This window comes from Emys orbicularis, chromosome 20, assembly GCF_028017835.1.
Source record: "Emys orbicularis isolate rEmyOrb1 chromosome 20, rEmyOrb1.hap1, whole genome shotgun sequence".
In the NCBI taxonomy this organism is placed as follows: Eukaryota; Metazoa; Chordata; order Testudines; family Emydidae; genus Emys; species Emys orbicularis.
The window spans coordinates 16,104,869-16,248,593 of record NC_088702.1 but is presented as its reverse complement, the minus strand read 5'-3'; the positions used below and the strand labels follow the sequence as shown (position 1 = coordinate 16,248,593).

The 143,725-nt window shown below is 49.4% G+C and overlaps 2 protein-coding genes across 2 annotated transcripts in view; both read left to right on the top strand.

Annotated features, from left to right (window-relative positions):
• LOC135892787 (junctional adhesion molecule A-like) overlaps nucleotides 1-38,530 on the top strand; it is an 85,817-nt gene extending 47,287 nt beyond the window's left edge. Inside the window, exons 4-9 of the mRNA XM_065420586.1 lie at nucleotides 27,971-28,126; nucleotides 30,283-30,404; nucleotides 30,490-30,592; nucleotides 34,442-34,564; nucleotides 36,272-36,434; nucleotides 38,476-38,530. Of these exons, the coding sequence (XP_065276658.1) occupies nucleotides 27,971-28,126; nucleotides 30,283-30,404; nucleotides 30,490-30,592; nucleotides 34,442-34,564; nucleotides 36,272-36,434; nucleotides 38,476-38,530 (722 nt within the window). The remainder of the gene's footprint in view (nucleotides 1-27,970; nucleotides 28,127-30,282; nucleotides 30,405-30,489; nucleotides 30,593-34,441; nucleotides 34,565-36,271; nucleotides 36,435-38,475) is intronic.
• A 9,340-nt stretch (nucleotides 38,531-47,870) lies between these two features.
• Nucleotides 47,871-136,522, top strand: LOC135892788 (junctional adhesion molecule A-like). The gene is made up of 9 exons (XM_065420587.1): nucleotides 47,871-47,908; nucleotides 74,760-74,819; nucleotides 83,916-84,029; nucleotides 125,969-126,124; nucleotides 128,281-128,402; nucleotides 128,488-128,590; nucleotides 132,438-132,560; nucleotides 134,264-134,426; nucleotides 136,468-136,522. The coding sequence occupies exons 2-9, from the start codon at nucleotides 74,783-74,785 to the stop codon at nucleotides 136,520-136,522; spliced, it is 873 nt and encodes a 290-aa protein (XP_065276659.1). The 5' UTR covers nucleotides 47,871-47,908; nucleotides 74,760-74,782.
• The last annotated feature ends 7,203 nt before the right edge of the window (nucleotides 136,523-143,725 follow it).

Below are 143,725 nucleotides of genomic sequence, written 5' to 3'. Positions count from 1 at the left end.
ATTGCATGCTGGGCCTGATCAGGTAGGCATGCCCAGAGGCTGCTTACTGGATTGGGCCCATTAGGTGAGTTAACACAACAGTTGCAGGTGGTGGAGGGAACCTTCCTTTATAATCTTTAGCTTAGTGGTTATGGGATGTGGGAGACCCCCAGTTCAAGTCCCTCCTCTGCCTGATGAGGAGAAGGAATTTTAACAGGGATCTACATCGCTCAGGTGAGTGCTCTAATCACTAAGCTATAGTGTCATTTAACTTTGTCTAGCCCAATTAATATAGAATCATTTAATTTAAGTTGAAAAACTTTAATAGAAGAGACTGAGGGAGCCCCATGTCAGGATATTCCATACCATAGTGATTAGGGTTCTCACCTCAGATGTGGCAGATCCCTGTTCAAATCCCTGCTTCCTCTCAGGAGGATGTGTGTGTGTGGGGGGACTTGAATGGGGGGGATTGTCTTCCACATCTTGGGTGAGTACTCTAACCACTAGGCTAAAGGTTATAAGAGAGCTGCTCTCTTTCTCCACCCCACCCCACCCCAGCTGTTTTGTGTAAACTCATCTAAAAGTCCTGATCCAGTTGGTGGCATCTGAGCACACCTGTCAAATCAGGCCCATTCACCGCTTAGGTGACCTAATGCCTTTCTTACCTCAGTTCATGGATCTCTAGCAGAGATAGGTGCTGAACTCTGAGAGAAGCGTGGGACTTAGGATACGCCCCTGTTGTCTGCATCTCCCGCTGGATGGCTTAGGTGGCTCCTAGCATGCTGGCTTTGTGGATTGCATTCAAAGGTGCCTATCGCTTTGCCTAGGGGCCTAAAAGTTAGGTGTTGTGACACTGATCATCCTATGCCTAAGGCCCTTTTGTATATATTAGCCTATGTACCTAAATACCTTTGAGGATCTGGGCCAAACACATTTCGATGTTGATGAGAGAGATCTGGTTGACTTGATATTTTATGGACCTAGTGCTGCAACCCTTACTCAGATCTGAATTGTACTTACGCTTGTGGGCCTGTGCGATGGGGTTTCCACCCCACACAAGGCCTGGAGATGAAGATTAGGCCAATTAGGCCTTAACATTTCCTGGCTTTCCTCCATGTGTAGCCTATAGGTAAATTGGCATAACTTACCCCTTCAGGCCTTGTTTGGGGATGAACACCGCATCACAGCCTGCTTGCATGAATCTGCACCACTCAGGAGTAAAAGATGCAAAACCCAGAGCTTTTATTTGAAAGGCTATTTATCAAAATCTTACATCTCAAACAATTATAACCAGGTGAGTATAACTAAAATCATTACAATTGACCTAACACCAGATATAATATAAACAGAAATGCAAACAATTACAATCATAATAATTGGGAATACAATAAAACCATTACCATTACAATAATTGGGTACATTGACTAACCAAATGAGGCCCAAGTTTGATACTGCAATAGCCATCAAACAATAAATGCGAACTTATGCCAGTGCTTTGTCTCTCATTCTGCACAGACTCAGCAATATTTCCCACTCTGATGTGCAGTGTGGATCTCCATAGCATGACGGGGGAGGGATAGCTCAGTAGTTTGAGCATTGGTCCTGCTTTGAGGAGGGGGTTGGCCTAGATGACCTCCTGAGGTCCCGTCCAACCCTGATATTCTAGGATTCTGCATGCAAAACATCAACTGCCATCCAAGGGAGTTCCACTTGTGGAATGAATGCAGGTCCATAGCAATTGGGATCAATAGTGATTCAGACTGTTGGGGAGTTGGTTTGTAAAGCATGTTGGGAACCTCTGGTATGAAAAGCAACAAAGGGTCCTGTGGCACCTTATAGACTAGAGGGCTTCCAGATCACCGCAGAACTGTATCATGTTTGTGGGGGTGGTGGGGCAAAAAGAGAGTCCCCGAGATAGGACAGTCGCTTCTGCCGAGTTAAGTGTGGAGCTGGATAAATTGACGATATTGCTGGGTGAGTTAGGGGTACCACTATTCTATCGTGGCCCCATGTGGCAGGTAGGATTTTAGACAGCTTACAGTCCTTTTTCCTTTGTACAGAGGTGAAGTGTGTAATGTAGATCTCCTGTCTTCTTTTAGTAAAGTCCGTTTGTGTGGAGGGTTGGTTATTTATGAAAGTCTCCAGGTTGGAGAGCTCTTTTTTGATGTTTTCCTGTTTGCTGTTTGTACTCCTCCAGGTTTTTGTATATTGCCATTGCTAATATCTGACTTCTGTCCATTTATCCTTTTATGTAGGGACTGTCCAGTTTGGCCGATGTACATAGCAGAGGGGCATTGCTGGCACGTGATGGCATATATAAGATCGGTGGACGTGCAGGTGAATGAACCGGTGATGTTGTAACTGATCTGGTTAGGTCCTGTGATGGTGTCGCTGGTGTAAATATGTGGGCAGAGTTGGCATCGAGCTTTGTTGCTGGTGAGAATATGCTTAAGGTTGGCGGGTTGTCTGTGGGCGAGGACTGGGCTGCCTTCCAAGGTCTGTGAAAGCGAGGGATCATTGTCCAGGATGGGTTGTAGATCACTGATGATGCGTTGGAGAGGTTTAAGCTGAGGACTGTAGGTGATGGCCACTGGAGTTCTGTTGGCTTCTTTCTTGGGCTTGTCTTGCAGCAGGAGGCTTCTGGGTACACGTCTGACTCTGTTGATTTGTTTCCTTATTTCCTCGTGCGGGTATCATAGTTTTGAGAATCCTTGTAGGTGTTGGAGCAAATGCGGTTGTACCTCAGTGCTTGGCTGTAGACGATGGATCGTGTGGTGTGTCTGGGATGGAAGCTGGAGGCAGGAAGGTAGGCATAGCGGTCGGTGGGTTTTCGGTATAGGGTGGTGTTAATGTGACCGTCACTTATTTGTACTGTGGTGCCTAGGAAATGGACCTCCCGTGTAGATTGGTCCAGGCTGAGGTTGATGGTGGGGTGGAAGCTGTTGAAATCGTGGTGGAATTCTTCCAGAGTCTCCTTCCCATGGATCCAGATGATGAAGATGTCATCAATGTAGCATAGGTAGAGAATGGGCGTGAGTGGACGAGAGCTGAGGAAGCGTTGTTCCAGGTCAGCCATAAAGATGTTGTCATATTGGGGTCATGCGGGTGCCCATAGCGGTGCCACTGGTCTGGAGGTATCTATTGTCACCAAATTTGAAATAATTGAAACAATATACAAAAACCTGTGGCAGAACACTTCAACCTCCCTGGCCACACAATAGCAGATTTAAAGGTAGCCATCCTACAGCAAAGAAAAACTTCAGAACCAGACTTCAAAGAGAAACTGCTGAGCTTCAGTTTATCTGCAAATTTGACACTTTCAGCTCAGGATTAAACAAAGACTGTGAATGGCTAGCCAACTACAAGAGCAGTTTCTCCTCCCTTGGTGTTCACACCTCAACTGCTAGAAGAGGGCCTCACCCTCCCTGATTGAACTAACCTCGTTATCTCTAGACTGATTCCTGCCTGCATATTTATACCTGCCTTTGGAAATTTCACTATCAAAGAAACTGAGGAACCACCTGATCAGCATCCTATACAGCAAACAGGAAAACATCAAAAAAGAGCTCTCCAACCTGGAGACTTTCATAAATAACCAACCCTCCACACAAACAGATTTTACTAACATAAGACAGGAGATCTACATTACACACTTCACCTTTCTACAAAGGAAAAAGGACCGCAAGCTGTCTAAAATCCTACCTGCCACATGGGGCCACGATAGAATAGTGGTACCCCTAACTCACCCAGCAATATCGTCAATTTATCCAGCGACACACTCAACCCGGCAGAAGTCTGTCCTATCTCGGGGACTCTCTTTTTGCCTCACCACCCGCACGAACATGATACAGTTCTGCGGTGATCTGGAAGCCTACTTTCGCCATCTCCGACTCAAAGAATACTTTCAAGATAACACTGAACAGTGCACTGATACACAGATACCCTCCCACCAACAACACAAGAAGAACTCCACATGGACTCCTCCTGAGGGTCGAAATGACAGTCTGGACCTATACATAGAATAGACCTATACATAGAAACAACCCTGACATTATAATCAAAGAGGCTGATAAAGGAGTTGCTGTTGTCGTCATGAACAGGTCTGACTACCAAAAGGAGGCTGCCAGACAACTCTCCAATACCAAATTCTACAGGCCACTTTCCTGAAATCCCACTGAGGAATATACTAAGAAACTGCACCATCTACTCAGGACACTCCCTAAACTAACACAGGAACAAATCAACACACCATTAGAGCCCCGACCGGGTTTATTCTATCTACTACCAAGATCCACAAGCCTGGAAATCCTGGATGCCCCATCGTCTCTGGAATTGGCACGCTCACTGAAGAACTATCCGGATATGTGGAAACTCTACTCAGACCCTACGCCACCAGCACTCCCAGCTATCTCCGTGACACCACTGATTTCCTGAGAAAACTACAGTGCATTGGTGATCTTCCAGAAAACACCATCCTAGCCACCATGGATGTGGAGGCTCTTTACACAAACATCCCACTGTGGCAAACCCAGGACAAACAGCTACAAAGGGCGGGGTAGTAATCAGTCCCAGGGGGTTAAAAAGGCCTCTCCCAAGCCACTGAAGAGAGAGAACCATGGGGAAATAAGGTTCAGCTGGGCAAGGGGTTACTAGGGAACTAATTAGGTTCAGCTGGCTCCAACTGCTTGGGACCTTTTTAAACCCTCCCCGGCGTGGAAGGGGGGGGGAAGAGAGAGTGAGAGAACCAGGGAAGCTGCCAGTAAGTTAGGAGCAGCAAGGCTCTGAACCCTTCCAGCAAGGAAGGCTGCACTCTGTCCCCAGAAGGGAAGACAAACAAGCGCAAGGGACTGACTGAGGGGAGGAATAGCCAGCCCCTGTGCTACCTACAGGGTTTTGCTTTGTCCAAGCCTGGGTCTCCAAGGCTAAAAAGGACTGAGCCTGCTGAGGAGAAGGAGGTACTTTGCCACACCACACACAGATGAAATACAAGCTGTCAGGAACAGTATCCCTGATGATGACACAGCACAACTGGTTGCTGAACTCTGTGACTTTATCCTCATGCACAATTCTTTCAAATTTGGTGACACTATATACCTCCAGACCAGTGGCACCGCTATGGGCACCCGCATGGCCCCACGATATGCCAACATTTTTTTGGCTGACCTGGAACAACGCTTCCTCAGCTCTCGTCCACTCACGATCCCTTCTCTACCTAAGCTACATTGATGACATCTTCATCATCTGGACCCATGGGAAGGAGACTCTGGAAGAATTCCACCACGATTTCAACAGCTTCCACCCCACCATCAACCTCAGCCTGGACCAATCTACATGGGAGGTCCATTTCCTAGACACCACAGTACAAATAAGTGACGGTCACATTAACACCACCCTATACCGAAAACCCACCGACCGCTATGCCTACCTTCATGCCTCCAGCTTCCATCCTGGACATACCACATGATCCATTGTCTACAGCTAAGCACTAAGGTACAACCGCATTTGCTCCAACACCTACAAGATCTTCACCAAGGATTCTCAAAACTACGATACCCGCATGAGGAAATAAGGAAACAAATCAACAGAGCCAGACGTGTACCCAGAAGCCTCCTGCTGCAAGACAAGCCCAAGAAAGAAGCCAACAGAACTCCAGTGGCCATCACCTACAGTCCTCAGATTAAACCTCTCCAACGCATCATCGGTGATCTACAACCCATCCTGAACAATGATCCCTCGCTTTCAGAGACCTTGGAAGGCAGCCCAGTCCTCGCCCACAGACAACGCGCCAACCTTAAGCATATTATTGGCTGTAGCTTCTGAAAGTTCCTGAGGAAGATGGCATCCACCTGAAATAAGAGAAATGGAAATAGAATATTAGACACAGCTGAACAATCCCCATTTTACCTCTCCCATTTGCTTTTATTGTCCATGTTAATATACCCTCAACTTCACCAGCCAGCTGGATCTACATGACTCTTCAAAAGGATAAAATACAGAGCCGCCTTCCCCACAGTGAATCAGAAGAAACAAGGAAAGAACTGTGGGTAGAGAACAGTAGACTCCAGTATATCCCAAAGTGTTTAGTAGAGCGAACTCCACTGATTTGCATTGTATTGTTCTGGAGAAGGTTGCAGGAGACAATGCCAAGGAACTGTGGAAAACTAGATCCTGTTCGCAATCTCATAAGCATGAATAATTAGAGTCGCTGCTAATGATTGTGTTTGACAAGAGAGAGGAACTAGGCAAAGGCAGGAGAACCAGTGACTCCAGGCTTTTTAACAGTAAAATTCATTTAATATTGCAGATAACTGAGTCTGTGATAAAGGAAACAAGGCCCTCACTCTCACACAACAGAGAAGGAACAAGATAGCATGATACAGGGTAAAGATGAAACATGGGGGATGGATAGCTCAGTGGTTTGAGCATTAGCCTGCTAAACCCAGGGTTGTGAGTTTAATCCTTGAGGGGGCCACTTAGGGATCAGGGGCAAAATCAGTACTTGGTTCTGCTAGTGAAGGCAGCGGGCTGGACCCAATGACTTTTCAAGGTCCCTTCCAGCTCTAGGAGATAGGTATATCTCCATATTATACTTGCTAGGGGAATTCATATGACCCACATTTTTCTGTGCCCCTGCACAGAAAAATGCAAATAAAATCTACCGGGGGACACGGCCTCTTCCCCAGCAGCGCGTCTGTTCTAGCATGCATCGAGCAACCTCAGAGAGAGGGGCGGGGGGCTGGGCATGCATGCCTGCATGATCTCAGGGGGGGGTGTATGTGGTATGTGCATGAACAATCGAGAGAGAGAGAGAGAGAGAGAGAGAGACACTCTGTCCCTCTCCCTTGCTACAACAGCTGACTGGTGTGGAAGGGTAGGGCTTTTTATTATGCACAAGGCAGTCTAGAGGCACAAATGTAGTAGCCCTGCCTGAGTTAATTGATTCATTCTCTGAGGCATTAGTAGCCTGATAATGTAGTTAGTAACATCGTTAAAGTTGCTGTTGTTGGTTAATTGATCTCATTCTCTGAAGCAGAAATGTAGCAGCCTGACTGTTACAGTTAATGTTGTTAATGTTGCTATTGTTAGGTAACTCTTCCCTTTCTCAGTCAATTTCCCCAGGAGCATAAAACCTGTAAAAGTTTTAAGGCCCCTACATTGCCAGAGTGATGTAAAGGAGCCTTATTATAAATGACAGTAAGGGAATCCTCAGCTAGGAAGATCTATGTGCTTTCTCACTTTATTTCTGTGCCAAAGTGGCACAATGGGGTTAGAATACAGCTCAGGATTTATTTTACTTACCCATTAAAAAAAAGACTTTGAGGGCAAATAAAACATTTACCAAAGAGTCAATAAAATGTCAGGACAATCCGAACCAAGCACTTCCCAAAGTACCCAGCCAGGTCCAGGACAATGATTACCAAAACTGTATGACTTTCATGTGTGAAAGTCTGAACAATTTAAAATGACATTCTACTGTTTGTTGTTGTTGCTGTTTTGTGTTCTGTAATGTAATTTAAATGAAAGGGTATTAGTTACCAAGTGTTTGTAACTTAACTTTCATGTGCCTAGGAAATGCTGAATAGTTATTGTGATTTTTCTGTATTGTAGTTTAAGTAAATTACCAAAACAGTTGAATCTGATGTGATTATATTGCATTATTTTGACAAATAAAGGATGCAGAATTTTGATTTTGATTTTTTTTTTTTGGCGCAGAATTCTCCCAGGGGTAAAGGATATTGACTTTTGAAGGAGATGCTAAAATGAGAAGCTATGACCAAGTTTTGTCATAGACCAGGCAGTGCCCTGAGTGATCCAGAAGCTGGTGCTTCTTTAAAATGCCTGCAAGGTGTGATCATCCAACAATTCCCCTTTCAGGAAGACGATTGCCATATTACACGCCTCCACCCTACTCCCTACACTGACGTATCACCCTGTGTGGTGTTTGAGGAGGGAGGAACTGAAGAGAGACTCAGTATTTGCTGGGCAGAAGATGACCCACTCTTCAGTTGATCCGCCTGAGACTGTGAAGTTGGAGATGAAGAAGATCTCTGTCTCAAGGAAAAAGAAGCACAAACATTTGCATCAGCACAATCCCATTTTACCACCTCTCAGTAAGATCTGTATCAATCTGCTGCATTGTAAGCTCTTTTGGGCAGAGACATTGTATGCTGCTCTTTAAAGCTCTGATGACATGATATAAATTGGAAAGTAAAGAATCATTCTTTCTTGATGTAAATGCTAAGATGAGAAGCAATAGTTGGGGGAAGGTGTTGGTCGGCCAGTGTCCTGAGGAATCTGGAATTTGGTGCCTCCTTAGAATGCCTGGAGCAACATAATCATCTTGTATTTACGTTTTCAGGTAGATGGCAACTCTATTCCATGCTTTACCCTGAGCCTTTACTGACCCCTCCCCGCACAAAAGAAAGATGTACCTGCACAGTAGATCTCCTGTACTCACTGAATGGAAGAGGGTCTGTTCTAAATTAAATAGTAGTAAACTCCTTTGCCAAAGCAGTAACTGAGGCTTGGTCTACACTGGGGGGGATTGAGCTAAGTTACGCAACTTCAGCTACGTGACTAATGTAGCTGAAGTCAACGTACTTAGACCTACTCACCGCATGTCTTCACTGCGGTGAGTCGGCTGCTGTCGCTCCACTGTTGACTCTGCCTGCGCTTGTCGCGGTGGCGGAGTACAGGAGTCGATGGGAGAGCGCTAGGGGGTCGATTTATCGCGTCTAGACTAGACGTGATAAATCGACCCCTGCTGGATCGATCACTGCCCGCTGATCTGACAGGTAGTGTAAACATACCCTGAGTCTTTGAATCACTCTGCAAATATGTTAAGACTTTCCCCTTCCACTGAAGTGCAGTGATAGGGGAGAATATGACAATCACTAACTAGATAGAAGCAGGGTGAAGTCAGGATTGCGGGAAAGGTGTATTTGCATTGCAAGAGAATGTTAACGTGAGGAGGAATGGTTGGAGCTGGTTGTTGGTCAGAAAATGCCCAGGGTGAGAGAGAATGTAGTTCTTTCTTACAATGACTGCAGAGAATATATTGTTATGTGTTTATCTTTTTAGAAATGTGGTAACCATATTGTCTACACCCAAAGCCCTGCACAAACTTGGACATGCACCCTCCCCAATATACATACAGATAAAGAAGTGAAGAAATCCCAATACTCACTCAGAGGTAGAGGGTCCGAAACTTTCGTCATTCTCAAACAACCGAGCCTCGGGGGGTACAGGGGCAGGCAAGGGAGAGTCACTGATCCAGTGACTCCATGCTGGAGTATTGATCCTAAAATAACATGAATGGAAAGGAAATATGAGTATCAGGAAAGGAATTCTCTCCTGTATCTCCTGCCTCCTCATATACCATAATTTACATTAATAACACTGAATGATCCCACGGCCTGGTAAAATCAATGTTAATGTGACTTTCTTCCATCCTCTAATAAAATCTCGATTGTTTCATCAACAGAAATTTCAAATCAATTTGGGGAACTGGGCTCCCGCAGACTCCTAAATTCTCATATCAGCTAAATGGTCAAGAGAGAGGAAAAGCAGTGAGCCCCATGACTCCCTAATCCCTATATGGCCATCAGCTGTCTCACCATGTGCTTTATTGCATCAGCCATTCTTCTTGGTCTTGGTCACTACCAAAGGAGAAAATAAACTCCATTGAATCAGGGATGGAGTGTTCCATTACTCCCGGGCAAAGGATTTTAGGGAATAATCTCTTTACAAGCGATTGAGATCTTTGGAGGAGCTCTCAGTTGCCCCTTCCCCAAACTACACTGTAGAAATACCTTTGTAAGTACGTTGTCCTCTTAGTAGAGCTGTTCCTCACCCCCTGCCTACCCTACAGTCCCAGTGAAATACAGAGAGCAAAGTTGAGATCACACTAACATGTGACTGCTGCATTTTCTGTTCCTAATTCCCTTCTTTTCTCACTCTTGAGAGCATCATAAACTAGAAAAATGGGTCCCAAGCTCCAGATGTGGGCATTCCCAGACTTTGCCGGGGTCCAGGCAGGACACACACCCCTGGCGAAGGAAGAGTTTTTTGAACAGTGCTGCATCCACATTTTCAGAAAGATGGGGGGCCCTGTTCCATACATGTACCTGAAACCCTGCAGCCCCCAAAGTACTCTAACCTAGGGCAAGGAGTATGCTCATTGCCAGAATTACCTGAGCAAGGATGGATCTAGCTTTTTAAAAGGTGGGGAGGCTGGATTTGGGAAGACAAAATAGGTTAGGGGCCAAAACATCGTTGCCAATCTCGTGTGGACCCTTGGTTTGGCCCTTGATGGAGTATTCATCCTAAATTAAATGGAAACAACAAAATGTTAGGAATGGGTAGGGCACTGGGAGGAGTCTATTGATTTAGGGTTGGAATACACAGTCTGTTTATTATTCTGTTCCTCTGTGTAAAATGACAGACAATATCCCAATGAGTTCCTAATAAGAGTATTTTACCAATAACCAAAGCAATTTATGAACTGTGGGTTTAAGGAATGCTGTGAACAGTAGAGGAGCTAAAGGATTGCTGACTCCAGCATTGAGCAGGAAACCTGATTTAAAAGGGTGGCTTAATGAGTTTTTGAGGCACCTAAAACTATTATTTTAGGAAGGGATCTCTGAGAGGAACCCAGACATTTAACCACTCAACTGTTAGGGGGTTCAGAAGGAGACATGCGGACATGCGACACTATACACTAAGCAGAGCTGCCTGCAGGATTATGTGTGAAGCTGTCAGTGGCCTACATGGTATTCTGAGGCTTTTTGGCTACACTATGTGGCTCAAACTCAGACCTTTTTCCCTGTCACTCCCCCCCCCCCACACACACACACACACTCTGTACAGAGTGACAGTGTGTACAATGTAAAACTTTTCTTATCTTCTTACCAAGAATCCACCCTTGACCTGAGGTACTCCATCCTCCACGAATGGGTTCTGAGATCTTAACTGAATACAAATAGAGAAATTTATATTAGACATTAGGGAAATCTTCCATGCATTTAAAGAGAGATGATTGGACAATGGGAGTATCTTGTCTTCTGAAAGTGACCAGTGCCAGATGCTTCAGAAGGAATGAACATTACTGGGCAATTTCAACATTACTTTTTACAGATTCAGACTAACACAGCTACCCCTCTGATACTTCAACTGTTGTACAGTCCCAGCTTCTAGCACTAGAGGTTTAGGATACCTGGAGCATGGAGATTGAGTCTCTGACCATCTTGACTAATAGCGACTGATGGATCTATCCTCCATGAATTTATCTAATTCTTTTTTGAACCCAGTTATACTTTTGGTCTTCACAACATCCCTTGGCAATGAATTCCACAGGTTGACTATGCATTGTGTGAAGAAGTACTTCATTTTGTTTTAAATCTACTGCCTATTAATTTCATTGGGTGACCCCTTTTTCTTGTGTTATGTGAGAGGTAAATAGTACTTCCCTACTTTGGTAGATGGATAGAGAGATGTTGTGGTGATTGGTGCTCTCTCTCTCTATATATATATATTTAGGATCACTGGCTAGACAAAGGATTATTATTGACTTGTGAAGATAGGACTGTTTTTCAGGTTGGTACTCATCTCATTAATGATAGGGCAAAGGAATTAATTAAACAATGAGGTGATCTCTGCAGCTGAAACTGGCCTTAAAACTGTTCCCATATCTCATAGAATATCCCTCTGTTTAAGAGACTGATTAAGTCCTATTTAGGTTAAGATTCTTTCAGGCTTTTCTTTGTTAGCTTTGTTTTCATTTGGAATCATCTAGGTTCAAAGTTACAGGAATAATCTATCTAATGCCCACTGAGAACTAGGCTGAAACCCCTGTGGCCCCACAACTCCATTCATAAAAAACCTCACACAGTTCTCTTATATTGGGTACATGGAAAAACTCACTTACTTCTGAGGTCGGAATGCCAAATCTTGTAATGACTAACAACTGAAAATTGCTGCAGTATAGCACGGCACCAACTGTCTCTCTCTGAGGCCAAGTTGCGCACTGACTTTTGTTGATTGCCTCAATAGCTTTGCTTGGGCTAGAGGATGTCACAATGAAGGCTGTGGTGCAATTGCCATGACAACCAGGTGTTAACTCACAAAAAGGGGGTGATGTAGTGGCTGTTATATATGTGTGCATCCCTGCCTGCCCCTGCCCTGCCCATTTGTTTATGAGTATGTGCCCTCTCTAGAGACTAGCCCAAAAAGATAAATAAAAGCTCCAAGTTTAGGGAGAACTGGTGGTAATTCTCTTTGTGCTCAAGTGACAGAGGCCTATTTTTGGAGCTGAAGATCCCGAGTTCTGCTTCCCATGCTTGGCTAACAGCCGGCATTTCTGGTGTCTGTCTGCAGTCAGCCCTGGTTCAGTAAAAGTAGTCCATCACAGAAGGTGTAGTTCATCACATGACAGGTAGCTAGAGAGCGGAGGATAGAACAGGTGAATCAGGAGATCTGGGTTCTTTTTATGGTTCTGCTTTGACTGACTGTGACTTGTAGAAATTGCTTAACATCTGTGCCCCAGGGACTGACTACAGATAATATTTTGTAGGGATATTAAAGAAGGTACTAACAGTGATTCCCCCAAGTGACAGTGACCCCCTCATAATTTGTCCCCCACACTTTAAAATCCAACAGTTTCACCAAGTACAAAAATCTCTTGGGTCTTCTGTTAAAACTTGTAAGCTACTGTCTGTAGAAACCATTGCTTATATCTATCCTGTGAAAGATACTTTGTTACTATGTAAAACTTACAAACAAGTTAATTGACTTTGTTCTTGAAGTAATTGATACAATGTAAACAAACACTATAAGCCGTTAAGTGACTTTCACTTCATTCAACGGCTCCTAGGACAGACCCCCACTCTCTGTGATTAAAGGGCCGGGAATCTCAAATGAATTAGCACACAGCCTGAAAGTGGTGGAGACAGTAAATTAAAATATGGTTAAGATATGGAATGTATGCTGATGAATGCTTGATATACATGAATGGTTAGGGAGGTGCCAGCCTAGAAAGGGAGTATCCATCGGCCGAAGAATGTGTCGAGTAGGACCACCAGACAACCCCCTGAGGGTAAACTGGGATCCACCCCATCACCTGGAAGGATGAGAAACACAAACTTTGGACAGTGTGGAGCCACCAGGAATGTGCCACTTTGGACAGGAATGTGCCATCTGCTGATTGAGTCAGCAACAGCAGGATGAAACAGCTCCCATAAACTAACATAGGAATTAAATCCTATAAGAATGGACTCTCAAGACTGAGGACTTTGAGTCTCTGGTGCTTCTGCCAACCTCCAGGAGCATCAGGTGCATCTGACACAGACTCGGCTCCATCCTCATGACCAAGATACCTGGCCAGTAACTTGGCATGAGCAACTTCTAGGCTGGTAACTATAACACCTATACAGAACTTAAATGAATGATTGTGTGAATGAACCTCTCTCTCTCTCTCTCTCTCTCTCTATATATATATATGTATGTGTGTGTGTGTGTGTGTATAAGAAATAAGTAGTCAAACAACATTGTTTACTTTTATCTTTTGCTTTATCAGTATATTTACAATAAATGTGGCATCTTTGCCTTATCCCTCTTAATAAGATCCTGCTGGTTTTTATTCTATTGGTATAACAATTTCAATGATCTACTTTGTCTTTTGAAGTAAAGTACCTGCTGAAGAAAAGCATTATATATCTTTTTCATCAAGCCATACATTGTACAAATACATTTATAGTTATAAACTGACAGTTGCTCTAAATATCAGATATTAAAGCAATACCCTAATTAACTCTTTCTGATCCTTTCATCATCAAATATTGAAGTGCCAAACATTAATTAAAACAACAGAACACCCTTGTGAAGTAATTAATTATTATTAATCTCATTTTGGTGGAGTGAGTGTAAGTGGTGTAAGGGAAGTCAGTGACAGAGGTGGGAACTGAATTCAAGTTTTGACTTTCACACCCCTGCTCTAACTACTAAAAAACACTGATAGGGTCTTAAGACATTTTGTGTTACTGACTACAGGTTAACAGATCTTACTTTTAAAAAGAAAACTGCTCCATGGATGTGATATCTCAAACTTTACTTAGCACATACTACGTAGATATGTAATACTACTATGTACAAAAGGGCTTAGTTACCTTAAGTTCCTTTGGCCATTTGTCATTCACTCTAATTCCCTTAGTGTGGTATGCTACATGAAATGCTGTAGCAAGAGTGTCTCTCTTTTGGCTTTTTTAAAACATACAATTAAGCATTGGTCTCTGCTGCTGTGGGTCTTAATTTGTATCTGATGTGATTTCTACATTCTTGCCAGAAAGCACCACATATGAGATTGCCAAACATGATGGGTGTGATCAAAGACGTGAGCCCAGCTAAACATTTAGTGCCCTGCCTTAGCTGTTCTGAAAGCCAGAGGTGCATGGTTCTGCAGTGATTACAAGGAAACTGTTGAAGTAGAAATTATTGCCATGGAGCTGCTGTCCCAGAGGTTTCAGGAGTGTTCCAGAACTTGGATGGTGAAGGAGATGGATTGTCATGGCTGGATTCTTAGGAGGGGTTTTTCCTCAAAGGGTTCAGTTGTCTGGTGTGTTGGGAGCTGTTATTTCCACAAGTGCTTGGCCTAATTTGTGCCCACAGCTTCTGCAAGCAGTGGCTGGTAAAGAGCCTTATCTGCCAGAACCAAGGTCATGTAATAGATGATTCTGCTTCTTTCTGTGCAGGAAAGTAAGTACAGATGTTCATTTAGTCTAGTCACAAAAAACGGTGTGGAGCAGACAGGTATTCTCTCCATTTTAAAGATGGATAAACTGCGGCACAGTGAGAATTAATACTGATAAATAGCCTATTAAATATCAAACATTAAATGTATCACCTTTTTATTTATATGCAACACTTTTTATTTATCTCGTAATAGAACTGTCATAGATTCATAGATTCTAGGACTGGAAGGGACCTCGAGAGGTCATCGAGTCCAGTCCCCTGCCCACATGGCAGGACCAAATACTGTCTAGACCATCCCTGATAGACACTTATCTAACCTACTCTTAAATATCTCCAGAGATGGAGATTCCACAACCTCCCTAGGCAATCTATTCCAGTGTTTAACCACCCTGACAGTTAGGAACTTTTTCCTAATGTCCAACTTAGACCTCCCTTGTCCCGGTTAACGTTGCTGATCAATTAGGGAACATGCTTATTTAAAGTTGTGCAATGCTCCCCTTTGGCAGCTGCCTGCTTTGTCCTCTGCTTGCAGGAAGAGCAGCCCGTTGCAGCTAGCTGGTGGGGGCTTGGAACCGGGGTGGACCAGCAGCCCCCCTATCAGCTCCCTACTCCCCTAAGGTCCCTGTGCTGCAGCCGCCCAGCAGGCTATCAATTGCCAGCAGTTCAACTGTCCCTTCCCCCACTGCCATGTGCTGCTCCTGCCCTATGCCTTGGAACTGCTCCCAGAGACTCCTGCTTGCTTTGCGGGGGGGCTAATTCATAGATTCATAGATTCTAGGACTGGAAGGGACCTCGAGAGGTCATCGAGTCCAGTCCCCTGCCCGCATGGCAGGACCAAATACTGTCTAGACCATCCCTGATAGACATTTATCTAACCTACTCTTAAATATCTTCAGAGATGGAGATTCCACAACCTCCCTAGGCAATTTATTCCAGTATTTAACCACCCTGACAGTTAGGAACTTTTTCCTAATGTCCAACCTAGACCTCCCTTGCTGCAGTTTAAGCCCATTGCTTCTTGTTCTATCCTTAGAGGCTAAGGTGAACCAGTTTTCTCCCTCCTCCTTATGACACCCTTTTAGATACCTGAAAACTGCTATCATGTCCCCTCTCAGTCTTCTCTTTTCCAAACTAAACAAACCCAATTCTTTCAGCCTTCCTTCATAAGTCATGTTCTCAAGACCTTTAATCATTCTTGTTGCTCTTCTCTGGACCCTTTCCAATTTCTCCACATCTTTCTTGAAATGTGGTGCCCAGAACTGGACACAATACTCCAGCTGAGGCCTAACCAGAGCAGAGTAGAGCGGAAGAATGACTTCTCGTGTCTTGCTCACAACACACCTGTTAATAATGTCAGGGTGTCCCCCTGCTCCTGCACCCTGCTTACCCCTTCTCCATATAGAGCAGGGAGGTGACACCGGTGGAGAGAGACAGAGAGTGCTTGGGGCAGCAGCTGCTGTCTCAACTTCCTGATCCACTTAAAAAGACAATGCACTTAAGAGTGGGTCAGCTTACTTAAAGGGGCAGTGTGCATCTCTCTCTCTCTCTCCCACAAACAAGGTGTGTGTCTGTCTCTGTCTGCTGTGTTCGTATACACAGTGATTTTTTAATCAATGAGGTTCAAGGGAAGATTCATCAGGAAAGTGTTCACCTGTTAAAGCAAGACACATGGGATATGAAACATTGCTCACCTCTGGTGGAACCTCTCACACCAGCACAGAACTCTGGTCCATGATTACAATAATAAGCCACCTCTGTTCAAATAATCATCCAGTCCGGCCTGCTTCCTTCCCTACAGCTTGCCTGAATCCCAGCTCTAACCAGACTTGAATTTCCCCTGGCATTAGCTATTGCAGGTCCCTCCTCTCTGTCCTACTTGAGCCCCAGCTCCCCAGGTTCCCACCTCTGCTGGATGCTATTGACACTGTGAGGGAGTGCTCACCCCACACCTGCCCCTGAAAGGGTTAAGGTGGCTAGACAGGCCAATTAACCACCTAAGATGCACCTGGAGGAGGAGCCAGGGAGCAATGAGAACTAATTAAAGAGTGAAGCTGAACAGGAACAGGTGGGGTTGGTATAAAGCAAGGTAGCTTAGGGCAGAAGGGGGCTGCAGGGAGGAGGTCTGCAGTCACTCTCTGAGGCTAGGGAGAGGTGAGGGGGTCTTGGCCAGGAGGGAAGGGTGTAGCCGGAGAAGGGTAGAGAAGGAGACTGATAGAGGCAACATAGGAAGCAATCCAAGGAAACAGAAACAAGGCATGGGACAGGGTAGACCTTAGCTGCTGGTTTTAGGGTCCCTGGGCTGGAACCCAAAGATGAGGGTGAGCCCACGTTCCCCTACCAGCCACTGGGGATGTGGCACCATAGAGGGGCAGTGAATTGGAAGACTGCCTGGGGCAGTTGGTGACACTCGGTACACAAACCTCCCAGAAAGGAGAAACTACAGTGACCTAGCCAGAGGGCCAAGCCACCAGGAGGGAGCCATCGAGTTCAGGTAGAGAGAGTGTCATACAGTCAGCACTCGCAGGCAGGGGCTTCAGAAAGGCAGAGCTAATTCCAAGCTGCAGCCACAAGGAGGTGCCCCATTGGGGGTGAGAGCACACTCTGACAGTGTGGACACTTGTGGATGGGAGGGAAGAGGTAGATGTGGTATATCTTGAATTTAGTAAGGCTTTTGATACTGTCTTGCATGACCTTCTCATAAACAAACTAGGAAAATACTACCTAGATGGAGCTACTATAAGGTGGGTGCATAACTGGTTGGAAAACTGTTCCCAGAGAATAGTTATCAGTGGATCACAGTCAAGCTGGAAGAGCATATCAAGGATCAGTTTTGGCTGCAAGGATCTAGTTCTATTCAATATCTTCATCAGTGATTTACATAATGGCATAGAGAGGACACTTATAAAGTTTGTGAACGATACCAAATTGGGAGGGATTGAAAGTGCTTTGGAGGATAGGATTAAAATTCAAAATGATCTGGACAAACTGGAGAAATGGTCTGAAGTAAATAAGATAAAATTCAATAAGGACAAATTACACCCGGAGGAATTCTGCGCCAAAAAATAAAAAATTCTGCCCACAATGTTTGAAAATTCTGCAAAATTCTGCATATCTTATTTGTCAAAATAACACAATATAATCATGCCAGTTTCAATTATTTTGGTAATTTATTTCAAGATATCTGTCAGTATGTATAGACCAAAAAAAAAAAAAAAAAAAAGAAGAAGAAGAAAAAAAAGAAAAGATTCTGGCAAAGTTGTTTTTGACAGATTCCTTACTAGGCATATTCATACAGAACTTTGTAAAAAGAACAGGAGTACTTGTGGCACCTTAGAGACTAACAAATTTATTAGAGCATAAGCTTTCGTGGGCTACAACCCACTTCTTCGGATGCAGTGGGTTGTAGCCCACGAAAGCTTATGCTCTAATAAATTTGTTAGTCTCTAAGGTGCCACAAGTACTCCTGTTCTTTTTGCGGATACAGACTAACACGGCTGCTACTCTGAAACAGAACTTTGTGTAATTCATTTATATTACAATACAGAACTGTAATTCCTGCACCTGTCAGAAGCAGGGCAAAGGCCTGGGGAGTCAGGGGTAACGGAGGACCTCAGGGAGAGAGAAGGAACCTAGGAGTGAAACTGGAGAGTGTTGGGTGTGGGTGGGAGGTTTTTCTTCATGGGGGGTGGGATTGTTAGGGTATTGGGAAGCCTCCCCCATGCAGACTCTGGATGACCCCAAGCCTCTCCCATTCAGTCAGGCACATCTGCCCCATCCCCAAACCCCTCATCCCCACGGGTCTCTGCAGCCTCCCTCCCCCCTCCCCAGGCTCAACGCTGTCACCCAACTAGCTCCTGAGCCCATGTGCCAGTCTGTCCTCCCTACAAGTCATTCTGAATCCCAGTCTGTGACCCCCCAGCAGCCCTGTGTGCCCCACTCTGTCCTAAACTGGCTCCACGGGCAAGGTGCTGCTCATGGGGGAATTCTGCATCACTGGCCATAGAATTTAGTATTTTCCCGCATAAAATACATTTTGCCTCAGAAGTGCTGCAATTCTGACTTTTGCACACCAGAGGCCGCTGTGGCACTATAACAGCAGGCATAAAGCAGCTGGCTGTTCTGGTATCACAGCGGCCTCTGGTGGGAAAAAGGCAGAACTGCAGCACTTCTTAGGAAAATGTTTTTTATGTGGGTAAATACAAAATTATGCGAGAATTTCCCCAGGAGTAACAAATGCAAAGTGCTCCACTTAGGAAAGAACCATCAGTTGCACACATAGAAGATGGAAATGACTGCCTAGGAAGGAGTACTGCAGAAAGGGTTTTGGAGGTCATAATGGATTACAAGCTAAATATGATTGAACAGTGTAACACTGTTGCTATTAGCAGGAGTGTTTTAAGCAAGGCACAAGAAGTAATTCTTCTGCTCTACTCTGCACTGATTAGGACTCAATTGGAATATTTTGTCCAGTTCTGGGTGCCACATTTCAGGAAAGATGTGGTCAAATTGGAGAAAGTCCAGAGAAGAGCAACAAACATGATTAAAGATCTAGAAAACATGACCTATGAGGAAAGATTGAAAAAATGGGTTTGTTTAGTCTGGAGAAGAGAAGACTGAGAGGGGACATGATAACAGTTTTCAAGTACATAAAAGGTTGTTTCAAGGAGGAGGGTGAACAAATTTTCTCCTTAATCTCTGAGGATAGGACAAAAAGCCGTGGGCTTAAATTGCAGCAAGGGAGGTTTAGTTTGGACGTTAGGAAAAACTTCCTAACTGTCCGGGTAGTTAATCACTAGAATAAATTGCTTAGGGAGGTTGTGGAATATCCATCATTGGAGATTTTTAAGAGCAGGTTACACAACGACCTGTCAGGAATGGTCTAGGTAATACTTAATCTTGCCATGATTGCATGGAACTTGACTAATGACCTCTCGAGGTACTTTCCAGTCCTATGATTCAGACACCTTCTCACACATCTGAAGTGTAACCACATCACCTCAGTCCTTAAATATCTCCATTGGCTCCCTGTTTATAGAAGAATGTGGTTACAATTCACCCTATATTTCAAAATCCTTCCATGCGCTGTCTGCAACTTTTCTGGATCACACAGGTGACTTTCCACAAATGTTTTAGAGAGATTAGAGACAATTTGAGAAACTCACCAGGACTTTCCCAGGGAATTGATTGCTGACCCTGAGGTTAATCTGATAAACCTTGATCTGTACAGGAGCGGTATTGTTCTCCTGGAAGTAGACTTTAAAGTCCACCAGTCCCTCTGCCTTCTCGCACAGAGCCGTGAGCTGGTAGTGTCAGGTGCCCTTGGAAGTCGTATCTCTGTCCATCAAAGGTGGCATAGCACAGATTCCTTGTCACAGAGCAGATGGCATAGCTGGAAGGGTAACAGCCCCGTACGCCATTCACTAGCCCGCATCTCTCTGAATGTTTGCATGTAGCACCCACACATTCGACTTGTCTAGTGGCTGCATTGCACATGCACCATGTCCCACATGCCTCTTCGATCCAGAAGCTCTCATTGGGGGCATGGGGCACCCTTTAAACTGGCACCCACAGTTGCCCTGTGGGATGCATTTGCCCTGGCTCAGCACAAAACCATCCTTACACTGGCAGCTTTCCACGCAGGGGTCTTGGCAGCTGCTGGGGACTGACTGGTCCACACACGTGGCTGGGCAGGCTGTTCCACAGAGCTGGTACTGGCTGTTCTCCAGGGGGCACTCCATGGCTGGAGAGTGAAGGACCCACAGATTTAGCAGCAAGTTCTCTCCATGAAAAAGCAGAATTTAAAATAGACAGAAAGGGACATCTCTAATGGGGCACAGAGAGCTCTCCAATCCCACTCACCTCAAGAAGAGTCAATGATGCTCATCACATTGCAGGAGGTGCCTGGCACCCTAAAGGATCAGGCCCATAAAGGGATGATTGACTTAAAAATTGGCATCAACTTATCTCAGACTCCCATGTGTCATCGGCAGATGTTATATATTCACAGTGAGAGCCACCTTAGAAATACCATAGACAGACAGGCAGAGATACTGTAGGTACAGTACAACCAAGAGTCCTCATATCCCAACCACTGCTCAAAGCACTAGGCCACACTCCCTCCTAAGGAGAAGAATAGAATGCAGGAGTGCTGACCCCCAGACCCGTTTATATAATGTTGGCATTCAAATCTGTACTCACGGCATCTGGCCAGCTGCCTCCATTCTCCAATCCTGACCCCCTCCAGCTGGCAGGCGTCCACGTAGGCCTTCAGGACCTCACACAGGGCCTTCCTGTAGTCGTCGTTGTGGCACAGATCGTACATGCAGTTGTCCAAGTAGACTGTAGGATCCACCTTGATGTGGCACTGGCTGAAGGGCCCATCTGAGACCTTGGTTATCAGGCCGCACGAGGCCTCCTCCTTGTACTTTCTGGCTATGCTGGGGGCACAGGGTCTGCAACCTCCAATGCAATTGTGCCAGCAAAACTGATCCTCATCTTCCACTTCCCAGTTTTGCTCCTGGAGTATGGCACTGGGATCCTGATCCTCGGCTGGGGTCCAGAAGTCATCGGAAGGGTCCCCATTATAATTGCTGCACAGACCGCACAGGCTCTCAGAGAAGTCATTAGGGACGGTGACCCTCAGGTGTTTGTTCCAGTCGTAGGACACTCTGAGGTTGAAGTTGGTGTGGAGGACGAGGGAGGTGTCGCTCTGATAGAGCCGAAGGGCCCCATTGTTGAGGGAGATGGGTAAGTGGGCCCTGGTGTTATTCACCTTCATGGTGAGAAAGAAAGGGCAAAGGTCACAATCGACGGCACTAGTCATTTACATTTCATTCTGACCTCTGCTCAGATTAGCAATGGGCCCCATCCAAAATTTTCAGTGAATCTGGTCCCAAATCGGAGCCAGAAATAGTTTATAGCATCATGTTAGATAGAACTGGCTGGAGAAAAGTAATTCTTTATGGTGGAGGATTTCAATATTTCGAAAATTGGTTCCGTCCCAATTTAGAATAAATCTAATCAATTGCAAAATTTTCTCTGAAGGGAAATGGAGACCCGGCTCTGAGGCAATCCTGCTGGCAAGATGCCAAAGAGCCAGGTCAGCAAGCTGGGAGAAAACCAGGTGGGTTTTGGAATTTGCATGGTTTCCATCAGAACATCATTGAAATTGGACCATCTCTTCAAAGCCTTTTGATTGTCACAAATTGGCAAATACTGAAGAAAAACTATTTCATTGGGATTTCAAAAGGACTAAGACTAGGAATTGGTGAGGCCAACCATGGGGGAGGGGGACGGCTCTGGTTAGAGCCTTTAGGGAGCCACCCCTGTGGGGGAGGGGTCTATGGTATTGCCAATCTCAAGAGATCAAAAATTGTGAGTCAGACCCTAAATCTCATGAAATCGGCCCCAAGAAATAAAGAGCTTCTTTTAAAAGGACTGCACTGTGAATTGCGGCCTGTCTTTTGATGTTAGAACTCTCCCGCCCACCTCAGTGCGTGTCTGTGACAATTCATGTTGCCCACTCTCCTAAGGGAAGGGGATTTTGGTCCCTGTTGCAGGAGCTGTCACCCCCACATTTGCCTGTCCCCTGTGCAGTAATTAATCCTGTCCCCCAGTTCCCCCTTCTATTCTCTCTGCACCCATTCCCCCCATCAGTTCAGCCACCTCAGTAACCCCCCATTGCCCACCCTCCATCGGTCCAGCCCCCCCACCCCACCCCAGCCCACATCCCCATCAGTCCAACACCCCCAGTTCAGCTCCCCATTCTCCACCCCAGCAGTACAGCTCCCCTCAGTTCAGCACCCCAGCCCCCACCTCCATCAATCCCCCGTCAGTTCAGCCCCAGCCTCCGCCCCAGCAATCCCAGACTCCCACCTGCTCAACTCAGCCCCCCACAGCCTCTCCTCTGCTCCTCCTGGGATTTTTCACCCCTCTCCCTCCCGTCCCAGGGAGGCCTGCAATGGGTTGGGAGCAGCTCCTGGGGCTCCTCACCCCCATTTGCCCCTTCCCAGGGTGGGTGCTGTGGGTGGGGGAGGAGCATAGGAGCTGTCCCATCCCGTTGCTCATGGGACAGGGGAAGGGAGGGAGCGGCACCACCCTGGGCAGCTGGACTCTTTGCTCCCCCAATCAGAGCGGTGAGCGGAGAGGAGCGACTTTGCTGGCTCCCAGCGGGGCTGGACTTCACCAGGGGCCTGGAGCTTCTCGCGCCATCACCAGACAAGCCCCAGCCCCCCGGCAAAACCCCGGCACTTGTGAAAAAAACACAAGACTGGCAATGCTGGGCCTGTGTCAGCTGGAGCCATTAGGGAACAGCTCCTGAGGGAGAGGGGGCTGCATTGGTTAGAGCCATTAGGGAGCGGCCCCTGTGGGGGAGGGAGCTGCGTCCATTGGAGCCGTTAGGGAGCAGCTCCTGTGGGGGAGGGGGCTGCGTCGGTTGGAGCCGTTATCGAGCGGCTCCTGTGGGGGAGGGGGCCACGCTGGTTAGAGCCATTAGGGAGCGGCTCCTGTGGGAGACGGGGCTGTGTTGGTTGGAGCTGTTAGTGAGCAACTCTTGCGGGGGGGGGGGAAGCCATGTCGGTTAGAGCCATTGGGGTGCAGCTCCTGTGGGGAGGGGGCCATGTTAGTTAATAATCACACTTACTATCTACCACAGCCAGAAAAATCTCATCTTACTGTGAGCACTGATTTAGCTGAATTCTCTGTCAATCTTGATATTGAATGGCAGGAATTCACCAATCACCTATTAAAAGGTAAAGAGGTAACACAGTTCCTAGAACAAACAAAAGGGAATGTGGGAAACCGAACCATCCATATTATGAATACAAACAGGGATATGTTAAGAATTGCCACTGCAGAGAGACAGATAACAGCTTACCATTGGTATGACATATTTTCCGGATGGTCCCCCACAACTACTGTAATGTTACATCCCCTACTATTGCCTTATTCCCTGAATAAGATCCTGCTGGTTTTCATTTTCTAAGTATAACAGCATGACTGCCTTCCCAGGGCTGGGGAGAGAACCGAAGAGTCCTGACTCCCAGCTCCCTGCTCCAACCCCTAGACTCCACTGCCCTTGCAGGGACACGGTTCATGGAACAAGCCTTGCACCATTAGTGCCTTTCGCCTTTCTACAGAGATTCATGTATTGCCATTGGCAAGTGACAACGGTCTGATCCAACATGGCTGATGAGAGCAGGGCATGGAGGAAGCGAACGGATAGGATTTAATACCCCAGCAGGGGGCAGTACCTTGTAATATATCCCCTTTTTGAAGCACCCTCAGATCTGCAGAGGCACGCAGCCCTGGCCATCAAAGAGGAAGCCATCATCGCACTGGCAGCCTTCGGCGCCGGTGTCTGGGCACTTCCTGGCATCGGTGATCCTGGCACAGGTGGTGGTGCAGAGGTCGGCGCACAGCTTGTAGTGACTGTTGGCCGGGCAGCTCAGAGCTAAAGCAGAGAGAGAAGTAATTGATGGCTGGAGAGATCTCACCCCACACCTTAGAGGGACAGACATGAAGGAGAGGAGAATCTAACAGGGACGAGAGGATCAGGTCACCTTTATAACGGAACATGAAGTTGTTGGTTCCCACCCAAAGGAGTCTCTCAAGAAGCCCAGCGGCCTGGAATGAGATACCTAGATACCTGCAGAGGGAGGGGAGCGAGTGGGACAGGCCCTTGTGCTACACCAGCATCACGGCACTTACTGCAGAAGGAGGTGCTCCTCCAGGGCTGGACGGTGACCCGGAACTCCTGGCAGGCTGTCACGTAGCTGTGGATGCTCTGGCACAGGACCTGGGAGTCCCCATTGCCCAGGCACAGATCATACAGACAGCTGTTGAAATACACAGTGGGGCTGACTGTGCTGTGGCAGGTGGCGAAGGGGCCATCGGGCACCGTGAGCAACCCGCAGTATTTGCGCTGTTTGAAGAAGTCCTTCTTCATCTCCTTGCAGACCAGACAGCTGTTCCTGGTGCATCCATCCTCACAGGCCACCCCCGGGATCGGGACTTTCCGGGCAGAACTGAACGCTGCCACGTTAGGGGCCGCCCTTCCATCGGGGAGCAGGAACTCGTCGTCCCAACGCCCGTTGTGGTTCCCGCACAGGCCGCACGTCTGGCCCTGGTAGTTCCCTGGGATGGTGACTCTGGCGTGGTAAACCAGGTCATAGCTCACAGTGAGGCCGAAGTCTGTTTGCACCAGCACGTTTCCACCATGCTGATATGCTTGGAGCTGCCCATCGGTCACGACCACAGGGAGGTTGTGAGACGCCCCGTCCACATGGAAGAGACGGAGCATTCCCTGTGAGTCGGGGGAGTGGATGCTGTAGGGGTGGGTTATGGGCACAAGATAGGGTCTCAGTGACACCTGGGCAAATCTGTAGTGACTCCACTGAACTCAATTATGTTATGGTCACTTCTGATTTCACTGACCCCAAGGTAAATCCAGGGTCACCTCTTCCAGTGTAATGGCATCAGGGCCTGATTCTGATATCAGTTCCCTGGGCTTACTCTGCAATCATCCACTGAGCGCAATGAGCTGAGGGCAGGATTCCGATCTCACTTGTCCCAGAGAAAATCCAGAGCGATTCTGCTTTCTTCAGCGGGATGCCTCTGGATTGGCCCTGGTGCCAATAAGGTCAGGATCAGAACCTGAGTGTCTGACCCCTCCTGCCTGCGCGCTCCTAATGAGTGACCCAGGAGACAAGTGCTCCTTGCATTGCCACATCAGTGGGGCTGCCCCATTGCAGGGTTCAGCCCCCTGGGAACATCTTGAGCAGGACTTACCATGACAAGCCCCATCCTGTTCTGCAGCAGGGTGAGCGTGAGCCCGTAGACCTCCAAGGACACCAGCTTGGTGACAGACATCTTCCCATTGCCCCAGGGCACATTCTCCACCTTCACGGCAAAGAATGTCAGGTTCCCGGTGTTGGTGCAGGTCTTGGCCAGGATGTAGGTGCAGGTGCCTTGGAAATCGAAGGCGACCCCATCGAAGGAGAGGTAGTGGGGGTCTCCGGCTGCGGAGCATGTTGCGGATCCGACAGGCTGGCATTTCCGGATGCCATCCCATCCTGGAGCCCTCACCCCTTCTGCATCCCACCCCCCTGACCCAGCCTGGAGCCCCTTCCAGTGCCCCAAAGCCCTCATCCCTGCCCGTACCCCCTCCTGCACCCCAACCCCCTGCAAGGGTGGGGGAGAGGGAGGGAGGGGGAATGGAGTGAGCCGGGCAGGGCGTTGGAGTAGGGGTGGGGCAGGGGTGTTCGGTTTTCTGCTATTAGAAAGTTGACAACCCTAGCTGTGGGGATGTGTGGGGGGCAGACTCACTCTCCAGCCTGCTCCACCACACCAGGGCCGGGATTAAGGTTTTAGTGCTGGGGTGCTGCTGCAGGTGGTTGGTGCCCCCTCAGTAGCTTAGTATAGTTCACCCATTGAATTGGGAGGCTTCCTCCACCCCCGGTTATTTTCCTAAAGAAGCATTGATTTTTAGTAATTGATATTCATTAAAATGTGTTCAATTGCAACTAAATATAGCTTTACCCCAAGTTTGCTGGTGCTCTTTGCTAAGCAGGTGGATCCACATTTAGTTAAGCAATTATATAGCTTAACATACAGTTCTTCAAATTCTTAAAGTTTACATTTTTTATTGTTTGAAAATGGGGAATTATGCATTTCTTATTTACTTGATTTAACTTTTATTGTGATTGATTTGTGTCAAACTCTGGAGATCGGAATTCAAATAAAAAGGCACAAACTCAGCATTTAAACGTTTTTTAAGCAGTTAAATAAAACCACCTTACGTGCACTGGATAAATAAGAAAAGTTTGACAGTATGTTTAGCATTTAAAACTAATTTATTAAACAAAGTATAACTTTAGTGAATTGAACTGATTGTTTCTGGTCACCATGGCAAGATTTTAGAGCTAGTAGATCTCATTCTCTTACATCTACTTTTTATTCATAGTCTGCAAGAAGAAAACAAGCTTTTCTGCTTTTTCAGCTCCCAATCGGTTTAATGAATGAACGACTCATTCAGATGAATTAGTTAATAAACTGAAAATAGGGAAAAAAATTCTCTCAGCAGTAGCTTCTTCTGCATGTGCAGTCCAAAGCTGGTTCAGCATGTCAGTAAACTCTGGTTTCAAGACCTTAGCCAGTGACTTCCACCAGTTCAGACTTTCATTAAAACTTCAGCAGTGAACATACTGTTCCTTTTTAAAAAAAATTTAATTTAAATTATTTTAATAGACTATAGTAAGTTTGGCCTTAATACAGGTTGTAATAATTTCAAATTTATTTTTAAATAGGTTTATTTTTGAAAATAATTCTGTATCCAATTTAAATGAGACTTTTTTTTAATCATTGATTTTTATCCACCCTGATCCGAAGTGAGGTCTTTAGCTTGGGTCCTTCTGAACCAGTTCAGTCCGTAACTTCTCAATATGGGCAGGAAGCCACAGGCATTGGCAGCAGTTACCCCGATTCAGCTACTTTCCCACAATGCAGTGCTTCACATCTGGAAATTAGCCAGAAGCGCCTTCTCCTAGTAACAGAGCTGGACCCTCTGGGGTAGGTGTTTCAGGAATCCCAGCATGCACTGATGCTACCATGGCTGAGCTGTGGTGTACAGATGTGCTGAGGTGTTACGAAGACAGGCGAGAACCAACCAGCCATTTTGTGTCCTCTGTCCTAGCAGATGGGTTCCTCGCCTTCTGCAGACCCCTTTGTCGCTCAGCCATATCAGCTGAACAGTTTGAGAACAGTCTTTTAATGTGACTGGTGTAACCACACACAGCGTTCTAGATTGCTTTGCCTGGAATCAGCTTTCCCACTGCTAACTCATTTCTTAAAAGCACTGAGCACTCGTGGGAAAAGCTACGAGGAAAGAAATGGGGTGGAATAACCTCCTTACTAACTAGTTCATATCTGCCAGCAGCACAGCATAACAGAACCCATTCCTTAAACCCTGCAACAAACCCCTCCATCCCCCGGCCAGCTGTGATTGGGCTGGCTTGGCTATTGGACATAGGGGCATGTAGCTTCCTTTTGCAATGGGGAGACCTCTTGTTGTATTTGAACTGAATCCCATTTAATCAGCTCTTCTCCTTACCGTGCTCTCTGCTCTGAGGCTGGTTCTTGGGGCTGCCCTTCCCCCCCTTCTCCACACCAGCAGCCTGTTCTGGCTCTCACTTGGATTCCTCCACCTCCAAGTGCTCTCAGCTTCTCACTGTCTCCCCTTTCTCTGCAGACCCCTACAAAGACCGTGCTCAGTTCACAGCCACGGGGATTCGTTTCACTTCGGTGACTCGGAAGGACATGGGGAAGTACATCTGCGAGGTCCTCTGGACTGGGAGCGGGGGCATTGGCCGACTAAATAAGTCAGAAGTTGACCTCATCGTCCAAGGTACTATTGCCTTTCTGTAATTACAACTTGGGACCGGTTGCCATGGCTAAAGTTCCAGGCCTTCTAGTCTCGGAGAGAGGGGGCCCCTGGGGGCATGTTGCTAACTGTGGGCAAGGAGTGTGTTTTCATAGAGTTTAAGATTCGAAGGAAGCACTATGAACTTCTAACCTGCGTGGCACAGACCGGGGAACCTCCCCACTGACTCCTGCCGCAAGGAGGGTATTATTTTTCCCTACTAAGAGTCCAATGGCTTATTTGAACAATGTTGCTCTCCGCACACCACGGCATCATCAGTGGATAGCAAACTAGCCTGAGGTCACTGAAACAAGACTCTTTCCACATTGGACTTAGACTGTAGGGAAGCCTCAATCGTCTAAACCTGGTTCTCTGAAATTCTCACCCATGTCCCCTGACCACGGACCTGCAGGGCCAGAGCGGCGCATGAATGGAGCTTTAGGGCCTTCCTGAGAGCAGCGTCAGTCCTGCTGGAATAGAGCCATGGAATAAGGCTGCTTTGGGCAGTGGCAAGTATCCTGTAATCCAGTCAGGCTAGCCAGGTTCGAAGGGGGGCCCTGGGGAAAGCCTAATGCCCAGATTATCCAATGGTTTCAAAAGCCTCCAGTTCTGTTGGCTCCGCATCTTCAGAACCGTTAAACACAACTGGTTCTCGAGGACTGCCTCGCACAGGTAAATGCATAGCCCATTATGTGGCAAAGAAGAAACAATCCTAGCTACATGGGGGCACTGTTATTTCTGTAACACGCACTCAGGAAGTCTGACACTGTAACTGTTCCCCCTGCTGACGTGGGCAAGTCCATGCTTATCTTGCATTACATGCGAATGGCATTTAAGCAGAGATCCCCTTCATACAGATGTGCTGTCAGTCCACTTTTTCACACCTTGAAGACTCACTGTCAGCACCAATCTGAACCTTGGGTGTATTGTCTGCAGAAACCAATGGAGACTGTCCTCACCCCAGAAATGGTCCCTTCATGGCTGGGCTGAGGTCCCTGGCAAAAGATTAGGGGGGGAAGATTGCACTACTTTTACAGTGCCTGTTCTGTGGCCGTACCCAGAGCCTCACTCACAAATGCTGTCAGTCTAGCACCTTTCACCAGCGCTGCGAAATCAGTCACCGAATGGGAGCCCAGTGTTGGACCAAACTCTGTTTCCTTCCTTCAGGATTGCAGCAGTTTTGGTCAAACATTTTGTTTCGACAAGTTGCTCCATTAAAGTGGGAGGGACACTGGTTTCACCCACACGGCCAGCATCGCACCTTTCACCTGTCAGCAGGGTGGCTACTGCCAGCAGCAGGGCTCGTAGTCAAAGCGTTAATTTCTGGTCATGACACTTCTCCCCATGTGCACTTGCCATTTATGTTGAACGCCGGGCACCTGATTCTGTCTCCCTGCTCTTCGTACAGTCGTTTGCACCAGAACACTGAGAGCTGCTCTGATTTAGTTGCATTCCACACCCATTTTATTGTGGTGTAAATGACTGCCCAGGGAGCAGGGCAATGGAAGAGCCAGCCCAGTGAGTGCCATTAATCCTCTCTTGAATTAAAGGGCAGCTGGTGCAGAACCCACGCAAGGAACTGCTGCTCTCTGTGGAATGTGTCCCAGGAGATCCAGACAATAGTGTGGCTGGATTTTAAAGAAAAGTCCACTCCTATTTGTAGTTGTGCTGACATGAGTATAATCAAGCTTCAGGGCAGCACAGGATCTCTGCATGGGTCAGGAAGGAACCGCTTTTCACTCCTTCCCCATCGCAATTAAAGGTGCGTTGTCGGGGAATGACAGTTACACTGGCCTGAGCTCTGGAACGTCACTGATCAGCCCTGGAGCAGTGCCAAGAAAGCCCTGTCAATGGAAGGGGGCCCAGCCACTGACTTAGTTCACGAGTCAACGGACTATCAAGCTAGACATGGATGCTGCTTACCACTTACTTCACTTAAAATGAGCTGGCCATTTGTTTGCCTTCATGTCACTTAGCCGGTCCTCTATTAACCCATGACTGACTGGATTAGACTAAACGCAATTTAACAAATGCAGATGACCGCGTCTTGGGTGTGTTTAGGGCAGGGGGTCACAGCGGTGGGTTCAAGGGTCATCTGTAACATGTGCCTCTTTGCCTTGTGCTGACATGCATGGAAACAGATGGCTCTCCACCTCCTACCTGCCAATGCTACAGGTACGACGTCCTTATGACCTCCAACCCCAAGATCAACGAGAAATTCAGGAACTCCTGCTACGCGATCGACACCAAGACAGGAGTGCTGGTATGCACGGGGCAGGGGGCTGCTTGACTCGTGGGGAGTTTACGCCTCTGTCTATGCCTCCCTCACGCCTTCTTTCCCACTCCAGATGAATGAGCCCGTAACCAGCTTCGACACGGGGGATTATTTTTGCGAGGCTCAGAACAACGTTGGGACCACTCAGAAATCGGAAGCCATCCACTTGGACGCCAGTAAGGAAATGGGGACTTGCAGAGCCTGCGTGTGGGTGGGTGGTTGCGTGCGCACGTCCGCACTGGGCTCTTTGGAAGTCACTTGCAAGCTTACAATAGCCGGTGGTGTTACTGCCCCTTCCCCGGCCTCCTGCAACTACTCCCTGTACTGGCTGCGATAGATTAAAGATTGGACAGTGCCCAAGCGTCTTGATGGGAAAACAGGCATGTGCTTTGCTGCAAGGGCTGGGGAGAGCCTGGAACCAGAAGCCCATTGGGCTGCCCTGCTAAAAGAGCAACCTTCGCAGAGAATGGAGTCTCCTGAGAGCCGACAAGTGGTTTTTGGCGTATCCTGCCTCCTATGTGACCTCCGGAGCTGGGCCTCGGTACAGACCCGGAGGAGGCTCCTGCCCTAGCCTAGTGCACCCTGGGATTGGGAGTGACTGAAGTTGGGGATAGGTGTGTTTGCTGGGCCCAGTTCCGATGACAAGCATTCCAACCCTCCCCTCCTCTGAAAAGCTACCGTGCCGTCAGCCCCCGTTCCCTGGAGCTGCCCTCTTCCTCTTGCACTCAGCCCCTCCCATGACCCTAGATGCTGAACTGGTTGAGTTAAAGCTGAGACTGTAACTCGACCTATTCAAACTGAGCTGAAGGCTTTAGACTGTCTACATTGGTGCCAAATGGGGTTTTCAGTTGGGGTTAAACTCAATAGGGAAAACAGTGGGTTTTTTTCCTATCTACACAGCATCCGTCCTGGTATAACTCTGCTGTGAGGCGGTGCGGGAGTGGGGATGTGATTTTTATTTTTACAGATAGTCATTCTGGCACAATCCCAGTTGTGGATGCAGTTATACTGGTGTGAGGGTGCCTCAGACTGGGGTGACTTATTCCCTTTCCTGTACTGACATCGTTAAACTGGGACAACTCTTGTGTGTAGACAGAGCCCCTTGGCTAGACAAGGGCTACACTACAGCACGACCTGCTGATGTGACTGTGGAGGTGGTAAGCTACATCCACACTGGGTGGGGTTTCAAATCGGCTGAGCTACCCCCGTGCCTTTTTTAAACCTTTCCCCCTCGTCTAGACAAAGCTGCAGGTGCTAGAGCAATGCTGGGAGATCTCCCCCCAATAAGCCTCAGTACTGGACTCGGCCGTGTCTACAGGTCCAGGGCCAGCTGTGGGGAAAATTCACTTCCATGCTCTGTATCCAGGTCTCTTTCTCTCTCTCTCTCTCTGTGTGCCCTTGAATACAGCCCGCAGCAGTCAGAGTTTACAGTGTGTGAACGAGAGCAGAATTTGGCCCCCCCCCCCCTCCCCCCCGGTGTCTTGCACAGCCTGAACCCTGCTCCAGCATGTCAGGAGCAAATGAATCCTGTGTCTGGAAAATCAATGGTTAAAGGAATAACCCGGCTCTGCTGTTGCCTTATAGGGGCCGGATTTTGCCCATGAGTGACTCCTACTAAAGACAAGGGGCCTGATTCTTGTGTCAGTTCAGGGCACCTGCACCTCACTGGCCCAGCAAGGGTACCCGGTCTGACTTGCAGCTCCCCCGGTTGTCATCTCTCTAGGGTGGAGACATGGGTCTCTCTCCTTGCTGGCTGGGGTCTCTCCAGGCTGCTGCAGCTCCCTGCCTTCCCTGTGTTGGGTTAGTCTGCCCAAGCAGGCCTGCTGGCTTTCCCCTCAGAGACTAATAACAGTGGAATTGCTACAATTATAAGTTACCGCATGGTTCTTCAGTGCTTAATTTGTAATGAAATGCCAGGGCTCATAGGCGCTGACTCCGTGGGTGCTCTGGGGCTGGAGCATCCATGGTGAAAAACTAGCGGGTGGTTAGCACCCACTGGCAGCCAAGCTCTCCTCGCCTCCTCCTCCCCTGAGTGCACTGTGTCCCCACTCCTCTGCCTACCTCCCAGCGCTTCCTGCTACCTAACAGCTGTTTGGCGGTGCTTTGGACTTTCCGGGAGGGAGGGGGCGGAGCGGGGAGGAGGCGGAGAAAAGGCAGGGTGGGGACTTGGGGGAAGGGGGTGGAATGGGGGCGGGGACTTTGGGGAAGGGGGTGGGGTGAGGGTGGTGTAGGGGTGGGCCGGGGCCAGGGCAGGGGGCAGGTCGAACACCCACCTGGCAAAGGGGAAGTTGGCTCAAGCAATTTTTTTTTTTTACTTTCATAACTCATGAGGCAAGCCCGGAGATGCCGGGGCTCTGAACTGCCAGGCCCGGAGATGCCGGGGCTCAGCCCGGGCAAGCCCTGGCGCTAATTAGGCACTGCAGTTCTTCCTACATGAGCCTATTAATTTTTGAGGCAAAAGTGTTGCAGAGAAAACATATGAAAAAACAATTAAAAAACCTAAACGCCTGCTAATAAGCTTACCAGAGATCACCCCCTCCAATGTAGGCTTTGGTAGGAGCAGCCCTTCCCAGCCCCGCCCAGAGGTTTCCCTGCGGTGTCAAGTTCATCCCACTCTCTGTTCAGAAGAGAACACTGAGAGTCACTCCTTTATCCAGTTGGGTTCTTTGAAGTGACCTTGAACAGATAATCCACCAGACAACACGATCTCTGCTCCAAGTGCAGCTTCTAAAGCAGTGGTTCCCAAACTGGGGTTTGTGAACCCCTGGGGGTTCGCGAAATGTTACAGGGGGTTCTCGGGGGGGGGGGGAATACCCTAATGGCAGGCAGAGCTGTCCCCAGGGATCCCGAGCAGCACAGGGCCAGTAGCCCGGAGCCCCTGGACTTCCAAGACCTAAGTAGATAAAGCAAGCATATCTATCACACTGAGGAGATTTAAACTTCAAGACTCCTTATAAGAAATGGAAAGGGAGGTGGATATTTTTTGCTGTTTTTTTAAATTAAATAGGCAGCTAGTATTGTTTTTAAAATTATTATGAAGAACAAGTTTAAGCTTTGTTGTAACATGCGTTGTTTGCCTGGACTGCTGAAGACCTGAATGCTTGTGTAGGAGGAACTCTTTGAGTTGGCTTCTTAAATACAGTACCTTCCTGCTGTTTCACATCTGATGCTCCTTGATGAAACATAGGAGCCTTGTCTTATAACAGGCTTATTCAAAGTGATACAAGCTATGAAAGTGAGATCTTGAAAGAGTGTTGCTGTTTTCATAATGTAATAAACATGCTGTAATGATAAATAATAAATAGTGTGTAATAAGCATGCCATAAAAACAAATTTTATATTTCCAAGATCACTGCTTTTATAATTTATACTCAGGTAAAGGAGAAAATTCCTGGAAATATTCATTTTTAGGAGGGGGTTCGCAAAACTTGACATTTTAGTGAAAGGGGTTCACAGGTTGTTAAAGTTTGGGAATCACTGTTCTAAAGGATAGATGGAGGTGGGTCGTTTGCATTTCCTTCAGCCTCCAAGTATTTCCTGGGAAATCCACTTCCCATGTATTGTCCCAAAACATCCCCTGAAGTTTCTAATATCGTCCAGAAATTGTGTTAGTCAAGGCCATCCTCCAAGAGAAGTGCCGTACAATCCCTGAACTCCCAAAATACTTAAACTTAAGTTGGTTGGGTTTAATGTAATTCCAGTTTTGCCCAAGAGATTGTGTAAATCAGAATTCTGACAGATATGACAAAGGCCCTTTTATACGGCACTGGCCCTGGTGGTGTAAAGTTCAGTTTCTCACTGAGAGCAGTGTACAGGGCCTCAGTGTAGCTAGGAATCATCTCACACGGGGAGGAGACTAGACCATGTGAGGGGCTGCAAGGGCTGATCTGCTGCAGCCTGTGGATGACCCCCCGACTCTCCGTCCCTGTGATTGGGGGAGCAGAGGGGTTTGCCCCTGGTTGCTGGGGGCGAAGGCTTGCTGGGGGAGCGGAAGAAGTGACTGCTGGTTTCTGCTTTCCACAAAGGAAACATCATTTCCCACAAGGACATGAAAGCGCTGGTCGACAGCGGGAATGCTCGGATTATCGACGTGCGGTTGCCAGAGGAGGTGGCGAACGGCCATATCGCCAACTCGGTCAATATTCCAGGTGAGGGTTTGCTGTGGGTGCCAGCAACCAGGGCTTCGATTGCACTTAGAGGGAGCGTCCCCCCCACTGCAGAGGGCAACATGTAGTGTCACAGACCAGGGCATGAGCGGTCAGGCCGAGCGGTCAGAGCCAAGGGTCAAAGCTGGAGTCAGGAACTGAGCAGGGCTGGAGCAGGACTGGAAACAAGGCGGGCACAGGAGTGATCGCAGCTGCGGGCAGAAGCATGGAGGAGTCAGCGACCTGCCGCTGAGTTTAAATGCAGCTCCGTAGTCTCCTTGCAGCCAATGGAAGAGCCAATCAGGCGACTCTGCCACAGCCCAGCTGGGCTCATTAGCCTGCCTGAGGGCTGAGCCAGCCAGCCCCAGGTCAGCTGCAAGGACTCCAGGCCCATCGTTCCTGATACATAGCACTAGAGCCCTGGAGAAAGTGGAATTAGTAACTCAGCAGGGGGCGCTCTTTCTTCCCTGCTCTCCAGTGTGCTGGGGAAGTGACATGAGACCAAAGCTGGATCAATGAAGACCCTACGTGTGCACAAGCAGATGGGTGTGTAGAGGGCTTTCCCTTCACCCCCTCCCCTGGTTCTTGTCCCACAGACAGAAAGCAGAAGACCAGAAGTCCGAAGTGCAGGCAATGTGATGTTTATTGGGGTTGGTTTTAAGGCAGCATGTCAATAACTTTGACACTGCAGAGCCTTGTTCCCCAGTGTTCCGTTCTCTCCCCACTTTAGCAGGCAGCATTATACCTGCAATGCACGCTTGGGGTCCCCCCCCCCCTTACAATTGATGGTCATGTTCCGTTTTGGGGGTCATGAGTCTGGGGGTTTGGTCCCACCTCTTTTGTATCCCATGGGAGGGGTAAGGAGTGAGGTTGTGGTACAGTCAGGAACAGGTGCACTTTTTTTTTTTTTTTCTTTTTTGGCTTTTAGTGTGTTATACCTTCCCCCCAATCCCCTCCTGCCCTTCCCAACGGGTTGTTTGACCTTCCCTTAAGATAGAGGTTGAGGCAGTGTTAACATGTGCACTCCTATATTATACTTTCATTATACCCAGTAACACTTCAGCTGTTCTTATCTGTTCCCATTATACTAACAAACGTATCTGGCTAGGCAGAAGCAACATGCACAGTGTCTGTCCTTTGTTTACACATATTAGTAAGAATATAAATGTATCAAAAATTAAATGAGCAAACAAATCTAAAATTCTATCTCAGGCAAAAATACAGGCCTGAATTCTGCATTATTACTAGCACTCCTAATAGGGTGTAACCCTGGCCAAATTCCAGCTTGGGGAATTCTCTCCTTCCTTAAACTACCTTGGTGGTTTTAAATGGATGCAGGATTCTACTTCACTTCCTGTTCTAAATGGACGTGCAGAGTTTCCGTGTCTTGCTCATTTGCTGTGTTCCACCACAGAAGGTGCTGCATTTCAGGAGTGGGAAAAGTGGTAGCTTGTGTCCCTTTATAAAGAACGTGGGACTTGTATGCATAAACATAAGAGCATCATCGCCTGTATTTATGGAGCAGTGTAGCAGTCGCCCACAATCATCATCATCAGGGTTTAACTCTGCAACTTCAGCATCAAGATACAGACCTTTACCACTTGAGCTAAAGGAGTAACTCCATTAGCTAGTGTCACATCCCCATCTAGTGGAGATGTGATACACCAACACTGCTGATTGCGATCATCTCTCTCTCTTTCCCCCACCCAGCGGCAGAAGTCGAGGAAGCCCTGAAGATGGACCCTGAGACGTTTAAGATGAAATATGGCATGGACAAGCCACGGATGGATGACGAGAACTTGATCTTCTACTGCCAGAGGGGCAGGAGAGCGGCTCAGGCCACAAAGATCGCCATAACCCTTGGCTACGCCAAGTGAGCCTGCCCCTCCACCTTGGGCTCTTGTACCATGGGGCACTAGACCCTCAGGGAGATTGTGAACGTACCATGGGCTCTGTGGGTTTGGAGGCAAGGGGTGTAGGTGCTTAAAATGCCCTGGGTCCTATGGACTCCAGCCCTTCTGAGCGCCCCCCTAAGCTCTCACGTATAGGGTTATTAATAGAGAAATCAGTGGGTCGGGTGGAGAAGGAGAGGGCTCAGATATCCCTCAGCACCGATCTTGCTTATACTGGTGTATTCTGGAGTAAACCCACTGGAGGGGATGGTGGTACTCCAGATTCTCACCAAGGCCACAGAGACAAAGTCTTGGTTAGCTACTGAGAGAGAGGACAGAGTAATTCCTAGCTAACTGTTGAGCAATAGTCAACATGGTTTCTGTAAAGGGAAATCGTGTCTTACTAATCTATTAGAGTTCTTTGAAGGGGTCAATAAACATGTGGACAAGGGGGGGTCCAGTGGACATAGTGTACTTAGATTTCCAGAAAGCCTTTGACAGGTCCCTCACCAAAGGCTCTTACGTAAATTAAGTTGTCAAGGAATAAAAGGGAAGGTCCTTTCATGGATTGAGAACTGGTTAAAAGACCGGGAACAAAGGGTAGGAATTAATGGTAAATTCTCAGAATGGAGAGGGGTAACTAGTGGTGTTCCCCAAGGGTCAGTCCTCGGACCAATCCTATTCAACTTATTTATAAATGATCTGGAGAAAGGGGTAAACAGTGAGGTGGCAAAGTTTGCAGATGATACTAAACTGCTCAAGATAGTTAAGACCAAAGCAGACTGTGATGAACTTCAAAAAGATCTCACAAAACTAAGTGATTGGGCAACAAAATGGCAAATGAAATTTAATGTGGATAAATGTAAAGTAATGCACATTGGAAAAAATAACCCCAACTATACATACAATATGATGGGGGCTAATTTAGCTACAACAAGTCAGGAAAAAGATCTTGGAGTCATCGTGGATAGTTCTCTGAAGATGTCCGCGCAGTGTGCAGAGGCGGTCAAAAAAGCAAACAGGATGTTAGGGATCATTAAAAAGGGGATAGAGAATAAGACTGAGAATATATTATTGCCCTTATATAAATCGATGGTACGCCCACATCTCGAATACTGCGTACAGATGTGGTCTCCTCATCTCAAAAAAGATATACTGGCACTAGAAAAGGTTCAGAAAAGGGCAACTAAAATGATTAGGGGTTTGGAACGGGTCCCATATGAGGAGACATTAAAGAGGCAAGGACTCTTCAGCTTGGAAAAGAGGAGACTAAGGGGGGATATGATAGAGGTATATAAAATCATGAGTGATGTGGAGAAAGTGGATAAGGAAAAGTTATTTACTTATTCCCATAATACAAGAACTAGGGGTCACCAAATGAAATTAATAGGCAGCAGGTTTAAAACAAATAAAAGGAAGTTCTTCTTCACGCAGCGCACAGTCAACTTGTGGAACTCCTTACCTGAGGAGGTTGTGAAGGCTAGGACTATAACAGTGTTTAGAAGAGAACTGGATAAATTCATGGTGGTTAAGTCCATTAATGGCTATTAGCCAGGATGGGTAAGGAATGGTGTCCCTAGCCTCTATTTGTCAGAGGATGGAGATGGATGGCAGGAGAGAGATCACTTGATCATTGCCTGTTGGTTCACTCCCTCTGGGGCACCTGGCATTGGCCACTGTCGGTAGACCGGATACTGGGCTAGATGGACTTTTGGTCTGACCCGGTACGGCCGTTCTTATGTTCTTATGCTCTAACCCCATAGGGAATGTTCCCACAGCTACCTTGGTTCCTCAGGGACCCTTCAAATTCATCCGTATGACCCTGTGCTGGGGACAGGTTATTTCTCAAAGTTCTGGGCACAGCTCCGCCTCTGATGTTCTGGTCCCACTTGGGTTTCTGGCCCATGAGCAGTCACAGGGCTGGGTTTGTCTCTTCCACTCCAGAGGCAGCGGGTCCATCTAGCTGTGGATAGTCCCTCCCATCTCTCATTCTGATCCATATGTCACTTCCTGTCTCTGCAGGGCCCGTAACTACGAAAGCAGCTACAAGGAATGGTCTGAGAAGGAAGGGAAGTGAAGTGGAAATGACTCCGCGAGGGCTGGTGTCTGTCCCTCCACGCCCAGCAGCTGGCTTTACCCTGAGGATTCTTCCTTTGCTTCCTTGCTGCAACGTCGTCCTATTGCTGCTGATGCCCGGTGCTGGGATGGGAACGCTCTGGGCCCTGGTGGGCTCTTGGCTAACGCACCTGTCTGAGAAGCTGCCACTCTGCTTTCTGCCTCACCTTCCAGCCCAGTGTCTCACCTGCTCCAAATGTAGTCACTCCTCCTGCCCCCGATAGCAGCTGGGGGATTCAGGCACTTTATTGGGGGGGAGATATCTGCACCCCCACATTCACTCCATCTCCCCCAGCTCCCCTGGGAATCTGGGACCCCCACCCATACGCTTCCTATGGGGTAAGTCCTCCGCTCTTAAGGAGGTAGATTGAGGTGGGGTAGGAAAATGACCATCAATTCTTCAGCTGAATCTGCCACTTCCACCTGTAGCCTGCTATTTCTATAACATACTGGGTGCCCCTCAGCCACCTCTGCACGGGGGATTTTCTCTGCAGCCACTCCTGGAAAAGAGAGCTCTCTAGCATTTCCTCCGATGTAGTACATGGCTCTGATAAGGGATGGGACGTATGTGAAGGATGGAAGAATCCCATGCACTGCTACAGGCTGGGGACTGACTGGCTAAGCAGCAGTTCTGCAGAAAAGGACCTGGGGATTACAGTGGACGAGAAGCTGGATATGAGTCAGCAGTGTGCCCTTGTTGCCAAGAAGGCCGACGGCATATTGGGCTGCATTAATAGAAGCATTGTCAGCAGATCGAGGGAAGTGATTATTCCCCTCTATTTGGCACGGGTAAGGCCACACCTGGAGTATTGCGTCCAGTTTTGGTCCATCTGTCGTCTTCTTCTCCCCCTCTCCTCCTCCCCCCCCCCCCCAAGGGATGTGGACAAATTGGAGAGAGTCCAGTGGAGGGCAATGAAAATGATTAGGAGGGTGGGGCACATGACTTATGAGGAGAGGCTGGGGGAACTGGGGTTATTTAGTCTGCAGAAGAGAAGAGTGAGGGGGAATTTGATAGCAGCCTTCAACTACCTGAAGGAGGGTTCCAAAGAGGATGGAGCTTGGCTGGTCTTAGTGGTGGCAGATGACAGAGCAAGGAGCAATGGTCTCAAGTTGCTGGGGGGGGGGGGGCAGGGTCTAGGTTGGATATTAGGAAACACTATTTCACTAGGAGGGTGGTGAAGCACTAGAATGGGTTACTTAGGAAGGTGGTGGAATCTCCATCCTTAGAGGTTTTTAAGGCCCAGCTTGACAAAGCCTTGGCTGGGATGATTTAGTTGGTGTTGGTCCTGCTTTGAGCAGGGGGTTGGACTAGATGTCCTCCTGAGGTCTCTTCCAACCCTAATCTACGATTGTATGATGGCAACAAGACAACAGTGGAAATTGCTCAGGGTCAGCCAGGTTTTAGATTATATTAAAGTCTTTGTACGGATTTGTGTTTCTCAGCCTCTTCACATGGGTGAGCCCTTATTCACATTAAAAAAATTGCACAACCTCCCCAATAACAATAAAAAATGTCTCATTTCTGACCATGCTTAGGGCTGGTCTGCATGCAGAACTTGCATTGGCAAAACTAGATCTCTTGGTCTTTTGGGGGGGAGGTGTGTGGTGTGTGAAAAATCCCCTCCTCTCCCCCCTCCCCCCGAGATGTAGCTATGCCAACCTAACCCCTAGTGCAGACAGAGCTAGACGGATGGAAGAATTCTTCTGTTGACCGAGCTACCACCTCTCGGGGAGGTGGATTATCTCCAGTGTTGAGAGAACCTCTCCCAGCACTATAGTTATAGTGAGTATTTACATTGAAGTGCTGCCGCAGGGTTTTAAGCACAGACCTACACTTAGAATATAGAATTGATGTGTGGGAGGGTGGAGAATACCTCATCTTGAAGGGTCAGGGGATGGGGGGAGCGAGACTTTTCTTTGGTTTAGACTGTAATATTTTCAACGCCTCATGACCCCACTGCTGGCCTTTCCTGATCTCCTGGGACAGTCGTGATCCACCCATTGAAAATCCCTCGTCTAGAGCAGGGGTCTCAAACTCAAATGACCATGAGGGCCACATGAGGACTAGTACATTGGCCCGAGGGCTGCATTACTGACACCTCCCCCCTGCTGCACTTGGCCCCGCCCCCACTCCACCTCTTCCATGAGGCCCTGCCCCTGCCCCGCCTCTTCCCTGCCCCCATTCCAACCCCTTCCCTGAAATCCCCACCCCAACTCTGCCCCCTCCCTGCCCCCAGGGGGTGGAGGTGGGGGCTCAGGGCAGGGAGTTGGGGTGTGGGGTGCAGGAGGTGTGAGGTACAGCAGGGGGCAGCAGTGGGTTGGGGTGCAAGAGGAGTGCGGGGTGCAGCAGGGGGCTCAGGGCAGTGGGTTGGGCTGCAGGAGGGGTGCGGGGTGAGGCAGGGGGCTCAGGGCAGGGGGTTCAGGAGGCAGGATCTGGCCCGGCGCATACCAGGGGCAGGGCAGGCTCCCTGCCCCGCCCCGCCCCACCCCGCCCCCATGCTGCTCTGGGAAGAGGCTGGAAGGGGGGTGGAGGGGCTGTTTCTGTTGCTTCAGACACTGCCCCCAGCAGCTCCCATTGGCCACGGTTCCCCGTTCCCGGCCAATGTGAGCTGCTGGGGGCGCTGCCTGAAGCAACAGCAACACACAGCCCCTCCGCCCCCACTTCCCCACGTTCCAGCCTCTTCCTGGAGCGGTGCAGGGCAGGCAGGCAGGGAGCCTGCCCTGCCCCCGGTGCACGGCCGGCCGGAGCCGCTCTAGGTAAACACTGGGGGAGGGCTGGGGGGCTGCGAGGGGCTCGCGGGCTGCAGAAAATAACCACGTGGGCCGCGTGTTTGAGACCCCTGGTCTAGAGCATGACAAGCAACCCCTGGAGTTGTTCTGAATAATCCACGGGTGTTGTCACATCCTGGCAAACGTGTCTCCCCTCTGCCAGCGGGAAGTGGAACACAACGAACGGGTGGCATCTTGCAGCTGATCCCAGCACCTCGGAGGCTCTGCTCCAGAGAGCAGTGGGGAACAGGGAACTCCGGAGCACATGGAAGTTGGTTCTTTTTAAGCTATGATCTAAGCTCTTGTCTACACAGGAAAACTGCACTGGTTTAACTTAAGGCGTTGTCTGAAACAGTCAGTTAAATTGCTGCAGACCTCTCTGGACGCTTCTATTTCAGTTTAAGAGCCACTTATTTTGCTTTAGCTTAAGTCAGGTTTAAGTTAAGTGCACTTAAACAGAACTAAGGCCTAGTCTACACAGTAAAGTTATAGTGGCAGGGGTGTGACGCCTCCTACCCCAGCAACATAGTGATGTTGACAAAAACCCTGGTGTAAATGCAGCTACATCCTGCAGGGAGGTGGCCTTTCTACACTAGAAAGTGAGGTTGATGTAAGCCACCGTGCACCAACCCTAGCTGTGTGTGTCTAGGCTCAAACTGTCTCCTGCTTCCATGAAGTGCCCCAATAAGGCAATACTGGAAAACCACCTTCCCTACTGGTATTGCACTGTGGTCCACCTATAGCAGTAGGAGAGCTGACCCTTACAGTCCTCCAGCAGCTGTCCCACAATACCAAACAGTGGCTGCTCTGGTCACAATTGTGAACTCCGTGACCCAGCCTCCAGAGACTGGAAACAACTTCCCCTCCCCCCGTCCTTTTAAAACCCCCCACATATTTTTGAAATGCCTTTTCCTGATTGCGCAGCTGGGCGAGCACACCTAGCAGCTCGCCTTTGTTGCGTGCAATTGCCCAATCAAGTATGCTGGCTACATGCTCCAAATGCACTCTGATCTAGAGTAGACTGGAGCTCTTGGAGCTCCTGGGCCTGGGGGGAGAAGAGGCTGTGGATCTCTATGAAGATTGCCTGGGGGAATGCAGCCAGAGGGGTACAACGGGGATCAGTAGAGGTGCCGGATGGAAGCAAAGGAACTGCAGTGGGCAGACCCCGCGCCCAGGGAGGCCAACAATTGACCTGGTGCTGAGCCACAGACCTGCAGCTTTTACAGTGAGCTGCCTGCTCTATATGCAACCACCGTAAATACCTCCGAGGAGCCTGAGCCAGACCCCCGCTGTGGGAGGAAGAGGGGGAGACCCAGTGGCAGGGCAGCTTTGCTGTGAGCCAGCACCTGTTTGAGATGCTGCCACAGTCTAGCCAGTCCCACCAGGCAAGCATGGACGAGCCTGCTGAAGGGGAAGAACCTTGCGTAAGTGCGTGCATGCATTTCCCCTGGCAATGTTTCAAGACACAGGTATCAACTTTTCATCATTTGACTTGTCTGAGAAGAGGAAGAGGTACAACACACAGAGAGAGTTGGCATCAGCGTTTCCTTCTGCTGGGTTAGGGGAGGCAGGGGAGGGGTTGTTTATGTACACAGGGATGTCCTATGTAGCCTCTTGAGAGATCTCAATGAAACTTTCACGGAGGTACTCTGTGATCCTCTCCCACAGGTTTCTAGGGTAGCAGCCTTATTTCTTCCTCTGCAGTACAACACTTTCCCATGCCACTTGACCATGAATTCAGCTGGCACCATTGCACCAACCAGGCTAGTGACACATAAACCCTGGCAGTTTTGGGACACCAGCAGCAGCTGTGCTCTGCGCCTTCGTGAGCAAGCTAGCAGCTAAAATCACCACTGCCTGTGGAAAACCGTGCCAAGTTTCTGTGCAGAAATAGGGACCAAAATATTATTGTTTCATACAGCCAAAAATCGTACTGGCCTCTTCCTTTTCCCTGCGCCCGGCCCCTGGCAGGCTGTACTCGCCGTGGCAGGGACTGGAGCGAGGAACTCCAAAGCTAATCATCACAATCAGCGCCATGTCTTAGTACAACATTTGATGGGAATAAGGGAGGGGAGTTTTGAAACTTGCACTTTCTGCTGTGATTGTAACTACCGTAGTAGAAAGAGAGCCTGAAGCACGGGCCTAGTGCAAGACCTGAGGCCTGAACCAAAATCAGCAAAAGTTACGCTATGAGCAAAAGTCAGGCCCCGTCAAAAGCAGGCGCTTGCCTGCAAATCAGAGTCTGACAGCACAGAGAGAGGACAGTGGTTCTCAAACTGGGGATCAGGACCTGTCAGGGGGTCACAAGGTTATTACATGGGGGGTCGCGAGCTGCCAGCCTCCACCCCAAACCCCGCTTTGCCGCCAGCATTTATAATGGTGTTAAATATATAATTTATATGGGGGGGTCGCACTCAGAGGGTTGCTATGTGAAAGGTATCACCAGTACAAAAGTTTGAGAACCACTGGGCTAGAATTCAGAGTAGCAGCCGTGTTAGTCTGTATCCGCAAAAAGAACAGGAGTACTTGTGGCACCTTAGAGACTAACAAATTTATGCATCCGAAGAAGTGGGTTGTAGCCCACGAAAGCTTATGCTCTAATAAATTTGTTAGTCTCTAAGGTGCCACAAGTACTCCTGTTCTTTTCACTGAGTTAGAAGATACACACAATAAACAAACAGGCACGCATGCACGCACGCAAGCTCTGAAGTGCGTGCGCATCTGAACGTACTGATGAATCTCATGCCCACCACGTACACATTTCAAGCTGTTAGCAGATAATGGTTTAAAGATTTGACACACTAAAATGGGAAGAAAATGAAAATCTGTATGAGAATACGTTTCAGAACACAAGGAAGTATTTGAAAGTTTAAAAAAAAAGAAAAACAGGAGAAAAGGATGAATTTGAGTGTATGTGCTGCAAATTGTGTGGCCCAATTATTAAATGTACAGTAAAAACGGTGCTATCTGGCCCTGTACCAACTGGAAAGCCCTTTAAACCGGCATTTCAAATTTTCATAGAAAGTCCGGTTTATGCTCTGGTTGATGCAGGGCCGGTAGGCTCCCTACTTGGCTCCGTGTGGCTCCCTGGAAACGGCCATCTGTCCCTGCTGCTCCTAGGCAGAGGCATGACTAGGCGGCTCTGCACGCTGCCTCTGCCCACAGGTGCCGCTCCTGCAACTCCCATTGGCCGGGAACCGTGGCCAATGGGAGCTGCGGAGCCAGCGCTCAAGCTGGGGCAGGGGCAGCGTGCAGACCCGCTTGCAGCATGTCCACCTAGGAGCAGCAAGGACAGGTCACTGCTTGCAGGAAGCCGCCCAAGCTGATCGCCCCCCCCAGATCCGGCACCCCAAAATCCCTCCCACGCCCCTAGCTCCCTCCCACACCCAAACTCCCTCCCAGAGTCTGCATCCTGCACCTCCTCCCGTGCCCTAACCCCCAGCCCTGCACTCCCCTCCCGCACCCAAACTCCCTCCCTTTTAGTTAACCGGAATTTTTCACTTACTGGCATCCCCCATACTCCCAACATGCCGGATAAAAAAGATTTTACTGTAAATATTTATAGGCTAATAGTTCTAAGTCTACAACAGTAAACTCTTTATTCAAATGATAACTTTTATTTGGGGATCAGAGATATATTATTTTCTTAAACTCAGAGGTGGCCTTGTGCTTTAGTTCTGCAGCAAACCACATCGATTAATGGAATTGAAAGCATTAATTTACTGAATACTCCCCCCCCATCTTTCAGACCACCAAAATAAACTCCGATATTTACCCATAAAAATTATTAGAAGTTTTTTTTGTTATTGTTGTGGTAATAAACACTGATCAATTCCCAGGAAAAAATAAATAAAAACTGAAAACGAAGGGCCCTCGTCCACCAGTGATAACAATGTCCACAGTACCCGGGAGGTGAGCCCCATTGTCCCCCTCACCACAAGTAATATTGTAGCAATCAACACACCTTGTAGGGACACACAGAGTAACAGAGAAGAAAAACAGTGTCTGATTTTTTGCAACCGCTGACTCCCTCCACCTTTCTCTGAATCAGGCTGACTGGAGCTGGCTAATGGAAACCAATGGGCCCAGTCCTATTTAACATATTCATAAACGATCGGGAAAAAGGGGTAAACAGTGAGGTGGCAAAATTTGCAGATGATACAAAACTACTCAAGATAGTTAAGTCCCAGGCAGACTGCAAAGAGCTACAAAAGGATCTCACAAAACTGGGTGACTGGGCAGCAAAATGGCAGATGAAATTTAATGTTGATAAATGCAAAGTAATGCACATTGGAAAACATAGTCCTAACTATACATATACAATGGTGGGGTCTAAATTAGCTGTTACCACTCAAGAACGAGATCTTGGCGTCATTGTGGATAGTTCTCTGAAATCATCCACTCAATGTGCAGTGGCAGTCAAAAAAGCAAACAGAATGTTGGGAATCATCAAGAAAGGGATAGATAATAAGACAGAAAATATCATATTGCCTCTATATAAATCCCTGGTTCACCCACAGGTTGAATACTGCATGCAGATGTGGTTGACCCATCTCAAAAAAGTTATATTGCAATTGGAAAAGGTTCAGAAAAGGGCAACAAGAATGATTAGGGGTATAGACCTGAATGAGGAGAGATTAATAAGAATGGGACATTTTAGCTTGGAAAAGAGGCGACTAAGGGGGGATATGATAGAGGTCTATAAAATCATGAGTGGTATAGAGAAAGTAAATAAGGAAGTGTTATTTACTCCTTCTCATAATACAAGAACAAGGGGGCACCAAATGAAATTAGTAGGTAGCAAACAAACACAAGAAAGTATTTTTTTCACGCAACGCACTGTCAACCTCTGGAACTCCTTGCCAGAGGGTGTTGTGAAGGCCAATACTATAACAGGGTTCAAAAGGGAGCTAGATAGATTCATGGAAGATAGGTCCATCAATGGCTACTAGCCAGGATGGGCAGGAATGGTGTCCCTAGCCTCTGTTTGCCAGAAGCTGGGATTGGGTGACAGGGCATGGATCACTTGATGATAACCTGTCTGTTCATTGCCTTTGGGGCACCTGCCATTGGCCACTGTCGGAAGACAGGATACTGGGCTTGATGGACCTTTGGTCTGACCCAGTATGGCTGTTCTTATGTTCTTAACCTGCCAATTTATTCCTCCATGCCTATAAAGTCTGCCCATAAATCTGTGACCTGATTGCAATGGTCTATATAGCATCTGTGCATATGACGTACTTCATATGTTACGTTACATGATGATGGTTCAGCAGGATCAAAATGTTTCGAGGTCACCGAATGGAATGTGTTTGGACTTTCTGTTCTGCGGATAACATTTCCCAAAAATCAGGATTCCCCTGGGGGAGGGAAATGCTGTTTCTCCTGCTCTCCTGGTGAAACTGTTGCTGCCACCTGGAACTTCAGTTTGCACTGCCTGGCTCAGACCCGCTCATGTGGCCCTGAATAGAGACAGGGCCAGAGCCTGAGGGGGGGAGCCTTTCCCCAGCACCCAGCCTCAGGCCGCCCTGTCATACTAAGACCAGGCGGCAGGGTGGGGTGCTGGGCCACAAGGGGCAGGGCGTGGGGCTGGGCTTGGGAAGGGGGTAGGGTGACCAGATGTCCCGATTTTATAGGGACAGTCCTGATTTGGGGGGCTTTTTCTTATATAGGGACCTATTACCCCCTACCCCCTGACACGATTTTTCACACTTGGTATCTGGTCATCCTAGAAGGGGGTACCATGGGGTGGGGACTGAGCTGGGCCAGGCCACAGGGTTTGGGAGGAAGGCTGGCTGGCTTGGGTGATGCAGGAGGGAGACATGACCTGGCCAGACGGGTTCCTGGCCACAGGGAAGGTGTGTGTGGGGCTCAGCCTGGGTGCAGGGACTGGGGGGTCGGGTGGGGGGGACCTTGGGCCACAGGGAGGTGCAGGAAGGGGTGAGCTAGGCCGTGGGGAGGAGGCTGGGTGCAGGACACGGGTGGGGGGTGAGCTGGGCTGGGGGCAGGGCGGGGGGGCAGGTTTCTCCCAGCAGCCTCTCTGATTTGGGGGAGCCTCAGTCCCTGGGTGCAGCCCCGCCCCCATCAGCGCCGAGCGGGGGTCGCGTTCTTTGGGCCAATCGAGCAGAGTGTGGCCTCCGTCACCATGGCAACCAGAGAGTCCTGGCGGGGGGGAGGGGAGGGCCTTGCGGCGGGGACTAAGTTCACGGGGGCGAGGTTAAGGGCCCCCACCGGTAGCCAATTAGGGCGGAGCTGTAGGTGTGAGACAGTCAGGGCACAGGGTTGACTATATTATTGGTTGACGACACCGTACCGGCATCCAATCAGCACTTGGGGGCGGGGTGCACGGGGCGGTGGGCGTGGGCCGGGAGCCAATGGGGGCACAGAGGGCGGGGCCTCACCTGGGGAAAGGGTGGGGCCTCACCTGCGGGCGGTGAGCGGGGCCGGGTGGGGCTCAGTCAGGCAGCGGCGGGCGGCATCGCGCAGAGCTCTGTGGGTAGCTGGGTGCGCGGCGATGGCGGGGCCCGGGCCCGGGGCCGGCTCCACTTACTGCTCCTCAGCGTCAGCTCCTGTGAGTGCCGCGCCGGGGCGGGGGGGGCGGTCAGACCGAGGGGGCGCGGGGCAGTGAGGCGGGCGAGGGGAACGGTAGGGGCAGTGAGGCAAGCAGGCGGGGGGAGGGGAGGGTAGAGGAAGGGGGGGTAGGGGCAGTGAGGTGGGTGGGGGGAGGGTAGAGGAAGGGGGTAGGGGCAGTGAGGTGGGCGGGGGGGAGGTTACAGGAAGGGGGGGTAGGGGCAGTGAGGTGGGTGGGGGGAGGGTACAGGAAGGGGGGGTAGGGGCAGTGAGGCGGGCAGGGGGGAGGGTACAGGAAGGGGGGGTAGGGGCAGTGAGGTGGGTGGGGGGAGGGTACAGGAAGGGGGGGTAGGGGCAGTGAGGTGGGTGGGGGGAGGGTACAGGAAGGGGGGGTAGGGGCAGTGAGGCGGGCGGGGGGAGGGTACAGGAAGGGGGGGTAGGTGCAGTGAGGCGGGCAGGGGGGAGGGTAGAGGAGGGGGAGTAGGGGCAGTGAGGCGGGGAGGGTAGAGGAAGGGAGTAGGGGCAGTGAGGCGGGTGGGGGGAGGGTAGAGGAAGGGAGTAGGGGCAGTGAGGCGGGTGGGGGGAGGGTACAGGAAGGGGGGGGTAGGGGCAGTGAGGTGGGTGGGGGGAGGGTACAGGAAGGGGCCAGGGGCAGTGAGGCGGGCGCGGGGAGGGTAAAGGAAGGGGCCAGGGGCAGTGAGGCGGGCAGGGTGGAGGGTAGAGGAGGGGGAGTAGGGGCAGTGAGGTGCGTGGGGGGAGGGTACAGGAAGGGGGTGGGGCAGTGGGGCGGGGGGGAGGTTACAGGAAGGCGGGGTAGGGGCAGTGAGGCGGGTGGGGGGAGGGTACAGGAAGGGGCCAGGGGCAGTGCGGCGGGCAGGGGGGAGGGTAGAGGAAGGGAGTAGGGGCAGTGAGGCGGGTGGGGGGAGGGTAGAGGAAGGCGGGGTAGGGGCAGTGAGGTGGGTGGGGGGGAGGGTACAGGAAGGGGCCAGGGGCAGTGAGGCGGTCAGGGGGGAGGGTACAGGAAGGGGCCAGGGGCAGTGAGGCGGGCAGGGGGGAGGGTAGAGGAAGGGAGTAGGGGCAGTGAGGCGGGTGGGCGGAGGGTAGAGGAGGGGGAGTAGGGGCAGTGAGGCGGGTGGGGGGAGGGTACAGGAAGGGGCCGGGGCAGTGCGGCGGGCAGGGGGGAGGGTAGAGGAAGGGAGTAGGGGCAGTGAGGCGGGTGGGGGGAGGGTACAGGAAGGGAGTGGGGCGGGTGGGAGGTTACAGGAAGGCGGGGTAGGGGCAGTGAGGTGGGTGGGGGGAGGGTAGAGGAAGGGGGTGTAGGGGCAGTGCGGCGGGCAGGGGGGAGGGTAGAGGAGGGGGAGTAGGGGCAGTGAGGCGGGTGGGGGGAGGGTACAGGAAGGGGCCAGGGGCAGTGCGCCGGGTAGGGGGAGGGTAGAGGAAGGGAGTAGGGGCAGTGAGGCGGGCGGGGGGAGGGTACAGGAAGGGGTCAGGGGCAGTGAGGCGGGCGCGGGGAGGGTACAGGAAGGGGCCAGGGGCAGTGTGGCGGGGAGGGTAGAGGAAGGGGGGGTAGGGGCAGTGAGGTGGGTGGGGGGAGGGTAGAAGAAGGGGGTAGGGGCAGTGCGGCGGGCTGGGGGAGGGTAGAGGAAGGGGGGGTAGGGGCAGTGAGGTGGGTGGGGGGAGGGTAGAGGAAGGGGGTAGGGGCAGTGCGGCGGGCTGGGGGAGGGTAGAGGAAGGGGGGGTAGGGGCAGTGAGGTGGGCGGGGTGAGGGTAGAGGAAGGGGGTAGGGGCAGTGCGGTGGGCAGGGGGGAGGGTACAGGAAGGGGGGTAGGGGCAGTGAGGTGGGCGGGGGGGAGGGTACAGGAAGGGGGGGTAGGGGCAGTGAGGTGGGCGGGGGGAGGGTACAGGAAGGGGGGGTAGGGGCAGTGAGGTGGGCAGGGGGGAGGGTAGAGGAAGGGGGTTTAGGGGCAGTGTGGCGGGCAGGGGGGAGGGTAGAGGAGGGGGAGTAGGGGCAGTGAGGCGGGTGGGGGGAGGGTACAGGAAGGGGCCAGGGGCAGTGCGGCGGGCAGGGGGGAGGGTAGAGGAAGGGAGTAGGGGCAGTGAGGCGGGTGGGGGGAGGGTAGAGGAAGGGGGGGTAGGGGCAGTGAGGTGGGTGGGGGGAGGGTACAGGAAGGGGCCAGGGGCAGTGAGGCGGGCAGGGGGGAGGGTAGAGGAAGGGAGTAGGGGCAGTGAGGTGGGTGGGGGGAGGGTAGAGGAGCGGTGAGGCGGGTAGGGGCAGTGGGGCGGGGGGAGGGTAGAGGAGGGGGAGTAGGGGCAGTGAGGCGGGTGGGGGGAGGGTACAGGAAGGGAGTGGGGCGGGGGGGAGGTTACAGGAAGGCGGGGTAGGGGCAGTGAGGTGGGTGGGGGGAGGGTAGAGGAAGGGGGTGTAGGGGCAGTGCGGCGGGCAGGGGGGAGGGTAGAGGAGGGGGAGTAGGGGCAGTGAGGCGGGTGGGGAGAGGGTACAGGAAGGGGCCAGGGGAGTGCGGCGGGCAGGGGGGAGGGTACAGGAAGGGGCCAGGGGCAGTGAGGCGGGCAGGGGGGAGGGTAGAGGAAGGGAGTAGGGGCAGTGAGGCGGGTGGGCGGAGGGTAGAGGAGGGGGAGTAGGGGCAGTGAGGCGGGTGGGGGGAGGGTACAGGAAGGGGCCGGGGCAGTGAGGCGGGCAGGGGGGAGGGTAGAGGAAGGGAGTAGGGGCAGTGAGGCGGGTGGGCGGAGGGTAGAGGAGGGGGGGGTAGGGGCAGTGAGGTGGGTGGGGGGAGGGTACAGGAAGGGGCCAGGGGCAGTGCGGCGGGCAGGGGGGAGGGTAGAGGAAGGGAGTAGGGGCAGTGAGGCGGGTGGGGGGAGGGTAGAGGAAGGCGGGGTAGGGGCAGTGAGGTGGGTGGGGGGAGGGTACAGGAAGGGGCCAGGGGCAGTGAGGCGGTCAGGGGGGAGGGTACAGGAAGGGGCCAGGGGCAGTGAGGCGGGCAGGGGGGAGGGTAGAGGAAGGGAGTAGGGGCAGTGAGGCGGGTGGGCGGAGGGTAGAGGAGGGGGAGTAGGGGCAGTGAGGCGGGTGGGGGGAGGGTACAGGAAGGGGCCGGGGCAGTGCGGCGGGCAGGGGGGAGGGTAGAGGAAGGGAGTAGGGGCAGTGAGGCGGGTGGGGGGAGGGTACAGGAAGGGAGTGGGGCGGGTGGGAGGTTACAGGAAGGCGGGGTAGGGGCAGTGAGGTGGGTGGGGGGAGGGTAGAGGAAGGGGGTGTAGGGGCAGTGCGGCGGGCAGGGGGGAGGGTAGAGGAGGGGGAGTAGGGGCAGTGAGGCGGGTGGGGGGAGGGTACAGGAAGGGGCCAGGGGCAGTGCGCCGGGTAGGGGGAGGGTAGAGGAAGGGAGTAGGGGCAGTGAGGCGGGCGGGGGGAGGGTACAGGAAGGGGTCAGGGGCAGTGAGGCGGGCGCGGGGAGGGTACAGGAAGGGGCCAGGGGCAGTGTGGCGGGGAGGGTAGAGGAAGGGGGGGTAGGGGCAGTGAGGTGGGTGGGGGGAGGGTAGAAGAAGGGGGTAGGGGCAGTGCGGCGGGCTGGGGGAGGGTAGAGGAAGGGGGGGTAGGGGCAGTGAGGTGGGCGGGGTGAGGGTAGAGGAAGGGGGTAGGGGCAGTGCGGTGGGCAGGGGGGAGGGTACAGGAAGGGGGGTAGGGGCAGTGAGGTGGGCGGGGGGGAGGGTACAGGAAGGGGGGGTAGGGGCAGTGAGGTGGGCGGGGGGAGGGTACAGGAAGGGGGGGTAGGGGCAGTGAGGTGGGCAGGGGGGAGGGTAGAGGAAGGGGGTTTAGGGGCAGTGTGGCGGGCAGGGGGGAGGGTAGAGGAGGGGGAGTAGGGGCAGTGAGGCGGGTGGGGGGAGGGTACAGGAAGGGGCCAGGGGCAGTGCGGCGGGCAGGGGGGAGGGTAGAGGAAGGGAGTAGGGGCAGTGAGGCGGGTGGGGGGAGGGTAGAGGAAGGGGGGGTAGGGGCAGTGAGGTGGGTGGGGGGAGGGTACAGGAAGGGGCCAGGGGCAGTGAGGCGGGCAGGGGGGAGGGTAGAGGAAGGGAGTAGGGGCAGTGAGGTGGGTGGGGGGAGGGTAGAGGAGCGGTGAGGCGGGTAGGGGCAGTGGGGCGGGGGGAGGGTAGAGGAGGGGGAGTAGGGGCAGTGAGGCGGGTGGGGGGAGGGTACAGGAAGGGAGTGGGGCGGGGGGGAGGTTACAGGAAGGCGGGGTAGGGGCAGTGAGGTGGGTGGGGGGAGGGTAGAGGAAGGGGGTGTAGGGGCAGTGCGGCGGGCAGGGGGGAGGGTAGAGGAGGGGGAGTAGGGGCAGTGAGGCGGGTGGGGAGAGGGTACAGGAAGGGGCCAGGGGAGTGCGGCGGGCAGGGGGGAGGGTACAGGAAGGGGGCCGGGGCAGGAGGCAGTTCAGGAGCTTCACTTTTCATCCCGCTGGGTGTGTCTGCCTGGCATGATCCTGGTGGTGATGGTACATGAAGCTGTGTCTGTCTCTCTCTGAGGTGTTGGGACCCCAGTACCCTGGGGCTGCCCATGGCTCCTTTGCTCCCGGGTCTCGCTCCTTGCTTCGCAGATGGTTCGTTTTGTTGCTGAGTCTCCTTTTCTCAGCTGAGTCCCCACCCTGCATTGGCCCCTATTGCCTTTGGGGTTTGAGGATTGTGCTAAACATTTGGTGCTTTGAGTTCGAATCTCTGTAAAGCCCTCGCCAGGGCCCTTCTGGGCAGATTAAAGGCCTGGGAGGGTGGAGGTGGATTTTAGCGATGCTTCATTCTGAATTTTTGCTTGGTCTGAAATGGGGGAAGAAGTTTCTTTCCTTGTGAGTTAAACACCGTTTGTAAAATGCTGATGATTCCTTATCCGAGGCATTCAGAGGGGCCTGTGCAGCCATACTGATTGCAGGAGGCTCTATTTTCACAGTGCTCACGGTTGGAGACCCAGTTAAGTCACAAATCCTAGATGCTGCTAAACAAATCTCGTTTCCTGTATTAACAAGAACACCTCAAACTCAGGAAAATGGAAGCACTCTAGAAATCCAGTTCGGTTTTCACCATTGAGGTTATTCACTTCTTGCACTTAAACAATGAAAACTAGTTGTATTTTTTTGGGTAGCCTGTCTGTCATTGTTCCAGTGTTTTCAGGCACTTTGAATGTTTTGCTTGCAAATATTGCTGGGAAAGCTTTGTTTATTTAAAGCTATTGTTCCCTTTGTGCTGCTTTTATGATGTGTAAGAGCAGCCCAAATGTTGTAAAGTTTCATTTGCTTTCTGTAACTTTACAATTAGGAATATCAAGTCTTGTTGGTCCCTGTCCTTGCTGGAGGATGAGAGAACTAGAGTCTTTTCAACCCCAAAGGGTGTATGAATCTTCTAGAAAGAGCTATTCACCCAAATCTATCAGGATTTGCTTTAAATAGGTGTTAACTAATTTTGAAAATTCTCAAGCTATTAGAGGTGGGCCAGACAGAAAATTGGGGAGCTGTGCCCCCCCCCCTCACCGTGAGGCCCGACCTCCAGCCAGGTCTGAAACTGGAGCTGGGCAGTGTGGGGCACTTGCTGCTTGCAGCTGGCAGGAGCTGCCTGGGTGTGGGGACCTGGCTCCAGGGCCAGCAGAATCCTTGGATAGCAGTGATTGTGGGGGGGCAGGGTCCAGGAGCCCAGGTCGGAGTGAGTCAGTCTAGACCACTATGGAGAGCTCCAGCCCTTCACCTACCCTGGGCATCGTTTCCCAGCTAGTGGGGACACAGGCTGGGGGGCTAGTCTTAGGCCCCGTGCTTGGCCTTAATTCTCCAATGCTGCTGGAGCTGGATGCCCGGCCAGCAGCCTCTGCTCTGCCTTCAGAGCTAGGTGGCCGGAGAACGGCAGCTGGTGGGGTGGGGAGAGAGGGCTAAGGCAAATTTTGGGGTGGCTATAGGCCCTGCAAGGCTCCCCCCTCCCCTGAAGTGCTGCTCCTGGTCTAGGATGGAATTGGCAGAGAGGAATTCCAGCCAGGGATTGTAGATCATGTATTCAATAAGATTAGAGATAAAAGGGGGAGAGGCAATGGTATGGTAATGGAGGGAGAAGGGTGGGCGTTTTAGTGGGAGGAAAGAGCCAGAGAAGAGTAAGGGAGGGTATGAGACTGGGTGTGAGGCATGTGGGATGGAGTCAGTGAGGCAAGTGGAGGGGCTGGAGAAGGAAAGAAGATAAAAAAACTTCTGTCTGTGGTCAGGGAGAAGGAGGCGAGAGTTGTGAGGTGGGAGGGGAAGGTAAAGAAAGGGCAAGCAGATGGGAGAGGGAAGGTCATGTCAGGTTTTTGTTTTTTCCTGGGAAGAAATTGATAAGATCCCGTGTCAAGAGAGAAGCCGAGATGCAGGAGGAGAGGAAGGTTTGAGGATTGAGGGCTACACTGCTGGGGAAAAAAGTGTATTCTTAATTCAGGTTCACTAATTTGGGTTTAAATAATAATGAAGACACAGTAACCTGTCTTTTAGCTCGGGTTAGCAGTGCAAGTTCATCTTGCCCTATAGACTTTAACTCCAGATGCTAACACATGCTGTGTAGCTGTGTTTTCACTGCTATTTTATCCTAAGTTAGCTAACCTGAGTTAAGAATACACCTCTAGTTTGCAGTGTAGACATACCCAAAAATGGTGAAAAGGCAGTTGGGATTGGAGGCATGGGATTCATTTAAGATGGAGTAGCAGAGTGGTTCATGTAGGAAGATGGTAGAACAGGAGAGAATGAATTTGTAGTGCATGCAATTAGCCTGGTCATAGCGGTTTTGCCAGGAACACACCACAATGCAAGAACAGGAGTGGAGGAAGCAGATGTTGGGGGTGAGCATGGGGGGAGGGGGAAGGGGAAGCTGGCAGGGCGGACCTTCAGATGGAAGGGGGTGAAAAATGTCAAGGGTGGATAAGTGAAGAATGGAGGGAATCAACAACCATTCCAGAGAAGAGGGATGAGACATCACCAAGTTAATGAACTGGAAGTTATGGGAAACAGTTTCCTTTCAATAGCTCTGGTTGATGTCAAAATCTGGTTAATTCTTTAGTGAGTCAGTGAATTTGTTCAGCAAAAGCTCTAATCTCTCATGTTTAAAAAAAAAAAAAAAAAAAAAGCAAAAATACAAAACCCATTATTAAAACACAAATCAATTCAGGCCTTTTTTGTGCATTGTTTCTTCTTTACAATCAAACACATTTTCCCCTTTTGCTGGTCACTTAAAAAACATTAAACCCTGCCCGTTTCCATTGAATTTCTAAAAATCAATGGAAATTTGTGATTTTAGTTTTTAAAACTTTTTAAAGAAATACAAACAAACCATTTGTGCTTGTTTAATTTCTGGGTCAAAGCTGACCTGCCAACATCCTTTTTAAGGTAGCCTCTCTTTCCATTAAAAAAAATCTTGCTTTTCAGTCTTAAGTAATGCATGTTACATGTGTGTAAATTTGACTTTGAATGCATGTGTAGCTCCTGCAATCAGGGTTTGGCTTTTGCCCCCCTTTTTTACTTCCAGGTGGTCGTCTTGATGAAGTCAGACAAATTGACCACTTCTGTGTTCCAAAACCTCCCAGTTCCTTTTAACCATCCATCTTGATTAAATCATGGGGGTTTGTCTCCTTTGCACATGATGCAGGTTTAATGACATTCTTATGATGTATGAGCACTGGCTCCTCCTCTGCATTAATTACATGCTAGTGTTAATGGGTTAGTAATAAACCTGCATGTCTGCTTTTCCCATTACTCGTGAGAAGAAATCCTCATCTAAATTTGCAGTCACTGCCTTATGTCTTTTAAATCCATCCTTAGTCTATCTTTGTGAAACCTATTTATCACTACCATGTGATGACACTAGACTAGTGATCACTCGTGAGTACTAAGATCATTGTTACAACTAACCTAACATCCCTTCTTCCTCCCTCCTGTCTGTTCCCAAGTCAAATCTTTTGTCTTAGACTGTGAGCCTTCTGGGTAAATTTGTACCTTGCCTAGGACAATGGGGCCCTAATTCCTGATAGAGGTGCTTATAACAAATGCAGATTGCAGAAGGCTCCAGTCTGTCCACACAAAGAATCAATACTAATGTAAAGTTGGCTCCAAATTAAGGTGTTTCTTTAAGTGGGTTAAAAAGCACGTAGTCATTTTTCCTGTTTTCCTATAAAATGTATTTACAGATTTAATCTCTAAAACATTAGTAATAAGGGCAATATGCTTGACTGTTAATGGTAGAGGTATCCGCACGGGTTGTCTCAATAGTGCAGACAGAGGGCGGGAGTTTCAAAAGGATGTAAGAACCTCTGGAGAAACTGGTGGTCTAGACTAAGTCTTGATGGGATCCTGTTAGGACCGAGATCTTGCCTTTTGCTCCCTGAGCCTTTAAAATCCCCAGCGGGAGCATAACTCTTTCATAAACCTGAACTTCTCATCTGTGGGGGATGTAGTGACACGGTGATTGCTGACCCAGATGTTGGAGGGGAAATCTCCTTTGGAAGTGCAAAGATCTCAGTAATTAGTCTCATGCAGGGTAGAAGGATAGCTTATTGGATAAGGCACTGAACTAGGCATCAGGAGACTTGGGTCAGTTTCTTACTCTGCCACAGGCTTCTGGTGTGACCTTGGCAAATCACTTAATCTACCATGTGCCTCAATTCACCATCTGTAAAATGAGGATAATACTTATCTACCTTCACGGCAGTGTGAGGTTAAAATCCATTGGTGGTTGTGAGGAGCTCAGCTATAACTACCTAGATCTGCTTTTGCTCTATGGGATGTTGGTGTTCCGGGGTGTGGATTTTGGGGGGAAATTTTTTTTATAGTGAATCTGGGTTCATCATACATAAAAACAAACCTCTGTAGCTCAGATTGGAGAAATGAGCACCACACTGCTGCCTCTAGTGCCTGGGTGGAAACGATGTGGCGGAGAGGCAATCCTAAATCCCAGTTTGCCTTTGGAAATTGTAAACTCAGTTATATCTCACTTCTGCATGAGACCTCTGAAGAGATTACTGAGGCCGATTACCATGATGTGAGAGAGCCCCATAAACGCCCTATTCCGCATCTAGGCATGCATGCAGCCCTAACCCTCCTCGCTCCAAGAGCCTGCACCAAACAACTTCCTTCCCAAAATAAAAGCCGCTTACAGGGCACCACCTTTGGCATTTGTCCTTCCCCAAGCACTGTCCACTGCGACTGGCTACCTTCCTCCTGGCTTGAGAACAGCTCCTGGCTGCATGCATCTAGGGATGCTGGGCTGTCTCCCTCCTCCTCAGCACCCTCGTTCCCGCTTTCCTCCTCCTCTTGCCTTGTTGAACTGGGCTCTGCAGTGTCAAAGTGGAGGTGGGGTCGCCCCCAAGTATCGCGTCCAGCTCTTTGTAGAAACGGCAGGTCGCGGGGGCAGAACCGGAGCGGTAGTTTGCCTTGCGCGCTTTGCAGTACGCATTCTGCAGCTCCTTCACTTTAACCCTGCACTGCAGTGCGTCCCGGTCATGTCCCCTTTCCATCATGTCCCTTGATTTCTGCCCGAAGGTACACCTCTACCTCGATATAACGCTGTCCTCGGGAGCCAAAAAATCTTACTATGTTATAGGTGAAACCGCGTTATATCGAACTTGCTTTAAGCCGCCGGAGTGCGCAGCCCCGCTCCCCCGGACCACTGCTTTACCGCGTTGTATCCGAATTCGTGTTATATTGGGTCGCGTTATATCAGGGTAGAGGTGTATCATAATTCCTACGGCTGGAGCGCAGCTGGGACTGGACAGCTTGCTCCCCCGAAACACTGAAGTCCAGCACCTCGCCATTGCTCCATACTGGGGATCGCCTGGCGCGTGGAGGCATGGTCACCTGGAAAGATTCGTTGAGAGCACTCCACACCTTGCTGTGCAAACAGGAAGGGGATTTTCAAAATTCCCAGAGAATTTAAAGGGCAGGGTCTGACGGTTGGTCACCTGAGGGCAGGGCAGTAGAGTTCAAAGTGATGACCAGAGTGGCTAGAACAGGCATTGTGGGACACTTCTGGAGGCTGATCAGGGCGTCAACACTGGCGCTGCGGCACTCCAGCCGGGGCGCAGCAAGCGTTATGCTTCTCGGGGAGGTGGATTACCAGGAGCGCTCCAGCCACGGAGTCTGGGTGCGCTACGTGCCTTGCCAGTGTGGACGCATCATGAGTTAGGGTGCCTGGGGCTGCTTTAATGTGCTCTAACTTGCAAGTGTAGCCAAGCCCTTAGTAAACAGCACCTCTTTACAAAGCAAGCAGGCTTGGCTGAAGTGGCTGGGCAATTCTTTCTTGTGCACTGAGTGACTGGTACAAATGCTCCTGCACTAATTCGTTGCAAAAAGATGGGTAATCGGTACTACTGGACAAGACTTGGAAGTTTTAAAACAGTGGGGGAGAAGCTTTCCCTTGTACTCCTATTGTAAGAGAAATTGGTTTCCCTGGCAGGTATGTACTTTGAGGAAGTAGTTATTCAAACTATTGTTCTGACCATTTGTCCTCCATTTACTTCAATTGCTGCAATATGCATTTCCTTGTCACTCAACCACACTAGCGCGCCCCATTTCTGCAGGGATGCAGGAAATACAGGAAGTGCTGAGACACTTTGTAGGACAGAGACTGGGTCATAGATTCCCCCCCCCCCCCCCCGAGAAATTGTTTTGGAAATTTTGGCTGGGACTTCTGGTCCTGATTTTGCAGCTTCAGAGAGTCAGATCTTGAGCTGAAGTTACAAAGCCATCCCCTGCCACGTTGCTCCTAAGGAGAAGCTTTCCCTGCCCCACGGCAGAGGGAAGAGTGTATATTGAAGAATTAACAGCAGTGGAAAGGTAAAGACTGCAAGGAAAGCTGACCAAAGAGGGCATCTGTACAAGTGGGAGAGGCTTACTGGAAGTATCTAAAGCTGACACCATGCCCCACAAAGTTGCTGGTTCATGGGCGATGCCTGAGCATTGCCACATAGACCAGGGTAAGGCTGTGGCAGCCTGCTGATCATGTTGCAGGATCCAGCTGCAGGAAGCTCAGCATCCTCCCCTGCTTCCTGCCCCCATCGCTCCTCAGCTGCAGGGGGAGGGGTCACTGTACGGGAAGCTGCTCCCCCATCCGCCCAACCCCCGTGCATCTGGACCTCCCATACTCAGACCCCCCTGACATGTCTCACCCTGTACACCCAGAACCCCCCCCTAGCCCTCCATACCCAAACCCCACCCCACTGAACCTCAACGCCTGCATCTGGAGCCCCCCTGCCTCCAGACCCCCACCTTGCACCCAGATCACCCCCCACTGAGCTCCCTGCACTCAACCCCCCACCCTGACAAGCCTCACCCCCCTGAGCCCCCACATCCAGATCCCCATGCCACTGACCCCCCCAACTAGCTGCACCCAGATCCCCACCCCACCAAGTCCCACTCCCCCAGCACCCAGAGCCTCCTGCTGAGACCCTCGCACCCAGACCCCTCCACCGATACCCAACCACTTTCACCTGGAAGCTCCTGCAGAGTCCCATTGCCCCTGCACCTGGAACCCCCGCCCCCAACGAGCCTCTGTGCATTCAGATCCCCCCACACTGAGCAGCCTGCACCCTGATTGTCCCACACAGAATCCTCTCACCCCACACTGAGCCCCTCCACACTTGGATCCTGCCTGGTTGAGCCTGCCTGCCCCACACCTGGCGCAGAGGGGCAGGGCCCCAGGGTGTGTCTGCAGTAGGCCCAGGCCTTGTGCTGGGTCAGGTGCAGCTAGGGTGACCAGGTAGCAAGTGTGGAAAAATTGGGACAGGGGGTGGGAGGTAGTAGGAGCCCATATTTAAAAAAAAAAAAACCCAAATATCGGGACTGTCCCCATAAAATCAGAACATCTGGTCACCCTAAGTGCAGCCTCACCACTGAGTCCGTGTCCTGGGGGTGGGCAGTAGGGAGGCTGCAGGGTGATTCCCACCTTCGTACAACCAGTGGCCTGTGCTCCCCACTGCATGCTGGAGCCTCTGCATTTATTTATTGACAATAAAGCTTGAAGAGCTTTAAAATATTGTGCACAGAATTTTTTTTTTTTTTTTTTTTGGGTGCAGAATTTTTAATTTTGCCCTCAGGAGTAACAGGCAGTTCTTTAATGTAGCAGGCAAAGGCAGAATGCCAGATCTGAGGACTAGAAAGTGAAACTTGAAAAATTTAAACCAGAAACAAGGGGGCACATTTTTAACAGTGAGGGGGCATATCGCTCACTGGGACAGTGAATCAAGAAGTTTGTCGGGTTCTCCATCACTTGAAATCTTTAAATCATGATTGGGTGTCTTAAAATATATGCTCTAGCTCAGTTACAAGTTATTGGACTTGAGACAGGAATTGCTGGGTGAAATTCTAAGGCCTTTGCTCTGCAGGAGGTCAGACTAGATGGCCACACTGGTCCTTCCAGCACTTAAAAATCTATGGTCCTGTGTCTTGTCTTCCAAAGAATAGAGTCCCTTATGCCAGACGGGTTGCTATTAATGTAGTAAGATATCAGCTTTTGTGTACACTGAAACATGCCACGTCTGTGGTTCACGCTCTGAAACATTGGTGCAGGACCAGCCAGCGATGGATTTACTCCCACAAACATTTTTCTCAGGGAACTGTGGGGCAAGGCCACTTGGTACAGCATCCTTGGAGGGTGTGCTATATGTTATAATTTGGACCTAGCCACGGTGGTGCATCTTTGTGTTATATCTGTTTAATTGTGAAATGGCATCAGGTTGTTGTATAGACTTCAGACTACTGCTCAGGCTGAAACTCACTGACTCAAAGAACCGCTACTTTGTCATGTAGCTGATTTAGTTTTCCATGTGATTAGTGCTGCATATTACTGGTTTTCACTCTCTCTAGTTACTTAACTGAGGCCTTGGCTACACTGGCGCTGTACAGCGCTGCAACTTGCTGCGCTCAGGGGTGTGAAAAAACACCCCCCTGAGCACAGCGAGTGCAGCGTTGTAAAGCGCCAGTGTAATCAGTGCCTGCAGTGCTGCACGCTCTCGCAGCGCTGGCGGCGCGACTACACTCGCGCTTCACAGCGTCCTGAGTGTAGCCAAGGCCTGACTTTAATCAATGACTGCAATTTGATTTGCCCCATTTCCAGCCTGTTGCTGTGTCACGGAGTAAGGGGGGACTCAGGGCCCTGCACCCCCGGCTTCCTGCGATTCACCATGACTCTCAGCCAGCCAGTAAAGCAGAAGGTTTATTTAGACGACGGGAATACAGTCCGAGACAGGTCTTGCAGGCACAGACAACAGGATACCCCTCAGTTAGGTCCATCTTGGGGTCCTCGGACACCCCAGCCCCCTCCAGAGGTCAGAGCCCTCCCTGCCTCCAGCCACCTCACCAGCCAGCTCCCCAGACTCTGCCTTCAGCGACCCCTCCCACCTTTGTTCAGTTTCCCGGGCAAAGGTGTCACCTCGCCCCAGCCCCCTCCTGGGTTCTCATGTTACAGGCTCAGGTATTTCCCTTCGGTCATTCTCCCATCCCCCAACGCAGACCATCCCAGCCACACTCCCCTGTCAGCACTTACAGATCACAGTAAGAACAGTCCCAGTTCGTCACATCTCCCCCCTTCGAGACCGAACTGAGCGGGGTCACTTCAGCCAGTGACCCGGGGAAGTTCGAACCTACCCCCGTTCCCATGGATGCCCCCGCATCCCTCCCATTCCTTGGTGAGAATTACACCAGGCCCCTCCAGTTTCACGCCCCCCCTTAGGTCGGGGGTGCTCGAGGGCATTCGCAGTTCGCATGTGGGAAGGGTTATGCGGCCTGTGCCCTTTTCCCACCCCCAATACCCCTGGGGTTCCAACTGGGCTGGGGTCTTCTCCCAGCGCTCCAGTCTGGAGGTCTGTGCTTCGGGCTCTCTTGGTTCAGAGCCCCCCTTTTAACCTTGGCCACCCTCTGGAAAGGCTCCTCTATGCTGGGCAAGGGTCCTAAAGCCGTTTTCCCCTTGTCCCGGGCCTTCCTCCCCCTCTGACAGGGGTCACAGGATCGGCAGTACTGCCGGACAGTAACAAAGACCCCAGGCCAGTAAAAGCTCCGTAGCAGCCTCTGCTGGGTACGCCAGGTTCCCTGGTGCCCTGAGAGGGGGGTGTCATGGGCCCGGTACAGCAGCTGGCGGCGATACTTCTGGGGTACCACCAGCTGCCTCCTGATCCCCCCTGACTCCATTTTCCCTGGGGGAGCCCATTCTCGGTACAGGAACCCCTTCTCCCACAGGAACCTTTTCCGGCCGCCTCTCCCCATGGTCTGTACCGCACCGAGGTCGGCCAGGTCCCTTATCTTCCGCAAGGAGGGATCTTTCTGCACCTCGGCCTGGAACTCAGCAGCTGGGACAGGGATGGCCACCTGCTCTCTCTCGCCGGCTGGGTCTGAAGCTGCAGCCTCCCTGAGCCGTGTCCCTGGGTGTTCCCTCCCCACCAGGTTAGGGTCCTGCGCCTCGGGCAAGGCACCCTCCCCAAGGCCAGGGCGCAGTGCCCCTCGCCGGCTCTGACTGCGGGTCACAACCAGGGCACCCTGGGGGTTGCTTGACCAGTCCTCCAGGTCCCCCCCCATCAACACCTCAGTGGGCAAATACGGGTGTACCCCCACGTCCTTGGGGCCCTCCTTGGCCCCCCACTTCAGGTGTACCCTCGCCACGGGCACTTTGACTGGTGTCCCGCCCACCCCCGTCAGGGTCAGGTAGGTGTTGGGCACCACCTGATCTGGGGCCACCACCTCGGGCCGGGCCAGCGTCACCTCTGCGCCCGTATCCCAGTATCCATCGACCTTCCTCCCATCCACCTCCAGGGGAACGAGGTACTCTTTCCGGAGGGACCGCCCCGCGCCCACCGTATAAACCAAAAACCCTGAGTCTGGAGCATCCCGCCCCGCAGAGGAGCAGGCCTGGAGCTCTCCTCCCTCCTTAGCAGGTGGTACTCTGCCAGCCCCCCTTCCCTGGGAGTGCTGCCTCTCGCCTGGCTGGGTCTCTACCCAGTCAACCCTCTGTGGGTTTGGTCTGCTCAGTCTGTCCCTGAGCCTGGGGCACTGGGCCCGTATGTGACCTCTTTGGTCACAGTGATAGCAGACCATGTCCCAGGGGTTCCCTCGAGTGGGTTGGATGGACCTGACGCTGGATCTTCCCCTTTGGTGAGGTTTCTCCGTATTTTCCCGCTGGGATGGCCCATGGTGACTCTCGCTCTGCGTTGTGGTGGGACTGTTCCTTTGGGACTCCTCCCTGCCAGCCCCTGACCGGCTCTTTACAAACTCATCGGCCAGCCGGCCTGCATGTCGCGGGTTCTCTGGTTTTTTGTCCCTCAACCACAGCCTCAGGTCGGATGGGCACCGCTCATACAGTTGCTCCAGTACCAGCAGTTTAACCAGGTCCTCCTTCGTCTGGGCCCCATCTGCCCACTTGCTGGCGTATCCCTCCATGCGGATGGCTAGTTGCAGATATGAGATCTCAGGGGTTTTATCCTGACTCCGGAACCTTTCCCGGTACATGTCAGAAGTCAGCCCAAACTCACGTAGCAGGGCCTTTTTGAATAGTTCATAGTCTCCTTTTTCCGCCTCTTCCAGTTGGCGGTACAAGGCCAAGGCTTTGGGGTCCAGTAAGGGGGTGAGAACCCGGAGTTTGTCTGCAGGATCAACCTGGTGCAGCTCGCAGGCCGTCTCAAAGGCATCCAGGAAGTCATCCATGTCCTCCCCCTCCTTGCGTGGGGCCAGGATGCACTTATCAAAGCTCCGTGCAGTCCTGGGTTCCCCCTCACTCACCGCAGCCGGGGGCTCGCGGCCCTTCAGCCTCGCCAGTTCCAGTTCCTGCTGACGCTGTCTCTCATTCTCCTCCCGTTCACGATGCCTCTCTCTCTCTTCATGCTGCCTCAGTTTCTCTTTCTCCTCCCGTTCATGCTGCCTTTGTCTCTCTTCATGCTGTCTTTGTCTCTCATTCTCCTCCCGTTCATGCTGCCTCTGGTGTTCACGATCCTCCAGCTCTCTCAGTTTTAGCTCTTTCTCCCATTCCAGCCCATTCCGCTCCACGGAGCAGAGATGGTGAGCTTTGTAGTTGCAAAGAGTTCTTTCAGAATTTGTGCATAGGTTCTAGTCCAATGTTTATATTCAGGGTGGTCCAGTCAGGACTGGGGTCTGTCTTGGGCTTAAGCTTCCCCTGCATGAAGCATCAAGCAGATCTGAGATAAAAAAGGATTGGGACCCAAGGCATTTTTACAGTTCGGGGCCCTTTAGGTGAACAATAGGCAATCACGGATACTTTGAAGTGGAGCTATTTCCTAAGCATTACAGGTAATTAGCTACATGGATTTACATAAGGCAGTTTATCCATTAGGCAGTCTATCACAAACTTTAAAGTGACATATAGACAGTGACATTATTTCACCCAAGACTCATCTAAATGTTAATATCCCCTTTTGATCTCTGAATCAATAGCTATAGCAGGGGTTGGCAACCTTTCAGAAGTGGTGTGCCGAGTCTTCATTTATTCACTCTAATTTAAGGTTTCGCGTGCCAGTCATACATTTTAACATTTTTAGAAGGTCTTTTTCTATAAGTCTATAATACCTAACTAAACCATTGTTATATATAAAGTAAATAAAGTTTTTAAAATGTTTAAGAGGCTTCATTTAAAATTTAAATTAAAATGCAGAGCCCCCCAGACCAGTGGCCAAGAGCCGAACAGCGTGAGTGCCACTGAAAATCAGCTTGCGTGCTGCCTTTGGCACGCAAGCCATAGGTTGCCTACCCCTCAGCTATAGTGACAGACAGGAACTGACTTGTTTAATGTTAGCCATGTAAACAGATATAAGTAAACATAAAATTAGTATCACCTTTAATTTCTAACAACATAGGCTAGAACTTTGAAATGCAAATCTATCTACCATGGAATGGCCCTAATTACCATTTGCATACTCTTCTAACTCTCTAAAGGTTGGCTTTGGATTATATAGCCTGCAAGCTGCTTAACCCTTTCTGGCCATGTGTCATACTTTGTATAAGATTTGCTGCAGTTCTAGAACAGTGGTAGCAACAATGGTTTACATGGTCATATTTTAATCAGATAATGTCACAGACCCAAAAGAGGTGGCTGGGGAGCCTAGTACCCATACGACGTCACCTTAGCCTTACTGGGGACCATCAGCTCTTGTGTCTGGGAGCAAGATTCCCTCTCCCATGTTTCCAGAAAGGAGGCGATCCCGTTCCCCAGTGGCATCATTAACCAGGCCACCCACACCAGAACCACACATGGGCCCGCAAGAGCAGGAAGCAAGGGAGGGATCGCAACGACCCCCATCTCCACTCAAGGACAAGGCAGTGACACCAGCCCCGGCCCCAGCGATTGATTTGAATTTAAAACTTTTCAAGACCTCCTTTTCTGCATGCAGAGACCTTGGATACTGGGACTACATTTATACAAGAGAAGTCTTTATTCTGAGCACCATGATGCTGGCCAGAATCACCCTTCCTATTAACAAGGGGCTCCTGGAACTGGCTAAAGGACTGTGGCAAAGGCCGGGCACTTTTCCTCCCACTTTGAAAAGGGTGGCGAACAGATACCAGTGCCCCCAAAGGGTTTTGAACGCACTTATGTCCATTCAAATGCAGAGTTCCTGGCTCCTTCAGCACAGGAGAAATCACAGTCCACGAAAGGCATGCCTAATGACAAAGACCCCAAAAGTTGGATCTCCATGGACATACGGCATACTCATCAGCCTCCCTCCAGCTGGCAAATACCAGGCTCTGTTCACCAAATACATCTATCTCAATTGGGAGAGGGTCACTCCCTTCCTATCCAAGATCCCTCAAGATAACAAGGAAGAGTTCAAAGAACTAATCAAGGAAGGCCAGATGGTCGTGAGAGCATTCCTACAGGCGGCCAAGAACGCATCTGGTATGGCCACGGTCGTCACTCAGACAGCCTCGTGGGTACAGGCCACAATAGATGGCCTGCCCTTTAATGGGATGGAGCTCTTCAGGCAGAAAACAAACGAAGTATTCCAGTCCCTCAAGGAAAGCTCTGTGATTCTTAGGGATTTACACACCTAAAGGAACCCTTACAAGTAGCAGCCCAAGCAGAGGCAGAGGACACCATCCTACTAGTGGGATCGACAGCCAGAGTTACCCACAAAGAGAATCTCAGATACTCCTGGGGACACCCATCACCTCTGTGCACCAGACTCCCTCTGAGGCAGCAGATTTGACAGGAGCATTGGGAGTTGCATTGGAGTCAGTGTGGAGCCTGCGTCCACCTTCAGGAACTGCCTTTCCACTGGGCCTGGGCAGCCATCAGAGCCAATAAATGGACATTAGAAATTGTCCCTGGCTCCCCTATCCATTTCCACGCATTACCCCCTGCCCTATCCTTCTTCAGGGATCCTTGTCATGAGAACCTATTACAAACAGAAGTGTACTAGTTGCTTCATCTCTTCTATGGCATGTAGGTACCTATGGAGTACTGGGGAAGAGTACTGACGCTGAATGAGTACTGACGCTGAATGAGTACTGTCTCTCATTCTCCTCCCGTTCACGATGCCTCTCTCTCTCTTCATGCTGCCTCAGTTTCTCTTTCTCCTCCCATTCATGCTGCCTTTGTCTCTCTTCATGCTGTCTTTGTCTCTCATTCTCCTCCCGTTCATGCTGCCTCTGGTGTTCACGATCCTCCAGCTCTCTCAGTTTTAGCTCTTTCTCCCATTCCAGCCCATTCCGCTCCACGGATGCTGCGCGTGGCCGGGAGGATCCCCTGCTGGCCGGCGAGTGTCGCCGGGAGGATCCCCTGCTGGCCGTGGGGGTCACGGCGCCCTCGGTATTTGCTGGGCTCCTCCCCACCCTTCCCCTAGGCATAGGCAGGAGGGGTCTCTGGAAGCCCTCAGCAGCCGGCTGACCACTCCCAGCTGGGACAGACACTGGGGCCTGCGCTGCATCTGCCAGGCTGCTTCCCTCAGAGACAGGGATCAGTTCATTCGCGCGATCTCCCTTCTCCAGCTGGGCAATGAGCTGTTCTTTGGTGAGCTTCCCAATGCGCACCCCCCTCTGCTTGCACAGCTCCACCAGGTCGCTCTTAAGCCGCTTGGCATACATCTTCCTGCTGGCCACTCACAGGCCTGTGTGCCCACCGCTCCCCACAGTTTCCAGGGAGACCCCTAGTGTGCCAGCCCTTCTCGAGGTCACCACCTCTCTGCCAGGGTCGAGCTGCAGACTCCTCCGCCCCTGGGACCACTCGCTGCGATCCCCCGGGGGACCCTGTTACTGCAAAAGACCTTCTCGCTGGTCACACACTCCCAGGGGTGATAACCGTCTCTCTCTGACTCCTCAGCACGCCTGGTCCCCCTCAATCCCCCTTCGTTTTACTTCTCCCCAGTCACTTACTGCAGGAAGCGCCATCCACGGGGTGCAGTAGATCCCGCCGCTGCCACCAGTTGTCACGGAGTAAGGGGGGACTCAGGGCCCTGCACCCCCGGCTTCCTGCGATTCACCATGACTCTCAGCCAGCCAGTAAAGCAGAAGGTTTATTTAGACGACGGGAATACAGTCCGAGACAGGTCTTGCAGGCACAGACAACAGGATACCCCTCAGTTAGGTCCATCTTGGGGTCCTCGGACACCCCAGCCCCCTCCAGAGGTCAGAGCCCTCCCTGCCTCCAGTCACCTCACCAGCCAGCTCCCCAGACTCTGCCTTCAGCGACCCCTCCCACCTTTGTTCAGTTTCCCGGGCAAAGGTGTCACCTCGCCCCAGCCCCCTCCTGGGTTCTCATGTTACAGGCTCAGGTATTTCCCTTCGGTCATTCTCCCATCCCCCAACGCAGACCATCCCAGCCACACTCCCCTGTCAGCACTTACAGATCACAGTAAGAACAGTCCCAGTTGGTCACATGCTGTCATTTAGCAGCCATTTTTATCAGACTGCTGCTTAGGCTTTTTCTGCTTGATTCAATTACAGCCCTAATGTCCATTAACACTTCATTTTACACCTCTGTCATTTTTCTCCTGACTTGCAAAGTACCAGCCTAGCTTAGCCTCTCTCTCTCTCTCCATCCTGCTCTTTGTCCCTGGTGGACCTGCAATACTGATACAGTTAAAATCAATTTAATTTAAGGTATACTAAAGAACCAAGATGTAGTGAAACCTGATCATGGGACCTTAAACTGTATTAACCCTTGTCTTCTGCTTAAACCTAATCACCATTGTGTCACCGGCCTGAACACTGCAAGAACCATATTTAGAGGCAGCTGTGAAATATATAGCTTGTCTTTGTGGTCAGGAAAAATAACAGGATACAACTGTTAGGGAACTGTTTTAATCCTGGTAGATACTAGGCTAAGTCACAGCCAGGCTAAGAAACTGTGACAGAGAAGGAAATGTCATAAGCATGGGTGCCTCATCGCCAGATGTTATGACCATTTAAATTGGTTCTAAGGCCCCATCTACAGAACAGCCCAGTCACTGGTCCCGGTTACAACATAGCTTTCCCTCGGAATAATCAAAGCATGATTTACATTTGGTGGTGTAGACTAGATCTTGGCTGTTCCCGATGGGCTGTGTAAGAGCATTCCCAGACAGGGCTGAATCCTCCCAAGACCTGTCTCTACTACAAAGCGGAGCCATGATTTAGCTGTCACCTCGGTGTGGTTGTGGAATCAGTGGGGCTCTAGATTGTGAACTTCTTGGGGAGGAACCATGTCTTGTAAACCTCCCCCACGCTTATGACACTGTAGAAAGCCTCCCCTTGTGAGAAGGGATTTAAGGGGGGAGGGATAGCTCAGTGGTTTGAGCATTGGCCTGCTAAACCCAAGGTTGTGAGTTCAATCCTTGAGGGGGCCACTTAGGGAACCGGGGGGAAATCAGTACTTGGTCCTGCTAGTGAAGGCAGGGGGCTGGACTCGATGACCTTTCAAGGTCCCTTCCAGTTCTAGGAGATAGGATAGGATAAGTATAAGAATACTTACAGATGGGGAAACTGAGGCACTTGTGTGAGTTGCCCAAGGCAGAGCCAAGACTAGCTCTTAGCAATCAGGCATCCAAGACGACTGCCACTATAGAAGCATCCCATCCATTTGAAGCACACGCTAAATGTGTCAAGCTCCAGAAGCACACAAGATCACTAGCAAGTCTCAAATACTCATGCTGGTGGGGGGTAGTAACTTGCCTGCCAGTCGTAGGCATCTGGAGGAAACAAATGTAAAACAAATGGGGCAGCAGGTACCATTAAAATCATTAAAAACCTGCCACACTTCTGGGGAACCAGGACACCTGGCAAAGCAGCATGAGAAAGGAACTAAGAGTTCTTCTTCGAGTGATTGCTCATGTGCATTCCAATAGGTGTGCGTGCACGTGCGTGCTGCATGCACAATCATAGGAAGCTATTTTCCCCTAGCGATACCCGTCGGTTGGCTGTGGAGACCCCTGGAGTGGCACCTTTATGGCAGTGTATATAGAGGTCCCTGCCAACCCGCCGCTTGCTCAGTTCCTTCTTACCGCCAGTGACGGTTGTTGGAGCAGCTCAGTCTCTTGCGTTTGCAAGTGCCTACCTAGTGGTTCCCTTTCTTAGTTGTATATAGTTTAGTTTGTTATATAGTAGTTTGTAGTTTAGTTGCACTTACTTCGGGGGGCTTCCCCTCCCCCGTCCTAGTTTCCCCAGGCACTGGGGCATGCCTCAGTCACAGGGATTTAAGGCGTGTGAGAGGTGTGTGAAACCTATGCCCGCAGGCAATCCACATGCTGCCTGTCTCAAGTGTTTAGGAGAAGGCCATCAGACAGATAAGTGCCCAATTTGCAGGAGCTTCATACCCAGGACTAAGAGAGAGCGCGTTTGAAGCTCCTCCTGACGGAGTAGGCCCTCCAGCCGAGCTGGCACCAGAAGCGGCACTGGCATCTTCGGTGCGCAGCGCCCCAGTGCGGGATGTCCCGGCACTGAGGAAGGACTCCTCCAAGGAGCACCGGTGCTGCTCCCCAACCCATAAGGCCAGTGCCACCATGCAGCACTGCTCGCAGTCCCTGGTGCCGCATAAGAAGGCGGACGGGGTCGTTCCTCCGTCAAGAAGCCTTGAGTGAACTCCAGCGTGGTGCGTCCTCCGGTGGGACACCCATGGTCTGGGCCTCAAGACCTGGCACCGTTGACTCCGGCCCCAACAGGAGGCCCATCGAGTCCAGTGCTGATGGACTCCCTAACTCAGGAGGATTTGGAGGAAGAGATCGACCGTCCCTCCATGCCGGACACCGATGAGGCAGCATGGGACCTCATTGCCATGACGGCACAGTCCCCGGCCCCGCAAGCCCAGGCACCAGTGGCGGCACCGGCTACAACGTCTAGCTCGGCACCACATGTGGCTCCGGCACCGATGGCGGCACCGCCTCTGGTTCATCATCGTGGCAAGCCTATGATGTCACGGCACCGCTTACCATCACCCTGGTACTGCTCCCCGGCACCGTCCGGCTCCGCGCCCTCCCATCTCCTGTGGTTGGGCACAGACTACTCATCCGAGTCAGACGCCGAGTCTTCCGTCTCTTGACGCCGCCACTACCGCTCCTGGTCCTGGCACCGCAGACTGGTGGAATCATTGGCACCCGTGGTCGCCTGGCCACCCCGTGGCAGGGCCCAGTCCAATGGCCCTTTTGGACTCCTTGGGCCTACCACCAGGGTCAGGGCTCCAGGCTGGCATCGGTGGCATCTGCACCCCATGGGGGGCCCCCCCCAGCAACGTCGCTGGCTCACTACACCCCCGTATGAGACAGGGACCCTGGGCTGTCATGCTCAGGCGCAGCACCCGATCCAGCGCCATCAGTGACACGAGAGCCACCTCCAGTCACGGGAGGCTCCGAGGTACCTGACCCGACCTCCAGAGAGCCAGAATGGCAGGAAGACCCTGTCCCCACGGGCCGCCACCGCCGCCTCCTTGCCCGACAAGGCAGGAGCGGGCACCACCACCCTACCAGTGATGGACACCAAGGGTCCCCAGGATCTCCTTAGGAGGGTGGTCCTAAACCTTAATCTCCAGGCAGAGGAGGTCATGGAGGGAGTCTGACCCGCTGGTGGACATCCTTGCCCCTGAGGGTCCTTCTAGGATGGCCTTGCCCCTCATAAGAATGATCCAAAATACCACAAAGGTGCTTTGGCAGGCTCCACCCCTTTAGCGGTGGGTGGTATAGAGGCTGGAAAGACAATATTTTGTGCCGCAGGAAGGGTACGAACACCTTTTCACCCACCCCAACCGGGGACTGTGGTGGTCGATGTGGCAAACCACAAAGAGCGGCAAGGACAGCCGGGTCCTGCGCCTAAGTCACGGGACACTAAGAACTGGACCTTTTTGTCCGAAAAGTCTAGTTGACTGGGGGCTCCAGCTTCGAGTGGCCAACCAGCAAGTGGTACTCAGCCGCTATGCTTTCAACTCTTGGAGTTTGTTGGCAAAGTTCCAGGAGTTACTCCTGGCTGACTCGCGCAAGGAGTTTAGCGCGCTCCTTGAGGAGGGCAGGGTTGTCTCCAGAACCTCCCTCCAGGCTGTGTTAGACGCGGTGGACTTGTGGGCTCGGACCATCGCCACCATCACAATGAGGTGCAGTGCGTGGCTCCAGGTCTCAGGGATACCACCTGAGGTCCAGAACACAATACAGGACCTCCCCTTTGACTGTGCAGGCCTGTTCACCCAAAATACAGACTCTCGCCTGCACAGCCTTAAGGACTCGCGGGCAACTTTGAAGTCTTTGGGGATCCTTTTAAGCCTCAGCCCCCGTCCCGCTTCTACTCTGGGCATCGTAGATGAGACTCGTCAAGGAGACGGGGCAGAAATAATAGGAGGCCCGCCACAGTCCTCAGGCCAAGGCCAGGGTTCGGCCAAACAGCCCCCTGGCCTGAAGCCAAACTTTTTGAAGATGCGCCCAAGGATGGAGCATCAGTTTCAGTCTCTCTGTTCCTCCCCCCCCCCGTGAATCGACTCTCGTTGGGTCCTCAGCACGGTAGGGGTGGGATATTCTGTTCCCTCCCATCCCTGTCCCTTTTCAGGGACCCTTCTCACAAGCACTCCTCTTGCAGGAGGTGCAATCGCTCCTCGCTCTAGGGGCAATAGAGGAGGTTCCTCAGGAGTTCAGGGGCAAGGGGTTCTACTCCTGCTATTTCCTGATCTCCTCCCCCCCCCCCCCCCCCCCCCCCCCAGGACAAGGGTTGGCTCCGGCCTATCCTGGACCTGCGAGATCTCAACACATTCATAAGGAAGGTGAAGTTTCGCATGATCTCTCTGGCCACCATCATTCCTTCCCTGGATCCGGGGGACTGGTACGCAGCCCTCAATTTGAAAGATGCGTACTTCCATATATTTATTATCCCGGCCCACAGACGATTCATGGTCAGTGGCCAGTGCTAGCAGTTCAGGGTGCTCCCGTTCGGGCTCTCGGCGGCCCCCCGGGTATTCACCACGTGTATGGCAGTCGTGGCAGTGTCAGGCGCAAGTATTCCCGTACCTAGACGACAGGCTCATCAAGGCAGAGTCCCAAGCACAGGCCGCAGAGCATGTGTCCTTGCCCCAGGCCACATTCCACAGGCTGGGCCTCATATTGAATGTGCCCAAATCCACACTGGCCCCAACTCAGAGAATAGAATTCATAGGGGCTCTCTTGGACTCCATGCAGGCGAGGGCGTTCCTGCCGGAGCTGCGCTTCCAAGCACTCACGGACATCATCGAAAACCTTCGCCGGTTTCCCACAACCACGGCCAGAAATTGCATGAAACTATTGGGGCATATGGCAGCCTGCAGATACATGGTCCAGCCCTCCAGGCGTGGTTGGCGCGGGTGCACAGGCTGGGCATGGACCCGCAGGACACGATAGTTGTGCTCCCCCCTCGCATCCTCGAATCTCTCCACTCGTGGCTGCAACCACACGTTGTTTGTGCGGGAGTACCCTTTGCCAAACCCCATCCTACGCTATCCCTAGTCACGGACGCCTCAGCGCTCAGTTGGGGAGTGCACCTGAGCAATATCAGAGCCCAAGGCCTATGGTCCCACACAGAATTATCGCTGCATATCAATGTAAGGGAGCTGAAGGCGGTTTGTCTGGCATGCCAAGCGTTCTAGCCCACCTGCAGGGCGCATGTGTGTGGGTGCTGACGGACAACACTGCAGCGATGTTTCTATAGAAACAAACAGGGTGGTGCTTGCTCCTCTCCCCTGTGCCAGGAAGCCCTCGAGCTGTGGGATTTTTGCATCGCCCACTTGATACACCTAGAGGCGTCGCACCTTCCAGGAGCACAAAACAAGCTAGCTGACCGCCTCAGCCGCTGGTTTCACGATCACGAATGGTCCCTCAGGCTGCACATCGCACACTCGATTTTCCAGAGGGGGGGCTCGCCCCACATAGACCTGTTCGCGCCGCAGAGCAACAGGAAGTGCCAGCGGTTCTGCTAGGAATAACGTAGCTGAAGTCGACGTACTTAGATCTACTCACCGTGGTGTCTTCACTGTGGTGAGTCGACTGCTGCCGCTCCGCCGTCGACTCCGCATGTGCCTCTCACGCCGGTGGAGTACAGGAGTTGACGGGAGAGCGCTCGGGGGTCGATTTATCGCGTCTGTGCCCTTGGCCTCTCCTGGCTGGAGGGAGCTCAGTGTAGGACTGCTCTTGGATTTCACCCAGAAACTCCAGTTGGGGAACATGCTGCTGCCCAGAACTACGTTCAGAGCAGTGCACCAGCTTCCTTTTGGGGCACAGGTACAATTCAGAGTATTGGTGAGAATCTTTAAACCTCTAAATTGTCAGGGACCCAGCTCCCGGAAAGATTCCCCGTCCTAGCCGTGTGTGGTCGCTTTTGTTTTCTGGCCTAGAACCAGCACGGAGTTTTCCCAGTGGAGGTCCCCATCCCATTTGAAACTTGCTGTTCGTCGGAGCCAGAACCTCAGGGCTCTCAGAGTGTAATATAAAATTGTCTGCGTGTTTGGTGGTGGTCCTGGCAAGACTAGGGCATTGTGGCTTCCAGCCCCAATGGCAATCACGCTGTATTTATAGATCTAAAATTGCACTCATGTCAAGGGCAATAGGTGCTATAAAAGTTCTGAAACAGCGCTAGAAACTGTGATGGCATAAGCAAAAATGACTGGTCCGATGGCAAAGTGCAAAGCTGTCTGGGGAAGAGGAACCAGCCTGTGCACACTTCAGTCAGTTTTGGCTCTTTCTCGGTGGATCAGAGATAAGCTGAGTGGTTTTGTGTGGGGAGGAGGAGTGCTGCTGAGACTGGGGATGCGATTTGGGGGGCAATTGTTTAAAGAGGAAGCGGGGAAGAAATCTGTATCTTTAGATTGTAAGGTTTCAGAGTAGCAGCCGTGTTAGTCTGTATCCGCAAAAAGAACAGGAGTACTTGTGGCACCTTAGAGACTAACAAATTTATTAGAGCATAAGCTATCGTGGGCTACAGCCCACTTCTTCGTAGCTCACGAAAGCTTATGCTCTAATAAATTTGTTAGTCTCTAAGGTGCCACAAGTACTCCTGTTCTTTTTAGATTGCAAGCGCTTTGGGGCAGGGACTAGTCTGTACGCGTGCAGTGTGTAGCCTAGTTGTCCTAGTGATCCTTGTTCAGCGTCGTAAGGCCTTACCGAATACAAACATTTGACTTTGTCTTAACAAAAACCAACCAGAAAGCAAAGCTTGAAGCAGTCTGACTAAAACCCCTTTCCTGTAATGGGGTGCAGACCCTTGGCAACTACTGTAAGGCTAAGAGTTCTCCAAGAAAATGAGGTAGAAAAGAATGTTCTTAAGGTGTTGATCCTTCATAGGAGAGATGAATCTCTGTGGGGTTGAGCTTGGCAGCTGTTCTGCTGTCTCTGGGATCACTTGGGTTCTGTGGTTTCTAAACAAACCTCTCTCCTAATCGTTTTTTTCTCCTTCCCATAGGGTCCTTGATATCAGCCCAGGTGATGGACACACAAACCATTCAAGTGCCTGAGAATGACCGTAAGTGCAGAGTGCTAAATTATATATTCAAAGGCCGGAAGGGTCACCATGATCTAGTCAGACCTCCTTGATAACACACGGCATAGGTCTTCCCTGAATTCATTCCTGTTTGAACTAGAGCAGATCTTCTGAAAAAACGATTGATTTAAAAATTGCCAGTGCTGGAGAAGTTGTTGATTGCTGCCTGTGCAGTCAAGGTGTAGTTCCACCCACTGGCCTTTCCCAGCTGGGGAATGATCTCTGGCTGAGGGTTGGTCTACACTGAAAACTTACATTGGCATAGCAACAGCTCTCAGGGGTATGAAAAATCCACCCCCCGGAGAGACAGCTATGCCAACCTAAGCCCCGGTGTAGAGCACTAGGTGAATGAAGAATTATTCCGTTGAGCTAGTGACTGCCTCTCGGGGAGGTGGGTTAACTACAGTGACACGAGAATCCCTCCCTCGCTGTAGTGTCTGTGCTCAAGCGCTCACCCTGACAAACTGCTACGGTGGCCCTGCTTCCTTCCAGCAGAAGTCAGTGTAGTGATCTTTAGGAGCACTGATGGCTCGGAGCTCACAAACTGCAAAGACTGGGTTGGTTCCTGCCAGCTGGTTTGGTTCAGTTGTTTTCAGCTTTGTGAAACGGTCCCTTGTAAAGCACAAGCGGTGTGTGTCTGTCTCTCTCTCTCATATATATATATTTTATTTATTTTACTGGTTTAGATGTGATTCTCTTTGCACGTATTGAATGTGATCTAGTCATGACCGCTTGTTCCTAAGATGATGGAAGGTCAGCTCTTCTTCGACTTGGTGTCCGTGTGGATTCCACTGCAGTTGCACGTGCGTCTCGTGGGCATGAGTTCGGTTTCTTTTGAATAGCTGAGCTTGTTGGAGCCACTTATCTTCTCCCCCCCTCCTTCTCACCCCCTTCGTGCTCCTGTTTAAGGGCGTAAAAGGCAGAGCAGACGCAATCCTCCCTCACTTCCCTTTGATGCCCATGGCAGCAAGACGGGACCGAGCGAGCGCCTGGCCCACTGTTTCCCCTAACTGAACACGTTATTTTTTTAAATCAGATTTGTGAAAAAATCTTCATCTTCACACTCCTTTCATGTGGACATTTAAAAAAAAAAAAAGTGAGGACCCCCTCATACCTCATGCAAGCTGCCACGTCTCAAGGTGGACTTCAAAATCTGCCTATCCTGTGATGGACTCATGCCTGTCAAGGATGGACACAGTCAAGGCAGCTTCTGCCTATGGGAGAGCCACCTCCCGGATCAGTGCTTTGTGGGCAAGTCCATTTCATCCAGGACCCGCAAATCCAGGGACGCTCTGCTCAGGCGGCGTATGCTGGAGCAGTCCACGTGGGTCACTTCAGACACAGAAGTGACGGCCATTACCAGTGTCAGGCTAGTTAAGCCGGTATCGGCCAGCGCTCTCTTGAGCATAGGTCATGCTCCAGGATTGAGCGCTGGACAGAAGGCGAAGAGAATATCGGCAGAGCTGGCACAAGTGACTTTGATGCCAACCACTTCAATATTGGCAAAGGCCTCTGTACCGAAAGCCGCGGTACTGAGGCTCTTGGCACGGATGGCCCTGGTGTCCGCATCGGTCACTCTGGCGCAGGCTTCCCAGGCAGTAAAGCTGGCATCCGTGCCTGTACATAAAGATGAGACGCACTCGTGGGACTGGACAGAGCCCATATGTAACACCAAACGTGAAGGAAGGTCCCAGAAGGAGGAAACAAAACATCGGTTCAAAGGACCAAGCATCTGAATTGTCTACATAGGCTGTGAATGGCACAGGGAATGAGGGACCCAGCACCAGTCTTGGCACAGGTGTCTGCCCTGGAGTAATCTGGATCACCTCCAGACATCTTCCCTGTGCTGAAGAGACTAATGGAACCAGCCCCAATGGCACATCGCCTGACGGCATTGCTGTTCGAAGAGATACTCCTCCTCACCTAACCCATGTACTCCGCCTTGCTCAAATTGAGTAGAGATCCCCCTCTTCCTTTGGAGTGAGAGCCTGTGACCGGAGTCCCGGGGGGGAGCCAACTGAGGTCACTCAATTAGGGTGAACTGCAGAGAATGGGACAGACAACCCCCAAAGCTGGTGGATATTCCAATACCTAGATTTACCAAACCAGCACAAAACAGGTTCTATAACACCTCACTGGTTACCCAGAAGCCAACAACTCCGTTTCCTTAAAGCAACCCAGCCTTAGGCCTCCACCCAGAGGCGCAAGTCAGATATGATGAGGATTACTGAACATCTTATTCATCATATAAATAAGTTCTACCAATCGCAAAGGATTGGACACATTACCTCCCAGGTTAATGAATATTTCAGATCTTACCCAAATACACGCTTACAGCCAGTTCTTATTAACCAAACAAACCTCTATTAAAAAAGAAAAGAGAGAGAGTGTATTGGTTAAAAGATCAGTATCCAAACAGTCATGAGTACAGTTCTTGAGATTCAGATTCATAGCAGAGATGGTGAGCTTTGTAGTTGCAAAGAGTTCTTTCAGAATTTGTGCATAGGTTCTAGTCCAATGTTTATATTCAGGGTGGTCCAGTCAGGACTGGGGTCTGTCTTGGGCTTAAGCTTCCCCTGCATGAAGCATCAAGCAGATCTGAGATTAAAAATGGATTGGGACCCAAGGCATTTTTACAGTTCGGGGCCCTTAGGTGAACAATAGGCAATCACGGATACTTTGAAGTGGAGCTATTTCCTAAGCATTACAGGTAATTAGCTACATGGATTTACATAAGGCAGTTTATCCATTAGGCAGTCTATCACAAACTTTAAAGTGACATATAGACAGTGACATTATTTCACCCAAGACTCATCTAAATGTTAATATCCCCTTTTGATCTCTGAATCAATAGCTATAGCAGGGGTTGGCAACCTTTCAGAAGTGGTGTGCTGAGTCTTCATTTATTCACTCTAATTTAAGGTTTCGCGTGCCAGTCATACATTTTAACATTTTTAGAAGGTCTTTTTCTATAAGTCTATAATACATAACTAAACCATTGTTATATATAAAGTAAATAAAGTTTTTAAAATGTTTAAGAAGCTTCATTTAAAATTTAAATTAAAATGCAGAGCCCCCCAGACCAGTGGCCAAGAGCCGAACAGCGTGAGTGCCACTGAAAATCAGCTTGCGTGCCGCCTTTGGCACGCAAGCCATAGGTTGCCTACCCCTCAGCTATAGTGACAGACAGGAACTGACTTGTTTAATGTTAGCCATGTAAACAGATATAAGTAAACATAAAATTAGTATCACCTTTAATTTCTAACAACATAGGCTAGAACTTTGAAATGCAAATCTATCTACCATGGAATGGCCCTAATTACCATTTGCATACTCTTCTAACTCTCTAAAGGTTGGCTTTGGATTATATAGCCTGCAAGCTGCTTAACCCTTTCTGGCCATGTGTCATACTTTGTATAAGATTTGCTGCAGTTCTAGAACAGTGGTAGCAACAATGGTTTACATGGTCATATTTTAATCAGATAATGTCACAGACCCAAAAGAGGTGGCTGGGGAGCCTAGTACCCATACGACGTCACCTTAGCCTTACTGGGGACCATCAGCTCTTGTGTCTGGGAGCAAGATTCCCTCTCCCATGTTTCCAGAAAGGAGGCGATCCCGTTCCCCAGTGGCATCGTTAACCAGGCCACCCACACCAGAACCACACATGGGCCCGCAAGAGCAGGAAGCAAGGGAGGGATCGCAACGACCCCCATCTCCACTCAAGGACAAGGCAGTGACACCAGCCCCGGCCCCAGCGATTGATTTGAATTTAAAACTTTTCGAGACCTCCTTTTCTGCATGCAGAGACCTTGGATACTGGGACTACATTTATACAAGAGAAGTCTTTATTTTGAGCACCATGATGCTGGCCAGAATCACCCTTCCTATTAACAAGGGGCTCCTGGAACTGGCTAAAGGACTGTGGCAAATGCCGGGCACTTTTCCTCCCACTTTGAAAAGGGTGGCGAACAGATACCAGTGCCCCCAAAGGGTTTTGAACGCACTTATGTCCATTCAAATGCAGAGTTCCTGGCTTCTTCAGCACAGGAGAAATCACAGTCCACGAAAGGCATGCCTAATGACAAAGACCCCAAAAGTTGGATCTCCATGGACATACGGCATACTCATCAGCCTCCCTCCAGCTGGCAAATACCAGGCTCTGTTCACCAAATACATCTATCTCAATTGGGAGAGGGTCACTCCCTTCCTATCCAAGATCCCTCAAGATAACAAGGAAGAGTTCAAAGAACTAATCAAGGAAGGCCAGATGGTCGTGAGAGCATTCCTACAGGCGGCCAAGAACGCATCTGGTATGGCCACGGTCGTCACTGAGACAGCCTCGTGGGTTCAGGCCACAATAGATGGCCTGCCCTTTAATGGGATGGAGCTCTTCAGGCAGAAAACAAACGAAGTATTCCAGTCCCTCAAGGAAAGCTCTGTGATTCTTAGGGATTTACACACCTAAAGGAACCCTTACAAGTAGCAGCCCAAGCAGAGGCAGAGGACACCATCCTACTAGTGGGATTGACAGCCAGAGTTACCCACAAAGAGAATCTCAGATACTCCTGGGGACACCCATCACCTCTGTGCACCAGACTCCCTCTGAGGCAGCAGATTTGACAGGAGCATTGGGAGTTGCATTGGAGTCAGTGTGGAGCCTGCGTCCACCTTCAGGAACTGCCTTTCCACTGGGCCTGGGCAGCCATCCGAGCCAATAAATGGACATTAGAAATTGTCCATGGCTCCCCTATCCATTTCCACGCATTACCCCCTGCCCTATCCTTCTTCAGGGATCCTTGTCATGAGAACCTATTACAAACAGAAGTGTACTAGTTGCTTCATCTCTTCTATGGCATGTAGGTACCTATGGAGTACTGGGGAAGAGGATTATACTCCTGTTCTTTCTTCTTCTGAAGAAGAAAGGAGTTTTCGTCCTATCCAAGCTTCATCCTAGACATGAGAAGATTGGACATATACAACACTGTATCCTATTCAGGATGGTGACATTTGCCTCCATCATCCCATCTCTTGAGGCTCAAGGCTGGTTGGTGGCTCTCTGCTGACATGACATGTACTTCCACGTCGCTATCCATCCAGCTCACAGGAAGCACCTAGGGCTCACAGTGGGGGCCCCATCATTATCAGTGCAACGTTCTGCCCTTTAGACTCTCCGTGGCACGAGTCTTCACAAAGTGCCTCGCGGTAGCAACAGCTCATTCACCTCTACCCTCAGCTCGACGGCTGGATGATGGGGGCAGATCCCAGGAGGAAATGGCGGAAAGCCTGGACTACACACTATCCCTATTCTCTCAGCTGGGCCTCCTGATGAGCTAGGGGAAAAAATCTCTTATCTCACCACAGGCAATAGAGTTCCCAGGAGCCTTGACTGACTCTGGATCAGTCAGAGTGAGCCTTCCTGGAGACAGGGGTAGTCTTTAGTACTTGGGATAGAATCAAACCAGACTGTGACAATGCGGATGTGTCTGGAGCTGTGGGGACATATGTTAACGTACACATACATGACATCGCTTGCCAGGTTTCACCTGCGGCTGCTCTAGCTCAGGCTCAAGTTGGTCTTTTTCCCCAGTAAAACACCTGATAAACAAGAAGGTTGTGCAACCTTCCTACCTGCTCTCCCGAACTCCACCATGCACATCCTGACTGACCAGACCTGCGACACACTACATCATCAAGCAAAGAGGTGCACACGTGTCTCCCCTATGGGGATGCCTTCAAGCTCTGGACACGGTGCCGCCGACACAGGATAACCCCAATGGCTCTCCATCTCCCAGGAGTAGGCAACAACCTGGTGGGCTTGCTGAGCAGAAAATCCATAGCTAGTCGGGAGTGGTCCCTGCAGAGATCCATGATTGCGCCAAGATTCCACCATTGGGGAACTCCTGTGATAGACCTGTTTGTCACCCAGGAAAACACCAAGAGTCAGCATTTCTGTTCTAAAGTGGGCAGGAGCCTGGCAATATTTCCCAACACTGTTCTTCTGCAATCGAGTCCAGGTATCCTGTTTGCCTTTCCTCTGATTCCCCTGGTCTCGGCATGATTTCCAAAATCAAGAGACAAAGCCACAATCATTCGTGTAGCTCCCAACTGGCCCAGGCAGTTTTGGCCAATGGACCTTTTGCCAGTGTCCATTCAGCCACCAGTCCTGTCCAGACCTGATCTCCCAGCATCCTGGCCAGATACTCTGTCCAGACGTGAAGTCCCTGCACCTGACTGCCCGGATGTTGGCTGGGTGAATGACACAGATGGACTGTCTTAGACAAGTCTAGGAGATCCTGATACAGAACACTGGCTTTTGTCAAGAATTATGCATTGGACTTAGCTGCCAGGGCAGATGTAAAGTTTGGGAGAGCAGTATTACAATCCCTATTTGACTGATGCAGTTGGCTCTCTTCGTTCCCACTATCCAGAGGGGACACTGATGGCCAGTCACCTACAGTGGAATCGACACCGACAGATACTTTTAGAAAACAGTCTGGTTCCTTACTCTGCAGTAACTGTGGTTCTTCGAGATGTTGCAGTCAGGGCGGATCCCACGAGCCACCTTCCATTGCCAGTTTCGGAGTCATCAGCTAATTCATAGATTCTAGGACTGGAAGGGACCGCGAGAGGGCTTTGAGTTGTGAGGAAGCTGAAGGTCATGCGTGGCCCTTGTTAAATGATGTCGAAGGCTGAAATGTCGTTGCCTTGGTAACGTTCTTCAGGCTGCTCAGTGCTTCAGTCCTTGGAGCTTCAGTGTTACCAGTACTAACAGCAGATAATGCTCATTCAGCGGACCTCGATGTTTTTCATAAAGAATGACCACTGGCATGGTAAGGTGACAAAGGCACTCGGCCAGGTTTATTGCCCTCAGGGCACAGTCCTAGTGCCCTAGCTCTGTGGTTACAGGTACACTAACACATGAGTGCCTGGTCAGCAGCAGCAGTCTCTGCTATCCCCCAGGCCACACAAAGTGTTAAGGCGAGGTACCCCGACATTTGTAGGCTGAGATAAATAACTTACGTACCACCTTATGTTCCATGACCTCTGTTTTTTACCTCCCCTTGTTCCTGATGTCTTGGAGAAAATATCCCTATTCATAATTCTGTCACACCCCAATCTAGTACAAGATCAGATGGTTTATCTGTACTAGCTGGAATATATTTACATAAATATCTAGTGCCTAGTACACTAGCAACAACTTTGACAAGTTCACGTACTGAATAGTGAACTTACAAGCATCTGCTTTAATACACGGCCTGACTTTGGTTCACAGCCTCTGGGTCAGGACACAGATCTTGCACCAGGCCCAGTGCTCCAGGCTCTCTCTGTCTACTACAGCCCTGAACAGATACTGCTATTCAAAATATCTGAACTCGTGCACATGAGACACATGTGCACCTTCTGTGGGATCCACACTGACTAAATCTCGAAGAATCACAGCTACTGTAGGGTAAGAAACTGTTCCCTCCAGTAGTAAATACACTTGGAGTCTTTCTGCACTCAAAGCAATACTATAGTAGTTTTGGTGAGTATTGAATCTTTGAAATTCAAGTACTTCTTGTTCCAGAGATTCCAGTGTCCATGTCTCAGATGAAATGTAGTTGAAAGTTTGGGGCTTAATAGCTGTTGTATCAGAGCATAAAGATGAGGTTCAGGGTGGAGATAATGACTGAGCCCTAACAAGATGACTGAATTAGTACAGAATCGGGAATGGCCTCTGGCAAGTTGAACTACTAAATCTAGGGTAAAACTTTCAAACAAGTGCCTAAGCGGCCAGATTGTCAAATGTATTTAGGTGCTTATTGATAGGTGCCTAGTGGGTGTTCAAAAGCACCTAGGTGGGCTAGAAATATAACTCCCATTGCTTTCACTTTTACAAATCCCAATAGGTGCCTCCCTGCATCTTTAGGTACCTAAATACCTTTGAAAATCTGGCCCCAAGTGACTTGAAAATTTTACCCCTGGGTTTTTTTTTTTTTTTTTTTTTTTTAAATGTCAGTTGCCCGTGATAACTCCATCTCTAGTCTCCCAGGCATTCAAGAAGGAGCGAAATGTAGCTCCACTCTCCTTCGGGCTGTCACTATGATGTCAGTTTTCTAATTTATTGTTAATTTTGGATTGACACTTACAGGAACACTGATTTGTAATCTAGTAAATCTCAATGAGTTCCCAGTAGATTCAGATACAATTCTTGTCCCTGCTAGTTTCTGCAGCTTCACAATTAATTTCCTATTTTAAGCTTTCATAAGTGAATTTCTGCCCCTTTGCTGATTGAAAGACCCACATAAACTGACCAGACAAGGCAGCATTGAAACGGACTATACCCAAAGTGCTGCCAAATGCACAAAGTGAACGAAAAAGCTCGTTAATGTTTTTGTTCCAGTGATTTTAGTATTGCATGTCAGCACTAGGCTGCATTTTCAGACCCATGTGACTTTAAGATGGTAGCCCTCAAGAAATGGTAGATTTCTACGGCCAGAAGGGACCATTAGATCATCTAGTCTGACCTCCTGCATCACACAGACCAGATAATTTCACCCACTTACCCTTATATTGAGCCCAATCACTTGTTTGGCATCTCTTCCAGCAAGGCAGCCAGGCCGGATTTGAAGGCATCAAGAGTTGAGGAATCCATCGCTTCCCTGGATGGTTCCAATGGTTAATCACTCTTTTAAAAACAATACAATATTGTGAACAGGTCTGGCTTTTTCCAGCCATTGGTGGTTCTTCTGCCTTTCTGTACCCAAGAGCCCTTTAGTGTATTTTTTCCCCTCCGAGAACGTACTTGTATGCCATAATCATGTTAGCTGGCAATCTTCTTTTCAATGAACTAAACAGCTCTCTAAGCCTCTCACTGTTAGGCATTTTTTCCAGCCCTTGGGATTCAGGAAGGATGATCCCTTCACACTACGTTGTAATTGGTCCTGGGTATAAATGAAAATCTGGCTCCCAGTCCATTTTAAAACAAATATGTTCGTGGCTTAGCTCTGCCAAGTGTTTACAAATAGGATCTTATTACATGACATTACCTTTGGGGTGCAGTGCAAATGCTGTCTTATTGCTGTTTCTTTCCAGCAATTGATATACCCTGTACTGCGTACGTATCGCAAAGCGGAACACCCAGGGTCGAGTGGCAGTTTGAAAAGGGCCGTTCAATAGTGCTGTTCTACTATGATTCGAAATTCACAGGTACGTGAGTCCATTGTACGGAATGTCTGAGGGCCCCTTTACGGTCTCTGGGCCAGGTGTTGGATAAGCACAGGTTATACCAGCTGGTTGCAGCATCTGAGGCAGGGTGGATTGCTTTAAATCAGAGTGCTTTAAATGATTGATTTTTATCTTGTTTTGCATTTGTGGTGGCTTTAGCATGGGTTGATGGGTTCACTTGCACCCACAGATAGCATGAAACCAAGGGTGCAAAAACAGAAATACCCGATGTGAATGGGAGGCCCCAGTGGGCAGAGGGGAAGGGGGGGAAATATTTTTGAGTGAGCCTGCCCTGCACCCTTCCTGCAACATCAGCTTCTGCATCCCCCGTTCCGGGTGTTGCGACCTGGTGCATGGGGTAGTGGTACCACTCAGGTTTTGCCTTGTCTAATGGAGGGGCCAAACCTGAGTGGTTCTACTACCCCATGCACCAGGTCACAATGCCTGGAGCAGGAAGCCGGGCCCTGCCTTGCAAGACATGAGCCATCGCTGTAGGTAGGGTTGCCAGGTTCACCAGCTTGCACTCCTCATGAGGGAGGCTGGACAAAACTTTACAAACCACATCTCCGCTGGCCTGGCACACACACTGCTCCTGGCACGTTGGGTGGAAGGTCTCCCCAGCCTTATAATAAAATCCCAGGTAGACACATCCACATTGGGACATAGGGATGCACTCATCACCACTGAGCACAAAGCCCTCATCACACACGCAGCCGTCCCAGCACTGGGCCGAGCACTGAACTGGGGCATAGAGGCTGCTACAGGTCGACTGGCAGCCCCGGGCGTAGACCTCACGGTGGCTGTTTTGGGCACAGGAGAGACCTGTCATTGAAACAACAAGACGGTAGCATCCCATAAAAGAAAACTAGCTGGATTCTGAACTATGTAACAACGTAAGGGCTGGAGAAGGGAGCCTGATGACAGCCCTGGAGAATGGAGTCTGTTGGGTGCAGTATGGGAAGCTGCCAGGCAAGCTTCCTTCATACTGTGCCTTGCCAGTATGTTGTTGCAGGACCCCTTGTCAGAGGAAAGTTCAGTCTCCATGGCCCCTTCAGCTCTTGGCCTCTTCTGACACTGGCAACTCCAGATATTAGCATGAGCTCTGTGACAGGCTCATTTGTACAATAAGGACCTGCATGAGACCCACACACTCATGAAATACAGGCCCCATATCCCTGGACAACCCACACTGAGTCAACTTCTACCCCTAGGCAGGGCCTGGATTGGAATTTGCACCCTCCAGGGGACAGGCCCTGAATTCCAATTCCCTGCTCCTGAGCCAGTCAGTTCCCCTGTCTTGGGATCAGATCAGAATTGGTGCCCCCTAGAGGGGAAAAGCCCCATATCCTCTCCCATGCCCACCCTGACCTGGCCAGTCCCCCTACCCTGGGGCTGGATCAAAGCCTGCACCCCCTAGGGGAGAAACATCTCGTATCCCCTTCCCTGAACACCAACCAACTTGGCTTTCCCTTGAGCAAAGACCCTGTTTTCTTTCCCTCGTACATTAACTTTCATCCCAGAAGGCGGTCCCAAGCTGCTTCCACTTACTGCAGAAGGAGTTGGTCCTCCAGGCATATATAGTGACCCCGGTGGCCTGGCAGGCTGCAGTATAGCTGGTGATAAGCTGGCATATCACGGCTTGTTGGCCTTTGAAGAAGCAATAGTCGTACACGCAGTCTTGGAAGTAGCCCTGCAGAACCCCGCCCCTCTAAAGAACTTTACAGGTAGAGCTGATTGAAAACAAACCCCAAATGGTGAATTTTGAATTCATTTTCATTCTGTTCGTTTTTTATTTTCCTTTTAAAAAAACATTTTTAAACTATGTTTCAGTTTCCCATTTGCAGGTTAAGTAGTTTTTGAAAATGAAATTTTATTGATTCCAAAACCAAAAAATTTTCAATTTGGGAAATTTTTTTAGTCATAAAAAAATCCCACCGTTTTTTCTTCAGGGTGACTGATTACAATTGCCAATACAAACCTATCCATCTATTACATCCATTTAATCTCTCCATCCATTTTAGCCACGTATCCTCCACTTAATCTATTTAATCACCCAATCCATCTAATTGATCTACCCATCTATTAAATCTGTTTAATCTCCCTATCCATCTAATCCATCCTCCTAACAATATATTGAGTCTCTCCCTTTCTCTAATCTAATCTAATCTGGCTCCCTCCCCTGCCGGAGCTGCTCCCTAACGGCTCCAACCAACGCAGCCGCTCCGTCCCCTCCCCCTCCCAGAGGAGCCATTAGTGCTCACAGTAAGATGACATTTTTCTGGCTGTGGTAGATAGTAAGTGTGATAATTGGTAAACACAGTACTTACATTGCATTTACATTCATCTCCCAAAAGACCTCTTCCCAAGAATTCACACATACACATTGCCCATTATACAGTACCTTGGTCTCATTATCCAATTTATCCCACATACACGATCCCAGCGATATATCTTTGGTACAGGGCTCTGGGGCAATAGGTAAGGACAAACATACCCACTTTTGAGGAGTCCATTCGGTTCAACCTCTGGTGTCCAATAGCTTCCCTCCCTCCCCAGCCCACTGGCTCGAGATCCGGGGTAGCAAGAAAGATCCCATGTGCAATATGGGGAGTGGACTAACTTTCCATATCCTTGCTTCCAGAGACTGTTGGGGTGCAATTTTACCAACAGTTTCTCTAATTAAAAGGTCTGGCCTTACCATGCTAGAAACATACTGCATCCATTCATATTGATAAGTATCAATGATCTTTTTCTTTGCTTTAGAAGTGTATTAAAACCTTAGTGTTTCCCGCTATTACCCAAAACATTTCGTGATCCAAGGTGGACAAAGCAAGTATCTGCATTTCAGTACATCCCATGGCTATAGCAGTATGGTTTTCAATTTCCATCTGTTTCCTATACAGCAGCCAGGTGATGGCATTGAGCCACATATTCCATCTAGCTTTCAAATTACCCAGACTTATTTGGACTAGATCCACATTAGCATGTATTTGTTTCTGTATCAGGCTGTCCTGTAGCTGGGACAGAGAGCTTAATTTATTCTTAATTACCTCCAGGTTCAGTATTCATAATTCCTACTCCAAAACCAATCCCTCCTAATATTGTGTCTGCTACCTGAGGATGTTTCCCTGTTAACAGACTGGCATTCCTTGACCTCCACCCTTCTGCAACATTGGCTTCTGAAAATATAGTTAAACTACTGCATTAAAAGCATTTTTCAATACATAACAATGCTAGCAACAAGACAAACAACACAACACAAAACACAAGTTTTGTTACGACAGTAGATCCATGGTATTCTGGGTTGCTCTTCAGTTGGTACCAGCTTTTTGTGATTTTCTGAAAGACAAAAACACCATGCTTCTACCCCTTTTGGGGTGGCAGATTATTGCTTAAAATATCCCTTTCTTTTACAAATAGCCTTGCTGATTTCAGGCAAAACAGAGGAATTACCCCCATATTTTCCTGTGTTTTTGTTCTATAGGCAGGCCAGGTTTCAATGTCTTTTACCTTTTAAGGGTTTAGGGGAAATTATCCCACTGTTCAGTCATTAAATTCAGGAGGTGGTGTACCTCAGTTTCCCTTCTTATCCAGAAGACCAAGTTGATAATGGTTTTTCTGCTGTGCTAAGCTTTACATTTATTCACAGGTAATAGTTGAGAAGCATCATTACCCTATGACCTTAAAGGGGTACTTATTAACATTACATTTATCCCAATGTTTAATATTAACATCAAATCTATTAAAAGTATCTTGTTATACCATGAATTATATCCTTGGGCTTTTGGTGAATTAAAAGGTAGGGGTGTCATGTATATAAGCAGAACACTTTTGTATTTGTCTTCAGATTTCAGCACTGCATACTGCATTTTTCTATTTAGGGTTAACCTGTCCCCCTCTTATTCTTAGGTTTGACTCCTTCCACCTTCCTCTGGAGGGTCATAATTTGAGTCTTTTGGTTTCAGGTAGTTTGTTTGCTGACCAGATATGTCCTTTATCTGTGGCTCCTTTGTGCTGCCAATTATGGGCAGTTCTCTCCTTCCTCTATCAGTTAGGTAATTTGCATATAGTAATTTTTACATGTATATTTTACCTCTACCTATATATATATATCCTTCAAGGCCAGGAGGTGGACAAACTCCTATATCCTTCAGAGTTTGCCTGGTTGGCAAAATAGAAGTGCCAAGCCTTCTAGAGCTGGCGGTGTGCACGCCAGTTTTCACAATAACCACAACATATGCCAATATTCCCCCTTTCACAATTCTCCACCATAATGTTATACTTAGAAAACGATGTTAAGCAAATCCAATTTCCCCATAAGAATTAATGTAAATGGGGGGGTTAGGTTCCAGGGAAATTTTTTTCACCAGACAAAAAACTATATTTTATCTATCTATCTATATACACACACACAGAGTATAAGTTTTAAAGAAACAATTTAATACTGTACACAGCAATGATGATTATGAAGCTTGGTTGAGGTGGTGAAGTTAAAGGGTGGAAGAGGGTGGGATATTTCCTGGGGAATACCTTACTGCTAAATGATTAACTAGCATTCGGCTGAGCCCTCAAGGGTTAACACGTTGTTGTTAACGTAGCCCCACACTCTACAAGGCAGCACGAATAGAGGGAGGGGAGACAGCGTGGCAGACAGAGACCGAGACACACACCCTGTGTGAGTGGGAGAGAGAGAGAGATGTGCATAGCCCCTCTTAAGTATGCTGACCCCACTCTAAGTACAAAAATCAGGAAGTTGAGACAGCAGCTGCGGTTAGCAAGCTCTCTCCATCCTGAGCCCGGTCCTGTCCCCACCCTGCTCTATATGCAGAAGGGGTAACCGGGGTGCAAGAGTAGGGGGGAGGGAGACACCCTGACATTAGCTCCCCTCCTTCCCACTCCCCTGCACAGCAAGCAGGAGGCTCCCAGGAGCAGCTCCAAGGCAGAGGGCAGGAGCAGCACATGGCAGTGGCGGGAGGGACAGCTGAACTGCCGGCAGTTGGTAGCCTGCTGGGAAGCTGCTACACAGGGAACTTAAGGGAACGGGGAGCTGATAGGGGGGCTGCCGGTCCACCCTGGTTCCAAGCCCCCACCAGCCAGCTGCAACGAGCTGCTCTTCCTGCAAGCAGTGGACAAAGCAGGTGGCTGCCAAAGGTTATACGGGAGCATTGTACAACTTGAAACGAGCATGTTCCCTAATTGATCAGCAACGTAACAATGAAACAACATTAACTGGGATAACTTGAAGTGAGGAGTTACTATATTGCCATTGGCAATTGACAATGGTCTGAGTCAACATGGCTGATGAGAGCAGGGTGTGGAGGAAGTGAACTTATAGGAGTTAATACCCCCAGCAGGGGGCGGTACCTTGTAATATATCCACTTCTTGAAGCACCCACAGCTCTGCAGCGCCACGCAGCCCTGGCCATCGAAGTCCTCCATCACTAAACCATACACAGCTGCCCACTCCAGAATTTGGGTTTCAACTTGGAACACGTCCCCTTGTCTGCAGCTCTAACCACTAGACCAAATGTCCCTCCAAGAGTCAGAAAGAAAACCCCAGAGTCCTGACTCCCAGCCCTTCTGTGACTAAGCAACTAGATCCTAATCCCTTCCCAGAGCTGGCAGTACAACCCAGGAAACCTGATTGCAAGCCCTCCAGCTCTGATTGGCTAGATCCTGGCTCCCAGCCCTGCCTGCTCTAACCCAGTAGACCCCACGTCCCTCCCTGAACCATGACTAGAACCCAGGAGTTTTGGCTCCCAATTCCCCCGAACAACACTATTGTAAGTGATACCTGCACCTTCTCTTCCGGTGGTGCCTTAATTTAAGAAGCTTTCTCTCACCCCCATCTGCACGTTCCCTCTGATCTTCTCCTGCAGGTGCCAGCTGCCCCAGTAACTCACACTACGAGCTCTGTGGGAGCGGCTGCCCTGCCACCTGCCACAGCCTTTAGGGGCCTGATGGCTGTGACGCCCCCTGTGCCGAAGGTTGTTTCTGTGACGCCGGGTTCCTCCTGAGCAGAGACTGGTGTGTCCCCGTCGTGCAGTATGTCTGTGTGCACCAGGGCAGGTACTACAGGAAGGGAGAGGAGTTCTACCCCAGCGCCTCCTGCCAGGAACGGTGCCGGTGCAAACACAGCGGGGTCGTTGAGTGCCAGGAGGCCTCCTGCGGAGCCAATGTGCAGTGCAGGGTGGAGAATGGAATCCTAGGCTGCCACGCCACATGCTTTGGCAAATGTGTAGCATCTGGTGACCCTCACTATCTGACCTTTGACGGACGGGCCTTTGATTTCCAGGGCACTTGCACTTACAGCTTGGCCAGAGTCTGTAGTAGTGAAGCTGGGCTGGCAAACTTCTCTGTGGTGGTAGAAAATGAGAGCTACAGCTGTGATGGGTTGGATCACAGAAACCCCCTTGGAAACTGCCAAATGATGTGCCAAGACTACTTCTGCCCCTGCCTTCCCTGCCAGCTCAGGACTCCAGCACCCTGTCTTGCTGAGCCAGACACTCCCGTCTGCTCCAATACAGACCCAGGGTCTGAACCACGTGCCACAAAGCTGCAGAGTTAACTGAAAGCAGTTTACAGAGGTGTTCCTGTCTTTAGCACTCAGATGCCCAACTCCCAATGGGGTCTAAACCCCAAATAAATCCATTTTACCCTGTATAAGGCTTATAAAGGGCAAACTCATAAATTGTTCGCCCTCTATAACACTGATAGAGAGATATGCACAGCTGTTTGCCCCCCCCCCCCCAGGTATTACTACATACTCTGGGTTAATTAATAAGTAAAAGGTGATTTTATTAAATACAGAAAGTAGGATTTAAGTGGTTCCAAGTAGTAACAGACAGAACAAAGTGAATTGCCAAGCGAAATAAAATAAAACACGCAAATCTAAGCCTAATACAGTAATACAATTGAGTACAGATAAAATCTCACCGTGAGAGATGTTTCAGTAAATTTCTTTCACAGACTGGACACTCTAGTCTGGGCCCTTTCTGAGAAGATGGAATGCCACCTCGGCGTGTCATGACTCCGCTTCATTTTTTGGATGGTTATTTTCTCCGATCAGTCCAAGTTAGCATTTACAGTCTTGAGAAAAGGGATTAAAATGGCCATTCATGTGCTGTAACTTTCTTTCACCTTCCAGTAAGCTGGGGTCTAACCCATTACGTCAGTTTGCAAAGAAGGACCCTTCCTGACAGCTTGCTCTCTATCACCATGAGCATGTTTGGACTCAAGCAGCAAGCAGTACTCTATCATTTTGTTGCCTCAGCTCCTCAAAAGAGGTGAAATAATTAGTTTGTGCGGGAATCGGACATATGTCATACATTAACTAGGACCATTTTAGCTTGATTACTATAGTGCTCTTTATACTGCGACTCCTGCTGCAGTTTTTTGTATCCTTCTTCTGTATCCCCCTCAACAGTTCTGCAAGGCAGCTGACTGAATTCTTACAGGGCCAAGAGACCAAATTAGATGGTTTCACTGCCTTTCAGGGAGCTGCCTTTAAATCTATGGGCCATACATATTAACCAATAATCCTATTTTATACCAGTTCATTATATAATAGGTACCCCTACAGGAAGGTTATGCCAATTAGAGAGAGGAACCAAGTTCCAGGTACAGTTTGTGTACACAAATGCTATGGGTATATCTGAATATAGAAATATGCCTCCCCACTCTGACACTGAAGGCAGAAACACAGTTTGGGCTGGCTCCTAGAGGAGGTGCAGGAACCCAAGCTGCTGTATGTTTAAAGCCAATTTTCTTGTTTAATAATCCAGATATTCTCTTCTGTATTTTATTATATACTTTATTTTTATTTTGATTACTTTTTACACTCAAAAAAACAGCACACGAGCAATGTCTGTTGCACCACAAAATTTGAATGCAACAACATTTTGCTGTGGTGGAGTTGTGCGAATGCAATACAAGAGTGGTTTTTTGTAAAGCCTGACAATGCACCTCATTTTTCTGATGCTGAGAGCAGTGCAAGATGCTGCTCTGAACATGGAAGCAGGAATTCCTGAGTTCTAATTCTAGATCTAGCCCTTACTCCCTCTAATGGTGAGTAGAAGCTTTATACAAGTAGAGAGCAGGGAAGGGGTTAATTCAGGTCAGAGGGAGATTGGCAGTGGGGCAGGTGGGGTCCATTAATAAAAAGACTGGGTTTTCATAGACCACCCTCTTTGAGACAGCAGAGAATGAAGCTCTAGAGTGGGCTTTACGCACCCCCCAGGTATTTTCCTATGTGGAAGTCTGTGTAGCCTGACTTTCTCCAGTATGCCTAGAGCACAAAACTGCCCTTCCTGCCAGACAAGCTGGGAACAAGTGGGAGACTGAGGTAGCAACTGTACCCAGCAGAAAGAGGTAAGGTACTCCTACGCAATCCCACTGTGATGCTAGTCCTGTCACTTGACTTCTCTGTCCCTAAGGGCCCACCTTGTAAAATGAGTATAATGTAACTATCCAAGTTAAAAGCATGTGATGTGTGTAAATTCACCTGTATTGGGAATATTCTTTGAGATGGAGAAGCTAAGTATTTTGTTCTTGCGTTAGGAAAAGTAAGAACGTCCTTAAGAAACAAAGAACACTATTAGACTTAATGAGAAGTGCTACAATCTTAGAGGCCACAGGGCTGTGAGAAAACAGTAGTAAAGATCAAAGGGAAACAGTGTCTTAGAAACACTGAATCCTGCAGGAGGAGCACAGGCAGCCTCATTCCTTGCCCCTTCATTTACACTGGTCTGCATCAGGAGTAATTCTCCTCAAAATCTCTACCGGTCCAAGTTGGTCCCCTTTCCGCGGATCATGCATTCCTTCTCTCTGATTCCACTCCGGTAAACCTTTTGGGTCGGGATCTGTTATGTAAACTTGGCTGTACCATCTATTGTTCCCCAGATGGTGTCTACTTATAAATACCCCAGTCCTCTCTGAGCCATTCTGTGGCCTCCCTGCTGTGTGAAACTTCCCTTTCCACTCCAGTTCCCTGTTACCCATTCATCCCGTCCCTTGAACACCTAATTTCGCAGGTCCCATCTTTTCTGTGGCCAACCCACCCATCTGAAGTGGGCCGCTTAAATACTGACCCCGTCTGCATTATTGTTGACTCCTCTAAACCCCTGTCTCAATACCCTTTAAACCTCAAAGCAGAGGCTGGCATTGCTCGGGTCATGACCGCCCTGTGGGAACAAGGCATTATTGTCCCCTACTCCAGCCCCTGTAACACCCCTATCCTCCCAGTTTGATGGTAAATCGTGGCCGTTTGTTCAGGATCTTCGAGCCATTAACCGCATTGTTATACCCGCCTTTCCTGTTGTCCCTAACCCAGCAACAATTCTGGCTTCTATCCTACCAGGTGCAACTCATTTTACTGTTGTTGATTTGTGCTCTGCTTTCTTTTCTGTCCCGGTTCACCCTGACTCCCAGTATCTTTTTGCCTTTTTTTACAAGGGGCAACAGTACACATGGACCATGCTCCCTCAGGGGTATACTGAAAGCCCATCTTACTTTTCCCAAGCATTAACCCGAGACCTTGCTGACCTTGTTTTTCCGTCCAGGTCCACACTAGTCCAATATGTAGATGATCTACTCCTCTGTTCCCCTTTGTTGTCTGCCTCAGAAACTGATTCTTTAGTGCTCCTTACTGCCCTAGCAAAGAAGGGTCACAAGGCTTCTCACTCTAAGCTACAGCTCTGTCAGGCCTCCGTCACATACCTTGGCTTTCTCCTCTCCCAGGGTTCCCGTACACTTTCTCCCGCCCGCGTCCAAGCTATCCTCAGCTTTCCCCGACCCCGCTCCCCACACCAGGGCCGAAAGTTTTGGGGCATGGCTGGATTTTGCAGGCAATGGATTCCCCAATATGCCTCCCTTGCAAAACCTCTCCAGGACCTCACTCGAGTCTCTGTCCCTGACCCCATGCCGTGGCTCCCTGAGGCCAACTCTGCCTTTGTTTCCCTCAAACAGGGTTTGGCTTCTGCCCCCGCCTTAGGACTGCCTGACTATTCTAAGCCCTTCACCCTTTTCTGCCACGAGCAATCTGGGTGTGCACTGGGAGTCCTCACTCAGATGCACGGAGACAAAAACCGCCCAGTGGCTTATTTCTCTGCCACTTTGGACCCTGTTGCCCAAGGCTTACCCCCCTGCCTGCATGCTGTGGCTGCCGCAGTGTACCTTGTCGAAATGTCCAAATCCCTTGTCCTCCGCTCTCCTCTTACCCTCATGGTACCTCACTCTGTGAAACCCTCCTGCTACAACATAACACAGGCCACCTCTCCACCGCCCGCCTTACCAGGTATGAACTTTTACTGCTGTCGGCTTCGTATATCACCATAAAGCATTGTTCTCAGTTAAACCCTGCCACTCTCCTTCCTTTGTCTGATGACGGTGATCCCGATGACTGCCTTGCAACTGTCTCTGCTGTCATCGTCCCGCGCTCTGACCTTTCTGATGTCCCTCTCCCTAACTCTGACCTTGTTTTGTTTACTGATGGTTCCTGTTTTCGAGACAACCAAGGTCGTCTCCTTGCAGGATACACTGTAGTGTCACTCTCTGAAACTCTAGAAGCTGCGCCTTTACTTTCTGTAACCTCAGCGCAAGTTGCTGAATTAGTTGCCCTCACCTGTGCCTGCTTTTTGGCGGAGGGATGCTCCGCCACCATTTACACTGACTCCCGCTACGCTTTTGGGGTTGTACATGACTTTGGCACCCTCTGGCAAGCTCGGGGTTTCCTTACCTCCCCCGGTACCCCTATCAAAAATGGCCCCTACATCGCTGCTCTCCTGTATGCAGTTTTACTTCCGTCTGCCCTAGCTATTGTTAAGTGCCTTGGCCACTCGATGGCGGATACTGATGTTGCTAAGGGTAACGCATTTGCTGACGCCTCTGCTAAACATGCTGCTGCCATAGAACCTTCTCCAGATGCATTCCTAGGTTCCCTTTCTGTTTCTATACCATCGCCGTCCCTCACTAACCTCACCCTGCTCCAAGACTCTGACCCAGAAGCCGAAAAAGATTCCTGGGTTGCCCAGTTGCTCTCTACATCCTGATTCCCTTTGGCATTCGCCTGCTGGCGCCTTTGTGGCCCCCTTTTCACTCTACCCGTCACTGGCCGCCCTGCTACACGGTGTTTCACATGTCGGAAAGGAGGGGATGGTCTGTGCTGTAACTAAGGCAGGATGGTGGGCCCCCCATTTCAGCTCTTTTGCAACCCGTCACTGTGCCGCCTGTACCACTTGCCAAAGCCACAATATTGGTAAACCTGTAAAAGTGGCTCAGGGGTTCCGGGGCCTGCCCCAAGTACCATTCTTGCATTGGCAACTTAATTTTGTACAAATGCCTAAGTGTCAACAATATGCATTTATTTTGGTTATGGTATGCTTATTTTCTGGTTGGATCAAAGCCTTTCCTTGTCGAAAGGCTGACTCACTGTCTGTTGCCAAATGTTTATTAAATCATATTATGCCTGCCAAGGGAATTCCTGCCACTCTGTCCAGTGATCGGGGTACACATTTTACTGGACAACTTGTTCAACACCTGGATCGTGTATTACATATCACACACCTGTTGCACTGTCCCTACCACCCACAGAGCGCAGGTGTAGTTGAAAGACGAAATGGTGTCCTTAAGAATAAGCTTGCTAAAATTTGTGACTCTACAGGGTTAAGTTGGCCAGCGGCTTTACCTCTGGCCCTTATGGAAATGCAATCCACTCCATCCCAAAGGCATAAATTGAGTCCCTTTGAAATTGTGATGGGACGCCCTATGCGAGCTATGGCTACCATTACTCCAGTCCCAGACTTGAACTCGACTCACAGTACGCTCCTTCAATATTGCAAGGGATTAATGCAAGCCGTAAGTCACTTCCATTCACAGGGTTGAGCTGCCTGGCCAACGGAACCCACCTCTGACGCTTGCCACGACCTCGAGCCAGGTGATTGGATCTACGAACGGCACTATCATCGAAAACACGCCTTGGAGCCCTGGTAGAAGGGTCCTCATCAGGTACTGCTTACTACCCAGACGGCTGTTAAACTATCTGGCATCGCAGCGTGGATACATGCTTCGCAGTGTAAGAAGGCACCATCCCCAGCAAACCAATCATCACCTCAGAACCACGCAGAGTCAATTTTGACTAAAGAAGAAGACGTAGAGGAACAGCCTGCAATACCTTACAATCTACACTCTCGTAAGGGTTGCCAGAAGCAGACGACGACCTAAAGCAAGGCGCAAGAAGAAGCAGTAGCGAGCCTAGCGCCTGCTCCCTGGTGGATGTAAAACCGTGACTGCGGTTCCCTCAGTTGAGGTTGTCAGAACTAGCAGGGCCTTGCCTCCAACATGCGCCTCTGGTGGCGCCTGTTCCTTGGCTGCTGGTGTCTTAAGGTCCGGGAAGTCCACAATGACAATTCTTTTATCCAGCAGCAAGTGTGGATAGCTCAGACCCTTAATATTTCTAATTGCCGGGTCTGCAGCCACATCCCAGCCCACTCTCAAGCTGGTGTTCCTGTCCTGGCAATCCCACTCAATTCCCCAGATCTCACTGGAGGACCTCGTCCGTTTAACAAAACATGGAACAGCAATGACACTTGGGAAGCAGTGGGAATAAATGTATCTAAATGGATAAGTGTGGTGGAGGGAAAAGGTCATTGGTGTTGGGTATGTAATGGGACAGGGTTGGATCTGGGAAAAAGCCGTTGCCTTCGGCATATTGTGGCCAATGGTGTATGGGATTATTCGAACAAAACTAAAGAGTGGCGGGCCGGGTATGGGCATATGAATTTTTTCTCGTCCTGGTATCAAACAGAAAAATCAATCTCATGTTCCCCCTATAGTAACCTTAGTGAAAACAATACAATCTTTCAATGCCATGCAAATAACACCACTCCTCGTAAGGAGAATTACCCTGTGCCCTTTGGAGGATATTACTCCTTCTTTGCAGGCACCTATGTGACAAATGGGTGCAACCGACCCTTCCCGGCCTTAATAGGCCATCATTGGGTTTGTGGGACCAATACTGCGTTACCAGCTAACTGGTCAGGTATCTGTTATCCCGCCCGACTCTTCCCAGAATTCCGAGTGCTAGGGTCCTTCCCACGAGAACCTAATGATTTTTGTATGTTTTCAGTTAATCTCCTGTTGTATCCAGAATTGTGTAAGGTATGCCACCCAGGTGACTGCCCCAAAACAGAGTGCGAATATGATGATTTTGAATATCGCTGATGAACAAAGAGATAAAGAACGGTTAATATGTGGAACCCAGTAATTGTTGGTCATAGCGTAGCTTGACCAAAAGGAGGGATTGTGAAAGTAGAATGAATTATATTGTAAAAATAGAATGGATTGAAGAAATGCTGTATGTACCTTTAAGCAGAAATAAGGAATGTTGAAATACAGGTGTCAGGAAAAGGAACATTAAGGCATAAACAATGAGTCCGCTTAAGCTAATGGTGGAACATTAGCCGGAGATCTGTTAAAGTTAGTAAGGAAATTGAATATGTATATGTAGCCTCCGGTAAACTTGTCAGTTCTGCTTTCTTTGTCCTCTTGTTCAGTTCTCGCCCTTTTTATCTGTATAAAATAAGGTAGTGTGGGTCTTGCATGGTGCTCACATTATCTGAATGTATTAGCAGAGCGCTGTGCTAATAAACAGAGTGGTCTAACAAATTGTGAGTCTTGAATCTAACTTTGACAGGAGTTAGAGGTGGGATCCACAAAGGTACTTAGGTGCCTAAGTCCCATTTTTAGGCCCTACTGAGATCCACAAAACTCCCCTTTGACTGCTGCTTACCCCTGTACGTTCCTAAACTAATTCAGTGGCGAATCATGTGCAGAGGGAGTACCCTAGGTGCCTACATTTCTGCCTGTGTGCATGTGCTGTGCTGCCTCACCGCAGGCGCTCAGACGCCATCTCCTGTCTATGCTCCAGGCTGATCCACAAACCAGGGAAGACAGGCATTTGTCCACCTAAATTGCATGCTGGGCCTGATCAGGTAGGCATGCCCAGAGGCTGCTTACTGGATTGGGCCCATTAGGTGAGTTAACACAACAGTTGCAGGTGGTGGAGGGAACCTTCCTTTATAATCTTTAGCTTAGTGGTTATGGGATGTGGGAGACCCCCAGTTCAAGTCCCTCCTCTGCCTGATGAGGAGAAGGAATTTTAACAGGGATCTACATCGCTCAGGTGAGTGCTCTAATCACTAAGCTATAGTGTCATTTAACTTTGTCTAGCCCAATTAATATAGAATCATTTAATTTAAGTTGAAAAACTTTAATAGAAGAGACTGAGGGAGCCCCATGTCAGGATATTCCATACCATAGTGATTAGGGTTCTCACCTCAGATGTGGCAGATCCCTGTTCAAATCCCTGCTTCCTCTCAGGAGGATGTGTGTGTGTGGGGGGACTTGAATGGGGGGGATTGTCTTCCACATCTTGGGTGAGTACTCTAACCACTAGGCTAAAGGTTATAAGAGAGCTGCTCTCTTTCTCCACCCCACCCCACCCCAGCTGTTTTGTGTAAACTCATCTAAAAGTCCTGATCCAGTTGGTGGCATCTGAGCACACCTGTCAAATCAGGCCCATTCACCGCTTAGGTGACCTAATGCCTTTCTTACCTCAGTTCATGGATCTCTAGCAGAGATAGGTGCTGAACTCTGAGAGAAGCGTGGGACTTAGGATATGCCCCTGTTGTCTGCATCTCCCGCTGGATGGCTTAGGTGGCTCCTAGCATGCTGGCTTTGTGGATTGCATTCAAAGGTGCCTATCGCTTTGCCTAGGGGCCTAAAAGTTAGGTGTTGTGACACTGATCATCCTATGCCTAAGGCCCTTTTGTATATATTAGCCTATGTACCTAAATACCTTTGAGGATCTGGGCCAAACACATTTCGATGTTGATGAGAGAGATCTGGTTGACTTGATATTTTATGGACCTAGTGCTGCAACCCTTACTCAGATCTGAATTGTACTTACGCTTGTGGGCCTGTGCGATGGGGTTTCCACCCCGCACAAGGCCTGGAGATGAAGATTAGGCCAATTAGGCCTTAACATTTCCTGGCTTTCCTCCATGTGTAGCCTATAGGTAAATTGGCATAACTTACCCCTTCAGGCCTTGTTTGGGGATGAACACCGCATCACAGCCTGCTTGCATGAATCTGCACCACTCAGGAGTAAAAGATGCAAAACCCAGAGCTTTTATTTGAAAGGCTATTTATCAAAATCTTACATCTCAAACAATTATAACCAGGTGAGTATAACTAAAATCATTACAATTGACCTAACACCAGATATAATATAAACAGAAATGCAAACAATTACAATCATAATAATTGGGAATACAATAAAACCATTACCATTACAATAATTGGGTACATTGACTAACCAAATGAGGCCCAAGTTTGATACTGCAATAGCCATCAAACAATAAATGCGAACTTATGCCAGTGCTTTGTCTCTCATTCTGCACAGACTCAGCAATATTTCCCACTCTGATGTGCAGTGTGGATCTCCATAGCATGACGGGGGAGGGATAGCTCAGTAGTTTGAGCATTGGTCCTGCTTTGAGGAGGGGGTTGGCCTAGATGACCTCCTGAGGTCCCGTCCAACCCTGATATTCTAGGATTCTGCATGCAAAACATCAACTGCCATCCAAGGGAGTTCCACTTGTGGAATGAATGCAGGTCCATAGCAATTGGGATCAATAGTGATTCAGACTGTTGGGGAGTTGGTTTGTAAAGCATGTTGGGAACCTCTGGTATGAAAAGCAACAAAGGGTCCTGTGGCACCTTATAGACTAGAGGGCTTCCAGATCACCGCAGAACTGTATCATGTTTGTGGGGGTGGTGGGGCAAAAAGAGAGTCCCCGAGATAGGACAGTCGCTTCTGCCGAGTTAAGTGTGGAGCTGGATAAATTGACGATATTGCTGGGTGAGTTAGGGGTACCACTATTCTATCGTGGCCCCATGTGGCAGGTAGGATTTTAGACAGCTTACAGTCCTTTTTCCTTTGTACAGAGGTGAAGTGTGTAATGTAGATCTCCTGTCTTCTTTTAGTAAAGTCCGTTTGTGTGGAGGGTTGGTTATTTATGAAAGTCTCCAGGTTGGAGAGCTCTTTTTTGATGTTTTCCTGTTTGCTGTTTGTACTCCTCCAGGTTTTTGTATATTGCCATTGCTAATATCTGACTTCTGTCCATTTATCCTTTTATGTAGGGACTGTCCAGTTTGGCCGATGTACATAGCAGAGGGGCATTGCTGGCACGTGATGGCATATATAAGATCGGTGGACGTGCAGGTGAATGAACCGGTGATGTTGTAACTGATCTGGTTAGGTCCTGTGATGGTGTCGCTGGTGTAAATATGTGGGCAGAGTTGGCATCGAGCTTTGTTGCTGGTGAGAATATGCTTAAGGTTGGCGGGTTGTCTGTGGGCGAGGACTGGGCTGCCTTCCAAGGTCTGTGAAAGCGAGGGATCATTGTCCAGGATGGGTTGTAGATCACTGATGATGCGTTGGAGAGGTTTAAGCTGAGGACTGTAGGTGATGGCCACTGGAGTTCTGTTGGCTTCTTTCTTGGGCTTGTCTTGCAGCAGGAGGCTTCTGGGTACACGTCTGACTCTGTTGATTTGTTTCCTTATTTCCTCGTGCGGGTATCATAGTTTTGAGAATCCTTGTAGGTGTTGGAGCAAATGCGGTTGTACCTCAGTGCTTGGCTGTAGACGATGGATCGTGTGGTGTGTCTGGGATGGAAGCTGGAGGCAGGAAGGTAGGCATAGCGGTCGGTGGGTTTTCGGTATAGGGTGGTGTTAATGTGACCGTCACTTATTTGTACTGTGGTGCCTAGGAAATGGACCTCCCGTGTAGATTGGTCCAGGCTGAGGTTGATGGTGGGGTGGAAGCTGTTGAAATCGTGGTGGAATTCTTCCAGAGTCTCCTTCCCATGGATCCAGATGATGAAGATGTCATCAATGTAGCATAGGTAGAGAATGGGCGTGAGTGGACGAGAGCTGAGGAAGCGTTGTTCCAGGTCAGCCATAAAGATGTTGTCATATTGGGGTCATGCGGGTGCCCATAGCGGTGCCACTGGTCTGGAGGTATCTATTGTCACCAAATTTGAAATAATTGAAACAATATACAAAAACCTGTGGCAGAACACTTCAACCTCCCTGGCCACACAATAGCAGATTTAAAGGTAGCCATCCTACAGCAAAGAAAAACTTCAGAACCAGACTTCAAAGAGAAACTGCTGAGCTTCAGTTCATCTGCAAATTTGACACTTTCAGCTCAGGATTAAACAAAGACTGTGAATGGCTAGCCAACTACAAGAGCAGTTTCTCCTCCCTTGGTGTTCACACCTCAACTGCTAGAAGAGGGCCTCACCCTCCCTGATTGAACTAACCTCGTTATCTCTAGACTGATTCCTGCCTGCATATTTATACCTGCCTTTGGAAATTTCACTATCAAAGAAACTGAGGAACCACCTGATCAGCATCCTATACAGCAAACAGGAAAACATCAAAAAAGAGCTCTTCAACCTGGAGACTTTCATAAATAACCAACCCTCCACACAAACAGATTTTACTAACATAAGACAGGAGATCTACATTACACACTTCACCTTTCTACAAAGGAAAAAGGACCGCAAGCTGTCTAAAATCCTACCTGCCACATGGGGCCACGATAGAATAGTGGTACCCCTAACTCACCCAGCAATATCGTCAATTTATCCAGCGACACACTCAACCCGGCAGAAGTCTGTCCTATCTCGGGGACTCTCTTTTTGCCTCACCACCCGCACGAACATGATACAGTTCTGCGGTGATCTGGAAGCCTACTTTCGCCATCTCCGACTCAAAGAATACTTTCAAGATAACACTGAACAGTGCACTGATACACAGATACCCTCCCACCAACAACACAAGAAGAACTCCACATGGACTCCTCCTGAGGGTCGAAATGACAGTCTGGACCTATACATAGAATAGACCTATACATAGAAACAACCCTGACATTATAATCAAAGAGGCTGATAAAGGAGTTGCTGTTGTCGTCATGAACAGGTCTGACTACCAAAAGGAGGCTGCCAGACAACTCTCCAATACCAAATTCTACAGGCCACTTTCCTGAAATCCCACTGAGGAATATACTAAGAAACTGCACCATCTACTCAGGACACTCCCTAAACTAACACAGGAACAAATCAACACACCATTAGAGCCCCGACCGGGTTTATTCTATCTACTACCAAGATCCACAAGCCTGGAAATCCTGGATGCCCCATCGTCTCTGGAATTGGCACGCTCACTGAAGAACTATCCGGATATGTGGAAACTCTACTCAGACCCTACGCCACCAGCACTCCCAGCTATCTCCGTGACACCACTGATTTCCTGAGAAAACTACAGTGCATTGGTGATCTTCCAGAAAACACCATCCTAGCCACCATGGATGTGGAGGCTCTTTACACAAACATCCCACTGTGGCAAACCCAGGACAAACAGCTACAAAGGGCGGGGTAGTAATCAGTCCCAGGGGGTTAAAAAGGCCTCTCCCAAGCCACTGAAGAGAGAGAACCATGGGGAAATAAGGTTCAGCTGGGCAAGGGGTTACTAGGGAACTAATTAGGTTCAGCTGGCTCCAACTGCTTGGGACCTTTTTAAACCCTCCCCGGCGTGGAAGGGGGGGGGAAGAGAGAGTGAGAGAACCAGGGAAGCTGCCAGTAAGTTAGGAGCAGCAAGGCTCTGAACCCTTCCAGCAAGGAAGGCTGCACTCTGTCCCCAGAAGGGAAGACAAACAAGCGCAAGGGACTGACTGAGGGGAGGAATAGCCAGCCCCTGTGCTACCTACAGGGTTTTGCTTTGTCCAAGCCTGGGTCTCCAAGGCTAAAAAGGACTGAGCCTGCTGAGGAGAAGGAGGTACTTTGCCACACCACACACAGATGAAATACAAGCTGTCAGGAACAGTATCCCTGATGATGACACAGCACAACTGGTTGCTGAACTCTGTGACTTTATCCTCATGCACAATTCTTTCAAATTTGGTGACACTATATACCTCCAGACCAGTGGCACCGCTATGGGCACCCGCATGGCCCCACGATATGCCAACATTTTTTTGGCTGACCTGGAACAACGCTTCCTCAGCTCTCGTCCACTCACGATCCCTTCTCTACCTAAGCTACATTGATGACATCTTCATCATCTGGACCCATGGGAAGGAGACTCTGGAAGAATTCCACCACGATTTCAACAGCTTCCACCCCACCATCAACCTCAGCCTGGACCAATCTACATGGGAGGTCCATTTCCTAGACACCACAGTACAAATAAGTGACGGTCACATTAACACCACCCTATACCGAAAACCCACCGACCGCTATGCCTACCTTCATGCCTCCAGCTTCCATCCTGGACATACCACATGATCCATTGTCTACAGCTAAGCACTAAGGTACAACCGCATTTGCTCCAACACCTACAAGATCTTCACCAAGGATTCTCAAAACTACGATACCCGCATGAGGAAATAAGGAAACAAATCAACAGAGCCAGACGTGTACCCAGAAGCCTCCTGCTGCAAGACAAGCCCAAGAAAGAAGCCAACAGAACTCCAGTGGCCATCACCTACAGTCCTCAGATTAAACCTCTCCAACGCATCATCGGTGATCTACAACCCATCCTGAACAATGATCCCTCGCTTTCAGAGACCTTGGAAGGCAGCCCAGTCCTCGCCCACAGACAACGCGCCAACCTTAAGCATATTATTGGCTGTAGCTTCTGAAAGTTCCTGAGGAAGATGGCATCCACCTGAAATAAGAGAAATGGAAATAGAATATTAGACACAGCTGAACAATCCCCATTTTACCTCTCCCATTTGCTTTTATTGTCCATGTTAATATACCCTCAACTTCACCAGCCAGCTGGATCTACATGACTCTTCAAAAGGATAAAATACAGAGCCGCCTTCCCCACAGTGAATCAGAAGAAACAAGGAAAGAACTGTGGGTAGAGAACAGTAGACTCCAGTATATCCCAAAGTGTTTAGTAGAGCGAACTCCACTGATTTGCATTGTATTGTTCTGGAGAAGGTTGCAGGAGACAATGCCAAGGAACTGTGGAAAACTAGATCCTGTTCGCAATCTCATAAGCATGAATAATTAGAGTCGCTGCTAATGATTGTGTTTGACAAGAGAGAGGAACTAGGCAAAGGCAGGAGAACCAGTGACTCCAGGCTTTTTAACAGTAAAATTCATTTAATATTGCAGATAACTGAGTCTGTGATAAAGGAAACAAGGCCCTCACTCTCACACAACAGAGAAGGAACAAGATAGCATGATACAGGGTAAAGATGAAACATGGGGGATGGATAGCTCAGTGGTTTGAGCATTAGCCTGCTAAACCCAGGGTTGTGAGTTTAATCCTTGAGGGGGCCACTTAGGGATCAGGGGCAAAATCAGTACTTGGTTCTGCTAGTGAAGGCAGCGGGCTGGACCCAATGACTTTTCAAGGTCCCTTCCAGCTCTAGGAGATAGGTATATCTCCATATTATACTTGCTAGGGGAATTCATATGACCCACATTTTTCTGTGCCCCTGCACAGAAAAATGCAAATAAAATCTACCGGGGGACACGGCCTCTTCCCCAGCAGCGCGTCTGTTCTAGCATGCATCGAGCAACCTCAGAGAGAGGGGCGGGGGGCTGGGCATGCATGCCTGCATGATCTCAGGGGGGGGTGTATGTGGTATGTGCATGAACGAGAGAGAGAGAGAGAGAGAGAGACACTCTGTCCCTCTCCCTTGCTACAACAGCTGACTGGTGTGGAAGGGTAGGGCTTTTTATTATGCACAAGGCAGTCTAGAGGCACAAATGTAGTAGCCCTGCCTGAGTTAATTGATTCATTCTCTGAGGCATTAGTAGCCTGATAATGTAGTTAGTAACATCGTTAAAGTTGCTGTTGTTGGTTAATTGATCTCATTCTCTGAAGCAGAAATGTAGCAGCCTGACTGTTACAGTTAATGTTGTTAATGTTGCTATTGTTAGGTAACTCTTCCCTTTCTCAGTCAATTTCCCCAGGAGCATAAAACCTGTAAAAGTTTTACGGCCCCTACATTGCCAGAGTGATGTAAAGGAGCCTTATTATAAATGACAGTAAGGGAATCCTCAGCTAGGAAGATCTATGTGCTTTCTCACTTTATTTCTGTGCCAAAGTGGCACAATGGGGTTAGAATACAGCTCAGGATTTATTTTACTTACCCATTAAAAAAAAGACTTTGAGGGCAAATAAAACATTTACCAAAGAGTCAATAAAATGTCAGGACAATCCGAACCAAGCACTTCCCAAAGTACCCAGCCAGGTCCAGGACAATGATTACCAAAACTGTATGACTTTCATGTGTGAAAGTCTGAACAATTTAAAATGACATTCTACTGTTTGTTGTTGTTGCTGTTTTGTGTTCTGTAATGTAATTTAAATGAAAGGGTATTAGTTACCAAGTGTTTGTAACTTAACTTTCATGTGCCTAGGAAATGCTGAATAGTTATTGTGATTTTTCTGTATTGTAGTTTAAGTAAATTACCAAAACAGTTGAATCTGATGTGATTATATTGCATTATTTTGACAAATAAAGGATGCAGAATTTTGATTTTGATTTTTTTTTTTTGGCGCAGAATTCTCCCAGGGGTAAAGGATATTGACTTTTGAAGGAGATGCTAAAATGAGAAGCTATGACCAAGTTTTGTCATAGACCAGGCAGTGCCCTGAGTGATCCAGAAGCTGGTGCTTCTTTAAAATGCCTGCAAGGTGTGATCATCCAACAATTCCCCTTTCAGGAAGACGATTGCCATATTACACGCCTCCACCCTACTCCCTACACTGACGTATCACCCTGTGTGGTGTTTGAGGAGGGAGGAACTGAAGAGAGACTCAGTATTTGCTGGGCAGAAGATGACCCACTCTTCAGTTGATCCGCCTGAGACTGTGAAGTTGGAGATGAAGAAGATCTCTGTCTCAAGGAAAAAGAAGCACAAACATTTGCATCAGCACAATCCCATTTTACCACCTCTCAGTAAGATCTGTATCAATCTGCTGCATTGTAAGCTCTTTTGGGCAGAGACATTGTATGCTGCTCTTTAAAGCTCTGATGACATGATATAAATTGGAAAGTAAAGAATCATTCTTTCTTGATGTAAATGCTAAGATGAGAAGCAATAGTTGGGGGAAGGTGTTGGTCGGCCAGTGTCCTGAGGAATCTGGAATTTGGTGCCTCCTTAGAATGCCTGGAGCAACATAATCATCTTGTATTTACGTTTTCAGGTAGATGGCAACTCTATTCCATGCTTTACCCTGAGCCTTTACTGACCCCTCCCCGCACAAAAGAAAGATGTACCTGCACAGTAGATCTCCTGTACTCACTGAATGGAAGAGGGTCTGTTCTAAATTAAATAGTAGTAAACTCCTTTGCCAAAGCAGTAACTGAGGCTTGGTCTACACTGGGGGGGATTGAGCTAAGTTACGCAACTTCAGCTACGTGACTAATGTAGCTGAAGTCAACGTACTTAGACCTACTCACCGCATGTCTTCACTGCGGTGAGTCGGCTGCTGTCGCTCCACTGTTGACTCTGCCTGCGCTTGTCGCGGTGGCGGAGTACAGGAGTCGATGGGAGAGCGCTAGGGGGTCGATTTATCGCGTCTAGACTAGACGTGATAAATCGACCCCTGCTGGATCGATCACTGCCCGCTGATCTGACAGGTAGTGTAAACATACCCTGAGTCTTTGAATCACTCTGCAAATATGTTAAGACTTTCCCCTTCCACTGAAGTGCAGTGATAGGGGAGAATATGACAATCACTAACTAGATAGAAGCAGGGTGAAGTCAGGATTGCGGGAAAGGTGTATTTGCATTGCAAGAGAATGTTAACGTGAGGAGGAATGGTTGGAGCTGGTTGTTGGTCAGAAAATGCCCAGGGTGAGAGAGAATGTAGTTCTTTCTTACAATGACTGCAGAGAATATATTGTTATGTGTTTATCTTTTTAGAAATGTGGTAACCATATTGTCTACACCCAAAGCCCTGCACAAACTTGGACATGCACCCTCCCCAATATACATACAGATAAAGAAGTGAAGAAATCCCAATACTCACTCAGAGGTAGAGGGTCCGAAACTTTCGTCATTCTCAAACAACCGAGCCTCGGGGGGTACAGGGGCAGGCAAGGGAGAGTCACTGATCCAGTGACTCCATGCTGGAGTATTGATCCTAAAATAACATGAATGGAAAGGAAATATGAGTATCAGGAAAGGAATTCTCTCCTGTATCTCCTGCCTCCTCATATACCATAATTTACATTAATAACACTGAATGATCCCACGGCCTGGTAAAATCAATGTTAATGTGACTTTCTTCCATCCTCTAATAAAATCTCGATTGTTTCATCAACAGAAATTTCAAATCAATTTGGGGAACTGGGCTCCCGCAGACTCCTAAATTCTCATATCAGCTAAATGGTCAAGAGAGAGGAAAAGCAGTGAGCCCCATGACTCCCTAATCCCTATATGGCCATCAGCTGTCTCACCATGTGCTTTATTGCATCAGCCATTCTTCTTGGTCTTGGTCACTACCAAAGGAGAAAATAAACTCCATTGAATCAGGGATGGAGTGTTCCATTACTCCCGGGCAAAGGATTTTAGGGAATAATCTCTTTACAAGCGATTGAGATCTTTGGAGGAGCTCTCAGTTGCCCCTTCCCCAAACTACACTGTAGAAATACCTTTGTAAGTACGTTGTCCTCTTAGTAGAGCTGTTCCTCACCCCCTGCCTACCCTACAGTCCCAGTGAAATACAGAGAGCAAAGTTGAGATCACACTAACATGTGACTGCTGCATTTTCTGTTCCTAATTCCCTTCTTTTCTCACTCTTGAGAGCATCATAAACTAGAAAAATGGGTCCCAAGCTCCAGATGTGGGCATTCCCAGACTTTGCCGGGGTCCAGGCAGGACACACACCCCTGGCGAAGGAAGAGTTTTTTGAACAGTGCTGCATCCACATTTTCAGAAAGATGGGGGGCCCTGTTCCATACATGTACCTGAAACCCTGCAGCCCCCAAAGTACTCTAACCTAGGGCAAGGAGTATGCTCATTGCCAGAATTACCTGAGCAAGGATGGATCTAGCTTTTTAAAAGGTGGGGAGGCTGGATTTGGGAAGACAAAATAGGTTAGGGGCCAAAACATCGTTGCCAATCTCGTGTGGACCCTTGGTTTGGCCCTTGATGGAGTATTCATCCTAAATTAAATGGAAACAACAAAATGTTAGGAATGGGTAGGGCACTGGGAGGAGTCTATTGATTTAGGGTTGGAATACACAGTCTGTTTATTATTCTGTTCCTCTGTGTAAAATGACAGACAATATCCCAATGAGTTCCTAATAAGAGTATTTTACCAATAACCAAAGCAATTTATGAACTGTGGGTTTAAGGAATGCTGTGAACAGTAGAGGAGCTAAAGGATTGCTGACTCCAGCATTGAGCAGGAAACCTGATTTAAAAGGGTGGCTTAATGAGTTTTTGAGGCACCTAAAACTATTATTTTAGGAAGGGATCTCTGAGAGGAACCCAGACATTTAACCACTCAACTGTTAGGGGGTTCAGAAGGAGACATGCGACACTATACACTAAGCAGAGCTGCCTGCAGGATTATGTGTGAAGCTGTCAGTGGCCTACATGGTATTCTGAGGCTTTTTGGCTACACTATGTGGCTCAAACTCAGACCTTTTTCCCTGTCACTCCCCCCCCCCCCCCCCCACACACACACACTCTGTCACTCTGTACAGTGTGTACAATGTAAAACTTTTCTTATCTTCTTACCAAGAATCCACCCTTGACCTGAGGTACTCCATCCTCCACGAATGGGTTCTGAGATCTTAACTGAATACAAATAGAGAAATTTATATTAGACATTAGGGAAATCTTCCATGCATTTAAAGAGAGATGATTGGACAATGGGAGTATCTTGTCTTCTGAAAGTGACCAGTGCCAGATGCTTCAGAAGGAATGAACATTACTGGGCAATTTCAACATTACTTTTTACAGATTCAGACTAACACAGCTACCCCTCTGATACTTCAACATTACTGTTGTACAGTCCCAGCTTCTAGCACTAGAGGTTTAGGATACCTGGAGCATGGAGATTGAGTCTCTGACCATCTTGACTAATAGCGACTGATGGATCTATCCTCCATGAATTTATCTAATTCTTTTTTGAACCCAGTTATACTTTTGGTCTTCACAACATCCCTTGGCAATGAATTCCACAGGTTGACTATGCATTGTGTGAAGAAGTACTTCATTTTGTTTTAAATCTACTGCCTATTAATTTCATTGGGTGACCCCTTTTTCTTGTGTTATGTGAGAGGTAAATAGTACTTCCCTACTTTGGTAGATGGATAGAGAGATGTTGTGGTGATTGGTGCTCTCTCTCTCTATATATATATATATTTAGGATCACTGGCTAGACAAAGGATTATTATTGACTTGTGAAGATAGGACTGTTTTTCAGGTTGGTACTCATCTCATTAATGATAGGGCAAAGGAATTAATTAAACAATGAGGTGATCTCTGCAGCTGAAACTGGCCTTAAAACTGTTCCCATATCTCATAGAATATCCCTCTGTTTAAGAGACTGATTAAGTCCTATTTAGGTTAAGATTCTTTCAGGCTTTTCTTTGTTAGCTTTGTTTTCATTTGGAATCATCTAGGTTCAAAGTTACAGGAATAATCTATCTAATGCCCACTGAGAACTAGGCTGAAACCCCTGTGGCCCCACAACTCCATTCATAAAAAACCTCACACAGTTCTCTTATATTGGGTACATGGAAAAACTCACTTACTTCTGAGGTCGGAATGCCAAATCTTGTAATGACTAACAACTGAAAATTGCTGCAGTATAGCACGGCACCAACTGTCTCTCTCTGAGGCCAAGTTGCGCACTGACTTTTGTTGATTGCCTCAATAGCTTTGCTTGGGCTAGAGGATGTCACAATGAAGGCTGTGGTGCAATTGCCATGACAACCAGGTGTTAACTCACAAAAAGGGGGTGATGTAGTGGCTGTTATATATGTGTGCATCCCTGCCTGCCCCTGCCCTGCCCATTTGTTTATGAGTATGTGCCCTCTCTAGAGACTAGCCCAAAAAGATAAATAAAAGCTCCAAGTTTAGGGAGAACTGGTGGTAATTCTCTTTGTGCTCAAGTGACAGAGGCCTATTTTTGGAGCTGAAGATCCCGAGTTCTGCTTCCCATGCTTGGCTAACAGCCGGCATTTCTGGTGTCTGTCTGCAGTCAGCCCTGGTTCAGTAAAAGTAGTCCATCACAGAAGGTGTAGTTCATCACATGACAGGTAGCTAGAGAGCGGAGGATAGAACAGGTGAATCAGGAGATCTGGGTTCTTTTTATGGTTCTGCTTTGACTGACTGTGACTTGTAGAAATTGCTTAACATCTGTGCCCCAGGGACTGACTACAGATAATATTTTGTAGGGATATTAAAGAAGGTACTAACAGTGATTCCCCCAAGTGACAGTGACCCCCTCATAATTTGTCCCCCACACTTTAAAATCCAACAGTTTCACCAAGTACAAAAATCTCTTGGGTCTTCTGTTAAAACTTGTAAGCTACTGTCTGTAGAAACCATTGCTTATATCTATCCTGTGAAAGATACTTTGTTACTATGTAAAACTTACAAACAAGTTAATTGACTTTGTTCTTGAAGTAATTGATACAATGTAAACAAACACTATAAGCCGTTAAGTGACTTTCACTTCATTCAACGGCTCCTAGGACAGACCCCCACTCTCTGTGATTAAAGGGCCGGGAATCTCAAATGAATTAGCACACAGCCTGAAAGTGGTGGAGACAGTAAATTAAAATAGGGTTAAGATATGGAATGTATGCTGATGAATGCTTGATATACATGAATGGTTAGGGAGGTGCCAGCCTAGAAAGGGAGTATCCATCGGCCGAAGAATGTGTCGAGTAGGACCACCAGACAACCCCCTGAGGGTAAACTGGGATCCACCCCATCACCTGGAAGGATGAGAAACACAAACTTTGGACAGTGTGGAGCCACCAGGAATGTGCCACTTTGGACAGGAATGTGCCATCTGCTGATTGAGTCAGCAACAGCAGGATGAAACAGCTCCCATAAACTAACATAGGAATTAAATCCTATAAGAATGGACTCTCAAGACTGAGGACTTTGAGTCTCTGGTGCTTCTGCCAACCTCCAGGAGCATCAGGTGCATCTGACACAGACTCGGCTCCATCCTCATGACCAAGATACCTGGCCAGTAACTTGGCATGAGCAACTTCTAGGCTGGTAACTATAACACCTATACAGAACTTAAATGAATGATTGTGTGAATGAACCTCTCTCTCTCTCTCTCTCTCTATATATATATATATGTATGTGTGTGTGTGTGTGTGTATAAGAAATAAGTAGTCAAACAACATTGTTTACTTTTATCTTTTGCTTTATCAGTATATTTACAATAAATGTGGCATCTTTGCCTTATCCCTCTTAATAAGATCCTGCTGGTTTTTATTCTATTGGTATAACAATTTCAATGATCTACTTTGTCTTTTGAAGTAAAGTACCTGCTGAAGAAAAGCATTATATATCTTTTTCATCAAGCCATACATTGTACAAATACATTTATAGTTATAAACTGACAGTTGCTCTAAATATCAGATATTAAAGCAATACCCTAATTAACTCTTTCTGATCCTTTCATCATCAAATATTGAAGTGCCAAACATTAATTAAAACAACAGAACACCCTTGTGAAGTAATTAATTATTATTAATCTCATTTTGGTGGAGTGAGTGTAAGTGGTGTAAGGGAAGTCAGTGACAGAGGTGGGAACTGAATTCAAGTTTTGACTTTCACACCCCTGCTCTAACTACTAAAAAACACTGATAGGGTCTTAAGACATTTTGTGTTACTGACTACAGGTTAACAGATCTTACTTTTAAAAAGAAAACTGCTCCATGGATGTGATATCTCAAACTTTACTTAGCACATACTACGTAGATATGTAATACTACTATGTACAAAAGGGCTTAGTTACCTTAAGTTCCTTTGGCCATTTGTCATTCACTCTAATTCCCTTAGTGTGGTATGCTACATGAAATGCTGTAGCAAGAGTGTCTCTCTTTTGGCTTTTTTAAAACATACAATTAAGCATTGGTCTCTGCTGCTGTGGGTCTTAATTTGTATCTGATGTGATTTCTACATTCTTGCCAGAAAGCACCACATATGAGATTGCCAAACATGATGGGTGTGATCAAAGACGTGAGCCCAGCTAAACATTTAGTGCCCTGCCTTAGCTGTTCTGAAAGCCAGAGGTGCATGGTTCTGCAGTGATTACAAGGAAACTGTTGAAGTAGAAATTATTGCCATGGAGCTGCTGTCCCAGAGGTTTCAGGAGTGTTCCAGAACTTGGATGGTGAAGGAGATGGATTGTCATGGCTGGATTCTTAGGAGGGGTTTTTCCTCAAAGGGTTCAGTTGTCTGGTGTGTTGGGAGCTGTTATTTCCACAAGTGCTTGGCCTAATTTGTGCCCACAGCTTCTGCAAGCAGTGGCTGGTAAAGAGCCTTATCTGCCAGAACCAAGGTCATGTAATAGATGATTCTGCTTCTTTCTGTGCAGGAAAGTAAGTACAGATGTTCATTTAGTCTAGTCACAAAAAACGGTGTGGAGCAGACAGGTATTCTCTCCATTTTAAAGATGGATAAACTGCGGCACAGTGAGAATTAATACTGATAAATAGCCTATTAAATATCAAACATTAAATGTATCACCTTTTTATTTATATGCAACACTTTTTATTTATCTCGTAATAGAACTGTCATAGATTCATAGATTCTAGGACTGGAAGGGACCTCGAGAGGTCATCGAGTCCAGTCCCCTGCCCACATGGCAGGACCAAATACTGTCTAGACCATCCCTGATAGACACTTATCTAACCTACTCTTAAATATCTCCAGAGATGGAGATTCCACAACCTCCCTAGGCAATCTATTCCAGTGTTTAACCACCCTGACAGTTAGGAACTTTTTCCTAATGTCCAACTTAGACCTCCCTTGTCCCGGTTAACGTTGCTGATCAATTAGGGAACATGCTTATTTAAAGTTGTGCAATGCTCCCCTTTGGCAGCTGCCTGCTTTGTCCTCTGCTTGCAGGAAGAGCAGCCCGTTGCAGCTAGCTGGTGGGGGCTTGGAACCGGGGTGGACCAGCAGCCCCCCTATCAGCTCCCTACTCCCCTAAGGTCCCTGTGCTGCAGCCGCCCAGCAGGCTATCAATTGCCAGCAGTTCAACTGTCCCTTCCCCCACTGCCATGTGCTGCTCCTGCCCTATGCCTTGGAACTGCTCCCAGAGACTCCTGCTTGCTTTGCGGGGGGGCTAATTCATAGATTCATAGATTCTAGGACTGGAAGGGACCTCGAGAGGTCATCGAGTCCAGTCCCCTGCCCGCATGGCAGGACCAAATACTGTCTAGACCATCCCTGATAGACATTTATCTAACCTACTCTTAAATATCTTCAGAGATGGAGATTCCACAACCTCCCTAGGCAATTTATTCCAGTATTTAACCACCCTGACAGTTAGGAACTTTTTCCTAATGTCCAACCTAGACCTCCCTTGCTGCAGTTTAAGCCCATTGCTTCTTGTTCTATCCTTAGAGGCTAAGGTGAACCAGTTTTCTCCCTCCTCCTTATGACACCCTTTTAGATACCTGAAAACTGCTATCATGTCCCCTCTCAGTCTTCTCTTTTCCAAACTAAACAAACCCAATTCTTTCAGCCTTCCTTCATAGGTCATGTTCTCAAGACCTTTAATCATTCTTGTTGCTCTTCTCTGGACCCTTTCCAATTTCTCCACATCTTTCTTGAAATGTGGTGCCCAGAACTGGACACAATACTCCAGCTGAGGCCTAACCAGAGCAGAGTAGAGCAGAAGAATGACTTCTCGTGTCTTGCTCACAACACACCTGTTAATAATGTCAGGGTGTCCCCCTGCTCCTGCACCCTGCTTACCCCTTCTCCATATAGAGCAGGGAGGTGACACCGGTGGAGAGAGACAGAGAGTGCTTGGGGCAGCAGCTGCTGTCTCAACTTCCTGATCCACTTAAAAAGACAATGCACTTAAGAGTGGGTCAGCTTACTTAAAGGGGCAGTGTGCATCTCTCTCTCTCTCTCCCACAAACAAGGTGTGTGTCTGTCTCTGTCTGCTGTGTTCGTATACACAGTGATTTTTTAATCAATGAGGTTCAAGGGAAGATTCATCAGGAAAGTGTTCACCTGTTAAAGCAAGACACATGGGATATGAAACATTGCTCACCTCTGGTGGAACCTCTCACCCCAGCACAGAACTCTGGTCCATGATTACAATAATAAGCCACCTCTGTTCAAATAATCATCCAGTCCGGCCTGCTTCCTTCCCTACAGCTTGCCTGAATCCCAGCTCTAACCAGACTTGAATTTCCCCTGGCATTAGCTATTGCAGGTCCCTCCTCTCTGTCCTACTTGAGCCCCAGCTCCCCAGGTTCCCACCTCTGCTGGATGCTATTGACACTGTGAGGGAGTGCTCACCCCACACCTGCCCCTGAAAGGGTTAAGGTGGCTAGACAGGCCAATTAACCACCTAAGATGCACCTGGAGGAGGAGCCAGGGAGCAATGAGAACTAATTAAAGAGTGAAGCTGAACAGGAACAGGTGGGGTTGGTATAAAGCAAGGTAGCTTAGGGCAGAAGGGGGCTGCAGGGAGGAGGTCTGCAGTCACTCTCTGAGGCTAGGGAGAGGTGAGGGGGTCTTGGCCAGGAGGGAAGGGTGTAGCCGGAGAAGGGTAGAGAAGGAGACTGATAGAGGCAACATAGGAAGCAATCCAAGGAAACAGAAACAAGGCATGGGACAGGGTAGACCTTAGCTGCTGGTTTTAGGGTCCCTGGGCTGGAACCCAAAGATGAGGGTGAGCCCACGTTCCCCTACCAGCCACTGGGGATGTGGCACCATAGAGGGGCAGTGAATTGGAAGACTGCCTGGGGCAGTTGGTGACACTCGGTACACAAACCTCCCAGAAAGGAGAAACTACAGTGACCTAGCCAGAGGGCCAAGCCACCAGGAGGGAGCCATCGAGTTCAGGTAGAGAGCGTGTCATACAGTCAGCACTCGCAGGCAGGGGCTTCAGAAAGGCAGAGCTAATTCCAAGCTGCAGCCACAAGGAGGTGCCCCATTGGGGGTGAGAGCACACTCTGACAGTGTGGACACGTGTGGATGGGAGGGAAGAGGTAGATGTGGTATATCTTGAATTTAGTAAGGCTTTTGATACTGTCTTGCGTGACCTTCTCATAAACAAACTAGGAAAATACTACCTAGATGGAGCTACTATAAGGTGGGTGCATAACTGGTTGGAAAACTGTTCCCAGAGAATAGTTATCAGTGGATCACAGTCAAGCTGGAAGAGCATATCAAGGATCAGTTTTGGCTGCAAGGATCTAGTTCTATTCAATATCTTCATCAGTGATTTACATAATGGCATAGAGAGGACACTTATAAAGTTTGTGGACGATACCAAATTGGGAGGGATTGAAAGTGCTTTGGAGGATAGGATTAAAATTCAAAATGATCTGGACAAACTGGAGAAATGGTCTGAAATAAATAAGATAAAATTCAATAAGGACAAATTACACCCGGAGGAATTCTGCGCCAAAAAATAAAAAATTCTGCCCACAATGTTTGAAAATTCTGCAAAATTCTGCATATCTTATTTGTCAAAATAACACAATATAATCATGCCAGTTTCAATTATTTTGGTAATTTATTTCAAGATATCTGTCAGTATGTATAGACCAAAAAAAAAAAAAAAGAAGAAGAAAAAAAAGAAAAGATTCTGGCAAAGTTGTTTTTGACAGATTCCTTACTAGGCATATTCATACAGAACTTTGTAAAAAGAACAGGAGTACTTGTGGCACCTTAGAGACTAACAAATTTATTAGAGCATAAGCTTTCGTGGGCTACAACCCACTTCTTCAGATGCAGTGGGTTGTAGCCCACGAAAGCTTATGCTCTAATAAATTTGTTAGTCTCTAAGGTGCCACAAGTACTCCTGTTCTTTTTGCGGATACAGACTAACACGGCTGCTACTCTGAAACAGAACTTTGTGTAATTCATTTATATTACAATACAGAACTGTAATTCCTGCACCTGTCAGAAGCAGGGCAAAGGCTTGGGGAGTCAGGGGTAACGGAGGACCTCAGGGAGAGAGAAGGAACCTAGGAGTGAAACTGGAGAGTGTTGGGTGTGGGTGGGAGGTTTTTCTTCATGGGGGGTGGGATTGTTAGGGTATTGGGAAGCCTCCCCCATGCAGACTCTGGATGACCCCAAGCCTCTCCCATTCAGTCAGGCACATCTGCCCCATCCCCAAACCCCTCATCCCCACGGGTCTCTGCAGCCTCCCTCCCCCCTCCCCAGGCTCAACGCTGTCACCCAACTAGCTCCTGAGCCCATGTGCCAGTCTGTCCTCCCTACAAGTCATTCTGAATCCCAGTCTGTGACCCCCCAGCAGCCCTGTGTGCCCCACTCTGTCCTAAACTGGCTCCACGGGCAAGGTGCTGCTCATGGGGGAATTCTGCATCACTGGCCATAGAATTTAGTATTTTCCCGCATAAAATACATTTTGCCTCAGAAGTGCTGCAATTCTGACTTTTGCACACCAGAGGCCGCTGTGGCACTATAACAGCAGGCATAAAGCAGCTGGCTGTTCTGGTATCACAGCGGCCTCTGGTGGGAAAAAGGCAGAACTGCAGCACTTCTTAGGAAAATGTTTTTTATGTGGGTAAATACAAAATTATGCGAGAATTTCCCCAGGAGTAACAAATGCAAAGTGCTCCACTTAGGAAAGAACCATCAGTTGCACACATAGAAGATGGAAATGACTGCCTAGGAAGGAGTACTGCAGAAAGGGTTTTGGAGGTCATAATGGATCACAAGCTAAATATGATTGAACAGTGTAACACTGTTGCTATTAGCAGGAGTGTTTTAAGCAAGGCACAAGAAGTAATTCTTCTGCTCTACTCTGCACTGATTAGGACTCAATTGGAATATTTTGTCCAGTTCTGGGTGCCACATTTCAGGAAAGATGTGGTCAAATTGGAGAAAGTCCAGAGAAGAGCAACAAACATGATTAAAGATCTAGAAAACATGACCTATGAGGAAAGATTGAAAAAATGGGTTTGTTTAGTCTGGAGAAGAGAAGACTGAGAGGGGACATGATAACAGTTTTCAAGTACATAAAAGGTTGTTTCAAGGAGGAGGGTGAACAAATTTTCTCCTTAATCTCTGAGGATAGGACAAAAAGCCGTGGGCTTAAATTGCAGCAAGGGAGGTTTAGTTTGGACGTTAGGAAAAACTTCCTAACTGTCCGGGTAGTTAATCACTAGAATAAATTGCTTAGGGAGGTTGTGGAATATCCATCATTGGAGATTTTTAAGAGCAGGTTACACAACGACCTGTCAGGAATGGTCTAGGTAATACTTAATCTTGCCATGATTGCATGGAACTTGACTAATGACCTCTCGAGGTACTTTCCAGTCCTATGATTCAGACACCTTCTCACACATCTGAAGTGTAACCACATCACCTCAGTCCTTAAATATCTCCATTGGCTCCCTGTTTATAGAAGAATGTGGTTACAATTCACCCTATATTTCAAAATCCTTCCATGCGCTGTCTGCAACTTTTCTGGATCACACAGGTGACTTTCCACAAATGTTTTAGAGAGATTAGAGACAATTTGAGAAACTCACCAGGACTTTCCCAGGGAATTGATTGCTGACCCTGAGGTTAATCTGATAAACCTTGATCTGTACAGGAGCGGTATTGTTCTCCTGGAAGTAGACTTTAAAGTCCACCAGTCCCTCTGCCTTCTCGCACAGAGCCGTGAGCTGGTAGTGTCAGGTGCCCTTGGAAGTCGTATCTCTGTCCATCAAAGGTGGCATAGCACAGATTCCTTGTCACAGAGCAGATGGCATAGCTGGAAGGGTAACAGCCCCGTACGCCATTCACTAGCCCGCATCTCTCTGAATGTTTGCATGTAGCACCCACACATTCGACTTGTCTAGTGGCTGCATTGCACATGCACCATGTCCCACATGCCTCTTCGATCCAGAAGCTCTCATTGGGGGCATGGGGCACCCTTTAAACTGGCACCCACAGTTGCCCTGTGGGATGCATTTGCCCTGGCTCAGCACAAAACCATCCTTACACTGGCAGCTTTCCACGCAGGGGTCTTGGCAGCTGCTGGGGACTGACTGGTCCACACACGTGGCTGGGCAGGCTGTTCCACAGAGCTGGTACTGGCTGTTCTCCAGGGGGCACTCCATGGCTGGAGAGTGAAGGACCCACAGATTTAGCAGCAAGTTCTCTCCATGAAAAAGCAGAATTTAAAATAGACAGAAAGGGACATCTCTAATGGGGCACAGAGAGCTCTCCAATCCCACTCACCTCAAGAAGAGTCAATGATGCTCATCACATTGCAGGAGGTGCCTGGCACCCTAAAGGATCAGGCCCATAAAGGGATGATTGACTTAAAAATTGGCATCAACTTATCTCAGACTCCCATGTGTCATCGGCAGATGTTATATATTCACAGTGAGAGCCACCTTAGAAATACCATAGACAGACAGGCAGAGATACTGTAGGTACAGTACAACCAAGAGTCCTCATATCCCAACCACTGCTCAAAGCACTAGGCCACACTCCCTCCTAAGGAGAAGAATAGAATGCAGGAGTGCTGACCCCCAGACCCGTTTATATAATGTTGGCATTCAAATCTGTACTCACGGCATCTGGCCAGCTGCCTCCATTCTCCAATCCTGACCCCCTCCAGCTGGCAGGCGTCCACGTAGGCCTTCAGGACCTCACACAGGGCCTTCCTGTAGTCGTCGTTGTGGCACAGATCGTACATGCAGTTGTCCAAGTAGACTGTAGGATCCACCTTGATGTGGCACTGGCTGAAGGGCCCATCTGAGACCTTGGTTATCAGGCCGCACGAGGCCTCCTCCTTGTACTTTCTGGCTATGCTGGGGGCACAGGGTCTGCAACCTCCAATGCAATTGTGCCAGCAAAACTGATCCTCATCTTCCACTTCCCAGTTTTGCTCCTGGAGTATGGCACTGGGATCCTGATCCTCGGCTGGGGTCCAGAAGTCATCGGAAGGGTCCCCATTATAATTGCTGCACAGACCGCACAGGCTCTCAGAGAAGTCATTAGGGACGGTGACCCTCAGGTGTTTGTTCCAGTCGTAGGACACTCTGAGGTTGAAGTTGGTGTGGAGGACGAGGGAGGTGTCGCTCTGATAGAGCCGAAGGGCCCCATTGTTGAGGGAGATGGGTAAGTGGGCCCTGGTGTTATTCACCTTCATGGTGAGAAAGAAAGGGCAAAGGTCACAATCGACGGCACTAGTCATTTACATTTCATTCTGACCTCTGCTCAGATTAGCAATGGGCCCCATCCAAAATTTTCAGTGAATCTGGTCCCAAATCGGAGCCAGAAATAGTTTATAGCATCATGTTAGATAGAACTGGCTGGAGAAAAGTAATTCTTTATGGTGGAGGATTTCAATATTTCGAAAATTGGTTCCGTCCCAATTTAGAATAAATCTAATCAATTGCAAAATTTTCTCTGAAGGGAAATGGAGACCCGGCTCTGAGGCAATCCTGCTGGCAAGATGCCAAAGAGCCAGGTCAGCAAGCTGGGAGAAAACCAGGTGGGTTTTGGAATTTGCATGGTTTCCATCAGAACATCATTGAAATTGGACCATCTCTTCAAAGCCTTTTGATTGTCACAAATTGGCAAATACTGAAGAAAAACTATTTCATTGGGATTTCAAAAGGACTAAGACTAGGAATTGGTGAGGCCAACCATGGGGGAGGGGGACGGCTCTGGTTAGAGCCTTTAGGGAGCCACCCCTGTGGGGGAGGGGTCTATGGTATTGCCAATCTCAAGAGATCAAAAATTGTGAGTCAGACCCTAAATCTCATGAAATCGGCCCCAAGAAATAAAGAGCTTCTTTTAAAAGGACTGCACTGTGAATTGCGGCCTGTCTTTTGATGTTAGAACTCTCCCGCCCACCTCAGTGCGTGTCTGTGACAATTCATGTTGCCCACTCTCCTAAGGGAAGGGGATTTTGGTCCCTGTTGCAGGAGCTGTCACCCCCACATTTGCCTGTCCCCTGTGCAGTAATTAATCCTGTCCCCCAGTTCCCCCTTCTATTCTCTCTGCACCCATTCCCCCCATCAGTTCAGCCACCTCAGTAACCCCCCATTGCCCACCCTCCATCGGTCCAGCCCCCCCACCCCACCCCAGCCCACATCCCCATCAGTCCAACACCCCCAGTTCAGCTCCCCATTCTCCACCCCAGCAGTACAGCTCCCCTCAGTTCAGCACCCCAGCCCCCACCTCCATCAATCCCCCGTCAGTTCAGCCCCAGCCTCCGCCCCAGCAATCCCAGACTCCCACCTGCTCAACTCAGCCCCCCACAGCCTCTCCTCTGCTCCTCCTGGGATTTTTCACCCCTCTCCCTCCCGTCCCAGGGAGGCCTGCAATGGGTTGGGAGCAGCTCCTGGGGCTCCTCACCCCCATTTGCCCCTTCCCAGGGTGGGTGCTGTGGGTGGGGGAGGAGCATAGGAGCTGTCCCATCCCGTTGCTCATGGGACAGGGGAAGGGAGGGAGCGGCACCACCCTGGGCAGCTGGACTCTTTGCTCCCCCAATCAGAGCGGTGAGCGGAGAGGAGCGACTTTGCTGGCTCCCAGCGGGGCTGGACTTCACCAGGGGCCTGGAGCTTCTCGCGCCATCACCAGACAAGCCCCAGCCCCCCGGCAAAACCCCGGCACTTGTGAAAAAAACACAAGACTGGCAATGCTGGGCCTGTGTCAGCTGGAGCCATTAGGGAACAGCTCCTGAGGGAGAGGGGGCTGCATTGGTTAGAGCCATTAGGGAGCGGCCCCTGTGGGGGAGGGAGCTGCGTCCATTGGAGCCGTTAGGGAGCAGCTCCTGTGGGGGAGGGGGCTGCGTCGGTTGGAGCCGTTATCGAGCGGCTCCTGTGGGGGAGGGGGCCACGCTGGTTAGAGCCATTAGGGAGCGGCTCCTGTGGGGGACGGGGCTGTGTTGGTTGGAGCTGTTAGTGAGCAACTCTTGCGGGGGGGGGGGGGAAGCCATGTCGGTTAGAGCCATTGGGGTGCAGCTCCTGTGGGGAGGGGGCCATGTTAGTTAATAATCACACTTACTATCTACCACAGCCAGAAAAATCTCATCTTACTGTGAGCACTGATTTAGCTGAATTCTCTGTCAATCTTGATATTGAATGGCAGGAATTCACCAATCACCTATTAAAAGGTAAAGAGGTAACACAGTTCCTAGAACAAACAAAAGGGAATGTGGGAAACCGAACCATCCATATTATGAATACAAACAGGGATATGTTAAGAATTGCCACTGCAGAGAGACAGATAACAGCTTACCATTGGTATGACATATTTTCCGGATGGTCCCCCACAACTACTGTAATGTTACATCCCCTACTATTGCCTTATTCCCTGAATAAGATCCTGCTGGTTTTCATTTTCTAAGTATAACAGCATGACTGCCTTCCCAGGGCTGGGGAGAGAACCGAAGAGTCCTGACTCCCAGCTCCCTGCTCCAACCCCTAGACTCCACTGCCCTTGCAGGGACACGGTTCATGGAACAAGCCTTGCACCATTAGTGCCTTTCGCCTTTCTACAGAGATTCATGTATTGCCATTGGCAAGTGACAACGGTCTGATCCAACATGGCTGATGAGAGCAGGGCATGGAGGAAGCGAACGGATAGGATTTAATACCCCAGCAGGGGGCAGTACCTTGTAATATATCCCCTTTTTGAAGCACCCTCAGATCTGCAGAGGCACGCAGCCCTGGCCATCAAAGAGGAAGCCATCATCGCACTGGCAGCCTTCGGCGCCGGTGTCTGGGCACTTCCTGGCATCGGTGATCCTGGCACAGGTGGTGGTGCAGAGGTCGGCGCACAGCTTGTAGTGACTGTTGGCCGGGCAGCTCAGAGCTAAAGCAGAGAGAGAAGTAATTGATGGCTGGAGAGATCTCACCCCACACCTTAGAGGGACAGACATGAAGGAGAGGAGAATCTAACAGGGACGAGAGGATCAGGTCACCTTTATAACGGAACATGAAGTTGTTGGTTCCCACCCAAAGGAGTCTCTCAAGAAGCCCAGCGGCCTGGAATGAGATACCTAGATACCTGCAGAGGGAGGGGAGCGAGTGGGACAGGCCCTTGTGCTACACCAGCATCACGGCACTTACTGCAGAAGGAGGTGCTCCTCCAGGGCTGGACGGTGACCCGGAACTCCTGGCAGGCTGTCACGTAGCTGTGGATGCTCTGGCACAGGACCTGGGAGTCCCCATTGCCCAGGCACAGATCATACAGACAGCTGTTGAAATACACAGTGGGGCTGACTGTGCTGTGGCAGGTGGCGAAGGGGCCATCGGGCACCGTGAGCAACCCGCAGTATTTGCGCTGTTTGAAGAAGTCCTTCTTCATCTCCTTGCAGACCAGACAGCTGTTCCTGGTGCATCCATCCTCACAGGCCACCCCCGGGATCGGGACTTTCCGGGCAGAACTGAACGCTGCCACGTTAGGGGCCGCCCTTCCATCGGGGAGCAGGAACTCGTCGTCCCAACGCCCGTTGTGGTTCCCGCACAGGCCGCACGTCTGGCCCTGGTAGTTCCCTGGGATGGTGACTCTGGCGTGGTAAACCAGGTCATAGCTCACAGTGAGGCCGAAGTCTGTTTGCACCAGCACGTTTCCACCATGCTGATATGCTTGGAGCTGCCCATCGGTCACGACCACAGGGAGGTTGTGAGACGCCCCGTCCACATGGAAGAGACGGAGCATTCCCTGTGAGTCGGGGGAGTGGATGCTGTAGGGGTGGGTTATGGGCACAAGATAGGGTCTCAGTGACACCTGGGCAAATCTGTAGTGACTCCACTGAACTCAATTATGTTATGGTCACTTCTGATTTCACTGACCCCAAGGTAAATCCAGGGTCACCTCTTCCAGTGTAATGGCATCAGGGCCTGATTCTGATATCAGTTCCCTGGGCTTACTCTGCAATCATCCACTGAGCGCAATGAGCTGAGGGCAGGATTCCGATCTCACTTGTCCCAGAGAAAATCCATAGCGATTCTGCTTTCTTCAGCGGGATGCCTCTGGATTGGCCCTGGTGCCAATAAGGTCAGGATCAGAACCTGAGTGTCTGACCCCTCCTGCCTGCGCGCTCCTAATGAGTGACCCAGGAGACAAGTGCTCCTTGCATTGCCACATCAGTGGGGCTGCCCCATTGCAGGGTTCAGCCCCCTGGGAACATCTTGAGCAGGACTTACCATGACAAGCCCCTTCCTGTTCTGCAGCAGGGTGAGCGTGAGCCCGTAGACCTCCAAGGACACCAGCTTGGTGACAGACATCTTCCCATTGCCCCAGGGCACATTCTCCACCTTCACGGCAAAGAATGTCAGGTTCCCGGTGTTGGTGCAGGTCTTGGCCAGGATGTAGGTGCAGGTGCCTTGGAAATCGAAGGCGACCCCATCGAAGGAGAGGTAGTGGGGGTCTCCGGCTGCGGAGCATGTTGCGGATCCGACAGGCTGGCATTTCCGGATGCCATCCCATCCTGGAGCCCTCACCCCTTCTGCATCCCACCCCCCTGACCCAGCCTGGAGCCCCTTCCAGTGCCCCAAAGCCCTCATCCCTGCCCGTACCCCCTCCTGCACCCCAACCCCCTGCAAGGGTGGGGGAGAGGGAGGGAGGGGGAATGGAGTGAGCCGGGCAGGGCGTTGGAGTAGGGGTGGGGCAGGGGTGTTCGGTTTTCTGCTATTAGAAAGTTGACAACCCTAGCTGTGGGGATGTGTGGGGGGCAGACTCACTCTCCAGCCTGCTCCACCACACCAGGGCCGGGATTAAGGTTTTAGTGCTGGGGTGCTGCTGCAGGTGGTTGGTGCCCCCTCAGTAGCTTAGTATAGTTCACCCATTGAATTGGGAGGCTTCCTCCAGCCCCGGTTATTTTCCTAAAGAAGCATTGATTTTTAGTAATTGATATTCATTAAAATGTGTTCAATTGCAACTAAATATAGCTTTACCCCAAGTTTGCTGGTGCTCTTTGCTAAGCAGGTGGATCCACATTTAGTTAAGCAATTATATAGCTTAACATACAGTTCTTCAAATTCTTAAAGTTTACATTTTTTATTGTTTGAAAATGGGGAATTATGCATTTCTTATTTACTTGATTTAACTTTTATTGTGATTGATTTGTGTCAAACTCTGGAGATCGGAATTCAAATAAAAAGGCACAAACTCAGCATTTAAACGTTTTTTAAGCAGTTAAATAAAACCACCTTACGTGCACTGGATAAATAAGAAAAGTTTGACAGTATGTTTAGCATTTAAAACTAATTTATTAAACAAAGTATAACTTTAGTGAATTGAACTGATTGTTTCTGGTCACCATGGCAAGATTTTAGAGCTAGTAGATCTCATTCTCTTACATCTACTTTTTATTCATAGTCTGCAAGAAGAAAACAAGCTTTTCTGCTTTTTCAGCTCCCAATCGGTTTAATGAATGAACGACTCATTCAGATGAATTAGTTAATAAACTGAAAATAGGGAAAAAAATTCTCTCAGCAGTAGCTTCTTCTGCATGTGCAGTCCAAAGCTGGTTCAGCATGTCAGTAAACTCTGGTTTCAAGACCTTAGCCAGTGACTTCCACCAGTTCAGACTTTCATTAAAACTTCAGCAGTGAACATACTGTTCCTTTTTAAAAAAAATTTAATTTAAATTATTTTAATAGACTATAGTAAGTTTGGCCTTAATACAGGTTGTAATAATTTCAAATTTATTTTTAAATAGGTTTATTTTTGAAAATAATTCTGTATCCAATTTAAATGAGACTTTTTTTTAATCATTGATTTTTATCCACCCTGATCCGAAGTGAGGTCTTTAGCTTGGGTCCTTCTGAACCAGTTCAGTCCGTAACTTCTCAATATGGGCAGGAAGCCACAGGCATTGGCAGCAGTTACCCCGATTCAGCTACTTTCCCACAATGCAGTGCTTCACATCTGGAAATTAGCCAGAAGCGCCTTCTCCTAGTAACCGAGCTGGACCCTCTGGGGTAGGTGTTTCAGGAATCCCAGCATGCACTGATGCTACCATGGCTGAGCTGTGGTGTACAGATGTGCTGAGGTGTTACGAAGACAGGCGAGAACCAACCAGCCATTTTGTGTCCTCTGTCCTAGCAGATGGGTTCCTCGCCTTCTGCAGACCCCTTTGTCGCTCAGCCATATCAGCTGAACAGTTTGAGAACAGTCTTTTAATGTGACTGGTGTAACCACACACAGCGTTCTAGATTGCTTTGCCTGGAATCAGCTTTCCCACTGCTAACTCATTTCTTAAAAGCACTGAGCACTCGTGGGAAAAGCTACGAGGAAAGAAATGGGGTGGAATAACCTCCTTACTAACTAGTTCATATCTGCCAGCAGCACAGCATAACAGAACCCATTCCTTAAACCCTGCAACAAACCCCTCCATCCCCCGGCCAGCTGTGATTGGGCTGGCTTGGCTATTGGACATAGGGGCATGTAGCTTCCTTTTGCAATGGGGAGACCTCTTGTTGTATTTGAACTGAATCCCATTTAATCAGCTCTTCTCCTTACCGTGCTCTCTGCTCTGAGGCTGGTTCTTGGGGCTGCCCTTCCCCCCCTTCTCCACACCAGCAGCCTGTTCTGGCTCTCACTTGGATTCCTCCACCTCCAAGTGCTCTCAGCTTCTCACTGTCTCCCCTTTCTCTGCAGACCCCTACAAAGACCGTGCTCAGTTCACAGCCACGGGGATTCGTTTCACTTCGGTGACTCGGAAGGACATGGGGAAGTACATCTGCGAGGTCCTCTGGACTGGGAGCGGGGGCATTGGCCGACTAAATAAGTCAGAAGTTGACCTCATCGTCCAAGGTACTATTGCCTTTCTGTAATTACAACTTGGGACCGGTTGCCATGGCTAAAGTTCCAGGCCTTCTAGTCTCGGAGAGAGGGGGCCCCTGGGGGCATGTTGCTAACTGTGGGCAAGGAGTGTGTTTTCATAGAGTTTAAGATTCGAAGGAAGCACTATGAACTTCTAACCTGCGTGGCACAGACCGGGGAACCTCCCCACTGACTCCTGCCGCAAGGAGGGTATTATTTTTCCCTACTAAGAGTCCAATGGCTTATTTGAACAATGTTGCTCTCCGCACACCACGGCATCATCAGTGGATAGCAAACTAGCCTGAGGTCACTGAAACAAGACTCTTTCCACATTGGACTTAGACTGTAGGGAAGCCTCAATCGTCTAAACCTGGTTCTCTGAAATTCTCACCCATGTCCCCTGACCACGGACCTGCAGGGCCAGAGCGGCGCATGAATGGAGCTTTAGGGCCTTCCTGAGAGCAGCGTCAGTCCTGCTGGAATAGAGCCATGGAATAAGGCTGCTTTGGGCAGTGGCAAGTATCCTGTAATCCAGTCAGGCTAGCCAGGTTCGAAGGGGGGCCCTGGGGAAAGCCTAATGCCCAGATTATCCAATGGTTTCAAAAGCCTCCAGTTCTGTTGGCTCCGCATCTTCAGAACCGTTAAACACAACTGGTTCTCGAGGACTGCCTCGCACAGGTAAATGCATAGCCCATTATGTGGCAAAGAAGAAACAATCCTAGCTACATGGGGGCACTGTTATTTCTGTAACACGCACTCAGGAAGTCTGACACTGTAACTGTTCCCCCTGCTGACGTGGGCAAGTCCATGCTTATCTTGCATTACATGCGAATGGCATTTAAGCAGAGATCCCCTTCATACAGATGTGCTGTCAGTCCACTTTTTCACACCTTGAAGACTCACTGTCAGCACCAATCTGAACCTTGGGTGTATTGTCTGCAGAAACCAATGGAGACTGTCCTCACCCCAGAAATGGTCCCTTCATGGCTGGGCTGAGGTCCCTGGCAAAAGATTAGGGGGGGAAGATTGCACTACTTTTACAGTGCCTGTTCTGTGGCCGTACCCAGAGCCTCACTCACAAATGCTGTCAGTCTAGCACCTTTCACCAGCGCTGCGAAATCAGTCACCGAATGGGAGCCCAGTGTTGGACCAAACTCTGTTTCCTTCCTTCAGGATTGCAGCAGTTTTGGTCAAACATTTTGTTTCGACAAGTTGCTCCATCAAAGTGGGAGGGACACTGGTTTCACCCACACGGCCAGCATCGCACCTTTCACCTGTCAGCAGGGTGGCTACTGCCAGCAGCAGGGCTCGTAGTCAAAGCGTTAATTTCTGGTCATGACACTTCTCCCCATGTGCACTTGCCATTTATGTTGAACGCCGGGCACCTGATTCTGTCTCCCTGCTCTTCGTACAGTCGTTTGCACCAGAACACCGAGAGCTGCTCTGATTTAGTTGCATTCCACACCCATTTTATTGTGGTGTAAATGACTGCCCAGGGAGCAGGGCAATGGAAGAGCCAGCCCAGTGAGTGCCATTAATCCTCTCTTGAATTAAAGGGCAGCTGGTGCAGAACCCACGCAAGGAACTGCTGCTCTCTGTGGAATGTGTCCCAGGAGATCCAGACAATAGTGTGGCTGGATTTTAAAGAAAAGTCCACTCCTATTTGCAGTTGTGCTGACATGAGTATAATCAAGCTTCAGGGCAGCACAGGATCTCTGCATGGGTCAGGAAGGAACCGCTTTTCACTCCTTCCCCATCGCAATTAAAGGTGCGTTGTCGGGGAATGACAGTTACACTGGCCTGAGCTCTGGAACGTCACTGATCAGCCCTGGAGCAGTGCCAAGAAAGCCCTGTCAATGGAAGGGGGCCCAGCCACTGACTTAGTTCACGAGTCAACGGACTATCAAGCTAGACATGGATGCTGCTTACCACTTACTTCACTTAAAATGAGCTGGCCATTTGTTTGCCTTCATGTCACTTAGCCGGTCCTCTATTAACCCATGACTGACTGGATTAGACTAAACGCAATTTAACAAATGCAGATGACCGCGTCTTGGGTGTGTTTAGGGCAGGGGGTCACAGCGGTGGGTTCAAGGGTCATCTGTAACATGTGCCTCTTTGCCTTGTGCTGACATGCATGGAAACAGATGGCTCTCCACCTCCTACCTGCCAATGCTACAGGTACGACGTCCTTATGACCTCCAACCCCAAGATCAACGAGAAATTCAGGAACTCCTGCTACGCGATCGACACCAAGACAGGAGTGCTGGTATGCACGGGGCAGGGGGCTGCTTGACTCGTGGGGAGTTTACGCCTCTGTCTATGCCTCCCTCACGCCTTCTTTCCCACTCCAGATGAATGAGCCCGTAACCAGCTTCGACACGGGGGATAATTTTTGCGAGGCTCAGAACAACGTTGGGACCACTCAGAAATCGGAAGCCATCCACTTGGACGCCAGTAAGGAAATGGGGACTTGCAGAGCCTGCGTGTGGGTGGGTGGTTGCGTGCGCACGTCCGCACTGGGCTCTTTGGAAGTCACTTGCAAGCTTACAATAGCCGGTGGTGTTACTGCCCCTTCCCCGGCCTCCTGCAACTACTCCCTGTACTGGCTGCGATAGATTAAAGATTGGACAGTGCCCAAGCGTCTTGATGGGAAAACAGGCATGTGCTTTGCTGCAAGGGCTGGGGAGAGCCTGGAACCAGAAGCCCATTGGGCTGCCCTGCTAAAAGAGCAACCTTCGCAGAGAATGGAGTCTCCTGAGAGCCGACAAGTGGTTTTTGGCGTATCCTGCCTCCTACGTGACCTTCGGAGCTGGGCCTCGGTACAGACCCGGAGGAGGCTCCTGCCCTAGCCTAGTGCACCCTGGGATTGGGAGTGACTGAAGTTGGGGATAGGTGTGTTTGCTGGGCCCAGTTCCGATGACAAGCATTCCAACCCTCCCCTCCTCTGAAAAGCTACCGTGCCGTCAGCCCCCGTTCCCTGGAGCTGCCCTCTTCCTCTTGCACTCAGCCCCTCCCATGACCCTAGATGCTGAACTGGTTGAGTTAAAGCTGAGACTGTAACTCGACCTATTCAAACTGAGCTGAAGGCTTTAGACTGTCTACATTGGTGCCAAATGGGGTTTTCAGTTGGGGTTAAACTCAATAGGGAAAACAGTGGGTTTTTTTCCTATCTACACAGCATCCGTCCTGGTATAACTCTGCTGTGAGGCGGTGCGGGAGTGGGGATGTGATTTTTATTTTTACAGATAGTCATTCTGGCACAATCCCAGTTGTGGATGCAGTTATACTGGTGTGAGGGTGCCTCAGACTGGGGTGACTTATTCCCTTTCCTGTACTGACATCGTTAAACTGGGACAACTCTTGTGTGTAGACAGAGCCCCTTGGCTAGACAAGGGCTACACTACAGCACGACCTGCTGATGTGACTGTGGAGGTGGTAAGCTACATCCACACTGGGTGGGGTTTCAAATCGGCTGAGCTACCCCCGTGCCTTTTTTAAACCTTTCCCCCTCGTCTAGACAAAGCTGCAGGTGCTAGAGCAATGCTGGGAGATCTCCCCCCAATAAGCCTCAGTACTGGACTCGGCCGTGTCTACAGGTCCAGGGCCAGCAGTGGGGAAAATTCACTTCCATGCTCTGTATCCAGGTCTCTTTCTCTCTCTCTCTCTCTGTGTGCCCTTGAATACAGCCCGCAGCAGTCAGAGTTTACAGTGTGTGAACGAGAGCAGAATTTGGCGCGCACCCCCCCCCCCCGGTGTCTTGCACAGCCTGAACCCTGCTCCAGCATGTCAGGAGCAAATGAATCCTGTGTCTGGAAAATCAATGGTTAAAGGAATAACCCGGCTCTGCTGTTGCCTTATAGGGGCCGGATTTTGCCCATGAGTGACTCCTACTAAAGACAAGGGGCCTGATTCTTGTGTCAGTTCAGGGCACCTGCACCTCACTGGCCCAGCAAGGGTACCCGGTCTGACTTGCAGCTCCCCCGGTTGTCATCTCTCTAGGGTGGAGACATGGGTCTCTCTCCTTGCTGGCTGAGGTCTCTCCAGGCTGCTGCAGCTCCCTGCCTTCCCTGTGTTGTGTTAGTCTGCCCAAGCAGGCCTGCTGGCTTTCCCCTCAGAGACTAATAACAGTGGAATTGCTACAATTATAAGTTACCGCATGGTTCTTCAGTGCTTAATTTGTAATGAAATGCCAGGGCTCATAGGCGCTGACTCCGTGGGTGCTCTGGGGCTGGAGCATCCATGGTGAAAAACTAGCGGGTGGTTAGCACCCACTGGCAGCCAAGCTCTCCTCGCCTCCTCCTCCCCTGAGTGCACTGTGTCCCCACTCCTCTGCCTACCTCCCAGCGCTTCCTGCTGCCTAACAGCTGTTTGGCGGTGCTTTGGACTTTCCGGGAGGGAGGGGGCGGAGCGGGGAGGAGGCGGAGAAAAGGCAGGGTGGGGACTTGGGGGAAGGGGGTGGAATGGGGGCGGGGACTTTGGGGAAGGGGGTAGGGTGAGGGTGGTGTAGGGGTGGGCCGGGGCCAGGGCAGGGGGCAGGTCGAACACCCACCTGGCAAAGGGGAAGTTGGCTCAAGCAATTTTTTTTTTTTACTTTCATAACTCATGAGGCAAGCCCGGAGATGCCGGGGCTCTGAACTGCCAGGCCCGGAGATGCCGGGGCTCAGCCCTGGCAAGCCCTGGCGCTAATTAGGCACTGCAGTTCTTCCTACATGAGCCTATTAATTTTTGAGGCAAAAGTGTTGCAGAGAAAACATATGAAAAAACAATTAAAAAACCTAAACGCCTGCTAATAAGCTTACCAGAGATCACCCCCTCCAATGTAGGCTTTGGTAGGAGCAGCCCTTCCCAGCCCCGCCCAGGGGTTTCCCTGCGGTGTCAAGTTCATCCCACTCTCTGTTCAGAAGAGAACACTGAGAGTCACTCCTTTATCCAGTTGGGTTCTTTGAAGTGACCTTGAACAGATAATCCACCAGACAACACGATCTCTGCTCCAAGTGCAGCTTCTAAAGCAGTGGTTCCCAAACTGGGGTTTGTGAACCCCTGGGGGTTCGCGAAATGTTACAGGGGGTTCTCGGGGGGGGGGGGAATACCCTAATGGCAGGCAGAGCTGTCCCCAGGGATCCCGAGCAGCACAGGGCCAGTAGCCCGGAGCCCCTGGACTTCCAAGACCTAAGTAGATAAAGCAAGCATATCTATCACACTGAGGAGATTTAAACTTCAAGACTCCTTATAAGAAATGGAAAGGGAGGTGGATATTTTTTGCTGTTTTTTTAAATTAAATAGGCAGCTAGTATTGTTTTTAAAATTATTATGAAGAACAAGTTTAAGCTTTGTTGTAACATGCATTGTTTGCCTGGACTGCTCAAGATCTGAATGCTTGTGTAGGAGGAACTCTTTGAGTTGGCTTCTTAAATACAGTACCTTCCTGCTGTTTCACATCTGATGCTCCTTGATGAAACATAGGAGCCTTGTCTTATAACAGGCTTATTCAAAGTGATACAAGCTATGAAAGTGAGATCTTGAAAGAGTGTTGCTGTTTTCATAATGTAATAAACATGCTGTAATGATAAATAATAAATAGTGTGTAATAAGCATGCCATAAAAACAAATTTTATATTTCCAAGATCACTGCTTTTATAATTTATACTCAGGTAAAGGAGAAAATTCCTGGAAATATTCATTTTTAGGAGGGGGTTCGCAAGACTTGACATTTTAGTGAAAGGGGTTCACAGGTTGTTAAAGTTTGGGAATCACTGTTCTAAAGGATAGATGGAGGTGGGTCGTTTGCATTTCCTTCAGCCTCCAAGTATTTCCTGGGAAATCCACTTCCCATGTATTGTCCCAAAACATCCCCTGAAGTTTCTAATATCGTCCAGAAATTGTGTTAGTCAAGGCCATCCTCCAAGAGAAGTGCCGTACAATCCCTGAACTCCCAAAATACTTAAACTTAAGTTGGTTGGGTTTAATGTAATTCCAGTTTTGCCCAAGAGATTGTGTAAATCAGAATTCTGACAGATATGACAAAGGCCCTTTTATACGGCACTGGCCCTGGTGGTGTAAAGTTCAGTTTCTCACTGAGAGCAGTGTACAGGGCCTCAGTGTAGCTAGGAATCATCTCACACGGGGAGGAGACTAGACCATGTGAGGGGCTGCAAGGGCTGATCTGCTGCAGCCTGTGGATGACCCCCCGACTCTCCGTCCCTGTGATTGGGGGAGCAGAGGGGTTTGCCCCTGGTTGCTGGGGGCGAAGGCTTGCTGGGGGAGCGGAAGAAGTGACTGCTGGTTTCTGCTTTCCACAAAGGAAACATCATTTCCCACAAGGACATGAAAGCGCTGGTCGACAGCGGGAATGCTCGGATTATCGACGTGCGGTTGCCAGAGGAGGTGGCGAACGGCCATATCGCCAACTCGGTCAATATTCCAGGTGAGGGTTTGCTGTGGGTGCCAGCAACCAGGGCTTCGATTGCACTTAGAGGGAGCGTCCCCCCCACTGCAGAGGGCAACATGTAGTGTCACAGACCAGGGCATGAGCGGTCAGGCCGAGCGGTCAGAGCCAAGGGTCAAAGCTGGAGTCAGGAACTGAGCAGGGCTGGAGCAGGACTGGAAACAAGGCGGGCACAGGAGTGATCGCAGCTGCAGGCAGAAGCATGGAGGAGTCAGCGACCTGCCGCTGAGTTTAAATGCAGCTCCGTAGTCTCCTTGCAGCCAATGGAAGAGCCAATCAGGCGACTCTGCCACAGCCCAGCTGGGCTCATTAGCCTGCCTGAGGGCTGAGCCAGCCAGCCCCAGGTCAGCTGCAAGGACTCCAGGCCCATCGTTCCTGATACATAGCACTAGAGCCCTGGAGAAAGTGGAATTAGTAACTCAGCAGGGGGCGCTCTTTCTTCCCTGCTCTCCAGTGTGCTGGGGAAGTGACATGAGACCAAAGCTGGATCAATGAAGACCCTACGTGTGCACAAGCAGATGGGTGTGTAGAGGGCTTTCCCTTCACCCCCTCCCCTGGTTCTTGTCCCACAGACAGAAAGCAGAAGACCAGAAGTCCGAAGTGCAGGCAATGTGATGTTTATTGGGGTTGGTTTTAAGGCAGCATGTCAATAACTTTGACACTGCAGAGCCTTGTTCCCCAGTGTTCCGTTCTCTCCCCACTTTAGCAGGCAGCATTATACCTGCAATGCACGCTTGGGGTCCCCCCCCCCTTACAATTGATGGTCATGTTCCGTTTTGGGGGTCATGAGTCTGGGGGTTTGGTCCCACCTCTTTTGTATCCCATGGGAGGGGTAAGGAGTGAGGTTGTGGTACAGTCAGGAACAGGTGCACTTTTTTTTTTTTTTTTTTTGCCTTTTAGTGTGTTATACCTTCCCCCCAATCCCCTCCTGCCCTTCCCAACGGGTTGTTTGACCTTCCCTTAAGATAGAGGTTGAGGCAGTGTTAACATGTGCACTCCTATATTATACTTTCATTATACCCAGTAACACTTCAACTGTTCTTATCTGTTCCCATTATACTAACAAACGTATCTGGCTAGGCAGAAGCAACATGCACAGTGTCTGTCCTTTGTTTACACATATTAGTAAGAATATAAATGTATCAAAAATTAAATGAGCAAACAAATCTAAAATTCTATCTCAGGCAAAAATACAGGCCTGAATTCTGCATTATTACTAGCACTCCTAATAGGGTGTAACCCTGGCCGAATTCCAGCTTGGGGAATTCTCTCCTTCCTTAAACTACCTTGGTGGTTTTAAATGGATGCAGGATTCTACTTCACTTCCTGTTCTAAATGGACGTGCAGAGTTTCCGTGTCTTGCTCATTTGCTGTGTTCCACCACAGAAGGTGCTGCATTTCAGGAGTGGGAAAAGTGGTAGCTTGTGTCCCTTTATAAAGAACGTGGGACTTGCATGCATAAACATAAGAGCATCATCGCCTGTATTTATGGAGCAGTGTAGCAGTCGCCCACAATCATCATCATCAGGGTTTAACTCTGCAACTTCAGCATCAAGATACAGACCTTTACCACTTGAGCTAAAGGAGTAACTCCATTAGCTAGTGTCACATCCCCATCTAGTGGAGATGTGATACACCAACACTGCTGATTGCGATCATCTCTCTCTCTTTCCCCCACCCAGTGGCAGAAGTCGAGGAAGCCCTGAAGATGGACCCTGAGACGTTTAAGATGAAATATGGCATGGACAAGCCACGGATGGATGACGAGAACTTGATCTTCTACTGCCAGAGGGGCAGGAGAGTGGCTCAGGCCACAAAGATCGCCATAACCCTTGGCTACGCCAAGTGAGCCTGCCCCTCCACCTTGGGCTCTTGTACCATGGGGCACTAGACCCTCAGGGAGATTGTGAACGTACCATGGGCTCTGTGGGTTTGGAGGCAAGGGGTGTAGGTGCTTAAAATGCCCTGGGTCCTATGGACTCCAGCCCTTCTGAGCGCCCCCCTAAGCTCTCACGTATAGGGTTATTAATAGAGAAATCAGTGGGTCGGGTGGAGAAGGTGAGGGCTCAGATATCCCTCAGCACCGATCTTGCTTATACTGGTGTATTCTGGAGTAAACCCACTGGAGGGGATGGTGGTACTCCAGATTCTCACCAAGGCCACAGAGACAAAGTCTTGGTTAGCTACTGAGAGAGAGGACAGAGTAATTCCTAGCTAACTGTTGAGCAATAGTCAACATGGTTTCTGTAAAGGGAAATCGTGTCTTACTAATCTATTAGAGTTCTTTGAAGGGGTCAATAAACATGTGGACAAGGGGGGGTCCAGTGGACATAGTGTACTTAGATTTCCAGAAAGCCTTTGACAGGTCCCTCACCAAAGGCTCTTACGTAAATTAAGTTGTCAAGGAATAAAAGGGAAGGTCCTTTCATGGATTGAGAACTGGTTAAAAGACCGGGAACAAAGGGTAGGAATTAATGGTAAATTCTCAGAATGGAGAGGGGTAACTAGTGGTGTTCCCCAAGGGTCAGTCCTCGGACCAATCCTATTCAACTTATTTATAAATGATCTGGAGAAAGGGGTAAACAGTGAGGTGGCAAAGTTTGCAGATGATACTAAACTGCTCAAGATAGTTAAGACCAAAGCAGACTGTGATGAACTTCAAAAAGATCTCACAAAACTAAGTGATTGGGCAACAAAATGGCAAATGAAATTTAATGTGGATAAATGTAAAGTAATGCACATTGGAAAAAATAACCCCAACTATACATACAATATGATGGGGGCTAATTTAGCTACAACAAGTCAGGAAAAAGATCTTGGAGTCATCGTGGATAGTTCTCTGAAGATGTCCGCGCAGTGTGCAGAGGCGGTCAAAAAAGCAAACAGGATGTTAGGGATCATTAAAAAGGGGATAGAGAATAAGACTGAGAATATATTATTGCCCTTATATAAATCGATGGTACGCCCACATCTCGAATACTGCGTACAGATGTGGTCTCCTCATCTCAAAAAAGATATACTGGCACTAGAAAAGGTTCAGAAAAGGGCAACTAAAATGATTAGGGGTTTGGAACGGGTCCCATATGAGGAGACATTAAAGAGGCAAGGACTCTTCAGCTTGGAAAAGAGGAGACTAAGGGGGGATATGATAGAGGTATATAAAATCATGAGTGATGTGGAGAAAGTGGATAAGGAAAAGTTATTTACTTATTCCCATAATACAAGAACTAGGGGTCACCAAATGAAATTAATAGGCAGCAGGTTTAAAACAAATAAAAGGAAGTTCTTCTTCACGCAGCGCACAGTCAACTTGTGGAACTCCTTACCTGAGGAGGTTGTGAAGGCTAGGACTATAACAGTGTTTAGAAGAGAACTGGATAAATTCATGGTGGTTAAGTCCATTAATGGCTATTAGCCAGGATGGGTAAGGAATGGTGTCCCTAGCCTCTATTTGTCAGAGGATGGAGATGGATGGCAGGAGAGAGATCACTTGATCATTGCCTGTTGGTTCACTCCCTCTGGGGCACCTGGCATTGGCCACTGTCGGTAGACCGGATACTGGGCTAGATGGACTTTTGGTCTGACCCGGTACGGCCGTTCTTATGTTCTTATGCTCTAACCCCATAGGGAATGTTCCCACAGCTACCTTGGTTCCTCAGGGACCCTTCAAATTCATCCGTATGACCCTGTGCTGGGGACAGGTTATTTCTCAAAGTTCTGGGCACAGCTCCGCCTCTGATGTTCTGGTCCCACTTGGGTTTCTGGCCCATGAGCAGTCACAGGGCTGGGTTTGTCTCTTCCACTCCAGAGGCAGCGGGTCCATCTAGCTGTGGATAGTCCCTCCCATCTCTCATTCTGATCCATATGTCACTTCCTGTCTCTGCAGGGCCCGTAACTACGAAAGCAGCTACAAGGAATGGTCTGAGAAGGAAGGGAAGTGAAGTGGAAATGACTCCGCGAGGGCTGGTGTCTGTCCCTCCACGCCCAGCAGCTGGCTTTACCCTGAGGATTCTTCCTTTGCTTCCTTGCTGCAACGTCGTCCTATTGCTGCTGATGCCCGGTGCTGGGATGGGAACGCTCTGGGCCCTGGTGGGCTCTTGGCTAACGCACCTGTCTGAGAAGCTGCCACTCTGCTTTCTGCCTCACCTTCCAGCCCAGTGTCTCACCTGCTCCAAATGTAGTCACTCCTCCTGCCCCCGATAGCAGCTGGGGGATTCAGGCACTTTATTGGGGGGGAGATATCTGCACCCCCACATTCACTCCATCTCCCCCAGCTCCCCTGGGAATCTGGGACCCCCACCCATACGCTTCCTATGGGGTAAGTCCTCCGCTCTTAAGGAGGTAGATTGAGGTGGGGTAGGAAAATGACCATCAATTCTTCAGCTGAATCTGCCACTTCCACCTGTAGCCTGCTATTTCTATAACATACTGGGTGCCCCTCAGCCACCTCTGCACGGGGGATTTTCTCTGCAGCCACTCCTGGAAAAGAGAGCTCTCTAGCATTTCCTCCAATGTAGTACATGGCTCTGATAAGGGATGGGACGTATGTGAAGGATGGAAGAATCCCATGCACTGCTACAGGCTGGGGACTGACTGGCTAAGCAGCAGTTCTGCAGAAAAGGACCTGGGGATTACAGTGGACGAGAAGCTGGATATGAGTCAGCAGTGTGCCCTTGTTGCCAAGAAGGCCGACGGCATATTGGGCTGCATTAATAGAAGCATTGTCAGCAGATCGAGGGAAGTGATTATTCCCCTCTATTTGGCACGGGTAAGGCCACACCTGGAGTATTGCGTCCAGTTTTGGTCCATCTGTCGTCTTCTTCTCCCCCTCTCCTCCTCCCCCCCCCCCCCCAAGGGATGTGGACAAATTGGAGAGAGTCCAGTGGAGGGCAATGAAAATGATTAGGGGGGTGGGGCACATGACTTATGAGGAGAGGCTGGGGGAACTGGGGTTATTTAGTCTGCAGAAGAGAAGAGTGAGGGGGAATTTGATAGCAGCCTTCAACTACCTGAAGGAGGGTTTCAAAGAGGATGGAGCTTGGCTGGTCTTAGTGGTGGCAGATGACAGAGCAAGGAGCAATGGTCTCAAGTTGCTGGGGGGGGGCAGGGTCTAGGTTGGATATTAGGAAACACTATTTCACTAGGAGGGTGGTGAAGCACTAGAATGGGTTACTTAGGAAGGTGGTGGAATCTCCATCCTTAGAGGTTTTTAAGGCCCAGCTTGACAAAGCCTTGGCTGGGATGATTTAGTTGGTGTTGGTCCTGCTTTGAGCAGGGGGTTGGACTAGATGTCCTCCTGAGGTCTCTTCCAACCCTAATCTACGATTGTATGATGGCAACAAGACAACAGTGGAAATTGCTCAGGGTCAGCCAGGTTTTAGATTATATTAAAGTCTTTGTACGGATTTGTGTTTCTCAGCCTCTTCACATGGGTGAGCCCTTATTCACATTAAAAAAATTGCACAACCTCCCCAATAACAATAAAAAATGTCTCATTTCTGACCATGCTTAGGGCTGGTCTGCATGCAGAACTTGCATTGGCAAAACTAGATCTCTTGGTCTTTTGGGGGGGAGGTGTGTGGTGTGTGAAAAATCCCCTCCTCTCCCCCCTCCCCCCGAGATGTAGCTATGCCAACCTAACCCCTAGTGCAGACAGAGCTAGACGGATGGAAGAATTCTTCTGTTGACCGAGCTACCACCTCTCGGGGAGGTGGATTATCTCCAGTGTTGAGAGAACCTCTCCCAGCACTATAGTTATAGTGAGTATTTACATTGAAGTGCTGCCGCAGGGTTTTAAGCACAGACCTACACTTAGAATATAGAATTGATGTGTGGGAGGGTGGAGAATACCTCATCTTGAAGGGTCAGGGGATGGGGGGAGCGAGACTTTTCTTTGGTTTAGACTGTAATATTTTCAACGCCTCATGACCCCACTGCTGGCCTTTCCTGATCTCCTGGGACAGTCGTGATCCACCCATTGAAAATCCCTCGTCTAGAGCAGGGGTCTCAAACTCAAATGACCATGAGGGCCACATGAGGACTAGTACATTGGCCCGAGGGCTGCATTACTGACACCTCCCCCCTGCTGCACTTGGCCCCGCCCCCACTCCACCTCTTCCATGAGGCCCTGCCCCTGCCCCGCCTCTTCCCTGCCCCCATTCCAACCCCTTCCCTGAAATCCCCACCCCAACTCTGCCCCCTCCCTGCCCCCAGGGGGTGGAGGTGGGGGCTCAGGGCAGGGAGTTGGGGTGTGGGGTGCAGGAGGTGTGAGGTACAGCAGGGGGCAGCAGTGGGTTGGGGTGCAAGAGGAGTGCGGGGTGCAGCAGGGGGCTCAGGGCAGTGGGTTGGGCTGCAGGAGGGGTGCGGGGTGAGGCAGGGGGCTCAGGGCAGGGGGTTCAGGAGGCAGGATCTGGCCCGGCGCATACCAGGGGCAGGGCAGGCTCCCTGCCCCACCCCGCCCCCATGCTGCTCTGGGAAGAGGCTGGAAGGGGGGTGGAGGGGCTGTTTCTGTTGCTTCAGACACTGCCCCCAGCAGCTCCCATTGGCCACGGTTCCCCGTTCCCGGCCAATGTGAGCTGCTGGGGGCGCTGCCTGAAGCAACAGCAACACACAGCCCCTCCGCCCCCACTTCCCCACGTTCCAGCCTCTTCCTGGAGCGGTGCAGGGCAGGCAGGCAGGGAGCCTGCCCTGCCCCCGGTGCACGGCCGGCCGGAGCCGCTCTAGGTAAACACTGGGGGAGGGCTGGGGGGCTGCGAGGGGCTCGCGGGCTGCAGAAAATAACCACGTGGGCCGCGTGTTTGAGACCCCTGGTCTAGAGCATGACAAGCAACCCCTGGAGTTGTTCTGAATAATCCACGGGTGTTGTCACATCCTGGCAAACGTGTCTCCCCTCTGCCAGCGGGAAGTGGAACACAACGAACGGGTGGCATCTTGCAGCTGATCCCAGCACCTCGGAGGCTCTGCTCCAGAGAGCAGTGGGGAACAGGGAACTCCGGAGCACATGGAAGTTGGTTCTTTTTAAGCTATGATCTAAGCTCTTGTCTACACAGGAAAACTGCACTGGTTTAACTTAAGGCGTTGTCTGAAACAGTCAGTTAAATTGCTGCAGACCTCTCTGGACGCTTCTATTTCAGTTTAAGAGCCACTTATTTTGCTTTAGCTTAAGTCAGGTTTAAGTTAAGTGCACTTAAACAGAACTAAGGCCTAGTCTACACAGTAAAGTTATAGTGGCAGGGGTGTGACGCCTCCTACCCCAGCAACATAGTGATGTTGACAAAAACCCTGGTGTAAATGCAGCTACATCCTGCAGGGAGGTGGCCTTTCTACACTAGAAAGTGAGGTTGATGTAAGCCACCGTGCACCAACCCTAGCTGTGTGTGTCTAGGCTCAAACTGTCTCCTGCTTCCATGAAGTGCCCCAATAAGGCAATACTGGAAAACCACCTTCCCTACTGGTATTGCACTGTGGTCGACCTATAGCAGTAGGAGAGCTGACCCTTACAGTCCTCCAGCAGCTGTCCCACAATACCAAACAGTGGCTGCTCTGGTCACAATTGTGAACTCCGTGACCCAGCCTCCAGAGACTGGAAACAACTTCCCCTCCCCCCGTCCTTTTAAAACCCCCCACATATTTTTGAAATGCCTTTTCCTGATTGCGCAGCTGGGCGAGCACACCTAGCAGCTCGCCTTTGTTGCGTGCAATTGCCCAATCAAGTATGCTGGCTACATGCTCCAAATGCACTCTGATCTAGAGTAGACTGGAGCTCTTGGAGCTCCTGGGCCTGGGGGGAGAAGAGGCTGTGGATCTCTATGAAGATTGCCTGGGGGAATGCAGCCAGAGGGGTACAACGGGGATCAGTAGAGGTGCCGGATGGAAGCAAAGGAACTGCAGTGGGCAGACCCCGCGCCCAGGGAGGCCAACAATTGACCTGGTGCTGAGCCACAGACCTGCAGCTTTTACACTGAGCTGCCTGCTCTATATGCAACCACCGTAAATACCTCCGAGGAGCCTGAGCCAGACCCCCGCTGTGGGAGGAAGAGGGGGAGACCCAGTGGCAGGGCAGCTTTGCTGTGAGCCAGCACCTGTTTGAGATGCTGCCACAGTCTAGCCAGTCCCACCAGGCAAGCATGGACGAGCCTGCTGAAGGGGAAGAACCTTGCGTAAGTGCGTGCATGCATTTCCCCTGGCAATGTTTCAAGACACAGGTATCAACTTTTCATCATTTGACTTGTCTGAGAAGAGGAAGAGGTACAACACACAGAGAGAGTTGGCATCAGCGTTTCCTTCTGCTGGGTTAGGGGAGGCAGGGGAGGGGTTGTTTATGTACACAGGGATGTCCTATGTAGCCTCTTGAGAGATCTCAATGAAACTTTCACGGAGGTACTCTGTGATCCTCTCCCACAGGTTTCTAGGGTAGCAGCCTTATTTCTTCCTCTGCAGTAGAACACTTTCCCATGCCACTTGGCCATGAATTCAGCTGGCACCATTGCACCAACCAGGCTAGTGACACATAAACCCTGGCAGTTTTGGGACACCAGCAGCAGCTGTGCTCTGCGCCTTCGTGAGCAAGCTAGCAGCTAAAATCACCACTGCCTGTGGAAAACCGTGCCAAGTTTCTGTGCAGAAATAGGGACCAAAATATTATTGTTTCATACAGCCAAAAATCGTACTGGCCTCTTCCTTTTCCCTGCGCCCGGCCCCTGGCAGGCTGTACTCGCCGTGGCAGGGACTGGAGCGAGGAACTCCAAAGCTAATCATCACAATCAGCGCCATGTCTTAGTACAACATTTGATGGGAATAAGGGAGGGGAGTTTTGAAACTTGCACTTTCTGCTGTGATTGTAACTACCGTAGTAGAAAGAGAGCCTGAAGCACGGGCCTAGTGCAAGACCTGAGGCCTGAACCAAAATCAGCAAAAGTTACGCTATGAGCAAAAGTCAGGCCCCGTCAAAAGCAGGCGCTTGCCTGCAAATCAGAGTCTGACAGCACAGAGAGAGGACAGTGGTTCTCAAACTGGGGATCAGGACCTGTCAGGGGGTCACAAGGTTATTACATGGGGGGTCGCGAGCTGCCAGCCTCCACCCCAAACCCCGCTTTGCCGCCAGCATTTATGATGGTGTTAAATATATAATTTATATGGGGGGGTCGCACTCAGAGGGTTGCTATGTGAAAGGTATCACCAGTACAAAAGTTTGAGAACCACTGGGCTAGAATTCAGAGTAGCAGCCGTGTTAGTCTGTATCCGCAAAAAGAACAGGAGTACTTGTGGCACCTTAGAGACTAACAAATTTATGCATCCGAAGAAGTGGGTTGTAGCCCACGAAAGCTTATGCTCTAATAAATTTGTTAGTCTCTAAGGTGCCACAAGTACTCCTGTTCTTTTCACTGGGTTAGAAGATACACACAATAAACAAACAGGCACGCATGCACGCACGCAAGCTCTGAAGTGCGTGCGCATCTGAACGTACTGATGAATCTCATGCCCACCACGTACACATTTCAAGCTGTTAGCAGATAATGGTTTAAAGATTTGACACACTAAAATGGGAAGAAAATGAAAATCTGTATGAGAATACGTTTCAGAACACAAGGAAGTATTTGAAAGTTTAAAAAAAAAGAAAAACAGGAGAAAAGGATGAATTTGAGTGTATGTGCTGCAAATTGTGTGGCCCAATTATTAAATGTACAGTAAAAACGGTGCTATCTGGCCCTGTACCAACTGGAAAGCCCTTTAAACCGGCATTTCAAATTTTCATAGAAAGTCCGGTTTATGCTCTGGTTGATGCAGGGCCGGTAGGCTCCCTACTTGGCTCCGTGTGGCTCCCTGGAAACGGCCATCTGTCCCTGCTGCTCCTAGGCAGAGGCATGACTAGGCGGCTCTGCACGCTGCCTCTGCCCACAGGTGCCGCTCCTGCAACTCCCATTGGCCGGGAACCGTGGCCAATGGGAGCTGCGGAGCCAGCGCTCAAGCTGGGGCAGGGGCAGCGTGCAGACCCGCTTGCAGCATGTCCACCTAGGAGCAGCAAGGACAGGTCACTGCTTGCAGGAAGCCGCCCAAGCTGATCGCCCCCCCCAGATCCGGCACCCCAAAATCCCTCCCACGCCCCTAGCTCCCTCCCACACCCAAACTCCCTCCCAGAGTCTGCATCCTGCACCTCCTCCCGTGCCCTAACCCCCAGCCCTGCACTCCCCTCCCGCACCCAAACTCCGTCCCTTTTAGTTAACCGGAATTTTTCACTTACTGGCATCCCCCATACTCCCAACATGCCGGATAAAAAAGATTTTACTGTAAATATTTATAGGCTAATAGTTCTAAGTCTACAACAGTAAACTCTTTATTCAAATGATAACTTTTATTTGGGGATCAGAGATATATTATTTTCTTAAACTCAGAGGTGGCCTTGTGCTTTAGTTCTGCAGCAAACCACATCGATTAATGGAATTGAAAGCATTAATTTACTGAATACTCCCCCCCCATCTTTCAGACCACCAAAATAAACTCCGATATTTACCCATAAAAATTATTAGAAGTTTTTTTTGTTATTGTTGTGGTAATAAACACTGATCAATTCCCAGGAAAAAATAAATAAAAACTGAAAACGAAGGGCCCTCGTCCACCAGTGATAACAATGTCCACAGTACCCGGGAGGTGAGCCCCATTGTCCCCCTCACCACAAGTAATATTGTAGCAATCAACACACCTTGTAGGGACACACAGAGTAACAGAGAAGAAAAACAGTGTCTGATTTTTTGCAACCGCTGACTCCCTCCACCTTTCTCTGAATCAGGCTGACTGGAGCTGGCTAATGGAAACCAATGGGCCCAGTCCTATTTAACATATTCATAAACGATCGGGAAAAAGGGGTAAACAGTGAGGTGGCAAAATTTGCAGATGATACAAAACTACTCAAGATAGTTAAGTCCCAGGCAGACTGCAAAGAGCTACAAAAGGATCTCACAAAACTGGGTGACTGGGCAGCAAAATGGCAGATGAAATTTAATGTTGATAAATGCAAAGTAATGCACATTGGAAAACATAGTCCTAACTATACATATACAATGGTGGGGTCTAAATTAGCTGTTACCACTCAAGAACGAGATCTTGGCGTCATTGTGGATAGTTCTCTGAAATCATCCACTCAATGT

Excerpts from the sequence above, each read along its gene's own strand:
- LOC135892788 (XM_065420587.1), top strand. The coding sequence starts at position 74,783 with ATGGACACACAAACCATTCAAGTGCCTGAGAATGACC. Across the intron at positions 74,820-83,915 it reads TCAAGTGCCTGAGAATGACC|CAATTGATATACCCTGTACT; the intron begins GTAAGTGCAGAG and ends GTTTCTTTCCAG. Across the intron at positions 134,427-136,467 it reads ATAACCCTTGGCTACGCCAA|GGCCCGTAACTACGAAAGCA; the intron begins GTGAGCCTGCCC and ends CTGTCTCTGCAG.